Consider the following 144179-nt stretch of genomic DNA (forward strand, 5'->3'; position numbering starts at 1 on the left):
TTCTGCCTGAGGGGCAGGCAATGGGGCATTTTGCTTCTCAAGGTGCAGGCATTCATAGGCTGCACACCTGACCAACTGAGCCTACACTGGCAAACTCCTGCCAGAAGTGGCTCCAAGGCCAATTGCTTCCTGTAAGCACTGTTCTTCACCAGTTCATTCATGTGTCCCCTAATCCTTTAGGAGCACTCTCCCACCAACCTCCCTTCACAGAAGCATCCATTCATTCAGTTACCATTTTCAGTGATATGTTACACAGGCAAACCCAACAGCATTGTTCGGTAATCTTGAACTTGAGTTTTCATTCCTTATGCAACCCTTTTCCAACTTTCATGAATATCAAGGGCTGCCTGCAATGTTTCTGCACCAAAAAAAGGCGTAGTCTACTTCCTAGCCCATGACTTTCAAGTATTGAGATTCTAAGGATGTTACCAACCTCTACTGAAGACACAACAATATTTCAGTTAACAATGCCCATAAAAAAATAGTCCAATTGTGTAGATAAATATATCAACATACAACAGATTCCAGTTTCCTAGTTCCAATGGGATTATCCTCATCATGTATGTATAATCCCTCTACATCTCCATCTCAGGAGGCTCTGGGATCCTTTGGTTCTTCCATGAGCTGTCCAACTAGTTACCCTCCACCAACAAATTCATCTGCCTGGTTGAATATGTTGAACAATTTTTTCTCTAAACCAAAGGTATAGGTAGATGAACATGCATGAGCCCAAGATATTCTGGGGTACATGGAGTAGTCCTTGTTTCACTCTTGCTTGAGCCACTTGACAACTCTTTTTGCATTACATTGATTACTGTATTGTCACTGGTTCCTAGATTCACAAAGAATTTGAAAAATTCACTACTTTTGATGCACTTTGTTCTCAGTTAAGAGCAGACGCAGGCCACCTGGACCCTCAAGTATGTTCCACAATTAAAATGATCATAGCTGTCTATGTTGGCCTCCTCTTTACTGCCAGTTCTTCATACATCCTCAATTCCCTGATCTTTCAAAATGTATCTACCTCTACCTTTAATACTTCTAATGATCTAGTTTCCATAATTCTCCACGCAGATAATTTCAGATTTTTGCATCTCTCTGTGAAAAGATATTTCTGCACACCTCGATTTTACATGGTCCATCTCTGGATCTTCCTTTCTTTGATCTCTCTGGCTCTATGCCAGCAGAAAAATTAACCATATAAATTTAATGCTCAAAACATGGTCCCTAAACAGGAGGAACCAAATGCAGATAGGGTTACTATTTTACAATTCCAATTGCCCATCATTTTAATTCTCTATCATACTTCAATTCTGAACCATTTGTGTCTTCCTGCATTTTTATATTAAGGCTCAAAATAAGCTTGAAGGTTGACACCTCGTATGGGCATGTTATATCCATCTGGACCGTTATATCACATTGAACAATTTTAGGTAACTCACTGGTAAGTTCAGCTGCAAGTCATATATCTGTAATACTAACTCAATTTTCTGACTCCAGTAACAGTGGTGAGCATTTCCTATAACTCTGCTCTTCATGAATTTTAGTTATCCCTCTCACTTTCATATTAACCTACCAACCAGATTGTTTTACAATTTATCACTAAAAATAACCTTAGCCTTCCCTTTATCACAGAAATTCCTTTTGTCCTATCCATCCCCCCCTTCTCTGCAACTTAAAAGTAACTTGATTTCCCTCTTTCGCAGAGTTTTGACCTGAAACAATAACTCTGTTTCTCTTTCCACAGATGATGCCTGAGCTGTTGAGTGTTTACAGTATCTTAAGCTTTTATTCTATATTCAAGTTTCTTTCTCACATATTTGCACTTGTGTAAACAACCAACACATCAGAGCAAGTGTTGCCACATATTCCGGCACCAAAATAGAACGCCCATAGTTCTTGACAGAGCAACACAGAACACAACAAACAACAAAACAAAAACAGTATAAACAAGCCCTCTTCCTTCCTTCCACCTACATACACAGTCCTTTAACCCCAGGTCAGACCATCGGGTCAAAGGTTCAAAAGTTCATTTTATTGTCACAGTATGCATGTATAATACAACACCAATATTTGTCTACTCCAGATAGCCATTAAATGCAGAGAGACTATGGGTGCTAAGGAAAGAAAAGACATCAACTCCCCACCAATTGGCACAAAAAAAAAGAAAACTTGTAGACCTGAAAATCCCTCACTTGCCCGCCGCAAAAAACAGCCACAACAACAATGACACCCTATTCATAATAATCCCTGACCCTCTCACTCACAGAAAAGACGTTAACACCAAGCTCTCACACCTTCTCACACACAAAAAAATTAACAGATCACCCGGCAGCCACTTGTCTACCGAGAGAAAACATGGAAAAACTGAAGGAAACCAATTTAAATTCCAGTCCAATAATCACATAAATCTCACAATATGGGAATCGTCTTTTCGGCCACACATACTCAGTCCTTCTGTAAAGAGTGATCGCTAGCCTGAGCTCAAATGTCACCGATCAAGGTCAAACACGCCGATTTGCCTGCTGACCAGCTCTGTTGGGAGCCATCACCGACCCTCTGCATTCACCTCAATGCTTCAATCTTCCTCGCCACTTCAAGGTGGAATTATTCATGACCCTGTGCTTCATCGCTGGTCTTTTCCATGAGTTAGCTTGTGTTCTCAGACCTTTTTGGCCACCCCACCTCTGATCTCCACGAGGCAGGTCTCCTGACACAGCTCTGCACTGGATCCTTCGATTGAGATTTGGACTGTATGTCACAGGCTTCAACAGTTTCCATAACACAAACAAGACAAAATGAACAAGCAGAAGGCATAGGAAATATAAAATAATTGGAAAGATTTGCTATCTGGAAGCTGTCGCCCAAGGAATTGTTGTTTGCTGGTGCCATCTTGAGAGAGAGACACACACACATCTTGATCCTGAGCATCGACCTGGCTCCATCTTGAAATCCGAGATGGAATTGGAATATTTCAGATATCTAGCAACTGCAGAGTTTTGATTCTCATGATCCTGAATAGTTTCTGATGGACTATATCAGGATTATATTCGGGTAGATGGAGCTTGTCAGCCTGGGAAGGCAGTCCATCTAAGAGAGGGAAAACTCTGATTTCAAACCTCCGCTGCCTTGCAGCCATACCCACTTATGGGAAAGGCTTCGGGAGTAAACCCTGAGGACAAATCCAGAGCTGGAGTCCCTAAGACAGTCCGACGTTGTCTTCAACCTCGCTCTGGCAACTCCTGCGACGACACTGGGGCCAAGTTGTATCGGCCCTTGCCCTTCCCTTGGACAACATCGGTGGCGTGGAGAGGGAAACTTGCTGCATGGGCAACAGCCAGTCCTCCATACAACCTTGCCCAGGGCTGCGCCCTGGAGAAGACTTTCTAGGTGCAGGTCCATGGTCTCGTGAGACTAACGGATGTCATACATATCAGAATCTTAAAGGTATTGATGAGGTTGGAGTACGTGACCATGTTGCACCTCACAAATGTTTCCCCGTCAGATATCACATTTTAAGTAAAAGCATAACCTACTATCTATTATCAATTATAGCTACAAGACTGACAAAAGAGAGGAAAATGAATTTATGCTGACAATCAGTGATGACAGAAGAAAATAAACAAAAGCAACATAACCAGACCCATTTTGTTAATGCTTTCCAGGGCCAGCATTGAGCAACACCTACATGTACTTCCCATCATACTGAAATCTGACTACTATATACATGGTAAATAGTAGGGCATGGAATGCAGTAGAACAGAGTCATCTAAGAATAATGGTGCATAGTTCCCTGAAGGTGGAATCTCACGTGGATAGGGTGGTGAAGAAAGCTTTTGGTATGCTGGCCTTTATAAATCAGAGCATTGAGTATAGGATTTGGGATGTAGTGTTAAATTTGTACAAGGCATTGGTGAGGCCAAATTTGGAGTATTGTGTAAAGTTCTGGTCACTGAATTATAGGAAAGATGTCAACAAAATAGGAAGAGTACAAAGGAGATTTACTAGAATGTTACCTGGGTTTCAGCACCTAAGTTACAGAGAAAGGTTGAACAAGTTAGGTCTTTATTCTTTGGAGCGTAGAAGGTTGAGGGGGGACTTGATAGAGGTAATTAAAATTATGAGGGGGATAGATAGGGTTGATGTGGATAGGCTTTTTCCATTGAGAGTAGGGGAGATTCAAACAAGAGAACATGAGTTGAGAGTTAAGAGGCAAAAGTTTAGGGGTAACACGAGGGGGAACTTCTTTACTCAGAGAGTGGTAGCTGTGTGGAACGAGCTTCCAGTAAAAGTGGTAGAGGCAGGTTTGATATTGTCATTTAAAAAAAAATTGGATAGGTATATGTACAGGAAAGGAATGGAGGGTTATGGGCTGAGTGCAGGTCAGTGGGACTAGTTGAGAGTAAGCGTTCGGCATGGACTAGAAGGGCCGAGATGGTCTGTTTCCGTGCTGTAATTGTTATAGGGTTATTTCTAGGGAAGCAGTCCAGGCTACCTCATTAAATATATTTAAGACACAGTTAGATAGACTTTTGTCTAGCAAGAGAATTAAGAGTTATAATAAAACGGCAGATAGCTGGAACTGAGACCCCAAGCAGATCAGCTATGAACTTACTGAATGGCAGACAGCCATTCTTGTTCCATTTCTTATGCTCTTGGGTGCTTATTGATCTTAAGTTCTTATACATTAAGAAGATAACAAATCCTTAAAAACAACTGGATCATACTTCGGAAGACTGAAATCAAACAGGACAAATAATTCCTCCATCAAGCTTCTGATTGCTATTCCTAAGATAAGCATTTAAAAAATAAGAGATGTGAAATCACACTTAATTGTCCTATATTATCATAAAGTAAACATTAACAGCGTTGAATTTATTCAAGCTACAACTTTATTCATCTAGTCTTTCTAAACAACTCAATCACATTTTAAACTACATTTATTAAACAAATTCAGTTTGCCCTACCTGCCATTTTTGTTATCCAAGTGATTTATGGTCCTGAAAGCAAAAAAATTACCATGAGAGAAACCAGCACCAAAAAGCACAAGGTACGAAGTATGTGTAAATTGAAAATTAACATCTGCAGCAAATTTTATTTATAATACTTCAAAATAATGTTAATTCTGGATCATACTTTTCTCACTGCTGCATGATATCACATTTTGATGTTCAATCTGGTTGTTACTCTTTCTTAGAAGCCAATGTAAACTGTTTCTCAGTCATGAACAAACAGACAAGTTGGCTTTGAACCTGCTGTGTAAACTTTCAGAGGATTATAGGAAATAAGACAACTACTTTGATATTTTCATGTGTGAAAGTTCCTGCAGTAATAAACTGTTATAATTGTAAATCCTTCAAGGGCGCTCAATGAATCTCCAATGGTTAACCATGTTACTCCTAACTCAGGAAATGTTTATGTTCTTCTTGAGTGTGAGAATGCATACAAGGGAGATGATAACTTGTGTGCCAAAACCTTTGGCAACTGAAATTTATTATGCTTATAAATTCATGTTTGCAATAAATGAATGCACAGGCTTTGATTTTAGCATATGTGCACATGTGTGTGCACACATATGCATGACACATGTATGGACGTGATGGCATTTAAGTCTTACAAGTACATTGTTGTAGTCCAATAGATTGTGAATAGAGGGATGTATTACACAATGCTAGGAAGTCCAGTTGCGAGGAAGGGAGTGATAAGGGGTTGCTGCTACAGTGGTTAACAAAACTAAATGTAAGGCTAGGAAGCAAGAGGTATGTGATGTTGCAGAAGGAATAGTAGAGCAAAGAATAATCAGAGTATTAGGTTCCAATAGTAATCAGGGGAACAGACAGTTTCCAGGGAATCCTCTTATGGACAAAAACATCTGCAGACATACTGACAGTGCAGACTGAGAGATGAGCGCAGAGAGATGGACATGGAGGACATGCCCTTACTCCACAACACAAAAAAATCTGTAAAACCATTTATCTTGTAGGTTAATCCCTCTTTACATACTAGAAAATCAATCTCCATGTGGTTAAAATAAACTTGCTCTTAAAAAAAGGGAAGAATCACATTATGAAATTCTAATAGCCCACTATGGCTTGTGATCAGACTCACGTTAAAAAACTGGAGGACTGTTCCAATGTTAACCACTTAAGTAAATTCAACCCACCTACTTACATGAGTTAATATTTAACATGTTATGAATCTTCAGTGCAAAGTCAGATATATAAAGGTAAGTTAAAATAAGCAATCTGCATGTTTTACTCTTTTAGGAAATGTTAGTTTATAACAATAATGAAACATATTTACCAAAACTTAGTTATGCTATAAGTCTTCAGAAATTCCTACAATTGTCTGCTGAATTGTACACAACCATCAGCGTACAATGTATACCATCTACAAATATACTAAGGCAGCAGAACTTACATTCACAGTCTCAATTCAACCTAGATGGATAAGGTCACCAGCCACACAGGAACACTACCTCATGCAAGTTTCTGAACACATCATGTCTCATCCCAAATTTAAAATAGTTTGTTGATCCTTTAGTATCCGAGTTAGACAGACAGACATACTTTATTGATCCCGAGGGAAACTGGGTTTCGTTACAGTCGCACCAAGAATAGTGTAGACATATAGCAATATAAAACCATAAATAATTAAATAATAATAATTAAGTTTTTCCAAGTGGAAATAAGTCCAGGACCAGCCTATTGGCTCAGGGTGTCTGACACTCCGAGGGAGGGGTTGTAAAGTTTGATGGCCACAGGCAGGAATGACTTCCTATGACGTTCAGTGTTGCATCTCGGTGGAATGAGTCTCTGGCTGAATGTACTCCTGTGCCTAACCAGTACATTATGGAGTGGATGGGAGACATTGTCCAAGATGGCATGCAACTTGGACAGCATCCTCTTTTCAGACACCACCGTCAGAGAGTCCAGTTCCACCCCCAAAACATCACTGGCCTTACGAATGAGTTTGTTGATTCTGTTGGTGTCTGCTACCCTCAACCTGCTGCCCCAGCACAAAACAGCAAACATGATAGCACTGGTCACCACAGACTAGTAGAACATCCTCAGCATTGTCCGGCAGATGTTAAAGGACCTCAGTCTCCTCAGGAAGTAGAGATGACTCTGACCCTTCTTGTAGACAGCCTCAGTGTTCTTTGACCAGTCCAGTTTATTGTCAATTTGTATCCCCAGGTATTTGTAATCCTCCACCATGTCCAAACTGACCCCTTGAATGGAAACAGGGGTCACCGGTGCCTTAGCCATCCTCAGGTCCACCACCAGCTCCTTAGTCTTTTTCACATTAAGCTGCAGATGATTCTGCTCACACCATGTGACAAAGTTTCCCACCGTAGCCCTGTACTCCGCCTCATCTCCCTTGCTGATGCATCCAACTATGGCAGACTCATCAGAAAACTTCTGAAGATGGCAAGACTCTGTGCAGTAGTTGAAGTCCGAGGTGTAGATGGTGAAGAGAAAGGGAGACAGGACAGTCCCCTGTGGAGCTCCAGTGCTGCTGACCACTCTGTCTGACACACAGTATTGCAAGTGCACGTACTGTGGTCTGCCAGTCAGGTAATCAATAATCCATGGCACCAGGGAAGCACCCACCTGCATCACTCACAAGGAAATCTGCAGATGCTGGAAATTCAAACAACACACACAAAATGCTGGCGGAACACAGCAGGCCAGGCAGCATCTATAAGGAGAAGCACTGTCGATGTTTCGGGCTGAGACCCTTTGTCAGGACTAACTGAAGGGAAAGATACTAAGAGATTTGAAAGTAGTGGGGGGAGGGGGAAATGCAAAATTATAGGAGAAGACCGGAGGGAGTGGGATGAAGCTATGAGCTGGAAAGGTGATTGGCGAAAGTGATACAGAGCTGGAGAAGGGAAAGGATTATGGGACGGGAGGCCTCGGGAGAAAGAAAGGGTGAGGGGGGAGCATCAGAGGGAGATGGAGAACAGGCAGAGTGATGGGCAGAGAGAGAGAAAAAAAACAAACAACTAAACATTGTCAGAGATGGGGTAAGAAGGGGAAGAGGGGCATTAACAGAAGTTAGAGATGTTCATGCCATCAGGTTGGAGGCTGCCCAGCTGGTATATAAGGTGTTGTTCCTCCAACCTGAGTCTGGCTTCATCTTGACAGTAGAGGAGGCCATGGATAGACATATCAGAATGGGAATGGGATGTGAAATTAAAATGTGTGGCCACTGGGAGATCCTGCTTTCTCTGGCGGACCGAGCGTAGGTGTTCAGCGGAACGGTCTCCCAGTCTGCGTTGGTCTCACCAATATATAAAAGGCCACACCGGGAGCACCAGACGCAGTATACCACACCAGCCGACTCACAGGTGAAGTGTCGCCTCACCTGGAAGGACTGTCTGGTGCCCTGAATGGTGGTGAGGGAGGAAGTGTAAGGGCAGGTGTAGCACTTGTTCCGCTTACAAGCACTTGCATCACTGTCAGCCTCTCACCCAGCAGAGCAGGGCAGATAGTGTTGAACGCACTGGAGAAGTCAAAAAACATGACCCTCACAGTGCTCGCCGGCTTGTCCAGGTGGGTGTAGACACAGTTCAGCAGGTAGACGATGGCATTCTCAACTCCTAGTCGGGGCTGGTAGGCAAACTGGAGGGGGTCTAAATGTGGCCTAACCATAGGCCGGAACTGCTCTAGAACAAGTCTTTCCAGGGTCTTCATGATGTGGGAGGTCAATGCCACCAATCTGTAGTCTTTGGAGCCACTGGGATGCGGCATCTTCAGTACAGGGATGAGGCAGGACGTCTTCCACAGCACAGGAACCCTCTGGAGACTCAGGCTCAGGTTGAAGACATGGTGAAGTACTCCACATAGCTGGGGAGCACAGGCTTTGAGCACCCTGGGGCTGACACCATCCGGGCCTGCAGCCTTGCTTGGGTGGAGACGTTTCAGCTGTCTTCTCACCTGTTCAGCTGTGAAGCCCACCGTGGTAGTTTCCGGTGGGGGAGGGGTGGTCATGAGAGCAGGGCGGGGGCTGTGAGGAGGGGTAGGAGGGGAGAGTGGAGTCTGTGCTGGTTGGGGGCCGACAACAGATGAATCATGTGGGGGATGGGCAGGGGCCACAGTGTCTAATCTGTTGAAGAACAGGTTAAGTTCGTTGGCCCTGTCCACACTGCCTTCAGCTCCTCTGTTGCTAGTTTGCCGGAACCCAGTGATGGTCCTCATCCCACTCCAGACCTCTCTCATGTTGTTCTGCTGGAGTTTCCACTCAAGCTTCCTCCTATACCTATCTTTAGTCTCCCTGATCTTGGCTTTCAGGTCCCTCTGTATTGTCCTCAGCAACTTCCTATTTCCATCTCTAAACGCCCTGTTTTTAGCATTCAGGATGTCATTAATGTCCTTTGTTACTCATGGCTTAAAATCCTAGAAATTCTTACCAAGCAGCAAGAAGTCAGCACATATGCAAGAAGACAGTTCATATTTACTTAAGAGGCAATTAGAGATGAGCAATAAAGCCAAGTTTGAATTGCAAAGCCCACATCCAAATGCAAATCAATTTAAAAGATTGAAATGCTTGTTTTATTTACAACAAACCTTTGGCTATGGACTGAACATCAGTTAAGAAAAAGGATTTGGCCATGTGGTTCCTCTAGTTTGCTCCATCATTCAAGAAGATCATAGGCAATCTTCCAACTTAGGTACATACTCTTATGTGGTCCAAATGTTCTTCAATTCCTGAACTGTCCAAATTGATCTCTGCCTTAGATGCCATTGAAAATCAGAACAGGCTTGCAAAAGTTCTATCTAAAATGTCAAATTAAACAATTACCACAAATTAAAGGTCATGAATAATATTCTCCACTCTGCTTATCCTGAAATTCTATTTTTCTCAGGACTGTATCCCACCTTGTGCCTTGCTCTGTTCAAGCATATTTTATCTAAGAATGCCCTTCTTATTCACTTGATCAAAGTGTCCAAACACAGCTTCACTTCCAGACTAATTGTAATTTGTTCCTTCTACTCAAGTATATTTCTACTATCTATTCGAATCTGCCATACTCATACCTCACCATTAACCTGCAGACAACCTAAATTGATTTACAAATATTTTAAAATTGACTTGCAAACATCTAAAATCTCCTTTCCATTACAAAGTCCTTGAATGTGCTGTAACATCCCAAGTTCATGCCAATTCTTTTTGCAGAATTTTGTTTAGATCCCTCTAATCTGGTTGCCAACCTTTTACACTGTCCTTCTATCAAAGTTAACCACAACACCCAATTCTGCTGCCTTTTCTACCTGACTCTTATGTTCTGAAATTCCTTAAACTACTCCCTCTGTCTAATTCCTTACTCCTTTAAAATCAGAATCAGATTTATTGTCACTGGCATGTGTCATGAAATTTGTTAATTTAGCAGCAGCAGCATATGAATGCAATACATAATATAGAAGAAAAAAATCAATTACAGTATATGTATATTGAATAGATTAAAATCATGCAAAACTAGAAGTAATATATGTTTAAAAAAGTGAGGTAATGTTCACGAGTTCAATAAGGAATTGGATGGCAAAGGGGAAGACGCTGTTCCTGAGTCGCTGAGTGTGTGCCTTCAGGCTTCTTTACCTGCTACATGAAGGTAACAATGAGAAAAGAGCATGCCCTGGTGCTGGGGGTCCTTAATAATGGACGCTGCCTTTCTGAGACACCGCTCCCTAAAGATGTCCTGGGTACATTGTAGGCTAGTGCCCAAGATGGACCAGACTAAATTTATGAGCCTCTGCAACTTCTTTCAGTCCTGTGCAGTAGCACCCCCCGCCCCCCCACCAGACAGCGATGCAGCCTGTCAAAATGCTTTCCATGGTATATCTATAGAAGTTTTTGAGTGTATTTGTTGACATACCAAATCTCTTCAAACTCCTAATGCAGTATAGATACTGTCTTGCCTTCTTTACAACTACTTCAGTATGTTGAGACCAAGTTAGGTCCTCAGAGAGCTTGACACCCAGGAACATGAAGCTGCTCACTCTCTCCACTTCTGATCCCTCTATGAGGATTGGTATGTGTTCCTTTGTCTTACCCTTCCTGAAGTCCACAATCAGCTCTTCTATCTTACTGACGTTGAATGCAAGGTTGTTGCTGCGACACCACTCCACTAGTTGGCATATCTCACTCCTGTACGCCCTCTCGTCTCCATCTGAGATTCTACCAACAATGGTCCTATCATCAGTAAATTTACAGATGGCATTTGAGCTATGCCTAGCCACATTCATGCGTATTGAGAGTAGAGCAGTGGGCTAAGTACATACCCCTGAGGTTCACCAGTGTTGATCGTCAGCAAGGAGATGCTATCACCAATCCACAGATTGTGGTCTTCCAGTTAGGAAGTCGAGGATCCAATTGCAGAAGGAGGTACAGGTTCTGTAACTTATCAATCAGGGTTGTGGGGATGATGGTATTAAATGCTGAGCTGCAGTCAATGAACAGCATCCTGACAAAGGTTTTTGTGAGTCCAGATGGCCTAAAGCCATATGGAGAGCTATTGAGATTGCGAGCGCCATTGATCTATTGTAGTGATAGGCAAATTGTAGTGGGCTCAGGTCCTTGCCGAGCCAGGAGTTCAGCCTAGTCATGACCAACCTCTCAAAGCATTTCATCACTGTAGATGTGAGTGCTACTCGTCATTAAGACAGCTCACATTATTCTTCTTAGGCACTGGCATAATTGTGGCTTTTCTGAAGCAACTGGGAACTACTGCCCATAGCAGTGAGAGGTTGTAAATGTCCTTGAATGCTCCTGCCAGTTAGTTGCCACAAGTTTTCAGAGCCTTACCAGGTACAGGTGGCCCCCGTTTTTCGAACGTTCGCTTTATGACAGCTCGCCGTTACGAAGGACCCACATTAGTACCTGTTTTCGCTAACCAAACAGGATTTTCGCTTTTACGAAAAAAGACGCCTGCTTCATACGTGTGTCTACCCCGAGAAAGACTACAATGACCGTGAAGCCTTGTGCAGGCAGTTGTTTGCGCATGCGTGTACGTGCTGATTTTTTCTTATCCAAATCGATTTTGGCTCGCTGTCTTCCTGAGTTTGATAAGTGAAACTACACTGTACATACAATATTTCTACTTTATATAGGGTGTATATTTATCACAGCATTCCTGCTTTTACTATATGTTCATGTTATTTTAGGTTTTATGTTATTTGGTTTGATTTGGTAGGTTATTTTTTTGGGTCTGGGAACGCTCAAAAATTTTTCCCATATAAATTAATGGTAATTGCTTTACGATGGTAATTGCTTTACGATGGTAATTGCTTTACTTTACGACATTTTGGTTTACAAACGGTTTCATAGGAATACTCTACCTTCAGATTGTGGGGGAAACCTGTAATCTGTCGGGGCCTTCTGCCTTGCGAGGGTTCACGCTCTTTAAAGGCAGCCTAATATCGGCCTCAGAGACAGAGATCACGGGGATTAGAAATAGACATTTGGTTTTCTGTTCTGATATCTTTCTATGGTGGGATCAAATTTTGTTTGATAGTGCTCCTGTTAAATGTTAATATCTTCTTCGGCACAATACTGACACCCCCCTTTATAAATGTTATAGTACCAGAATGTTGTTATATTACCAAAGACAGATTTTCAGACTAATACAAATATGATTTCATATTCAAAATCTTTTGGGAAGCAGATGATTCAAACTGGAAAAGAGACCAAATTGGAATAACTGGAAAGTAAATAAAATCTCTGGCAAATGCAATTAAACCATTTAGTTATTAACACTACTTTCCATAGAACACTACAGCACAGTACAGGCTCTTCAGCCCTCCATGTTGTGCCGACCCATATAATCCTTAGAAAAAAGTACTAAACCCACACTACCCCATAACCGTCCATTTTTCTTTCATCCATGTGCCTGTCCAAGAGGATCTTAAATACCCCTAATGTTTTAGCCTCCACCACCATCCCTTGCAAGTCATTCCAGGCACTCACAATCCTCTGTGTAAAAAACTTACCCCTGATGTCTCCCCTAAACTTCCCTCCCTTAATTTTGTACATATGCTATTGGTGCCCTGGGAAACAGGTACTGACTATCCACCCTATCTATGCCTCTCATAATCTTGTAGACCTCTATCAAATCCCCTCTCATTCTTCTACCCTCCAAAGAGAAAAGTCCCAGTTCTGCTAACCTTGCTTCATATGACTTGTTCAACATCCTGGTAAATCTTCTCTGCACCCTCTCCATAGCTTCCACAACCTTCCTATAGTGAGGTGACCAGAATTGAACACAATACTCTTAAATGTGGTCTCACCAGAGATTTGTAGAGTTGCAACATGACCTCTCTACTCTTGAACTCAATCCCCGTTAATGAAGCCTAGCATCCCATAGGCCTTCTTAACTACCCTATCAACCTGTGCAGCGACCTTGAGGGATGTATGGATTTGAACCCCAAGGTTCCTTTGTTCATCCACACTCTTAAGTAACTGACCATTAATCCTGTACTCAGTCTTCTGGTTTGTCCTTCCAGAATGCATCACCTCACACATTCAATACTGCCTGACAGTAAAAAGCTGGACTCTAATTTGTTAAAGGACATTTGTTAAAGTCAATTATTCTATATTATTTTTAATGATGGCTGAGTCACAAATAATTTGCCATTGTGTGGTACCAAAGCTGGTTTTCTATATATCCCATTTCTAAGCACCAATTTTACTCTCATCATATAACACGTGAGAATTGAAAAATAATGATACTTACTCATTAGGAGATTTGTAATGGTTATGGGAGCCCTTGAGGTAGGTGTCTGTGATGAAGATGGCATTGAAGGATAAGATAGCATGCTTCTGTAGCTGGAAGTATCCCAAGACCCTCCTCTGTGACTCATAGTACCAGATGATTGTGGGCCTGAAAGTCCAATGTGCTGCACTGCTGTTGAGGGAGGTGCAGTCCTATTTCAGAAAAGCATAGAAATGAACAGGGTCAATTGCCAACCGTAAAATGTTGTTGTTTCATTGAAAATTCCTCCTCAAAAGGTTTAACTGACTTCCACTGTATTTTAACTATAGTAATAAAATTGTAAAATAAATGTTTTTGTTTCATTTCCCAGCTGAGTTTACTTGTTGAAGTTCAAGTTCAAGTTCAAGTTAACGGTCATCTCATAGTGCATACATGCAACCAAACGAAACAACACTCCTCTGGACCATGGCACACCCACATAACATATATCACACACAGCACATAAAACAAAATATTATCATAAATAAGTTAATAAAATGTAATTGAAAATGATGCTCAAGAGGTAGTAACGGAGGACAACGAAATGGCGAACGAACTTAATAAGTATTTTGCATCCGTCTTCACTGTGGAAGAACTTGCAGAATGCATGAAAAGCAAGACTGAACTTCAGGGGCTGAAGTGAGTATCATTGCTATTACCAAAGAGAAGAGGCTTGGGAAACTGAAAAGTCTGAAGGTAGGTAAGTTACCTGGACCAGATGGACTAAACCCCAAAAGTTCTGAAAAAGGTAGCTGAAGAGATTGTGGAGGCATTAGTAATGATCTTTCAAGAATCACAAGATTCTGAAATGGTTCCAGAGGGCTGGATAACTCCAAATGTCACTTCACTCTTTAAGAAAGGAGGGAGGCAGAAGAAAGGAAATTACAGGCCAGTTAATCTGACTTCAATGGTTGGAAATATGTTGGAGTCTATCATTAAGGATGAGTTTTGGGGTACTTGGAGGCACATGACAAAATAGGCCAAAGTCAGCATGGTTTCCTTAAGGGGAAATCTTGCCTTACAAATCCATTGGAATTCTTTGAGGAAATAACAGGCAGGATAGACAAAGGAGAATCAGTGGATGTATTTTCTTTGGATTTTTGGAAAACCTTTGACAAAATGCAGCACTTGAGGCTGCTTAATAAGGTAAGAGCCCATGATATTATATGAAAGATGCATGGATAGAAGATTGGCTGACTGACAGGAGGCAAAGAGTGGGGATGAATGGGGCTTTTTCTGGTTGGCTGCTGGTGACTAAATCGTGCCCTGAAGGGACAATGTTAGGATTGCTTGTACCTTACTTGGTATGTTGTGAGCAGTTTTGAGCTCCTATCTGGAAAAAAACAGATCTACAGGCATTTTAGAGGGTCCAGAGAAAGATCACGAGGAAGATCCCACGAATGAAAGGATTAATAGATTAGAAGTGTTTGATGGCTTTGGGCCTGTACTCACTAGAGTTTAGAAGGGAGGGGGGGATCTCATTGAAACCTATTGAATATTTAAAGAATAGATGTGGACAGGATTCCCCTGGTGAGGGAGTACTGACCAGAGGGCACAGCTTCAGAATAGAGGAACATCTATAGAGAAACATAAATGAGGAAAGCTTTCTTTAGCCAGAATGTGGTGAATCTGTAGAATTTATTATCACAGTCAGCTGTGCAGGCCAAGACATTGAGTATATTTAAAGTGGAGATTGATAGCTTCTTAATTAATTAAGGTATCAAATATTATAGAGAAAGGTAGAAGAATGGGGTTGAAAGGGGTAATAAGTCAGCCATGATGGACTGGCTGAGCAGAACAGCTCACTGTCCCAGTGACAAAACCTCAGTGGTGGCAGGGTATTAGTCTTACAGGCCAGGGGAAGAAGCTGTTCCACACCTGAGAAATGGCAGATGAGAGTTTAACGTAGATAAATGTGAGGTGCTGCTCCTCAGCAGGGCAAATGAAAGGAGACAGTACACTGTTAAGGGCAAGGTCCTTAACAGCATTGCGGAGCAGAGAGATCTTGGGATCCAAGTACATAGCTCCTTGAAAGTGGCTACACAGGTCGGTAAGGTGGTTAAGAAGGCTTAAGGAATGTTTGCTTTAATTAGTTGAAGCACTGATTTCAAAAGTCAGGAAGTTATGTTGCCACTTTATAAAACTCTGGTTAGGCCACATCTAGAGTGTTGCATGCAGTTCTGGTTGCCTCACTATAGGAAGGATGTTCAGGCTTTGGAGAGGATGCAGAAGAGGTTCACTAGGATGCTGCCTGGTTTAGAGGGCATGTACTATTATGAGAGATTGGATAAACTTGGGTTGTTTTCTCTGGGCCGTCATAGGCTAAGAGGAGATCTGATAGAGGTTTATAAGATTATGAGAGACAGAGATATAGAGGATAGAGAATATCTGTTTCCCATAGCTGCATTGTCTAATACCAGAGGGCATGAGGTTTTTACTCAGACAGTCGTGGATGCCTGGAATACACTTCCTGGCATGATGATAAAGGCAAATACATTAGAGGCTTTTAAAAGATGTTTGGATAGGCACATGTATACAAGGAAAATGGAGAGATATAAACATGGTGTAGGTATGAGGGATTAGTGTTTGTGTTTTTTGATTTGATTTTTAGCTGATTCAGTACAACATTGTGGGCCAATTAGCTTGTTCCTATGCTGTATTCTTCTATGTCTACTGTCTGACAGTCCTAGTCCTGATGCTTCTGCACCTTCTTCCTGATGGTAGTGTGTCAAAAGATGGTGGGATGGGTGATAGGTATCCTCAACAATGCTTCGTACCCTTTGTCTGCAACACTCCCAGTAACTGTCACAAATGGGGGGGGGGGGGTGACCCTTGACAGTTTTGTGGGTCTAGGTTAGATTGTCTGTTAAGTGCAAGCCAAGAAACTTCGTGCTCTCCATTCTCCCCAGAGCAGAGCCATCAAAAGTGTCAACCTATGGCTTCCTAAAGTCCCGAATCATCTCTTTTGCCTTGTCCACATTGAGACCACTAGTCAAGCCTCTCAACCTCCTCTCAGTATGTCAACTCATCATTCTTACTGAAGAGGCAACAAATTTATTTAATTGATGCAATTGTGGGAAAATGAGGTCCTCTGCATTTTCCTTTTCACTGAGTTCATATCAAGTGGTATGTAAAATGGACTGTCGCTAATATTATTATACAATATAACTATTTACAATTCTGAATTTTGGGTCTGTAAGACCACCCTTATTTCACCAAACATTCCAACTTATAGGGAAGTTGTCATCCTCCACAGGATACTGAGCTCTAACCTCACTTTGTGTGAAACAAAACCACAAGCTGAGGATTGAGGACACTGATATAAAAATGAGAAACAAATCATAGAAATCTTTGGTTCAAAAGAAGGTCATCTTTGACCCAAACTGAGGTCTACTGTGAAAAAGATAAAAATTATACTTATTTTCAACACCAGCTCTGAAACCTTAGCATTGTTCATCCATGGTATTGTTAAACATGAAGAGGGATTTTGCCTTCAATTCCCAGGCAATCAGTTCCACTTGGCCACACTCTGGACAAAATCACTTTCCCTCAATTCTCTTCTAATCATTGCACCAATTAAATCTATTTCTCCTAGTTTATGATCTCACTGATAAGGATGTTGGCCAGTCTTCTTCCATCTATTCAGGCTTCTAATATCTCAATTAAATTTTCTTTCAGCTATACTTTTTTTCCCCCAAAGAAAACAATCCCAGCTTAGCCAATCTTTCCCCTTCATTAAAAACCTGCAGTCCTGGCAAGATAGTCATAAATGTTTTCAGTTTCCATCTAGAATCTCTTTCCTTCAGGTGTCAACTGTACAACTTAATAACTGCTTTGAAAGTCCATCCTCAGTGGGCCTATCCTATTCTTATTTTTAAACTGGAGCAATAATTTTATAATATAACTTTGTTTTGATAAGTTTGAAATTGCAGTAGAAAGAGAAGTGGACTCCTTTTATTTTCTCCCTCTGAGCCAGTCTGGAATCCAACTATAATTTTCCCTTCAATTCCATTGGCTTACTTTGCAGATCAATCATATGAGACCCATCTAATCGGTGGCATCTATTAATCTCGCGAGACCATGGATCTGCGCCTGGAACGGTTTCCAGGGTGCAGGCTTGGGCAAGGTTGTATGGGAGACCAGCAGATGCCCATGCAACAAGTCTCCCCTCTCCATCTACCCATCTAATCACTTTACTAAAATCTATGTTGACCACATCAAATGTATTGACCTCCATGCTACATCTTCAAAATCTTTAATAATTACATTCTTTAATACAAAATTACAGGACAATGGAGACAGCCTGCAATTAAATTTATGAGTGAGAATGCACAAACTGTTACAGATTTTACTGCTTTATCTTTTCCTTGCATTTTAACTCACCTCAAAAGCATTTTGTTAAATTCATTATTTGATGGAGTCTTCTTTTAATTTTATAAATTTATTTAAATTTTCTGGATTACTTCAGTTTTGGAGACCGTACAACGTATTTGAGAAGAGTTAATCAACCCAGATAGTGTTCGTAATTACCACAAACTGTAACCTCTTGATGATCTTAGGCAGATTACATTTTGCATTCCATTACATTGAAAATAGGATAGGCCAATTGAGAACACACACTCAAAGAAACTATTAAATTCTACAGTTGACGCCTTAAGAGATACTAGACAGGATACTGAAAAGATTTACAGCTGGCTTGCCAGGACTGCAAGATTGTTTTTTAAGGAAGGGGAAAGTTTGGATGAATTGGAAGATGAGATCCCTCCATTCCTTTCCACAATCTCTTTGACCTCCTGCCATCAGGAAGAAAGTATCACAGCACAAGAATCAGAACTATCAGGCTGGATAACAACTTCTTCCCCCAAGGTGCCAGATTCCTAAACACCGTGCTGCCACCCAGCACACACGTACACCCTGTCTGAATGCCCCGCCTGTCCCCATCCTTCACTCCCAAGTCACAGATACACTCTTGTCCTGCATTGGTCACTTTCACCTTTTATTGCTGCTATTTCACATACAGGTGTCCACCGCTTTACGAAAGTTCACTTTACGCCACTTTGCTTTTACGAAAGACCTACATTAGTACCTGTTTTCGCTAACCAAAAGAAATCCAAAGAGGATTTTCACTTTTACGAAAAAAGGCGCCTGCTTTAAACTTGTGTTTACCCTGAGAAAGACTACCATGACTGTGAAGCCTTGTGAAGGCAGGTGTGTGCACATGCATGTATGTGTGCATACGTGTACATGTGCATGCATGTAAGTGCCAATTTATTTTTTCTATAAATTGGTTTTTAGCCGAATCTTCCTGATTCTGGTAAGTGAAATTATACTGTACATACATTATTTCTATTTTATATAGGCTGTGTATTTATCATATCATATTATTAGAGTGAACTGAGTGAGCAAGAGTGGGAATGGGCAGAATAGAATTGCAATTTAACTGGGTAAATCATTTTTTTGGGGAAATGTATCACTAACAGATCAAAAACAGCCTTGAACTACATTCACAGTACCTGATCAGGAAACCTTAGAGTGTGGTGAGGAATTATATGCAGAATTAAAGGGCTAAAACCTAACTGACATCTGCAGCTTGGCTAGTAAAATTGCACGATAACTAATCCGCTAACTATGAGACAGATACAGGGAACAAAGAAGTGCTTGTGCATAAGAAAGCTGCTTGTGTAACCGTTAACCAAGGATGCCTAGGAACAATCAGAATATGTATGTGATAACGAATGTTTAACAAGCAGCCCCAGACAACACTCGGGGCTCACTTGATTGCAGATTTTGCCAGGCTCTATGAGCGGGGATTCTGTTGTAGCAACTCAGATACAAGCTTGCTAATAAACAGTATGCAATTTTAAGTAAACTGTGTTTGATAATTATTCCCTGGTTCTGAACCTAAAGTCCTCTGGTAGAGAGGCAGACCAACAGAGGTAAAGGTTGAAATGAGGAAATAGGAAGACTGATTATTCATCTTTGACGGGATGGTCTTGATTTACAATGTTCCAGTCTCATAAAGTGGATATAGAACTGGAGACAGTACTAGGGAGAGCAAAGCCACCAGAAACAAGGACATAGACTACCGTGCTTTTGACCAAGCCTACTCACCTTTAACAGAGTGCATAACCTGCTTTGATTATATTTTAGGCTGAGCTAAACCAGCATCTTGGTGCAAACATTAGCAGCAGAAACTCCAATGTTGTCCACTCTGTGGTGACCTCATCACTACACCAAAATCAAGAATCATGGTGCAAAGAGAGTTTGTACTCCCTCTCTATCACCTTTGCTATGAGAGTTTGAGAAAAAGTATACCTTAAAGACCTACTAAGTTTACAATGTACAATTAGCTTGATATCTCACATCAACAAGCCCAACCATGCTAAAACATGTCTTCCCCATTCAATAGGCCGGATCATCAACTCTCCCATTCTCTTTAATTGCTTTCTGTTATTAAATGTGCAATATACACACAGAAAATATTTTAACCTGGGAAAGAAATCACAGTTGTGTACTGTACATTTTATGGTTTCAATAAGAACTTGTTTTAAAGACAACTTTTTTAAAACTACTTATTAACGTATCCCCAAATGTGGGAAAGGCTTTCAATACATACCTAAAAGACCCTACTTTGCCAATGCCTCTATAAGGCACAGTACCTAAAACAGTGAAATATCATTTTTATGAATGTATATTATACACTTAGAAAATAAAAGATAATATCTTTTCTAGTATCCACAGACAATAGAACTCCACTTAGATAAGATTCAGAACAAGAGTAACTATTAGTTACATTCTGCATACATACTTTGATAAGAAAATGAACCTTTGAACATAAACTTACAGATCCACCACAACAACAGCTGACTTTCAGTGTTTAGCGAATAGCGATTTGGCTTTGGGTGGGAGAATCTGTGCGTGTGCCCACCCAAAAGCATCAGAGAGACACATTAAAAAGACATTTCAATTGCTTTCAAGTATCTCTAGCAATCAAGGCTTTTAAAAGTAGCAAAAGCATACTGAAAGTATTTTTAAAAAGGATAGCTCAAACAATTTAATGATACTAAATTTACTTATAACCCATTTAACTTACAAAAATGAGTTAAAATGTTAAAGTCCATGTTTATTCTGCATTATTATTTTACTTTGAACTATCACAATGAACTTTTGTAATGAATTGATCTGTAAGAACAGTACACAAGACAAGCTTTTCACTGTACTTTGGTCCATGTGACAATAATAAACCAATTCTATTTCCAGAAAGCATATGAAACAGAAGCAGAAGTCAGCTTCATTGCCTTTTGAGTCTGCCTTACCATTTAGCAAGACCATTGGCCAAAGGATGGGAGAGGTTATTGCTTAGCCTTTTTTCTGAGTCTTTAACACCTGGTTCTGCTCTCCTGTAAGAATTCTTCTGAACTCTTGATAATATAGACCTAATCTCTTTAACCTCTTCCCACCATGTCCCAATATGACTGCAGTGAGACATCTTTGCTGTGATACTCAAAACCTCTCACAATGAAGGCCAATCTATCACTTGTCTTCCTAATTATTTGCTGCATCTGCATGTTGGCTTTCAATGACATGCTCTTGGCCACCTTGATTCTTTTTACCTAGAACATTACTCAATTTCTCATCATATAGAGTTTTGCTTTTCGGTTTTATACATTAAAGTGGATAACTTGACATTTTTCTACATTGTATTGCATCTGGCCATTCCCTCTGTGTGTCTATATCGTCTTGAACCTTTTTTTTTCATCCTCTTCGCACTCATATTCCCACCCAGCTTAGCAAAATCAGTAAACTTCAAAAAATGACACCTGATCCTCGCAATTGTTAATATTGATTATGAATAGCACTAATCACAGCCTACCAATCTAAGAAAGATCTATTTAATTCTGTGCTTTGCTTCCTATCAAGTAACCATCTCTCAATTTGTTGAACAAGTGCTTGTTTGGCAATTCATCAGAAAACTTTGGAAAACATCCAGACACACAATATTAAGAGGTTCCCGTTATCTATTCTACAACAGTGGATTCTGGTTAATTGGGCCATTGGTTATTTGGAACAATTCTTAAAAAAACAAAAACTAATCAAGAAAATACCCGGAATTCCATTTGTTTATTGGGACTGGAGATAGTTGCCAAACACTTTCTAACTAGCATCAGTTGTGTGCACTTGTGTGGCTGTTACACACTGCACTGTGCTTAGAACGAACAGTTTAATAGCGTCTGTTGTGTGTGTTTCTGTTATGTTATCCATTACAGCCAGCGTATGCCAATTCAAAATTTAGTGATTTTTGATCATTTTGTTTTTTATTTTGCCTTTAAAAATTCAAAGCCTTGCCAAGATGCCACAAAAAGATTTGACACTAGCCAAAAAAAATTACCCCATGGGACCAAATTAAAAGCCATCCTCCTAACATCACTCATTGTCAGCTGTCTGTTACCTACGCTAGGAGTCTGTGCTGATTTTGTTCATTTACAGTCAATCAAAAGAACACAGTAGTGTACACTGGATAAATTCTTCTATTGATAACTATTAGGAACTAATACACAGTTTTATAGTACTATCGTACTATTGGTAGTGTTCTAATTTATTCTGTATTTCATTTTAATACATAGTTTGTTACTCAGTTAAACCATAGTTTGTCTTTTTTATACCTTTTAACTATTTCCATGAAACTCTGGCTATTTGGGGAAACCAATTAATTGCGGCAAAATTACTGATCCCAATATGCCCCAATTAACTGGAATCCACTGTAGTTATATTCTCAGAGAACTCCAGTACATTAGTTAAATGTAACTTCTTTCATATACCCAAAGACAAGAAAGACTGATTACTGTTACATCCTCTGATTATTCTCCCAAGTTCTGGTATGCAAGCAAAATGTTCTCATTGGAACTTCACAGCCCGATGCTATCAATGTATTAATACAGATTCCCTATGGCTTAAGATAATTAACCTCAGAAAACCTACAGCACAATACAGGCCCTTCGACCCACAATGTTGTGCCGAACATGTACTTACTTTAGAAATTACCTAGGGTTACCCATAGCCCTCTATTTTTCTAAGCTTCACGTACCTATCCAGGAATCTCTTAAAAGACCCTATCGTATCCGCCTCCACCACCGTCGCTGGCGGGCTATTCCACACACTCACCGTTCTGTGCGTAAAACTTACTCCTAACATCTCCTCTGTACCTACTTCCAAGCACCTTAAAACTGTGCCCTCTCATGTTAACCACTTCAGCTCTGGGAAAAAGCCTCTGACTATCCACACAATCAATGCCTCTCATCATTTTATACACCTCTATCAGGTCACCTCTCACCCTCTCTCGCAACAAGGAGAAAAGGCCAAGTTCACTCAACATATTCCCATAAGGCATGCTCCCCAATCCAGGCAACACCCTTGTAAATCTCCTCTGCACCCTTGCTATAGTTTCCACATCCTTCCTGCAGTGAGGCAAACAAAACTGAGCACAGTACTCCAAGTGGGGTCTGACAAGGGTCCTATATAGCTGCAACATTACCTCTCAGCTCTTAAACACAACCCCACAATTGATGAAGACCAATGCACCATATGCCTTCTTAACCACAGAGTCAACCTGCGCAGCAGCTTTGAGTGTCCTATGGACTCGGACCGCAAGATCCCTCTGATCCTCCACACTGCCAAGAATCTTACTATTAATACTATATTCTGCCATCATATTTGACCTACCAAAATGAACCACCTCACACTTATCTGGGTTGAACTCCATCTGAAATTCTCAGGCAAACACAAGGAAATCTTGAGTCCTGATGAAGGGTCTCGGCCCAAAACGTCGACAGCGCTTCTCCCTATAGATGCTGCTGCGTTCCACCAGCATTTTGTGTGTGTTGCCCAAAATTCTCAGTTTAGTTTTGCATCCTATCAATGTCCCACTGTAATCTCTGACAGCCCTCCACACTATCCACAACACCCCCAACCTTTGTGTCATTCAAAATTTACTAACCCATCCCTTCACTTCCTCATCGAGGCCATTTATAAAAATGGCAAAGAGGAGTCCCAGAACAGACTCCTGAAGCACACCACTGGTCACCGACCTCCATGCAGAATATGTGCATCCAACCACTCTTTGCTTTCTGTGGGCAAGCCAATTCTGGATCCACAACGCAAGGCTCCCTTGGATTCTATGCCACCTTACTTTCTCAATAAGCCTTGCATGGGGTACCTTATCAAATGCCTTGCTGAAATCCATACACACTACATCTACTGCTCTGCCTTCATCAATGTGTTTAGTCACATCCTCAAAAAATTCAATCAATCTCATAAGGCACGACCTGCCTTTGACAAAGCCATGCTGGCTATTCCTAATCATACTATGCTGCTCCAAATGTTCATAAATCCCGCCTCTCAGGATCTTCTGCATCATCTTACCAACCACTGAGGTAAGATTCACTGGTCTATAATTTCCTGGGTTATCTCTACTCCCTTTCTTGAATAAGGGAACAACATCCTCAACCCTTCAATCCTCCAGAATCTTTCCCGTCCCCATTGATGATACAAAGATCATTGCCAGATGACCAACTTGTGACTGCAAAATTATTATACCTGGAGAACTTCTATTCACCGCAACGTATTACTTTTAAGGTAAATATTGTCTACTTCTAAAATCAAATGAAGTTAGCATTCAAATGCCCTCAAATTAACCAAGAGAAAAAAAAAAGTGGAACTTACCCATTCGCCCATCCTGAGGTGGACTAATTACTGATAATCTAGGTGGACCCATAGACGAATCAGACTGTAACATGGCAAAAAGATTAAAAATACATGTAATTAAGAAAAGGAATAAACTGTCCATCCTCAAAAGAATATAATTACCCTCGATAAAAAATACAGTTAAAGCAGGCAAAATGGCTAAGTGAAATTTAGAGGGAATCTCACTGAACCTATTATTACAAACATTCCAGCCCTTCTAGTGCAATAAAGAGGAACTCTACACACTAGTTTTATTAGTATTTAACATACATATTTAATGATATGACCACCTGTATCTATATGATTGCCTTTACCCACTTTCAAAGAGCAAATTCCAAAGCTGGAAGGTTATGGTACAGATGGTAATGAATCGTTTGTTACAGAGCTCACCTTGTTATGGGTTCTACATACTTACTTTTCCCGATGAACTTGGTTTTCCATTAAGCTCCATTTTGTGAGCCCTGAGTGGGAAAAGGTATTTAGTTATTTTGACTGAATGGTTTGCAAAAAATAAGTTGCTCTTATTCTGTCAAAAAAAGCTTCCAAATTTAAATGTTAACAGTATTTTGTTGTATTTAACAATAAAACATCTTAATAAGATATTTTAATCAAGGGCATTACTGACAAAATTAATTTTATTCTACAAATCTGAAAACCCTTGAACAAAGTAACTTCTCCCCATTATATGGATTTAAATGCCAGATCATTAATCCAATTTCTGTACCACCAGTCTGGTAACATAACCATTGTACAAACATACCTCTGAATATTTATGCATTTATGTGTTGGCAAAAACAACTTTAAAGTACAAGCTTCACTTTTCATTCCAAAATTACGTAGTTGGTTCAATTTGCAGTATTGTATTTCATTTCTGTTGAAGCACACTGGCTGAGAAATTCAGATGAGTATCGCATAATATTCCTATTAGTGTTGTACATGTGAAAATCAATTTTGCCCAGAGCAGAACATAATTGCTGTGATTTCCAGGTTGAATCGTGCTATGTCACAATTTTAACTAGATATTTCTGATCATGAATCATGTTTCTGTCTACATGCTTTTGCTTCACTTTTGAACCTAGTGGTGTAATTCACAGAGCCACTGGAGAATCAGTTCATCTGATTTAGATTCAGATATATATTACATACAGTATACATCAAAACACACAGTGAAATGCATCATTTGTGTTAACAACTGGCACAACCTAAAGATGTGCTGGGAGCAGCCCTCAAGTGTCGCCACACATACCCACAATGTTCAGCAGAACAACACACAGCCAACAAAACAACAGCAGCAAAACAAGCCCCTCTTCTCCCTCCCACTCACACACACAGACAGGCCGCCTCCAGGCCTCCATCCTCAAATCACTGGCTTGGTCTCGTAGACATCGGGCCTCCAACTTTTATTTATTTATTTACAGATACAGCACAGTAACAGACCCTTCTGGCCCATGGGCCCACATCATTCAATTATCTCGTCGTCGTCATGGCTATCCCTCGAGGTCGAGGATGATGGTCTTCGTTCCGTTGATCTATTTATGGGCTCTCAAGTGGCTTATGAGTACAATCTTGGCCTTGAAAGTTCTTCTGCATTCAGGACAGATAGTTGCAGATGGCAGATTGGGCTTTGGCTGTTGTTGCCTTTCTTTCCATTTTCTTCTCTTTTCTTCTAATTCTGCACACCTATTGGCTTCAGAAGTTGCTGTTCCTTCTCAGATGATGGCTTCCCACAGTTTCCTATCCTTGGCATTGGTTTCCCAATTGTTGATGTCGATGTTACATTTCTTCATGCTGGTTTTGAATCTCTTCTGTTGTCCGCCTCTTTTACCTTTGCCTTCTTTAAGCTGGAAGTAGAAGATTTGTTTCGGCAGACGTTCACCTTTCATCCGAGCAACATGACCGCTTCATCTTAGTTGGTTCTTGATGACGTAGGCTTCAATGCTCATTGTTTTTGCATCATTTAGCACGCTGACGTTGGTTCTTCTATCTTCCCAGCTGATATTTAAGATATTTCAAAGACAGCGTTGATGAAACTTTTCAAGCGCCTTCAGATGTCATTGGTATGTTGTCCGGGTTTTTGATGCTTACAGGTGCGTTGGGATCACCACTGCTTTGTACACTAACATTTTGGTGTCTGTTTGGATGTCAGCGATCATAAAGGAGTCTTGTTCGGAGACGTCCAAAAGCTGTTCCATTGCATTTAAGATGATGTTGTATCTCATCATTAAGGTCGACACTGAAGCAGAGGTGACTTCCAAAGAACAGAAAGTGGTCCACGTTTTACAGGATTGTTTTGCCAAGTTGAATTGTTGGTTCTATCCAATTTGTCTCAGTTGGTGACGGTTGGTAGATGATCTCAGTCTTCTTGGAATTGATGGTAAGTCCAAGTTGCATGTATGCACAGTTGAAGGCAGTCAGAATCTGTTTTAGGTGGTTTTCTGAGAGAGCTGTTGTCATCTGTGTATTGGAACTCGATGAGGGAACTTGTGGATGTTTTTTTTTTGGACTTGAGATGGGCAAGATTGAAAAGTCTGCCATCTGTTCTGTAGACAATTTCGATTCCTGGGGGTAGATCATCCTTGAAGATGTGGATGGTTGTCGCAATGAAGATGGTGAACAAAGTTGGGGCAATCAAGCATCCCTGTTTTACTCCTGATCTGACTTGAAAAGGCTCACAGTCACAATTGCTGACCATAACTGTGGCAAGCAATTATACCCATGTGACCAATTAACCTACTACCCTGTACTTCTTTGGAATGTCGGAGGAAACCAGAGCACCGAGAGGAAACCCACGTGGTCACAGGAAGAATGTACAAAGCAGGAGTGAACCCAGTTTACTGGATATGCCAACGGAGGGGACTCAACATAGGACCTCAACTTTTGGACCTGCCAACCTCAGGGTTCAACCTTCAGGCTTTAAGTTTTGTTATCAACCCCAGAACTTGCAGATCAAGGAACTCTGAACTCCAGACTCACACTGACCTCTGACCCTGGGACTTTCCAACCTTGGGGGAGGGGCAGGTATTATTCCTAGCCCCAGAATTAACAGACTTGCAGACTTCAGGCTTCTAACTACCAGAAACACTGGCACAACGGTATCAAACATTGGGCTTCGACTTCTGGACTTGGCGGAATTAGCCTTCAACCTTCAACATCCAATATCAAACCCAGGACTCGCCGATCACAGGGCTTTCAACTTCAGGCTTTGAACTCCAGACTCACATGGACTTCCAAACGCAGTGTCTGCTGACCTGGGCGCAGTGGTCACTAGTCCTCGTGTCTACTGCCTGTACAAGTTGGCAAGTCCTGGGACTTGTCAATATGAGGGAACTTGCCGAGCTAGGGCCTCACCAACTGTTGTCCACTGGACCTGCCGACCTCAGTTACTGACCACAGAGAGCCCTGGTCAACCTGCACCAGGACCACAGCCCTCCATATCCTTACTAACCATATACCTAACTTCTCTTAAATGTTGAAATCGAGTTTGCATGCACCACTTGTGCTGGTAGCTCATTCAACACATTCACTACCCTCTGAGTGAAGTTTCCCCTCATGTTACCCTAAAAATTCTCACCTTTCAACCCTTAACCTATGATCTCCAATATAGTCCCACCCAACTACTGTGGGGGAGAAAAGGTGTAGGTAGGAAGTGATGTAGATCTACTGTTCTGTCATTGTGAAACCTCAGGCTTTGGGGTAGTAGATCTACTGTTCAACTTGAAGTACATTACCTATATGGAGTCATTTGATCTTGTCACACATTCTAATAATATTCCTTCCTCCATTGCCTATCAATCTCAGCCAACTTCATCTTCTTAATATTCTGCCAAATCTCCATTCAGTGATCTTTCATCCCCAAGATCACAAACCAATGTCTCCTCACCAGGCCATATTTTGACATGATATGCCAATAATATCCCAGATCGGCCATGCCTCTCAAAAAGTGCATACCTAGACTTTACCTCCTTACTGGACTTTATTACTATTTTTCTTTAGAAGAGCTCATTCAGAAACTTTCACACCCTGATACTCAAGCACTAATGAATTTTCAAAAAACAGGCCCATGAACATATAAATCATTGAGTGACAATAATCTCATGCTAAAAACTTAACACCACTCAAGACTCAGGATAGTTTACTGATTGGGCCTTATATGCTTCCCATTGTAGTCTGCACTACAGCATTAGTAAGTGTATTCCAGGCATGCAACTGTCCAGGTATGGTGGAGATGAAAAATAACGCATCAGTGGGCAAGGTGTTAGCGTTAGGACCTGTGAAAGGGTCACCTTGACGTGGGGATTAGTAAAGATCGTGAGAAAAACAGATATGCCCAGCATCATGTTCCAAAGCTACCATCTTAACATAACATACTTTTCACTGGTGGATGGTCTTGACTGTGGAACTGAAAAGTACACTGCTGATTTCATGGAAGGTGCTAATGAATAAACAAAATAGTTGCATGTTAACATTTGAAGTTACATTACATTTTTTGAACAATATTGTGCAAAATGTGCACAAAAATTAATAAACACCATTATTAATAGCATAGTGGCAAGTGAAATGTGTTGCAGAAACACGTTAAAATCAACTTATTAAAGGCCTACTACTTCTTGTTTCTTACCAGAATAAAATAGAAATTATGCCTTTTCTTTACACAGCAATTGGAAAGCCTATTGATATATCTTGGTTTATTAAAACAGTGAGATGAAGAATAATTATTTAGTATTGCAATCCTTGTTACTTCAATTATATTTTCTTTCATGTACATTTAGCTTTAGCTCAATTACAACTGAAACCTATTTAAAAGGTAAAAAATTCACTTTTTCTAATACCTCCTGCTTGAATTTCAACTCATCCTGAACCCTGTTGATTCCTTCCAGTGTTAAAATAAACAGAAACACATATATCACCCTAGCCCTTAGGGAACTACACTGGCTTCCTAGTGCATTTTCTTCAGAATTCAATAGTTATTACAAATTAATATGATTCATTTCATATGTTGTGTCAACTCTGGCTCATGTTGGTAGTATTCTCAACTCCAATCCCAAGGGGTATGTCTTTAATTTCATCTCTTGCTTGTAAAATATTAACAGAATTCCACCATGACATCCAACAACTTTGATTCTAACAACAAACGTCTCTCTCACCTTTAATATTCTGGAATGACCAAAAGTTTAACTGGACCAGCCAATAAAATACTGTAGCTACAAGGACATTTAAAAATAAAATGAATCTTGCAGTGAATGACTCACCACATAATATCCTTCACCTAGTCAGGGAGAGCGAGGAGGTGATAGAGAGGAATTATAGGCAGGTGGTCACATCAGGGCCATGGGAGACAGACAAGTGGGTCACAGTCAGGAGGGGGAAGGGGAAGGGTCAGGTACTAGAGAGTACCCCTGTAGCTGTACCCCTTAATAATAAGTACTCCTGTTGGGGACAGCCTACCTGAGGGAAGTAGCAGTGGCCGTGCCTCTGGCACAGAGTCCGGCCCTGTGGCTCAGATGGGTAGGGAAGGGAAGAGGAAGGCAGTAGTGATAAGGGACTCTATAGTTAGGGGGTCAGACAGGCGATTCTGTGGACGCAGGAAAGAAACTCGGATGGTAGTTTGCCTCCCAGGTGCCACGGTCTGGGATGTTTCGGATTGCGTCCAAGATATCCTTCAACGGTGGTGGAGGCAGATAAGATAGGGTCTTTTAAGAGACTTTTAGATAAGTACATGGAGCTTAGTAAAATAGAGGGCTAAGGTAAGACTAATAATTTCTAAAGTAGGGACATGTTTGGCACAACTTTGTGGGCCGAAGGGCCTGTATTGTGCTGTAGGTTTTCTATGTTTCTATCCTCTTCACCATAGGCAAAACTCTAATCAAGAATGCAATGGAATACTCTCTATCTGCCTGGATCAGCACAGTCCCAACATTCAACAAGCTTGCCACCATCAAGAACAGAGTAGCCTCCTTTGATTGACACTTCATCCACCACCCTATACATTCATTCCCTTCACTATCAATGCATAGTGTCATGTGTGCCATCTAAACAAAGGAATACCAATATATTTCGGCCAGGATATTAAGTGTATGGAAGGTAATTTGCATGCATTCTTATGCATCTGCTATCATGTCTCAATAAGTAGCAGAAGCTGTAGGATTGTGAAAGGTGGTTGAAATGTTCCTTTTTGAAATTGCTTGAATGCATGTGGACCAGATCAATTAAACACACAATTTCATTCTGGATTGAATTAAGATTTGTGAATGTTGTTTGAACTGCATTCTCTAAGGCAAGTGGAAAGTATTCCATCACATTACTGATTTGCCTTGTAGGATGTAAAAACCTGAAGAGAGTAGTGAACACTGCCTAATATCACCAACACATCCTACTCCATTACTGGTAATATCTACAGAAGCTCCCTCAGAAAGGCAACATCTATCATCAAAGATTCCCACCATCTTTTCGCAACTACCATTCGGTAGAGGGCCTGAAGTCCCACACCACCTTTTTAAAATAGCTAATTCACTTCAACCATTCAGTTTTAACCCTAATAACTACAGGTGAGCACACTATGACCACTTCCCACTAAATGGGCTTCCTTTGTTCTAATTGTGTTTTCTTGTACAATTAAGTATAATTTATGTTTAATTTATATTTTGGTTGTGAATGTCTACTTTTGATGCTGCGTGCCTGTGATGCTGCCTCAGATAAGTTCTTCATCACATCTGTGCATACATGTACTTGTGCATGTGACAATAAACTCAAGCTTTGACTTTGAGGTTGTGAAAGGACATCAGGAGTCAGTAGATGGAGTTACTCTATATTGAAAAAGACATGATTCTGGCAATTACAGGGTTGATACATTTGGCATCAAGACTGGAAAATGCTTGAGTGAAAAAACATTAAAGAATACCAGAGGTATTAGGGGAAAATTCAAAACCACTGTGTAAAACGCCTCAATCCAGGCCAACATGCATTAAATTATGAAAATTTGTTGGATAATGGGATTTCGGAAATTGTGCAACCTCATTTTCAGTCAAAATCAGATATTACATTTTTGTAGTAACAGCCCAGGTCTTGGGATCAAAAATATCCATAAACATTCAAAAATATTCCCTGTAAATTCAGACAGGGAATGTTCACCATAAGAAGTGACTAGTATTAAATATGTATCATTAAAACACTGTTCCATATAGCTCTCTCCTATGCAATTCAAAAAGAAAGTACTTTTTAATACACAATAGGAACATCTTTACCTTGAATCTGTTTGCACATATCTAAATTTGACATTCACCAAAGTATAAAGTATTCTGTTATGCAATACAGATATTCATCATTCTGATACACAGAAAAATTATGTGAAATAATATTAGCAGAGTATTAGATGAAGACCTGATTACTAAAATTATCTAAGGATGTAATTAATGATTAGGATTCAAAGAGAGCTTGAACTGAAACTACAAAAAAAAGGTCAAACAAAAATGTATCATGCTTTTAGATTATTTATCTATGGCAACTAGGGAAGTTAAGAGATTTTCAGATGAAAACAAAAATGCTCAACAAGGTTATCAACTATGCAAGTTATAAGACTCCAGTAACTCTCAAAAATATCACTATAAAATATTCATCAAAGCCAATGGTCTTATGTTATGTTGCATGATATAGGAAACACAACTCTTGAGTATTACACTCATACGACTAAACATTTATTTAAAGTATATGCAGATATAATCCAGGTTTTAAGACTGCAAATGTATCAATTGGATAAAAGCAAAAATAGTTTATGGGAACCAGGGATATAATTATGAGCTCAGGAAGTCATAAAAAAAAGTTAATCGAAAATGAGTAAACTTATGAAACGGTCGATTCCAATGCAAAAACATTCTAGTTTAACAAGTAATGGTATATGTGTTTTAGGTCAGGATTGGCAGAGATATGGAATTGAATAACAAAAAGTTTGGAAAGGATGAATGTTTTTCTATTCTCATTTTCACTTATTTTATTTTAAGATCCAACAGAAATGCCATTCAAATTTAAAAAACAGCTGCAGAATTCATTTGTTGTTCAAATGATCAGAAAATAATAATTCATACCATATATTCAAAAAAGGTGCTGAAAACTAACTTCCACCCAATGAACCTCCCTCCAGAATGGATCATTAAAAAACAAATAATTCCATTTTAAATAAGTTACCACTGCTTCTAGGTCAAACAACAATAAGGTTAAAACAAATCACTGAAGTTAGTAAGGAGGTAGTGATTTTAACCTGGATTTTGAAAGCTTGATGATTGTTGGGAGGAAGGAAAGACTAAAAAAAAACTTACATTCAATTCAAGTTCATGTATACCACCAAACCAAACAATGTTCCTCCAAACTAAAGTCGATGTGAGAGCATCCTTCAGGAAGGTGAACCCATGGAAAGCATCCGACCCAGATGGGATACCTGGACAAGTACTAAAAGACCTGTGCTGATCAACTGGCTGGACTATTCACTGCTACCTTTAACCTCTCACTTTGGCACTGAGATACCCACCTGCCTAAGAACGTGGTAAACTGCCTCAATGACTATTGTTCAGCAACACCTACATTCACTGTGATGAGCTGCTTTGAGAGGTTGGTGATGAAAAATATCAACTCCCACCTAATTAGTGACTTGAATCTACTCCAATTTCCCTACCATCACACCAGGTCAACAGCAGATGCCATTTCAATGGTTCTTCACTCAATCCTGAAACAGCTGGACAGTGAAGGAGCATACATCAAAATGCTCTTCATTGACTGCAGCTTGAGATTCAATACTACCATCCCCTCAATAGAAATCAATAAGCTTTCATTTCCAGGCTTCAACACCACCTTGTGCAATTTGATCCTCAACTTCCTCACTTGCAGATCCCAGTCAGTCAGTTTGGATTGGCAACAACATCTCTTACATAATCTCCCTCAGCACAGGTCCACAAGTCTGTGTGCTTAGCTCCTTGCTACACTCATTTCAATTCTTCACCTGCAGCCTATTTAACTCCAACTCTCATTCATAATCCTTGTTCACCCATAGGATCAGCCAACTTCAACCAGTTGCTTGTAGTCTTCAGTTACCTTGCTGCCGGTCAGTTTAGTATCTGTTCTTGCTTGTTTTTTTGTCCTTCATGGCATGTTATTTTGAAATTTATTATTGAATTCACCATTCACCACTACATCTTCTCTGCTGCTCTGTGCTCGGGTCAGACTTACTCTACATTTCCTGACAGGATGAGTGAAAGAGCAAATGACCCAGCAGAATTTGCCTGCTGAAAGGAAGCCATCTGTTGATAGGAGCACATGATCGAGAAGGAGCAAGAAACCATTAACCATCATCTCATTACTCTCAACCAACCAACCCCTAGTGCACCTTACAATTCGAGCTCCAGCCATCTCTGTATGTTATGGACTATGTCAAGATTAGCTTTGTCATTTCTCTCTTGACTGGGCCCCTGCTAACTGGGTCTACCAATACCCCACTTGCAACAAATATGAAGATTTTACTACTGAAGTGTGCTGGGTTATTAACCATCCGGGAAGTGGAAGTAAGTTGGTAAATCAGATACTTCGCCTGCTTCAAGGCTCACCCTCAGAGCTGGATTAAGTGTGCTGGAATGTAGAAGTACTGCTGGCCCATTACCATCACAGCCTCTCGGAGCACTTGGAAAAATGAGTTGAGTCCCCATGAGATGTCCATCAACTAGAAAGCACACCGTGACGGCTCTATACAAAGTGCTTGAGCCTACTCGGAGAAAGGCCATCTTAGATTGAATGTTGTGCAATAACCCAGACCTTAGTAGAGAGCTTGATGCAAAGAAAGCCTTAGGAGGCAGTGATCATAATATGATTGAATTCATACTGCAATTTGAGAGGGAGAAGCATAAGTCACATGTATCAGTAACACAATGAAATAAAGGGAATTACAGAGGTATGAGAGAGGAGCTTGCCCAGGTGGACTGGAGGAGGATACTGGCAGGGATAATGGCAGAGCAGAGATAGTTTAAGCTTCTGGGAATAGTTAACAAAGAACAAGATAGATATATCCCACAGAAGTTCTCAAATGGCAGGAGCAGGCAACCATAGTTGACAAGGAAAAAGGATTGCATAAAAACTAAGAAAAGGGCATATTAAGGTAGGAAAAGTGAGTGGGAAGTTGGATGATTGGGAGGTATTAAAATCCAACAAAAGGCAACTAAAAAGCTATAAATAGAGAAAAGATGAAATATAAGGGCAAACAAGCCAATAATATAAAGCAGGATATTAAAAGATTTTTCAGTTACATAAAGAATAAAAGGGAGGTTGCCTGGAGCATGCCATATGAAAACAGGTTTTCCTTGCAGCAACAGAGGATGAGAGGTGACCTGATAGAGGTATATAAGATGCTGAGAGGCATTGATTGTGTGGATAGTCAGAGGATTTTTCCCAGGGCTGAAATTGTTGCCACAAGAGGACACAGGTTTAAGGTGCTGGGGAGTAGGTACAGAGGAGATGTCAGTGGTAATTTTTTTACTCAGAGTGGTGAGTGCGTGGAATGGGCTGCCAGCAACAGTGGTGGAGGCGGATACAATAGGGTCTTTTAAGAGACTTTTGGATAGGTACATAGAGCTTAGAAAAATAGACAGCTATGGGGAAGTCTACTGATTTCTAAGGTAGAACTTTGGTACAACTTTGCGGGCCAAAAAACCTGTATTGTGCTGTAGGCTTTCTATGTTTCTATGAGGTGAAAGTTGATATTAGGCCACTGAAAAATAATGCTGGTGAGGTAGTAATAGGGTCCAAAAATAGCAGATGAACTTAATGAGTACTTTGCATCAGACTTCACTGTGAAAGACACTAGTAGCGTGCCAGAGGTCTGTGAGTATCAGGGAACAGGAGTGAGTGCTGTTGCTATTACAATGAAAAAGTGCTAGGCAAACCCAAGGGCCTTAAGGTGGATAAGTCACCTGGACTAGATGAACTACATCCCAGAGCCCTGAGAGAGGTTGCTGAAGAGATAACAGATGCATTGGTCATGATCTTTCAAGAATCACTTTATTCTGGCATAATCCCAGAGGACTGGAAGATTACAAATGTCACTCCACTCTTTTAGAAGGGAGGAAAGCAAAAGAAAGATTATAATAGGCCAGTTAGTCTAACCTCAGTGGTTAGGAAAGTGTTGGACTCGATTATTAAAGATGAAGTTTCGGGGTACTTGGAGACTAATGATAAAATAAGTCAAAGTCACCGTGGTTTCTGTAAAGGGAAATCTTGCCTGACAAATCTGTTAAATTTTCTTCAAGGAAGTAACAAGCTAGGAGGACAAAGGAGAGGAAGTGGATGTCGTTTAGTTGGCTTTTCAGAAGGCATTTGATAAGTGCCACACATGAGGCTATTAACAAGATAAAATCCTATGGTGTTACAGGAAAGATACTGGCATGAATAGAGCAATGGCTGACATGGAGGAGGCAGCAAGTGGGAATAAAAGGGGCCTTTTCCGGTTAGCTGCTAGTGACTAGTGGTGTTCCTAAGGGGTCAGTATTGGGACCGCTACTTTTTGCATTGTTTGTCAATGATTTAGGTAGTGGAATTGATGGCTTTGTGGCAAAGTTTGCGGATGATATGAAGATAGGTGGAAGGGTAGGTAGTTCAGAGGAAGCAATGCTTAGATAAATTGGAAGAATGGACAATAAAGTGCTGGATAGAATACAGTGTTGGGAAATGTATGACAATGCATTTTGGTAAAAGGAACAATAGTGCAGATTATATATTTGGGGAGAAAATTTAAACATCAGAAGTGCAGAAAGACTTGGGAGTCCTTGTCGGAAAAAACTCCCAAAAGGTTAATTTACAGGTTGAGTCTGTGGTAAAGAAAGCATATGCAATTTTGACATTTATTTCAAGGGGAATAGAATATAAAATCAAGGAGATAATGCTGAGTCTTTATCAAGACACTACTCAGGCACACTTGGAGTACTGTCAACAGTTTTGGGTTCCATATCTCAGAAAGGATGTGTTGTCATTGGAGAGAGTCCAGAAGAGGTTCACGATGATGATTCCAGGAATGAAGCAGTTAACATATGAGGAGTATTTGGCAACTTTGGGCCTGTACTCACTGGAATTTAGAAGAATGCAGGGAGATCTTATTGGAACCTACCAAATTTTGAAAGGGCTAAATAAGGTAGAAGTGGAGTGGATGTTTCTTGGTGGGGGTATCCAGAACTAGAGGGCACAGCCTCAAAATCGAGCGTCAACCTTTTAGACAGACATACTTTATTGATCCTGAGGGAAATTGGGTTTTGTTACAGTCGCACCAATCAAGAATAGTGTAGAAATACAGCAATATAAAACCATAAATAATTAAATAATAAGTTAATTATGCCAAGTGGAAATTAGTACAGGACCAGCGTATTGGCTCAGGGTATCTGACACTCCGAGGGAGGAGTTGTAAAGTTTGATGGCCAAAGGCAGGAATGACTTCCTATGACGCTCAGTGTTGCATCTCGGTGGAATGACTCTCTGGCTGAATGTACTCCTGTGCCTAACCAGTACATTATGGAGTGGATGGGAGACATTGTCCAAGATGGCATGTAACTTGGACAGCATCCTCTTTTCAGACACCACCGTCAGAGAGTCCAGTTCCACCCCCACAACATCACTGGCCTTACGAATGAGTTTGTAGATTCTGTTGCTGTCTGCTACCCTCAGCCTGCTGCCCCAGCACACAACAGCAAACATGATAGCACTGGCCACCACAGACTCGTAGAACATCCTCAGCATCGTCCGGCAGATGTTAAAGGACCTCAGTCTCCGCAGGAAATAGAGACAGCTCTGACCCTTCTTGTAGACAGCCTCAGTGTTCTTTGACCAGTCCAGTTTATTGTCAATTCATATCCCCAGGTATTTGTAATTCTCCACCATGTCCACACTGACCACTTGGATGGAAACAGGGGTCACCGGTGCCTTAGCCCTCCTTAGTCTTTTGCACATTAAGCTGCAGAAGATTCTGCTCACACCATGTGACAAAGTTTCCCACCGTAGCCCTGTACTCAGCCTCATCTCCCTTGCTGATGCATCCAACTATGGCAGAGTCATCAGAAAACTTCTGAAGATGGCAAGACTCTGTGCAGTAGTTGAAGTCCGAGGTGTAGATGGTGAAGAGAAAGGGAGACAGGACAGTCCCCTGTGGAGCCCCAGTGCTGCTTACCACTCCGTCTGACACACAATGTTGCAAGCGCACGTACTGTGGTCTGCCAGTCAGGTAATCAATAATCCATGACACCAGGGCAGATGGTGTTGAATGCACTGGAGAAGTCAAAAAACATGACCCTCACAGTGCTCTCTGGCTTGTCCAGGTGGTCATAGACACAGTTCAGCAGGTAGACGATGGCATCCTCAACTCCTAGTCGGGGCTGGTAGGCAAACTGGAGGAGGTCTAAGTGTGGCCTAACCATAGGCCCGAGCTGCTCTAGAACAAGTCTCTCCAGGGTCTTCATGATGTGGGAGGTCAATGCCGCCGGTCTGTAGTCATTGGAGCCACTGGGGCAGTCTTTGGTACAGGGACAGAGGTAAAGAGTAATTTTTTTTTAAGCCAGAGAGTAGTGAATCTGTGCAATGTTCTCCACAAACTGCAGCAGAGGCCAAGTCCATGGGTATATTTAAAGCAGTAGTTGATAGTTTCCTGATTGGTCAGGGCATCAAAGGATATGGCAAGAAGGCAGATGTATGGGGTTGAGTGGGATCCAGGATCAGCCATTATAGAATGGCAGAATAGACTCGATGGGCTGAATGGCCTAATTCTGCTCCTATGTCTTATGGTCTATACATACAGGAGGCTCTGGTGGATTCCAGTGCAGCAGGCAGCTTTCTGGCTTGGGCTCTCTACCAAGCCTATCACTCACCCCTTCTACATCACAGCCATTGACAGACGTTCCTGGAGATCTGGGATGCTCAGAGCATGCACACGGCCTATGCATGTGAGCATCAGAGAACACCACGAGTTCATCCAATTCCTCCTTATTGTTTCACCCGACACTCTTCTCGAGTTACTCCTGGCTCTCCACTCACGAGCCTCACTTCACCTAGTAATCCAGTTCACTACTGATTCAGAGACTGACCTGCCAGACAACTTGCCTGGAATCCCTGCTGACTTCACCTCGTAAATTTGTTGAGACAGAGTAAACTCCTGACCACACCAAACTCCCAAAGGAATATCATGACTTAGCCAGCACCTTCAATAAAAAGGGAAGCCAGCATCCTGAAGCCTCACAGACCACACAATTGTGCAATCGACCTCTTTCTGAACACCATCGCTCCCCTAGATAGTTTGTTCTCCTTCTCCCCTCCTGAGACCCAAACCATGAATGACTACATCACTGAAGTTCTACAGCAGTTCTACAATTCTACATTCAACCATTCCAGTCCCCAGCTAGTGCCCAATTCTTCTTTATGTCAATAAGATGAGGGTCTTCATCCGTGCTCTACCGTGGACTCAAAAAAATCACATTAAGAACTGCTACCCTTGACAGACAGCATATTCAAAGTACTCCGCGTGGCCTAGATCTTCAACAAACTGGATCTACAGAGTGAGTACAACCTGATCTGCATCCGCCATGTGGATGAGTGGAAGACAGTGTTCATAACCCCCTCTGGCCACTATGAATACTTGCTGATGTCTTTCCAACCTTCAATGAGATCCTCCAAGACACTAACAGGTATGTGTTAGTCTAACTCAAAGACATCCTCATCTTCTTCAAGGGCACCCAAGTCAACGCATGTCACATCCATTCAGTACTCCAGCATCTCAAGAACCTGATGTGCTGCAAGTTAGGAAAATGCCAATTCCACACCCCAGACATTTCCTTCCTGGGTTACATCCAAAGCATTACCATAGACGCAGAGAAAGTATGACTGTCATTGAATGGCCTTGACTGCGCTCCCACAAGCAGCTACATTGCTTCTAGGACTTCTCCAAATTTAACTGTCATTTCATCAGCAATACAGCCAAATTGCTGCTGCTCTCACCTACCTCACAGATAAAATGGTTTGCTGTTGCGGACTATGCTTTTCAGGAGCTCAAGGGATGCTTCACCACTGCCATCCAAACCCTTCCAGACCTTTTATGGTAGAGGAGGACGCATCTGACATGGGTGCCAGAGTCATTCTCTCCCAGGACTGGACGGGAAGACACACGCTTGTGCAAGTTCAATTCTACACAGCATCTTTTTTATGGCGAAGCAGTTAGAAAGCTACTTGCCATTAAATAGTCCTTGGAGGAATAGAGACATTAGCTGATGGGAAACACCAAGCCCTTCCTGATCTGGACTGACTACCAGAACCTCATACATTCAGCAGAACCACCAACTCAGCCCAAGACAGGCTGGCTGGGCCCTCTTCAAGCAATTCAACTTGTCCATCTCCTACTGACTGGGCTCAAAGTGCACTTACAGCAGACACCTTGTCACGACAGTTCAACCCAGTTAAAAAGGAGATCAACCTTCAGCTCATCATTCCATTCTTCCAGATCCTCGCACCAATTATCTTGGACCTTGAGAACTAGATCCACCAGGCCCTAAGCACAAGCCTGCACTGACCAACACACCTGACAGCCACATGTACATGCCAGCAGTGGAAGGCACTCTAGAGGGCCAACTCCTCACACTTCTCCAGCTATGTCGGTGCACGACAAACTCTGAATTTTCTGTAATGCCAGTTCTGGTGGCCCATCATGTTTGCAGATTTAAGTCAGTTCCTTGCTGCCTGACCTCAATGTGCCAAGTCCAATTCTTCCAACCAACAATCCCCAGGACTCCTGTGGCCCCTGCTGGTCCCTTGATGCCCATGGTCCCACATCACTACGAATTTCATCACTGGTTTGTCAACTTCTGATGGGAATATAGTGATCAATAGTGGTGGACTGGTTCTTCAAAGGGCCCACTTCATTGCCCTCCCCAAACTTCCATCAGCCATCGAAATGGCAGAACTGTTTCTCCAACATGTGGTTTGCCACCATAGCTTCCCTAAGGACATTGTGTCCCTTCGGGGCTCACAATTCATCTCTCTCTTTTGGTGTGCCTTCTGCTCCCTCCTCAGCACTTCAGTGGGTTTGTTCTCTGGCGATCGTCCATAGACCAATGGTCAGTCAGAGAAAGCCAATCAGCAAATGGAGAAGTTTCTGCAATGCTTTGCAGCCTTTAACCATTCCACATGGAAGGAGTGTGGCTGAACGGTAACACAATCTACACACCTGTCAGGATATGTCATCCCTCAAATTGTTTCATGGTTATCAACCCTCTATTGTTCCCTGCAAAAGAGCCAATGCTGGTGGCTTGCCAATGCCATAATGCCTGGAAGGGACATAATGCCTAGCTGTTAACCATGCTTACTGTTGCTAGGCTAACCATTGTTGGCACCTAATCAAACAATTCTGGCCTGGGGACTTTGTATGTCCACACAAGATCCTGGGTGCCGTCCAACTTCTTCTTGAATCCATCATTCATTGGAGTTCCACCGGACCCATCCGGATCGCCCTAGCTGTCAGGTGCCAGCTGTAGGGGATGTAGGTGGTCCTTTCAGGCCTGGGCAGGCAGACACCTCCCCGTATCTACCCAGCTAAAAGTATTCACCTGGCGTTTGTTCAACTCAACACCTGCTCTTATTCACAATCCTTCTTGATAAAAGAGTTAAAGGAGACACAGGAAGCAACTTTCCAAAGATCATTGACAATTAGATGATGCATTCATTTACAGTTGTATTAAAAAGGCTACTCACCATATTACTGGTTAGTACTGCAATGAATAACCTTGACAAAGAGCAATAGCCATGTAGTTGGAGTTTCAGGACTTCACAGGCAGGAACCTCCCAGTCTCCACCTAGCCACTTGTTTCAATTCATCACCTGCAGCCTATTTAAACTCAGCTTTCATCCACAATCCTTGTTCATCCATCGAACCAACTAGTTGCTCTTAGTCTTCAGTTACCTTGTTGCCCGTCTGTGTAGTATTGTAATCACTTGTTTTGTGGCCACTAGTGACTTCTTATTTCGCAGTTTATTATTAAAGTCATCATTCACTGCTGAATCATCTCTGCTGCTCTGCATTTGGGTCAAGACTCTTACAATTTCTGACATGGAGATCATTTCAAATGCAAGTTGCAGCCCTGCTCACCTTTCACTTTCTCTAGAAACTGACTAAATTGCTTTAGCAATACACTGGGAATCCAGACTTCAAAAATTCCATATTCCTTTCACAAGGTCTATAAAGAACTTTTCTTAAAGAGACTGAATGCTGTGTTAGTGCACTTCAGTTGTCACTGATCGCAAGGAGTGCCAGGGACCAATATCATTGCGGGCAGATTTGTTAGAGCTGTTGGAGAGGGTTTAATCTAATTTGGTGGTGGGGGGGGGGGGGGAGAATGGGAAACAAGGTCATAAAGCTGAATATGGGGAAGTTGGTATACAACTAGATGCAGTGTGTGGTGAGACTAAGGAAGGACAGGCAGATTATAAGGCAAAACTGCATTTAATGTAAATCAGTTGAAGTGTAGCATGGGGGGAAATTTGAAAAAGGTGATGAATACAGGATTGCAGGTGTTATTATTTGAATGTATGCAGTATATGGAATAAGGTAGATGATCATATAGCGCAGTTAGAGATTGATAATTATGACGTTTTAAGTAGTGGTTAAAAGAAGATCATAGTTGGCAGCTTAACATCCAAGTATACACATTGATAAAATTATGGAGCAGACTTGATAGGCTAAATGACCTAATTCTACTCCATGTTTTATGTTATAATGGTGTTATGGGTTTCCCAGTGACTACAAGAGAGAGACTCTGATGTAGCTGGACATAATGTTACCAGCAGTTGCAGTAGTAAATGCGAGATTTTTAGAGAATTACCACATGCTACACAATGGGGTGATTGACAGAAATCATCCATTACCACCTGAGCCAAAAAGTAAGAAGGTGAGTAAAGAAGGAAGACAAGGAGATTCAGATGCAGCATTGGAGGTTACCAGATTTATGGGCTGCACTTGAGCAAGGTTTTCAATTCCAGCAAATCAAAGCCCACTTCTGGCAGCTGCTTTCACCATCAGACTTCAAAGCTATGTTGTCCATTACTTTAGTGCATGTTTGAGATGTCTGAGATGCCCTGCTGAAAGTCAACACCCAAAGTCAAATATTTGAGTGGCAGCAATGAAAGCCCCAATCCTGCCATCCAAAAGGTGCAGAAGTTTCCTTTTCCAGGATTCTCTTGCTACTCCATTCAACTATCAGTACAGGCAACAACTAGCCCTGTGACCTGACAGAGGACAAGGCAACTAAGACAAGTTCTAAGCAACTTTCAATTTAATAAACTTAAGAAAATCTGCACATGCTGGAAATCCCAAGCAACTTGCTTTCAACTTAAAACCCTGGACAGCTACATAGACCCTAACTACAGCATTCTGACATTTATCGCAAGACATCTGAATTCCAAAAAAACTGATGGGTAATTTCTGAAAGCTGCTGTAATGCAAGTTAACAAATTTCATGACTCATGCCTGTGATAATAAAGCTGATTCTGAATGATAATGGAAGTTGTAGCAACTAGTATTGTTATCGACCATACCGTTGGGTTCCAAAGAATGCAAATCAAACTGGCTGACCTCTCCATGTTGGAGAAGACACTTTTCTAGTTCTGCATCAAAATAAGGACTGAACTGCAAGGCAATCCCTCCATTTCCTTCGTCAGGATAACTCTGACAGTCTGCCCATTGGGCTACTATTTGACTTTCAAGCCAATCATGCTTCTTCAAACTTTAACCTTGTGAGGTTCTTGTTGTCCTGAGTAGAACAAGGCTGACCTTACGACAATCCCAAGAGCAGTGGGTCAATGGATGGGGCTCCTGGAATCTGAAGAGAAGCCACTTGACAAGCTTCTGCCTTATGCATGCTTATGTGCATTTGAATATGACATTTCAGTGATGATTCTTCTACCTTAGGGGAAGCAGGAAATTGCAAACTTTTTTTTCACTTCCATAGCCCTTTGGCATGATATATAAAATCCATGAGTCCCTGATTAACTTATTCCAACCCTGCCTGTGCTTTCAATCCAGCGCATGGATATTCACTTGCACACAAACAGGCAACACTTCTGAACAACAGAATAACAAGCAACACAATAAGCAATTTTGCCCAAATTGTAGACTTCCCAAACAAATGAGGGGTGAGAAATTGCATACATGGTACTTAAGGATCCACATGAGAACCCATACCAGCTTGTCAACATGAAAGTTTATCACTTTTTATAAATACAGAATGTATAACCAACACAGCTCCGCACGTAGCAAGAGCAAAAGAATATTAGAAAAAGATGCATGAGTTTCCCATTCAGCCTCCTGAACTTGCTCTACAATTCAGCAAGTTATGGCTGATCTTTTAGCTCTAAAGTTATTTTCATTTCCATTTGCCAAATCCATTATGCAGAAATAAATCACTCTATTTTGAATTAATTCAATGACTGAGCTTCCACAATCCTCAAAGGACTTCCTCCCTCATTTGTTCTACTACATACGTACATTCTCAAAATATTTCAATAGACCAATCAAACATGGTTTTCCTTTTGTAAATCCATATTGGCCTTACTCATTATTTTCTAAGTCTCTAGACAGCACATTCTTGATCATAGATTCAAGGATTTTCCCTATAAATCATGCCAGACAAAAGCTTAAAGATTCCATGTTTATTCTTTCCCTCATTTCTTAAAAAGGTCAAGATATAATGTTGCCTTGAAATCTTTCCAGAATCTGCATTTAGTGTTTTGAAAGATGCTAACCAGTACAGGTACTATCACAATAGCTACCTCCTTCAAAACTCAAGGGTGCAGATTATTAAGTCCTTAGGACCTATCAAGTTTTGAGTTCATTAGCCTTGCTGGAAGATCACCCCCCTCCCCCACTCCCCGAATACCTACATATTCCCCAGAGCCTGAATAACTAAGTAGTTATAATGGGTGACTTAAATCTACATATAGATTGGGTGAACCAAATTGGTAAGGGTGCTGAGGAAGAGGATTTCTTGGAATGTATGTGGGATGTTTTTTTTAATGAACCAACATGTCGAGGAACCAACTAGAGAGCAGGCCATTCTAGATTGGGTATTGAGCAATGAGGAAGGGTTAGTTAGCAATCTTGTTGTGCGAGGCCCCTTGGGTAAGAGTGACCATAATATGGTGGAATTCGTCATTAAGATGGAGAGTGACGTAATTAATTCAGAAACAAAGGATCTGAACTTAAAGAAGGGTAACTTTGAAGGTATGAGACGTGAATTAGCTAAGATAGACTGGCAAATGATACTTAAAGGGTTGACGGTGGATATGCAATGGCAAGCATTTAAAGCTCGCATGGATGAACTACAACAATTGTTCATCCCAGTTTGGCAAAAGAATAAACCAGGGAAGGTAGTGTACCCGTGGCTGACAAGAGAAATTAGGGATAGTATCAAGTCCAAAGAAGAAACATATAAATTAGCAAAAAAAAAAGCGGCACACCTGAGGACTGGGAGAAATTCAGAGACCAGCAGAGGAGGACAAAGGGCTTAATTAAGAAAGGGAAAAAAGATTATGAGAGAAAGCTGACAGGGAACATAAAAACTGACTGTAAAAGCTTTTATAGATACGTGAAAAGAAAAAGATTGGTCAAGACAAATGTAGGTCCTTTACAGTCAGAAACAGGTGAATTGATCATAGGGAACAAAGACATGGCAGACCAATTGAATAACTACTTTGGTTCTGTCTTCACTAAGGAGGACATAAATAATCTTCCAGAAATAGTAAGGGACCGAGGGTCTAGTGAGATGGAGGAACCGAGGGAAATACATGTTAGTAGGGAAGTGGTGTTAGGTAAATTGAAGGGATTAAAGGCAGATAAATCCCCAGGGCCAGATGGTCTGCATCCCAGAGTGCTTAAGGAAGTAGCCCAAGAAATAGTGGATGCATTAGTGATAATTTTTCAAAACTCCTTAGATTCTGGATTAGTTCCTGAGGATTGGAGGGTGGCTAATGTAACCCCACTTTTTAAAAAAGGAGAGAGAGAGAAACCGGGGAATTATAGACCGGTTAGTCTGACATCGGTGGTGGGGAAAATGCTAGAGTCGGTTATCAAAGATGTGATAACAGCACATTTAGAAAGAGGTGAAATCATCAGACAAAGTCAGCATGGATTTGTGAAAGGAAAATCATGTCTGATGAATCTTATAGAATTTTTTAAAGATGTAACTAGTAGAGTGGATAGGGGAGAGCCAGTGGATGTGGTAATATTTAGATTTTCAAAAGGCTTTTGACAAGGTCCCACACAGGAGATTAGTGTGCAAACTTAAAGCACACGGTATTGGGGGTATGGTATTGATGTGGATAGAGAATTGGTTGGCAGACAGGAAGCAAAGAGTGGGAGTAAACGGGACCTTTTCAGAATGGCAGGCAGTGACTAGTGGAGTACCGCAAGGCTCAGTGCTGGGACCCCAGTTGTTTACAATATATATTAATGATTTAGATGAGGGAATTAAATGCAGCATCTCCAAGTTTGCGGATGACACACAGCTGGGCAGCGGTGTTAGCTGTGAGGAGGATGCTAAGAGGATGCAGGGTGACTTGGATAGGTTAGGTGAGTGGGCAAATTCATGGCAGATGTAATTTAATGTTGATAAATGTGAGGTTATCCACTTTAGTTGCAAGAACAGGAAAATAGATTATTATCTGAACGGTGGCCAATTAGGAAAAGGGGAGATGCAACGAGACCTAGGTGTCATTGTACACCAGTCATTGAAGTTGGGCATGCAGGTACAGCAGGCGGTGAAAAAGGCAAATGGTATGTTGGCATTCACAGCAAAAGGATTTGAGTACAGGAGCAGGGAGGTTCTACTGCAGTTGTACAAGGCCTTGGTGAGACAGCACCTAGAATATCGTGTGCAGTTTTGGTCCCCTAATCTGAGGAAAGACATTCTTGCCATAGAGGGAGTACAGAGGAGGTTCACCAGATTGATTCCTGGGATGGCAGGACTTTCATATGAAGAAAGACTGGATCAACTAGGCTTATACTGACTGGAATTTAGAAGATTGAGGGAGGATCTTATTGAAACATATAAAATTCTAAAGGGATTGGACAGGCTAGATGCAGGAAGATTGTTTCCGATGTTGGGGAAGTCCAGAACGAGGGGTCACAGTTTAAGGATAAAGGGGAAGCCTTTTAGGACCGAGATGAGGAAAAACTTCTTCACAGAGAGAGTAGTGAATCTGTGGAATTCTCTGCCACAGGAAACAGTTGAGGCCAGTTCATTGGCTATATTTAAGAGGAAGTTAGATATGGCCCTTGTGGCTAAAGGGATCGGGGGTATGAAGAGAAAGCAGGTACAGGGTTCTGAGTTGGATGATCAGCCATGATCATACTGAATGGCGGTGCAGGCTCGAAGGGCCAAATGGCCTACTCCTGCACCTATTTTCTATGTTTCTATGTTTCTAACTCTTTAGGCAGTCTGCTGTAACAGATGTTTGTCAGAGCTGCACCAGAGGAATGTCCAACCCTTGTGGGTCAAAGGCTAGCATCCACAACCAAGGCTTTTAGTTCCAATCAAGGTGAGAGAGTTGAAATTGCACTGTTGCCACAGGTCTACAAGAAATATTGAGGAGCTGGCTTTGTTGTGATTTTGTTCTGTTGCCTTCACTCTTCCAGGAGCATCCTGCAGTTAAATCCAGGGAATCTCCCGTACTATTGTTATCTTCTTTGTAATCTCTTCATCATTACAGCCTTGCTCAGAACAAGAGATGTAACAAGATGGTGTGGGATACCATCTCTGGATGTGCTGACACAGTGTGCCTTATATTGATTAGCATCCCATTCTTCTGGATAGGTGCTCAATAAGAGAAGCAGCCCACAATTGAAACCCGTATGAGCTTGCCACCATCTAGATATGGAAGAATTAGCAAGTTAATAACATGCCATACTCAACTGAGCACCAGTCTCAGCAAATCGTCTTGACCACTGACTGACATAACCAATCTTCATTATTCCATCAGGCACAGCCTAGGGTAACCACTAACCAAATACTGATCTAAAATAGACAATTAATAAGGCTGGGATGTTGCATCAGGTTCTCTCTTTAAATTATTACAGTAACATGAAGAAAGCTTTATTTTCCCCAATAAATACAGCTCCAGAGATGAGGAAAACTCTTTGTGCCATGAGTACAGCCACAAAAAGACAAAGGAGCCTTTTACTTGCCCCTATCAGAATAGAAGAATACTCTCCACCTGCCACAACAAGGCAGATCTGAAGAATACGTGTCTCTTCTCTGCAGCTTATTTGGCACATTGTAATTCTTTGCATTGCCTTATCCAATAACAAGTCTGAACTTCCAATACAGCCCAAATCAACACAATGCCTGCAGTATGTACCATATGGATAGCAGCAGTACAAGGGTTCCTCCTACATTAGGGAAAAGCTTTGGTCTACAGGTATCGTGGCTGCATAGTGGTTAGCGTGATGCTATCAGAGCTCAGGGTGTCGCAGTACAGAGTTCAATACTGACGCCGTCTATAAGAGGTTTATACATCCTTCCTGTGAGTGCATGGGTTTCCTCCAGGTTCTCCAGTTCCCTTTCATAGTCCAAAGACGTACCCATTATTAGGTTAACTAGTCACTGTAAATTGTCCTGTGGTTCGTTCAGGTGGGTTACTGGGCAGTGTGGCTTGTTGTGCCAAAAGGGCCTATTCTGTGCTGTATAAAATATTGCACCTTGAAAAACAAGGTACTCTAAAGCCTGTAAGTGGAAGTCCAATTAGATGTCACTTACACTTTGAAACATATTTTCACTTCCCTTACAATAATAGCACTCCCTCTGCAACAGCACCACAGTTGATTCAGGAAGGCTTCATCTCATCACATTCAACAGTAATTAGTGATGAGTAATAAATACTGACCACCCAGAAACATATATTTTAAAAAATTATAATATGTATTGCAATTTTTATACAGAGCAAATAAGCTAAGTGGTGAAATAAAGTAGAAAAATCCATGCTGAATGAAAAAAATATGAATAATATAAAATCAAATGATTAGAACACCAATGTTGTAATGTAAATATGCAAAGGTTATAAAAGGAAAACCTGAAGAATGTTTTTATCCTGTAGCTGGTCTTCTTTCTTCATTTTCCCATTTTCAAATATTACTTTGTGTCAGTTTATTTTTTCATTCCATTTATTTGTTCTTTTATTACCTCAAAGAGAAAGTTGGCAGTAATTCATCCAGTCCTGATGAAGAACCTGGACCCAAAACTTGACTTTTCATTCCTTTCCGTAGATGCTGCCTGACCTGCTTGTTTGTGTGTTATTCATCAAGTATTTCATTTCTGTTTACTGCTTTGTATTGTAAGGTTTCAGCCTCTAGGTGGTACTATGTAGATATTCCAACAACAGTACTGCATAGTGCCACCTGCAGCTGAAACTGAGAACATTGCTTGGTGCTGATGCAAAGTGCACTACCAAATAACTGAGAAGATCTCATCAATACAGTAAATATATTAAGTACACAAAGTTGATACAGTAATATAACTTTTGTAACAAGGTGTAACTAAAACATACCATAGCTGGTGAAGCATTTTAAGGTTTTGTAACTACAATTTCAAATAAATGTTTAGAACAGAAGCAATTTTATACTTCATTCTCAATTGCAGATAATAGAGATTGACATGGACTATTTATTAAGGCTTTACATTAAAAATTGCCCGAAAATATACAGTGCCTATAAAAAGTATTTCCCCACCTCCCCACCCCAGAAGTTTTCATGTTTTATTGTTTTACAACATTGAATCACAGTGCATTTAATTTGGCTCTTTTTGACACTGATAAAAAGAAAACAACTACCACACACAAAATGCTGGTGGAACGCAGCAGGCCAGGCAGCATCTATAGGAAGAAGTACAGTCAACGTTTCCGGTCAAGACCCTTCATCAGAACTAACTGAAAGAAGAGATAGTAACAGATTTGAGAGGGGGAGGGTGAGATCCAAGATGAATAGAGAAGACAGGAGGCGGAGGGATGAAGCTAAGAGCTGGAAAGTTGATTGGCGAAAGGGATACACAGTTTCTGGGGGCCTTTTATCGGTACTTTCATAACCTTCCTCTTGACTAGGGTTTTTTTTTCTTTTCAGTCCCTTGCTTTCAGCTCCCTTTTTTTTTCTGGTAGTAGGCATTATTATCCTCTGTTGCTAAGTGTATTTACAGTCTGGGAGTTTGACTGTCCGGACTTATACTCTCTATATTGTGTGGTGGTTGGTCTGGAATTGTTTTTTTTTTCTTGTGTTGTGGGGTTTGGGGAGGACACTAAGCTCACTTGTCTTTAATTTAGGTGCTTTTTTGTTAAATTCTCTTCCTGTGTAGCATATTGTTATTGTATGCTTAACCTTGCTCTGTATTAATGCTCCTCATTGGGATTTGGGGTTTTTAATTTTGTAAAATGTTTTGAAAAACTAATAAAAAAATTTAAAAAAAAAAAGAAGGGATACACAGTTGAAGAAGGGAAAGGATCATGGGATGGGAGGCCTAGGGAGAGAGAAAGGGGGAGGGGAGCACCAGAGGGAAATGCAGAGCAGGCAAGGAGTGATTGTGAGAGGGACAGAGACAGCAAGAAAGAAAAAAAGATGGATAGATAAATAAATAAGGGATGGGGTAAGAAGCGGAGGAGGGGCATTAACGGAAGTTAGAGAAATCAATTTCATGCCATCAGGTTGGAGGCTACCTAAACGGAATATAAGGTGTTGTTCCTCCAACCTGAGTGTTGCTTCATCTTGACAGTAGAGGAGGCCATGGATAGACATATCAGAATGGGAATGGGACATGGAATTAAAATGTGTGGCCACTGGGAGATCCTGCTTTCTCTGGTGGACGGGCATAACACCACCTTATATTTCGTCTGGGTAGCCTCCAACCTGATGGCATGAACACTGATTTCTCTAACTTCCGTTAATGTCCCTTTCCCCTTCTTTCCCCATCCTTTATTTATTTTCCTTTTTTTTCTTTTCTCTCTCTCCCTTTTTTCTCTCTCTCTGCCCCTCTCACAATCACTCCTTGCCTGTTCTCCATCTCCCTCTGGTGCTCCCCTCCCCCTTTCTCTCTCCCTCCCTAGGCCTCCTGTCCCATAATCCTTTCCCTGCTCCAGCTCTGTATCCCTTTTGCCAATCAACTTTCCAGCTCTTAGCTGCACCCCTCCCCCTCGTCTTCTCCTATCATTTTGGATCTCACCCTCCCCCTCTCAAATCTCTTACTATCTCTTCTTTCAGTTAGTTCTGACGAAGGGTCTTGGACTGAAACGTCGACTGTACTTCTTCCTATATATGCTGCCTGACCTGCTACGTTCGATCAGCATTTTGTGTGTGTTGCTTGAATTTCCAGCATCTGCAGATTTCCTCATGTTTGCGAACAAAAAACAACTATTTTGTGTCAAAGTGAAAACAGATCTCTACAAATTGGTCTAAATTTATTACAAATATAAAACACAAAATAATTGATTGCATAAGTATTCACCCCTTCAAGTCAGTATTCAGTAATATGCAACTTTGGCAGCAGTTACACCCTTGAGTCTGTGTGGATAGGTCTCTATCAGCATTGCACATCTGGACACTGCAAATTTTTCCCCATTCTTCTTCACAAAACTGCTCAATCTCTGTCAGATTGCTGAGGATCACGAGTGAACAGCTTTTTCAAGTTCTACCACAAATTCTCAGTTGGAGATTGGACTCTGGCCATGGTCACTTGCAGGACATTAACCTTGCTGTTCTTAAGCCACTCCTGTGTAGATTTGGCTTTATGCTTGGGGTCATTGTCTTGCTGGAAAACAAATCTATTCCCAAGTTGCAGCTCTCTTGCAGACTGTATCATGTTTTCCTCCAGGATTTCCCTGTACTTTGCTTTATTTTATCCCTTACCTTCACACGCCTTCCAATGACTGCCACAGTGAAGCATTCCCACAATACAGCTACCACCATGCTTCACCGTAGGGACGGTGTATTTTTGATGATGTGTGGTATTTGGCTTACGCCAAACATAGTATATATTCTGATAGCAAAAATCTCAATTTTGGTTTCATCAGACCATAGAACCATCTTCCAGCTGACTTCAGAGTTTCCCACATGCCTTCTGGCAACCTCTAGACAAGATTTCATGGGAGCTTTTTTCCTAACAATTGCTTTCTCTTTGCCACTCTTCCATTAAGCTACAACTGGTGAAGCACCCAGACAAGTTGTATACGAAGTATCTCCCATCTCAGCCAATGAAGCTTGCAACTCCTCCAGAGTTGTCATGGGTCTCTTGGTGGCCTCCCTCACTAATCCTCTTTTTGCATGGTCACTCAGTTTTTGAGGACGGCCTGCTCTAAGCAGATTTACAGTTGTAACATATTCTTTCCATTTCTTGCTGATTGACTTAACTGTACACCAAGGAATATTCAGTGACTTGGAAACTTCCTTATTGTCCATCTCCTGACATGCTTTTCAATAACCTTTTCTCGAAGTTCTTGGAGTGTTTTGTCTTCATGGTGTAGTTTTTGCCATGATACTGATTTACCATCAGTTGGGACCTTCCAGATCCAGATGTATTTTTACTACAATTAGTTGAAGCTCTTTTGACTGCACACGGTGATCTCCATTTAACTAGCTGTGTGACTTCTAAAACCGATTGGCTGCATTAGTGATGATTTGGTGTGTCATATTAAAGGGAGTGAATATGTATGTAATTATTTTGCATTTTATGTCTGTAATTAAGTTAGATCACTTTAGAGAATCTGTTTTTACTTTGACACAAAAGAGTCCTTCGTCTTGATTAGTGTCAAAAACAGGCAAATTAAATCCGCTGTGATTCAAAGTTGTAAATAAAACATGAAAACTTCCAAAGGGGTGAATACCTTGTATGGGCTCTGTTAAGTCATTGTTATATTTTTAATTGGATAATGCAATGACTGAATTGTTATGCACACTGGCTCTGGATGAACATAACAATCTAACCATATAAATACAAAATATGTCTGTTGAGTTGCACTCTAATGTTAAGGAAGAACTTACTTGAAACAAATTCTCTTGATGTGGCTGGGGTAGACAATCGTGGTGTTTGCTGTCTGATACCAGAGAGAAGAGCATCAGTAATACCTACAGTATATTCATTCACTAATATTGTATTATACAAATCAACATAGACACTTAAATAACCCAGAAGACATCTGTGAAGGTCATAGCAGTAATTTGCATGGTGTTCTCCTGGAATGGCAAACACCCCTGTGTCTGATAAATGGGTTAAGTTATGAATTCCACCCCCTCCCTCAGAGTTCTTCACTTGGGAGCTCAATCTACTTAAAGCAGTGAGCCACTCAGAGTCAGAATCAAGTTTAATATCACCAGCATATGTTGTGAAATTTGTTAAACTTTGCAAAGGTAGTGCATGATAAATATAGAGAAAAAAACTTATAGTAGTATACATATATGTTTATGAAACAGTTAAATTAAATAATTAGTGCAAATGCAGAATATGTTAAAAAGTGAGGTAGTGTTCATGAGTTCAATGTTCATTTAGAAATTTGATGGCGGGGGAATGGAGCTGTTCTTCAATTGTTGAGTGTGCACCTTCAGGATGTTAACAATGCAAAGAGAGCATCTCCTAAGTTGTGGGGATCCTTAATGATGGACTCCACCCTTCTGAGGAACAGTTGAAGATATCGTGGATGCTACAGAGACTAGTACCCATAATGGAGCTGACTAATTTTACAATCATCTGCAGTTTACCTCGATCTTATGCAGTAGCGCCCCACCCCTCTCCATACCAGACAACGATGCAGCTGTTTAATCTAAAACAGCTCTTGATGAACTCCTGTCAAAGTATGACATTAATAACTATCATAGTAAAAATGTTGTGATAGTAATGCTCAAGTTAAGTGGAATCAGAATCTCAATCAGGTTTATTATCACTGAGATACAGTATGTCATGAAAATTGTTGTCTTGCAATTGCAGTACATTGCAATACATAAAAACTACAGTAAGTTACAATAGAAATATAAATAAATGTAAATAAAGCAAAAAGTGAGAAAAGTGAGGTGGTGTTTATAGGTTCATGGACCTTTGAGAAATCTTGACAACGGAGGGTAAGAGGCTATTCCTTAAACATTGGATGTGCCTCTTCAGGCTCCTGTATCTCTCCCTGATTGTGGTAATGAGGAGACAGCATGTTTTGGATGGTGATCCTTCAAGATGGATGCCATCTTCTTGAGGCACTGCCTTTTGAAGATGTCCTTGCTGGTGGGGAGACTAGTGCCCATGATGGGGCTAGCTGAATCTAAAAACCTCTGCAGCTTGTTTTTCTGATCCAGTGCATTGGCACCTTCATAACAGGCACAGATGCAACTTGTCAGAATGTTCTCCACGATACCTCTATAGAAATTTATTAGATTCTTTGGCTAGAAAAAAAAGATGGCATCAGCGAACAACATGACCAAGGGCAACATTCTCCAGACTGTTCACGAAACTACCTCTTTCACTTCTTTTACGTCTTCTTTCAAATGTAGTTCTGCTACTATTGGAGCCTATAATCTATATTTTGGTGATGTGTTTTCAGGTCAACTGAGAAATATGGTGCTTTGCTGTCTCCATGAGGTTTCCAGTGAAACGTGTGGCCTCGAAGCCATGAAGCCTGGAAAAGGGTTGCAAGCCCATGGTCAAATCCATTTCTCACCAATCCTGCTAATTAAAGTATCAAGGAAGATTGAAATCATCGAGGAGTGACCAGAAGGCTAATGGGTGTTCAGCACTGTCTACCAGCCTCTCGCTCTCTGCAGCTGGAGAAAAGTGTCTGCATGTGACAGTCTCTCTCTCTCGCCCTCTTCCTCGATGCTGCTGGAGGACTGTGTTGGAGTCCTGGGTCATGGGTTGGTGTGTGTTCTCTCAACTTCCCCTTGGTGAAGTCCGCAATCAATTCTTTGGTATAACAGACCAAGGATTAAGTTCAGTGGGAAATGCAGTTAAACAGCAATACATAAATTGTAGATGCAGAAACATCTTTCCAAAGGGGGCTTTAGAGAGCAGGACAGCACTTCTACCTGCTCTATTGGTAGGGAAATGTTAAATGAGGCACTCCTAGTAATAATCAACTCAGAACTATTTTTTTTCAAGAATAACGCAACTGTGATGAAGTTTACTCTGTTAAAGTTTACGAAATTTCTTCAAGTTTCCAAATTGGTAATGGAGACTAACAAAGGGTCTCGGCCTGAAATGTCGACTGTACTTCTTCCTATAGATGCTGCCTGGCCTGCTGCGTTCCACCAGCATTTTGTGTGTGTTGCTTGAATTTCCAGCATCTGCAGATTTCCTCGTGTTTGCATTTAAGAAATTGTTTTTCCTTTCCCTTTCTCAGGTGTACTGGATCACCTGAACACTTATCTGTCTTTAGTAGTACCAACAAAATTTCAAATCTCTTCACAATGATTAAGACCCAGTGACCCCTCCCCCATTCAATTTCACTGATACAAAAAATTTCAGTTGGATTTCACCATATAGTTGTTTTGGCACTACAGCACACTTTACATACATGAACATATATACAGTCTGTGCATACATGTATGATTCTGTTGTCACAGACCAACAGTATTTACTGGATAAACAACCTACCATTTTTGCAACAGTGCACTACAACTGAGATGCTGCTAATGTTGTTGGATCTAACTAATGGAGGAGCCAGTTACATAAAAGTTCACTGCATCAGACAACTTCATATCTACAAACATTCCTTGTCCTGCTCTGAACTGCAATGGTTGACAGATTTATTTGAGAACCTTCTTTGTGAATAGACGTTACAATGATTGGTACTGAAGTTTGGGTAAATGTATTGCTCTCTAAATGGCCTCAATCAATATAATTTTCTTGCGAGACCTCCTTTCCCTCCCCACACCCTGTTTCCATCTGAACAGCTTTGTCCTTGCTATTCTCCCAAAAAAGGAAAGCTCTGTAGCCGCATCCGTGTCTGGGGACATCAGTTTCAGCAACGGTCTTTAAATCAGAAAACATCTGCCCAGTTACTACGGGCAGTCAAAACTTGAAAAATTGTGGAGATCAGAAGTGTGTAAAATTATAGCAATAGTTAGAAGAAATCAAACAGCAAGAATTCTGTAATGCAGCAGTTTCCTTCTTGCTGCTTAATGTGTTCAAGTAGCATGTTGAGTGTGACCCCTAAATTTCTACTGACATCACATTTTAGCAGAACTTTATAAATGGATCTACCATTCATTCTTTTGATCTACGAAAGACTTTACCTTTGTTGAAATGTATTCTCTAGTTTTGTTATATAGTTCTTATTTTCTGCAAGTTCACTGAAAGATAAATATACAATCCATTACGAAATCAAGTTTTATGATTACATTGCATTCTGTAACATATGAGGCTGTTATTTTCTCCAGTGCCACAATGCTAAATAACACCTTTCCAACAAGAAAATATTTCATAAATTCAACCAAAATAATTGAAATTCTGCTGTGGTTGTTCCAGATCTCCATAAATAATGATAACTTATCAACTTTTCAGTGTCTCAGTGTTAAGATTTTCAATGTGATGAAAGCTCCAGGAAAGGTTATCAATTAATACCGACACAATTATCTTAACCATATAACCATATAACAATTACAGCACGGAAACAGGCCATCTCGGCCCTTCTAGTCTGTGCCAAATGCTTACTCTCACCTAGTCCCACTGATCCGCACTCAGCCCTTTCCTTTCCTGTCCATATACCTATCCAATTTTACTTTAAATGACAATACCGAACCTGCCTCTACCACTTCTACTGGAAGCTCGTTCCACACAGCTACCACTCTCTGAGTAAAGAAATTCCCCCTCATGTTACTCTTAAACTTTTGCCCCCTAACTCTCAACTCATGTCCTCTTGTTTGAATCTCCCCTACTCTCAATGGAAAAAGCCTATCTACATCAACTCTATCCCCCTCATAATTTTAAATATCAAGTCCTCCTCAACTACTTACTTTCAAAGGATTTATTACATGCACTGACAAAAATGAATGCAGGGTTTTTATTTTAAAAAGGTGTAATTGTGTACCAGACCAAAAACTAAATATAGGTAGATAGCACCAACAGACTCAGTGCACTGGCGACAAAGATTGCATGGTGAGAGTAGAGAAGAAAAGCAAACCTGGAGGAAAATTACCTTCAGCTTTAGGAAATACAATAAACGATAATGTCTTGATATACTAAACATCAGAAAACTGATGAAGGTAATACATATTATAAACTAGAACCCAAAGTTTTAAAGTAGCCTTAACATGGCATTTGAGATGAAGAAATATTTACCGCTGTAATTGTTCTTTCTTCTGTATAATATGCTCTGCATAAGCCTTCAATTTTTCATGCTGATTGTACAAGAAATAGATACATTATTGGTAAACTTCCACGACTAGTAACAACTTAAATCATTATTTCTACCTTCCCAATAATAAGATTGCACAAGTAATCTTATTAAAAATGCGATTCACCAGAAAAATCTTAAGCATTTTAACTTATACCATTTTATATCCTATTACTTCATTATTTACTCAAACTTGCCTTGTCATTGTACTTAATGCAGCAAGTAAATATGGTCCCAAGAATGAGTCAAGTTCAAATTCAAGTTTATTGTCATTCAACCATACACATGTATACTGCCAAACAAGACAACATTCCTCTGGACCAAGGTGCACAATGTAGTACATATAACTCACAAACAACGCATGCTGTTACAACAAACAAATAATAAGTTACATATACAAGTTAAAAAGTGAACTGCATAATGCTGCTGATGCTTCATATGTGATGAAACCTGGCTGGTGCCACAGTGTTTCAGTAGTCTTACAGCCTGGGGATAGAAGCCATTTCTCATCCTAACATTTCTTGTCCTAAAGCTATGCTACCTCCTGCCTGATAATAGGAGGTCAAACTTATGGTTGGATGGATGGAAGTGATTACTGGCAATCAAAGGCCCTGCGTACGTAGTTCTCCTGAAAAAAACATCTCTAATGAGTGGAAGAGAGACCCCAATCCTTTCAGTAGTCCTCGCATTCCTTTGTAGGGACTTGCAGTCAGATGCCTTGCAATTCCTATATCATACAGTAATGCAGCTGGTCAGGACACTCTCCATAATGCTCCTGAAAAAATTGGTTAAAATGGGCAAGGTAATCCTTGCTCGCCTCATTCTCCTCAAGAAGTGGAGATGCTGCTATGCTTTCTTGTCCAAAGAGGTGTCGTTGAGGGACCAGGTAGAATTGTTCATTACATGCACGCCCAGAAACGGTGCTCTTTCCACAGGGGAGTCGTATATGTGCAGTGAGGGAGGAGTCAGCTTGCACCTTCCTAAACTGCACAATCATCTATTTGGTCTGATCCATGTTGAGACTCCAGTTGTTGCACTTGCAACATTCTACCAGCTGGATGCTGTCTCATTATCGTTTTTGATATGGCCAACTACAGTTGAGTCACCAGTGAACTTGATAATATTGTTTGAACTGGATCTAACAATGCAGTCATGCATCAGCAACATGAACAGCAACAGGCTGAGGACTGAGCACTGGGGAGTGCCAGTTCTTAGCGTGATGGAGCTAGAGATGTTTCTGCCAACACAGACCCAATGGTGGCTAGGATTCAGTTACAGAGAGAGGTGTTGAGACCCAATGAAGACAGTTTACCCATCAGCTTCTGAGGGAGGATTATATTGAACATCGAGCTAAAGTCAATAAACAACATCCTGGCATATTGATGCACCATCAATAACTCTAGGAGACTGGAAGTTAACGATAGGCTTTTATTAACAGCAAAAAGGGAGCACGACATGTCGAAGACTGAGGGAGGAGCAGTGCCCCAATCGCCTTTATACAGGGGTCTGTGGGAGGAGCAACAGGAGCAGTCAGCAGAGGGGCGTGCTCAGACAGGTATACATAGTTTACCACACATATGAGGTACCATTTTCCAGGTGGGACAGGACTGAGTTTCTTGCTTGATGCTGGGCAAAATTCCAAGGAATCTTGCCAGTTAAACAATATTGCTTTCTCGTTGTTCTATTTGCTCAAAACCTTGTGTCAACTGACATCCCCTCATGTACAGTGGCATGCAAAAGTCTGAGCACCCCTGGTCAAAATTTCTGTTACTGTGAATAGCTAAGCGAGTAAAAGATGACCTGATTTCCAAAAGGCATGAAGATGACATATTTCTTTAATATTTTAAGAAAACTTTTTTTATTTCCATCTTTTACAATTTCAAAATAACAAAAAAGGAAAAGGGCCCGAAGCAAAAGTTTGACACCCTGCATGGTCAGTACTTAGTAACACCCCCTTTGGCAAGTATCACAGTTTGTAAATGCTTTCTGTAGCCAGCTAAGGCTTTCAATTCTTGTTTGAGGGATTTTCACCCATTCTTCCTTGCAAAAGGCTTCTAGTTCTGTGAGATTATTGGGCTGTCTTGCATGCACTGCTTTTTTGAGGTCTATCCACAGATTCTTTAGGATGTTTAGGTTGGGGGACTGTGAGGGCCATGGCAAAACATTCAGCTTGCGCCTCTTGAGGTAGTCCATCATGGATTTTGAGGTGTGCTAGGATCATTATCCTGTTGTAGAAGCCATCCTCTTTTCATCTTCAGCTTTTTTATAGATGTTGTGATGTTTGCTTCCAGAATTTGCTGGTATTTAATTGAATTCATTCTTCCCTCTACCAGTAAATGTTCCCCATGCCACTGGCTACAACACAAGCCCAAAGCATGATCGATCCACCCCCATGCTTAACAGTTGGAGAGGTGTTCTTTTCATGAAATTCTGCACCCTTTTTTTCTTCAAACATACCTTTGCTCATTGCGGCCAAAAGTCAGCATCAGAAGTTTCCAAAGGAACATCTAAACAAGCCTGATGCATTTTGGAAACAAGTCCTGTGGAATGATGAAGTTAAAACAGAACTTTTTGGCCACAATGAGCAAAGATATGTTTGGAGAAAAAAGATTGCTACGGAAACACCATCGTGACGGTGCCCCCATAACTCCACTGCTGAGTTAAGGGCTATTCTTCTTCTTCTTCTACTGTAGCCTCCTAACCCCACCCTCCCCCAACCATTCCCACAAGGAAAGAACAATTTTTGTGAGCATATGATCAGTTTCTTAGCAGTTGCATAAAAGTTCCGAATTCATGAGACTTGCACATGTGGCTTAACAAATATTAATCCATGACATCTGAAAATTACAGCTAAAATAGAAAAACTAATTTAATCAGTAGCTTTGTAACCAGAGATATGGTTTTGATAATAGGGGTATCTATGTAAATACATTAAACAGTCATATATTCCAACCCTCTTCCAAAACATTGCTTGTGCATGATTATCAATAAATATGCCACACTACATGGGAGAAAAGTTGCTCTGTAGATATGGTCATGAAATAAATTCTGGTAGGTTTTAATTGAATATCATGCAGATGCATTTTAGTAGCAATGGTTTCAGAGTCCTTCAGCTAGCAGAACACATTACCTCCTCTATTTCTTTTGCACACAAATGTCTTCTGTGTTTTTCCTGAAAGTCCATTATCTAGGATAAAGCAATTAGAATCACAATTATTACTGTGCTTTCAGAACTAATAAAAATAGTACATTCCATAATAACATTAGATACTACAGTGTATATAATTTTTAGATATCAGTATTAGAGCTTAGTTAAGATGATTCGCTACACAAACAAACTCAAACTTAGGCAACACTGCAATCCTTAAGAGTATTCAAACTAGTCAGGATAAGCTGTTGAAAGAAGGATGCCATGAAATGCCTGTGTATGCGGCTGATGGTGGGTTTTCAGAAATATATGTAAGAGTACCGGTACATTAAGTCCTGTCACACATTAGTGTTAATACTTGTAACATTGCTTGCATGTAATTGCTTATATTATTTGCAGCTTACTGCTTCAAAATTCAAAATGGGATGACAAGATATACTGTAAAATTCATACTTACCAACTGTTACTGTAAATACTTGTGATCTCTTTTAAAAAAAGGATGATCACTTTTTTTAAAAAAAAAGGATGATCCAGCTTTAGAAAGCACAATGCACTTTAGTCAATGATTGTTAGATGCCACAGAAAATTAATAGATCATGCTGACAACTAGCCAGGATATGGTAATGATCTGAGCTCAGATAAGGTACACCTCAGCTTTAAAACCAGCTTAAAACCAATTGCTCCGGGCAGATGGGGCTCATTAACCATGGATGGTAGTTCATCTAGGAGAGGGAAAACTCTGATTTCAAACCCCCACTGCCTTCAGGCTATACCCGCTCACGGGAAAAGCTTTGGGAGTAAACCCCGAGGAAAAGTCCGGAGTCGGAGTCCTGAAGCTGGCTGACTGCTGTACCCAGCACCGGCACGCAACTCCTGCAATGCTGCTGGCACCAAACTGTATTGACTTTCGTCATTCCTTTGGACCTGTCATCAGCATGGAGAGGGGGGTCCCACTGCATAAGCAACAGACGGATCTCCATATCAACTCTGCCCTGGCTTGCGCCCTGGAGAAGCCATTCCCAGTGACTACCAGAGGTGCAATACCCACGGTTGAGCATGACCGAAGAAGGCCACACAAAGACTTCCGTACTGTTATTGTTTTCCCTTATACTACCTCAATTCACTGTTGCAGTGAAATAACTTGTATGAAAGATTCCTTAAGGTTGTTATAGTCAGGGGTGCTGGAGGGATAAGCTCCCACTACTTATTAAATGCTCCCAGTGTCATGCACCTTGAACAGTCTCAACCATGTCCCTTCTAGCCTTCTCATGCAGCTTAGCTACTAAACCTGGTAGAACCTTTTCTATTGACAGCAGACGGGGCAAAGGCAGGTTACTGATACCTTAAAACCAGTCTCCGCAGGCAGATGGGGCTCATCAACTGTGGTTGGCTGCTCGTCTAGAAAGAAAATTCTGATCTCAAACCTCCGCTGCCTTGTGGCTATACCCACTCACATAGAAGGCTTCAGGAGTAAACCCTAAGAAAAAATCCAGATCTGGAGTTCCTAGGCAGGCCAACATTGAATGCAACACTGACTGGCAACTTCTGTGACGTTGTTGGTGCCAAACTGTATCAGTCCCAGCTGCATAGAGAAAGGGAGCCCACAGCATGGACCACAGTTTGCTCTCCATATCATACTGCCCTGGCTTGTATATAACGTAAGCAGCTAGGACACAATATCCATGGTCAAGTCCAACCAATGGAGGGCCTCTTGGATGAATGGCAAAGGTTTTTCCACTGTAACTCAGTACAGGTGACAATATAACAAACCAATTTATCGATTTATTATTTACCTGTACAAACATCTTTAGGTATCTTTCACAAACTTTATCTGGCTGTGTAAAAAGTGCCTTAAGATCTGGATCCATCTGTAAGAAAATAATCGTAAGTAAGTATATATATATATAAAAAAAATTTCGGGTTACAAACTGAACCTTAATAAGAGCAAACTGTTTCCTCTAAATATGCAGGTTCCAATTTATGGATGTTTACCCTTTAAATTGGTTACCGACTATTTTATATACTTAGGGGTTAAAATTACAAAAAAACATAAGGATTTATTTAAGGCTAACCTTTAACCTTTAATTGATCCAATTAAACATTTATTTACCAATTGGTCATCAATGTCTTTGTCACTGATAGGTCGGATCAATGCTATCAAGATGATTATTTTACCTAAATTTTTATATTTATTTCAAGCGGAACCAATTTTTATTCTGAAATCTATTTTTGATAGTGTTGATTCTAAAATTTCTTCTTATATTTGGCAGAGTAAAAATCCGAGGTTAGGCAAAAGATATTTACAGAAGTCTCAAAAGGAGGGTGGTCTGGCGCTGCCGAATTTTGGATTTTATTATTGGGTAATTAATATCCACTATTTGAAATTTTGGCTATGGGACTTGGATATAACTTCAAGCCCTCATTGGGCAAATCTCGAATGTAAATCGGTACAAGGGTTTTCACTGGGTTCTATTTCAGGGACTTTGCTTCCCTTTGCTCTTTCCAAATTGTATAAACAAGTAGATAATCCAATAGTTAAATACACTTTATGAATATGGTTTCAATTTCGGATTTTTTTTGGGTTGAATCAATGTATTTTAGCAAGTCCTATTACATCTAACTTTTATTTTCTATCCCTCTATTATGGACCAAGCCCATCTGACTTGGAAAACTAAAGGTATATTACGATTTTGTGATTTATTTTTGGATAATTGTTTCATATCATTTGAACAATTATCTAACAAATATAATTTACCTAGATCCCATTTCTTTAGATATTTACGGGTTAGAAACGTTTTAAATACCGTCCTTCCTACTTTACTGAATCTATACTCTATGGATAGTTTGGAAAAATTTTTAGATTTAAATCCTTATCAGAAAGGTGCAACAGCAACTATCTGCAATATAATTATGAAAATTCATTTAGATGCATCTAATAAAATTAAAAATGATTGGGAAAGGGAGTTTAAGCTTACTTTACCTATCGAAAAATGGGAAAAATTTCTTCAGTTAGTTAACTCATCCTCTATATGTGCTAAACATTCGTTGATACAGTTCAAAGTAGTGCACAGGGCCCATATGTCTAAGGATAAATTAGTTCGTTATTATTCTCATATAAGTCCAGTGTGTGATAGATGTCTCTGAGACAGCCTCTTTAAACCATATGTTTTTCTCATGTTCCTCTCTGAAAAAATATTGGGAAGATACCTTTGACATTATTTCAACTGTTTTGAATATTGATTTACAACCTCATCCTATTACTGCAATTTTTGGTTTACCAATGATAGAACCACACCATTTAACCTCTTCAGCACTTCTGATGATTGCATTTCTTACATTAATGGCTAAAAGATCTATTTTGCTGAATTGGAAAGAAATCAATCCTCCCACCACATTTCACTGGTTCTCTCAAACTATGTTATGTTTAAACTTAGAAAAAAATCAGAAGTGTTATATATGATCCATCTATTAAATTTGAAAAGACTTGGAGCCCTTTTATTCAACACTTTCATACGATGTGATTTGACCTATTTCCAAACCTATTCTCTTGTGTTAATATATGCAGGGAGGTTCGGAGTTGATGACACTAATGGTCCTTTTTTTTTGATGTTATAAACAGCCCATGTTCTTTTCTTTTCTTAGTTTTTTGCTTAGTATTGTTTAGATTAGCCTTTTTTGGGGGTATATTTTCTTTTTTTTTTCTTTTTGGATATGTTAATCCTTTTTTTAATGTATTCTACTTTTGTACTTGAACATTTTTGAGAGGTTTATTACCTTTGTATTAACTGAATATATAATTATATATGTTATCCATTAACAATGTAATCCCAATAATTGTGTAGCAATATTATGTTATATCTATCTTGATATTAATAAAAAGATTGGAAAAGAAAGAAAGAAAAACTAAATGATGTCTTTAAATATTGAAGAAAGGTGGCTAAGGCAATGAATAATGTAGGTCATATGTGCCTTCTAATCCAGGCTGATAAAATGAAATAGTTTTATTATTATATCTACCACAGAAACCTTATGCCTCCATACAAACTATTTTTGTGTTCTTCTAGCAAGCATCTTTTTCTCCTCTTGCCATGAACAATAGCTCAACAAATCTTGCCAACCACATCCAAATATGCATCAATCCTAATCACTCTTGTTCCCACCAAACTCCACTGGTGACTGGTCAAAACAAAGTTAAAAATGCGAAGTAAAATTTATTATCAGAGTACGTACATGTCACCACATACAACCCTGAGGTTTTTTCTTGCAAGCATACTATGCAAATCTATAGGACAGTAACTATAAACAGAAACAATGAACAACAAACTATGCAAATACAGATACAAATAATTAATAATAAATACCAAGCATGAAATAACAAGATAAAAAGTCCTTTAAGTGAGACTGTCGGTTATGGAAATACCAGAAAAAGAACGAGTGCAGCTATCCCCTTTTGTTCAAAATCCTGATGGTTGGGGGGGGGGGGGGGGTGGGGGGGGTAGTAACTGTTCCTGAACCTGGTAGTGTGAGTCCTGAGACATTTGTACATTCTACCTGATGGCAGCAGTGAGAAAAGAGCATGGATTTGGTGGCGAGAATCTTTGATAAAGGATGCTTGTTTCCTACATAAACGTTTCATGTAAATGTGGTCATGATATACTGGGCTAAATCCACTACCATTTGTAGGATTTTCTGCTCAGAGGCACTGGTGTTCCCATACCAGGCCTTAATGCAGCCAGACAGCAGCACACTTTCCATCACACGTCTATAAAAGTTTGCCAAGGTTTTTTAAGACATGCCAAATCGCCAGAGACTCCTGAGGAAGTAGAGGCGTTGCCATACTTTCTTCACAATAATATTTATATAATGGGTCCAGAACAGGACTTCTGAGATAGTGACACCCAGGAATTTAAAGATACCAACTCTCTCCACTTCTGATCTTCTGATGATTACTGGTTCATGGATCTCTGGTTTCCCTCTACTAAAGTCTGCAATCAGTTCCTTACACACTCAAAGTACAATCTTCTGGAAAGGAAGGCAGTGTGCCCTAATGAAATTCTGAAGAGAAAAACACAAGCCCTCATGCAACACCCCCAGTCCAAGCATTAGTGCTGGATGGACTATGTCACTGACTTAAGCAAGAGATCAATAATGTCCACATCAACAATACCGTGACAAGTATTAATGACTGTTGGGTTGACCACAATCTAATCTGCTTTGTTATCTCTGAATATGGCAATAAATTGATTTGAAATCCTGAATTGGAAATTGCACACTGGCTTGAGTAACTGTTCTAGCTACTCGAAGGCTTAGGTCAAACAGAAAAGCTACAACATAAAGAACAGTTGCAACTGCACAGGAAATCTATCATCTTGCTGATAACTATAATATGGCTAAAGTTTTTCAGCACTGTCAATACCATGTATGACCTAGGCCCAATCCACTGAAACTAAGGATAGAAAGGAGCTTTTCAAGGAAAAATGGGCAGTGTCTGCTAGAAGTAATTTCAAAGAGCTCTTCAACCAAGATACTGTTTTCCACACAAGTGTCTTCAATTCCATCCTAAAGCAAAAATTCATGTCATCCTCTCTATCAACCTTGGATGACAAGATGTTGTAAAAGAAATATGCAAACTGATTAACAACAAGGGAATATATGGTATTCCATCTAAAGCTAAAATATATCAGAAGAGCTTCAGAAACAAATTCACAGTTTCCTGTCTGAACTGCTTTCTGAATCTTGATCTGGTACCATGAAGCACAAAGGACAAGAAGCTTGAAAGAGAAATTCATGGAGCAGTATCAACTTCTCTAGATAACCATTTCTGACCTCAAAATCCTTTGACTACATCAGTTGTGTGGAACTATAGAATATCCTTCTCAGATCTGGCATCCCTCAGAAATTTAGCTCCATTCTCATTGTGAGCTACATCAGACCAAGTATCAATGTAGACTGATGTCAAGTAAAACTATGGCTTTGCTTCAATAACCTTTTAAAATCGTTCTCACCACACTTCATCTCCAACAAATTTCTTAATGGAGTGGAGCTAATCTGCATAACAGAAAGAAAGATTTTCAAAATCTGTCACTTTCCCTTCATAATGAAATTTACTCCAGTCTGTCATCAAACTGACACTTTCAAAGGTGTGCAGTGAGAGACTAATCTCAATCTCTTCACAATTTGTAGTCACAAAACACAGGTCTTCCAATCAAGATTTTCCTGCTGTATAAAACCACTCAAAGACAATAAAGGTCCAGAACCAGACTCAGAAAAATGGAAAATTTGATTATCACATGAGCTGCCTTTCAATGAAGACAAACATCAATGATGAGTTTTACCACAGCCTCCCATGATTTCCATTTTTGCTTTCAGTGCCTACAACCCTGTCACACAATAGCAGTAGGAGTAGGAATAGGTCATCTCACTCCTCAAACGTGTCCTGGCATTCCAAGTGATCATGGCTGATCTATGCTGGCCTTAACTTTGTGCTATTTCTCTATTTGATCAAACTCTTGATCTTCCAAAAAGTTATCCACGTGCACCTTAAGTATTTCTAATGATCTAGTTTTCACGACCCTCTAGGGTATTCCTCATCCACTAAGAAAAGAAATTTCTACACATTTCCCTTTTAATTGACCGGCCTTTTGTACAGTAACTATGTTTCCTTGTTTGAGGCATAACACCTTTAGCATAAAAGTTCTGGAAAAGTGCTATCAACTTGAGTCTTTTACATCCAGTAGGAGGATAGCCAAACAAATGTCAGAGTTTTCTTCCAGAAATATACACAGATCAAATGTCTAATTATACTCAGTTGTTTCCAATGGTCAGATCGCTTCTTTTGCATGTCTGACACAAATCCCAAAATGGAATGTAGATTAGCAGATGAAATCTTCCAAAGATGTTCTTAATGCGTCTTGAAAAAGTGTAATATAATCCTTGGAAATCTATGGCACATTTCAGATTGGAATAGGGACATTCAGGATGCAACTGAGAAATTCAGTACATGCATCAGGAACACACAAAAGCTGAGCATGAACAGCGGAAGGAGTGCACTGTATCTTAACCCACCTCCCCACCACAGGGACCATCTCTTAACTCATCTTTGCCAGAATGTGCAAGTACTACACTTAACACATCAGTCACCTCGGAACCCAAAGAATCAAAGAAGGAAGTTATCTTTGAACCTAAAGGACTAACTAACGAAAATAACATGGGATGCAATTCTATCATCTCTCTATTCCTAACTGCATTGTTAACACAGAGATACGATGTACAAAATCATGATTACTTCATCTCACTTGTCTCCATTACAGTGAATGGTTTGGTTTTCTTTCCATATCCTTTACCCAATTTCCTTCCTCCTCCCATTTTCTGTATGCTACTCTGCTACTCTTTTGTCATCATTTTCATCCCATTTTCTATGTGGGACTCTTCTTTCTGTTCTATGCAGTTTCCTTTCTCCTCTACTTTTATCAATTCTTTTGGGCTTTCAGGAGTTGGAAATTAGCAAGGTGTTTATCTAGGTACTGATCCACACCTTTGGGAGTGATGTATTGGAGAAGATATCTGTGTCAGGCCACACTTCAAGCTTGGTTAAAGGATGGGATATACTTAAGATATCTTCTATGGGATAAGATAGCTTCTGGGAGTGGCCAAGATTGTAAACAGACAATGGCCAGGGCTAAAACTAAATGTCATGCAGATGGCCACATGACAAGTTGGAGTTGGTAAAACAATAAGATTAGGTGTTAAATGTAATTTAAATTTGCTAGCTTGGTTTAATAGTCATGTGTGTTGGAAGGAGCATGAAATGATATTTCCAAGCAATAAAGGAAAAACATTTGTGTAAAATCTTTTACTTGTTTTACACGTATCATATTTGACAAGCTGTGCTTTCTTTAGAGAATATACCAAATGGATTTCTTACAGCAAGTTTTATATGTGGGGCACTAAATGGTTTAGTGAAGACACACATTCCTTAATTGTCTCATACTTTCCTTAATTTCACCTGAAAAAGGGAACAGTTTCATCAAACTGTTCTTATTCAAATTCATTTGAGGTTTTTCATATTACAGAAAACTATTCAAATATTGGTTTAATGACAAATCAGTTGTTGAGGTCGCTGACAGCCAAAGCGAGGAAATTAACTGAAATAAATCACTTATTTTCAAGGATCATCTGTTATTTATTAAAACTGATAAACAATAAAATATTTAACAAAGTTATCCACACATTTTTCTAAATTATTAGGTAATATTCATTACTGTCTCCTTAAACACCCTACTGACATATTTTACAGTGGTAAAGTGGGGTCTAAAAAGATGAAAATTGGAGGAAAAAAGATTAAACAGGATATTTGCTTTCATAATACCTTATCTGAAAGGAATACAGTGTGACATCGCGCTTTGCAGACACAGCATACATCTATACCTCCTAAAAAAAAGAGAATAAATGATTATAGGTGTTGTTCTTCCTTTTACAAAATATATTTAGAACCAGGAACCAGAAAGGCAACTCAACATAAAATAAATTTGTTCTAAAACAACTAAGTATAAAACACCACTATTCAAAAAGGGCAGCACAGATAATGCAAATAATTATAACCTGTGATTCCAATAACAGTGGTAGGAATGATGGTAGAAGAAAATCTAAAATGCAGGATTAATCTGCACTTGAAGAGGTGGGGATTAATCAAAAACAGTCAGCCCAGTGTTGTGCCAATAAAATGCATTCATGAAGTCAGAATGATTGATGTAGTGACTACATTGTAGACTTCAGGACTTTCAAAGGGCCCAGTATGGAAGGCCGGTCTAAAAGTTAGAAACCAATGAATGAAAGGGAGATTGAAGAGATTCACCAGGATGTTGCATGGTATGGATCATTTCAAATGATTGGCTGCATTTGGTTTGCCTTTGAGCAGAGGAATCTGAGGCATACACAAAAAAATGAGGAGGGCACAGATTGAACAGGTAGGAGGAAATGTTTTCTCCAAAGCAAAGGTATCTAAAATTAGAGTAACATTTAGGGTAAGGGGTGTTAGATTTGGAGATGATACTGTCCATAAGGTCCTTCATAAGTCAAAAGTAAGGCACCAATCTTCTGGTGACTGCAATGTTTTTAATTATACAGTCATCAGAGAGTGTACAGTTAAGTAGCGTCAGCATGTGGCAACAAGCCTAAAGTAGTAACAGCAGGGAACATGCTGGTTTGACTGTTCAATATGTATCTGTTCATACTTGGATAACTTGAAATCTATTTGCCATTTCTTATCCCATCTTCCTAAGTGATCAAGATTTCTTTGCAATTCATTGTAATCTGTTTGCTAACAACAAACCCCCTAACTTAGTTTAATCAGCAAATGATCACAATTTCTCTAAAGCTGATGTTAACATCTTATCTTTATATCCATGCAATAATCAGATTTCAGATCATTTCCTTAGATGGCCCATTTTCCAATATCCACATATTTTCAAAGGTCCTTTATGAAAATAGTCGTTTGGTTTCAGAATTAATAACCCACTGTTCTTATAGTGAATGAAAGCATAATAAAATTCTGAATTCTTTGTGGACATTAAACAATTTGTTTTGCAAATTTTTAATTTCAATATCCTCGTGTGATTCATGGAATTCTATATGAAATAGTAATTTTGCAAAGTAATTAACAGCAGTCAATTTACAATTTGTTAAATGATGATGTTATCAATAATGGTTTCATGGGGCAAATAGCAGATTAATAAATTACTACCATATAAATGACATTAGGATGCCACTGAATATTACTGGGCTAGAAAACTAATGCAAGTTGATATAAGCATGGCAGAGCATAAGGTTTTGTCTATCTTTACATTTCAATTGTCACTGTTTATTCTTTCTCTTAACTTCTATTGGCCTAAAAAATACTCAGCTACAACACACACACAATTCTGGAGGAACTTAGCCCGTCCAATCTGACTTCATCATTGAAGTGTTACATATTGTGCGGTACAAGAACTACATTGAAGTAGTAGGATTAAACATTTTTACTGAGTCATGTAGGTAAAAATTTCACACTGGATGACTTACAGTGCAGGAGCTATGAACCAGGCCACCGAGACGAAAGGCATGCACACTCAAAACCTCATGTCCAAAACTGAGTGCCTCCTGTACACAGGAGATCCAAATGATTCACTGTGCGATCAATCGGCCACATCCACACTCACCACATTCTCGCAATCGATCTGACACAGTATATTCCTCTTCCCCTATAGATGGGAACCAGAGGAATGGGATAAATGAGATAAACTGAGAAAAATGATGAAAGGTCTATCCCACTTGATTCCAGTCAACTGGCTGGCAGACCATTGGGTACCACCACAGGGGGACAGCTTCCCACTTTGTGCCTTCCTGGTTAGCTGATGTCAAGAGCAGTGGACGGAGAATGTCCCCTTCTTTTGATGAAGTATTCATTGACTCATCTGTTCGCTTCCCTGGGACCTCTATCAGTTCACTGATGTATATGATCCAAATGTCACCTAACAATTTGTCCATCTGTCAGCTCAAGGTCTGCTACTTGACCACACAACAGCTGGGAGCCAGTTGTCTTCCTGTGAGATATGCGAGACTCTAGCACCAGCCATTCACAGCCTGGTGTGCACATTGTATTTTTGTTTCATGGCCTCCTGCTTGCCATATATTTGCTCCAGCGGTATCACATCTGTTCTCTGTAGTGGGTCAGGTTCTTCTACCTTTGTGCCCACTACATACAGCACTGGCTGGGCCTTGTAGAACTTTGGCTGGAACTTGAACTTAACCACCAGACCAGTGTAATGACCTGAAGCCATCAGCTTGGAAAACCCACTAGTGCTTTTGTAATAGAGAATTCAATATGGGGCTCCCCCCAATATGATTGATGCAGAACAGCACCAATGACATTATTTTAATCAAATTTCCGCCGACCAAATTAGGCCATTTGTGCCCCCCCCCCCCAACAACATGCATGGGTAAGTGAAACCACTTCTGCAGTAAAGTCATCAGACACATCCACACTATCTACAGAGTAGCTGAGGAACGCCGAGTTTGGCAGTCGTTATTTTTGGTTCTGGTATAATTTGCTTACAATAGTGACAGCTGACCCCATATCCACGTCAAATTTCACAGGCTAACTGTCCACTGTGAGTGTAACCAAGTAAGGAGGTTGGTTCTGGAAAACAGTGCCCACTTCAGTCCAGCATTCCCCTTGTATGAAGTCGATGTTTTTATTCTGCCATTTACTCATGTTGTGCTGCTTGGTGAAGCACAACTTCCAAGGTGCCCTACCTTCTGACAGAAGCAGCAGACTGCCTTTTGATGCTTGCAATTGCACCAGTGGGCATGACTTTTACCACAGCAATAGCATCTCTGTGGGTGAGGAGCTAACGGCATCTCTGTGGAGAGTGTAGGCTGCAGGCTGGTGTTTGCTGGTAAACACTGACATTTTTGCGATGGGACAGAATCTGCGCAAGTCATCTCTTGACTGCTTTGTACCACGACAAATCAAACTTTTCAGATAGGAAATCTATCTGGATAAGCATTGCTTCCTGGAATTTGCTCAGGAATATTTTTGTACTTACATTCCTGTGCTACCAGGGCCAATCTTGCCATGAAATCATCTATGTTCTCATCAGTAGTCTGTTGTAACTGTGAGGCTCTGAAGTGTGTTGTAAAGACATTGTCCTGCGTCCCCAAATGTACAAAGCCTCCAACACATCTATCAATTCAGATTTGTTCTCTAGGTGCATGGCATCAAAATCTTTCTAGCCAAGTTCTCACAAGTACACATGAAGCAACTTGAGTGAAGACTGTTCTTCCTATTATGGAAGACTTATAGGGGCAGAATTCGGCCATTTCATCATAGCTGATCCAATTTTCCTCTGAGACACAATCTCCTACCTTCTCCCCATATCCCTCCAGCCCTGACCAATCAAGAATTTATCAACCTTTGCCTTAAATTTACATAGACTTGGTCTCTACAGCTGCCTGTGCAAAGAATTCCACAGATGCACAACTCTCTGGCTAAAGAAATTTCTCCTCATCTCCATTCTAAAAGGGTGCTCCTCTATTCTGAGGCTGTGTCCTCTGGTCTCAGACTCTCCCACCATAGGAAACATCCTCTCCACATCCACTCTATCAAGACCTTCCATAATTCAATAGGTTTCAATTAGATCACCTCTCATTCTTCTGAATTCTAGTGAATGAAGGCCCAGAGCCATGAAATACTCCTCATATGACAAACCATTCAATCCTGGAATCAGTTTTATGGACCTCCTTTGAACCCTCTCCAGTTTCAGCACATCCTTTCTAAGATAAGGGACCCAAAACTGCTCACAATACTCCAAGTGACATCTCACCAGTGCTTTATAAAGTATCAACATTACATCCTTGCTTTTATATTTTAGTCCTCTTGAAATGAATGCTAACATCGCATTTGCCTTCCTCACCACAGACACAACCTGAAAATTAACCATTAGAGAATCCTGCTCAAGGTCTCCCAAATCCCTTTGCACCAGTTTTATGTATTTTTGCCCCATTTAGAAAATGGTCAACCCCTTCATTTCTTCTACCAAAGTCCATGGCCATACACTTCCCGACACTGTATTCCATCTGCCACTTCTTTGCCCATTTTCCTAATCTATCTAAATCCTTCTGTAACCTCTTCTTCAAAAGTACCTGCCCCTCTATCTTCGTATCATCTGCAAACTTTTCAATGAAGACATCAATTCCATCATAAAAAGACATACAACATAAAAAGAATTGGTCCTAATACAGATCATGTGGAAAACCACCAGTCACCAGTAGCCAACCAGAAAAAGTTCCCTTTATTCCAGCCACTCCAGCCAATCAGTCACTGCTTTATCCATGCTAGAATCTTTCCTGTAATACCATGGACTTGTTGAACAGCCTCATATGTGGCACCTTGTCAAAGGCCTTCTGAAAATGCAAGTACACAATATCAACCGATTCTCCTTTGTCTGTCCTTCTTGGTATTTCTTCAAAGAATTCCAATTGATTTGTCAAGCAAGATTTTTCCTTGAGGAAACTATGCTGACTACAGCCTATTTTATCATGTGCCTCCAAGTACCCCAAAACTTCATCCTTAGTAATCAATTGCAACATCTTTCCAACCAACATAATCAGACTAACTGGCCTATGGGTTCCTTTCTTCTGTCTTGCTCCCTTCTCGAAGAGTGGAGTAATATTTGCAATTTTTCCAGTCTTCCAGAACCATTTCAGAATCTAGTGATTTTTGAAAGATCATTACTAATGCCTCCATCATCTCTTCAGTCACCTGAGGTATACTCCATTTGGTTCAGGTGACTTATCTACCTTCAGACCTTTCAGTTTCCCAAGAACCTTCTCCCTAGTAATGGTAACTTCACAAACTTCATATCCTCTGACACCTAGAATTTCAACCAAACTGCTAGTGTCATCCACAGAGAAGACTGATGCAAAATACTAACTTATTTTGTTTGCCAATTCCTTGTCCCCCATTATTACTTCTCCAGCATTGTTTTCTAGCAGTCCAATATCTACTCTTGCCTCTGTTTGTACTTTACGTATCTGAAGAAACTTTTGGTATCCTTTTTAATATTAATAGGTAGCTTACTTTCATATTCCATCTTTACCTACTTAATGGCTGTTTTAGTTGCCTTCTGTTGTTTTTTAAAAGCTTCCCAATCCTCTAACTTTCCACTATTTTTCTATTAAATGCTCTATCTTTAGCTTTGACTTCTCTTGTTAGCCACCATCGTGTCATCCTGCCTTTAGAATACTTCTTCCTCTTTAGGATGTATTTATCAGTGCCTTCCAAATTGCTGCCAGAAACTTCAGCCATCACTGCTCTGCCATCATCCCTGCCAGTATTATTTTCCAATCTATTTTGGCCAACTCAGCTCTCATGCCTCTAATTTCCTTTAATCCACTGTAACACTGATACATCTGACTTTAGTTTCTTCTCAAATTTCAGAGTGCACTTGATCATATTATGGTCACTGCCCCCCCCCCCCCAAGGGTTCTTTTACCTTAACTTCTCTAATCAATTCTGATTCATTGGACAACACCCAATACAAAATAGCTGATCCCCCAGTAGGTTCAACCATGAGCTGCTCTAAAGAGCCATCTTGTAGGCATTCTAAAAATTGCCCCTCTTTGAATCTATTGCCAACCTGATTTTCCCAATCTACAGGTACCTGCATATTGAAATCCCCCATGACTATTGTAACATTGCCCGTTTGGCATGCATTTTCTATCTCCCATTGTAATTTGTAGACCACATCCTTACATCATAGTTTGAGGGTCTATATGCAACTCCCATCAAGATCCTTTTACCCTTGCAGTTCCTCAGCTCTATCCACAATGATTCAACATCTTCCGACCCTATGTCATCTCTCATAACCTGATTTCATTATTTTACCAACAGAGCAACACGTCTGTCTTTTCAATACAGTGTGTATCCTCGGACATTAAGCTCCGAGCTATAATCTTCTTTCAGCCATGATTCAGTGATGCCTACAAGATTACGTACACCAATCTTAAACTGTGCTACAAGTTCACCTACCTTATTCTGAATACTGCACGCATTCAAATATAAAACCTTCAGTCGTGTGTTTATCGTTTTCAATTTTGTCCACTTTTACATTACAACTCATCCTGTTGACTGCAATTTTGCCCTATCAACAGCTTCTCCTCACTACATTGCTTACTCCAGCTTTGCTGCTGATGTTAAAATTGGTAGGAGCTCAATTCAGTCCAGAAGGTTTTCTTCCATTGTAGCCAGCTTCCATCAGTCAGTTGTCCCACAGCTGTGGCCTAGAATGGATTGGGTGCTTGAAGTAGAGAGGCAAAACTACGAAGGACTAGTTTTATTATTATACTTCTTCACTGAGTTATGTAAGTAACTGTACACTTAAAGTGTATGCAACTTAGTGTGGGAGCTAGTAACCAGGCCTGCCAAGATAAAAGATGTGCACTTGAAGGCCGATGGCCAAAAAACAGTGTCTCCTGCATAGAAGAGGTCCAGTTGATTTACCACACAATTGATTGGATGCAACCGCACCCACCACATTCTTGCAATCGATCTGATATAGTACAAGTGGTGGAGGAGGCCATGGACAGTCAGAATGTGAATCTGAAGTCAAATTGAAATGGGTACCCACTGAGATATCCTGCTTTTTGCAGTGTATAGGGTGAAAATGCACAATAAAGCAGGCCACAGTCTGTATCAGGTCTCATCCCCCGGTGGCTAACCATACTTTTAAAAATTCTCTGAATGTTAGCATTGTTGGTATTGTTTACATTGCCTAGTTCTACAATATCAAACAAGTAGCTTACTCAGTTAACTCAGAGAGTACTTGTATGTCAGCCACTTTAGTGGGTGACTGGCATCACCTGTAGACAAATAGCTGAAAAAACATAGAGGGCTATGTGGGAGGAAAGCATGAGATTGATCTTGGAGTAGGTGAAAAGGACAGCACAACATCATGGGAGGAAGGGTCTGTAATGTGTTCTATAGTTCTATGTTCTTCCCTCAAAGAAGGTGTACTGTAGGACATGACTATGATATGACAATAAAATAGTTATTGAGCTGTACTATTAATCCAGGTCTGGATCATTAGTCTAGTAACCAACACTATTGGAGAATTTATTCCAAACAGGCATGAGAGTTGCTATCAGTGCCTTAACCACTATTTCTTACTCTAACAACATTGTCTTTTACCTCTGTGCCAAATTTTGTACCTATGCTATTCACTTTCTTTGCTACACCGAAGTTTCAAAAGTGCTTTATTACTCTGAAAAGCATCAGATGTCTAAAAACATTGACAGGACTTATAAGATAATTAATCAGATGCTAGGATTTTGAAAGATGCAACTACATAAAATCACACGTACTCCTAATAAAAGAACAAATAAAGTTTTTTTAAAATTGACAAATCAAGGCTAAAGTCAGCATGGTTTCCTTAAGTAGAAATCTTACCTACAGATAGTGCCTATTGCATATGTTTGTATTCAAAAAGCCATGGTTTTTGTCACTGATAGTTGGCGAGAAATAAGCAGTAACACAATCCTGAACTGTTTTACTCACTGCAGTTTCAAGCATTCAAGCTTGGAGATGCCAGAAATGGCCGGAGGTGAAGATAAGCATAAGAACATAAGAAAGAGGAGCAGGAGTCGGCTATCTGGTCCATCGAGCCTGCTCTGCCATTCAGTAAGGTCATGGCTGATCTGGCAATGGACTCATCTCCATCTACCTGCCTTTTCCCCATAATCCTTAATTCCCCTACTATGCAAAATCTTGTCTTCAATGACTTCACTACTTCAACAAATTAGGAACTACAAAGAAATTGAACCATTCAATAAACTTCTTGAATGTTACAATGAAAATAAAGATTTGAAAGATGCAATTGACCACACTGTATGAAGTCAGTCCATTATCTACATTAGGTGTCTATGCTGATTTAGTTCATTTACAGTCAATGAATTTTATAGTGTACACTGGATTAATTCACAAACAAGAGAAAATCTGCAGATGCTGGAAATCTGAGCAACATACACAAAATGCTGGAAGAACTCAGCAGGCCAGGCAGCATCTGTGGCAAAAAAGCACAGTCAATACTTCGGATCGAAAGCCTTCAGCAGGACTGGAGAAAAAAAGCTAAGGAGTAGATCTGAAAGGTGGGGGAAGGGGAGTGAAAAACACAAGGTGATGGGTGAAACTTGGAATTATGAGAGTATTTGTAGGTTAAAGTGTGTATGACGTCAGGACAGGGGTAAGGAAAATGGAAGTCTGTTGAATAAACGTGGTTGTTCAATCTACAGCGGTGTCCGAGTCACATCAATACTACACAGTGTCAGAAGAAATCACGGGAAAAAAAAGGAAGAGAAGACGCGTAAAAGATGTCACAGTTACAGCCACCGTCAAGTTTAAGCCTACAAGGTAATCTTGCTGAGAACTGGAAAATACGGATCCAGAAGTTTGAGCTGTTTCGCACCGCTAGCGGCGTAGCTGAAAAGACGGAGGAAGTGCAATGCGCTACGTTTCTGCATGTGGCAGGGGAAGAGGCAATAAGGTTTGCAATACGTTTGTCTTCCAAGATGATGAGCAAGATAAAACTGTAGTGTTGAAGAAAAAGTTTCAAGATTACTGCGAACCGAGAAAAAACCTACTGTACATCCGACACGTTTTTCAGGAGGGCTCAAGGACCAACAGAGACCATAAATGCCTATGTAACAGATTTGAAGAACAAGGCAAAAGACTGAGTTCGGACAACTGTATGTTTCTTTAATATGTGACAGGATTGTATGCGGCATACAAGATGATCAAGAGAGAGGCAGGCTATTGAGAGAGGCAGATCTTACATTAGAAAAGGCAATTGATGTTTGCCGTGCCAGTGAGATCACGTCAAGTCAGGTTAAAGTGCTCAATGAAGAGATTGAAGTGCACAAAATAAAAACTGAACACAAGCTAGGCCTGGTGAAGCGAATCTATGGTGTTGAAAAAGAAAATGACATTCTCAAAGACTTTGCTGACTTGTTTTCTGGATTAGGATGTTTACCAGGGAAACACCATATCCAGATTGATCCAACTATTGCACCAGTCATGCATGCCCTGATAAAGATTCCAGTAGCTCTCAGGGATCAAGTAGTGGAGGAGCTACACAGAATGGAACAGATGGGAGTCATAACGAGACAAATAGAACCGACTAAATTGGTGAATAGTGTGGTGACAGTGGTCACAGAAAAAAAGATGAGGATTTGCATGGATCCACAAGATCACAAACAAGCTATTAAAAGAGAGCACTATCCACTGCTCACGGTTGAAGAGATTGTCTCCTGCATGCCTAATGTGAAACACTTTTCAGTATTAGATGCAAATCAGGGTTTCTGGCAGATCAAGCTGGATGAGAAAAGTTCCAAATTATGAACTTTCAACACGCCCATAGGGAGATATCGTTTCCTGCGTCTACCCTTTGGGATTTCTTCTGCATCAGAGGTATTCCAGAGGTCAGTGGCACAAATGATTGAAGGCCTGGACGGAGTGGTCAACATCATTGATGATTTACTGATATGGGGTGACGCAACTGAGGAACATGATCAGAGACTGAGGAAGCTCCTGGAGAGAGCACATGAATACAATCTAACACTGAACAAAAGTAAATGTAGGATCAGAACTACAGAGATCAAATACATAGGTCACGTACTCAGCGCTGATGGGCTAAAACCAGATAATGAAAAGGTCAGGGCTGTGGTACAGCTACCACTACCCGAAGACAAGCAAGAACTATTGAGATACATGGGCATGATACAGTTATCTTGCCAAATTCATTCCCAACTTATCAGAGGTCAGCGCTCCACTTTGAAAGTTACAAGAGAGCAACACTGAATGGCATTGGGAAGACGAACAAAAGAAAAGTTTTGACACATTGATGCAGTTGGTTACCAATGCACCAGCACTCAAGTTCTATGATGTCAATAAACCAGTGACAATGTCTGTGGATGCCAATTCGGAAGGAATAGCAGCTGTTATACTGCAGGATAGGAGGCCTGTGGCGTATGGATCATGAGCACTTACGGACTGTGAACACCAATATGCTCAAATCGAGAAGGAATTACTCGCCATAGTTTACGGGTGTGAGAAGTTCCACCAATATGTATATGGCAAAGAAATCCAGGTTGAGAGTGATCACAAACCACTTAAGAGCATCTTCAAAAAGCCACTCCACCAAGCTCCTACGAGTCTGCAAAGGATGCTTCTCAGGTTACAGAGGTACACTCTCACAGTCACCTATAAGCCAGGAAAAGAACTGTACATCATTGATGCTTTGAGCCATGCTTACCTCAAAAAGCAAAAGGAAGAGTTGCTAGGAAGAGAGCTGGAGGACAACTGTGTTACACCTCAGCTACCGATCTCTGAGGAGAAGTTGAACATGTTCAGGAAAGTGACTGCAGATGATCCTGAAATGCAAATGCTAAGAGACATTACAATGAATGGATGGCCAACAGAAAGAAAAAATGTTCCAAAGGAAATGCAGAAATACTGGACATTTAAAGAGGAAATCAGCTATGCATCAGGACTAATGTTCAAAACTGCAAAACTCATCGTACCAAACCAAATGAGACAGGAAATGCTCAACAGAATTCATGAGTCACACCTGGGGGTAGTGAAATGTAAGGAAAGAGCAAGGGACATTCTCTATTGGCCAGGCATGTCAACTCAGATAGAGGACATTGTGTCTCAGTGTGCTGTCTGTAATGAAAACAAAAACAGCAATCCAAGAGAGCCTTTGCTTCCCCATCCACTACCAGGAAGACCATGGGAGAAGATTGGCACAGATCTCTTTCACTACAATGGTGCAAAATATCTGCTTTGTGTGGACTACTATTCAAAATATCCGGAGATCACCAAGTTAAGTGACACGACCAGTCAATGTGTCATTACCACAATGAAGTCGACATTCGCAAGACATGGTATTCCAGATTGTCGTTAGTGACAATGGTCCACAATATGCCAGTGGTGAGTTTAGAGGGTTCTCAGAAAGCTAGGAATTTCACCATGTTACTTCTCATTCCAGGGCATGCTCAGTCTAATGGACAAGCAGAGAGAACTGTACAAACTGTCAAGAACATGCTCAAGAAGGCACAAAGCAGCAACGGTGACCCTTACATTGTTCTGCTTGAATACCGTAACACACCGATTGAGGGTGTGGGGTTCTCTCCTGCGCAGCTATTGACGGGACGTCATCTGAAGTCCAAACTGCCAACATCCACAACACTACTGACTCCTGAAGGTAATGCTCAAGTACACGACGAGCAAAAATACAAGCAAATAAAGCAAAAGAGACAGACATACAAGACAGTTGCCAGATCTGCATACAGGTGAAAATGTCAGAATACAGAGGAGACACTTGGCAACCAGCTGTGGTTGTGAACAGACATCAGCAACCAAGATCCTTCATAGTTCCCACGTCAGATGGAAGAGTCAACAGGAGGAACAGGAAGCATCTACTGAAGACAGGTGAGAGTGAGTTTCCACGTACAGATGCACAGGACATTTCCACATATACAGACATGGAAACAAATGACACCCTGAGTGATGCAGACCGCAAAGACACAGAGGTCACTCGAGAGACTGGCACTGATGAAGGGCAAGCATAGTCACAGCTGTGTTACACACGGTCTGGGTGACAAGTGTTATGACCTCGGCCCCCTCCTTTGTGAGAATCGCAAGAGCCCTAGTCAAGGGGGGGGGGGGTCAACTGACCCAAGAGGGAGAGAGAGAGGGAGACGTGCGGAAGACCACGTTCTCCCGAGAAGCAGAATAAAGGCGACATTGACTATTGTCTCATGGAGACCATGTGAAAAGCCCTCGGGCAAAGTGGGCTGGTTGAGAGAGAGATCGCATCACCTGCAACCTGATTGACACCTGCGATCCCATGAAGAAGTATAAAGGAGGGTCTGAGGGGGGGACAACCCTCAGACGCACCAAGGAGACACCAAGGAAGCACGATACCGATTCCCGTGGGAGCGGGAAGCCATTTTGAAGGAAGCCACGTGCGTTAGATTCCGACTTTTGAATCTGTGGCTGGACCTTGGAAGACCGCTTTTAACTAACAACGGGGAAGCCTGCTCCCCTGATTCCAAGGATTTGCTCTGTAAAGACAACGGGCAAGTGTTTATCCTTTCTCAACCATCTCTCTCTCTCCACAACGTGAAACCCCAGCAGTTCCCAAAAGGGAAAAGCCTGCAGACTTCTGAGTGACTCTTTATATTTCAATTGGACTCAGTATCACCCCCTAGACAACTATAGAGCTTATTTCTGATTGATTATTATTACACCGGTGTTTTAGATTGAGTTTTGACGATGTATATGATCTGAATGTTTTGTATTAACCATACGTTTGTGCCCCTTTTTGAATAAAACGTTTGAAAATAGTAGCATCCGACTCAGCTGATCCCACTATCTTTGCTGGTAAGTTTCCTGGTTACGAGGTTATGTAACACAAGTCAAACTTCCAGCTAGATACAGAGACTAGATTTACTTACAGTCTCACACAGTTTGAGGCAAAGTCACACATGCTACAAGTTCCAAGGTGTGAAATAAAAGGTTATTAGTCTATGTTAGTAAAAGAAAATACACTGCTGTTGGTATTGTAAAATACAATGTAGAATACAGTATAAGAAGTTAACATTTTTTTTAGTTTATGTTATGGCTGTTGCAATGTGAGAAAGGCATACCTAGAGGCATTGTTTTGGTAATTCATAGTGTTGTAAACAAAATATCTTGAGAAGGGGGATGTAATGTATTGTGTGAGTATTCGTAGGTCAGAGTGTCGTCAGGACGGGGGTAAGCAAAATGGAAGTCTGTTGAATAAACGTGGTTGTTCAATCTACAGCGGTGTCCAAGTCACATCAATACTAAAGGGGAGGGATGAAGCAAAGAGCTAGGAAGCTGATTGGAGAAAGAGACAGAAGGTCATGGAAGAAAGAAGAAAGGTGGGAGGGGGAAGAAGAGCACCAGAGGGTGACAATAGGCTGGCAAGGAGATAACATGAGAGAGGGACAAGGGTGAAGGGGGAGGGGGAGTGGAGGCATTACTGGAAGTTTGAGAAATCATTGGTCATGCCATCAAGTTGGAGGCTACCCAAATGGAATATAAGGTGTTGTTCCTACAACCTAAGTGTGCCTTATCCCGACACTGGAAGAGGCCATGGATGGACATATTGGAATGGGAATGGGGAATGGGAAGTGGAATTAAAATGGGTGGCCACTGGGAGATCGCACTTGTTCTGGCAGATGGAGCATAGATGCTCAGCAACGTGGTTCCCCAATCTACTTCAGGTCTCACTGATATACCAGAGGCCACACTGGGAGCACTAACACAGTATATGACCCCAACAGACTCATACATGAAGAGTCGCCTCACCTGGAAGGACTGGTTAGGGCCCTCAATGGTAGTCAGGGAGGAGGTGCAGGGGCAGGTGAAGCACTTGTTCTGCTAGCAAGGCTAAGTGCCAGGAGGGAGATCAGTGGGGAGGGACAAATGGACCAGGGAGTTGCATAGGCCACGACCTCTGCAGATTGCAGAAAGTGGGGAAGGGAGGGAAAGATGTGTTTGGTGGGGTGGGGGGGGGGATACAGTTGGAGGTGGCGGAAGTTTTGGAGAATTATGTGCTGGACACAGAAGCTGGTAGGGTGTTAGGTGAGGACAAGAGGAACCCTATCCATGGTAGGGCGGCGGGAGGATGAGGTAAGAGCAAATATGCGTGAAATGGAAGAGATGCAGTTGAGGGCTGCGTTGATGGTGGAGGAAGGGAATCCCCTTTCTTTGAAAAGGGAGGACATCTCCTTCATTCTAAAATGAAAGCTTCATCCTGAGAGTAGATGTGGTGGAGACTGAGGCATGACAGAAAGAGATGGCATTTTTACAAGTAGCAGGGTGGGATGAGGTACTGTCCTGGATTAATTCCTCTGTCGATAAATATTAGGAACTAATTCAAAATTTTATAGTACTGCAATAGTTTTGATAGGGTTCTAATTTATTCTGTATTTCATTTAAATACATAATTTGTTACTCAGTTAAACAGTAGTTTGTATTTTTCTATACCTCTAATTATTTCCTTTAAACTTTGGCTAATTGGGCAGCTGCTTAATTGGACCAAAATGACTGGTCTCGATGAGTCCCAATTAACTAGAATCCACTCTATATGTCAACTATTTGGATGTCAGAATTGGTGGTTTTGTGGCCAAGTTTGCAGATGATACAAAGAGACTGTAGGTGGAGGGGAAGGTAGTGTTAAGATAATTCATGCTTGGAGATGCCAGAAATGGCCAGGAGTGAATATGAACATAAGAACTTAAGAATTAGGAGCAGAATTTGGTTCAGCATTATGTCCTTCTTTTTACATTCTATTCCTCTTGAAATAAATGCCAACATTGCATTTGCCTTCTTTACCAGAGAATCAACCTGTAAGTTAACCTTTTGGGAGTCTTGCATGAGGACTCTCAAGTCCCACTGCACCTCTGACATTTCAGCCTTCTCCCCATTTAAGATTATAGTCTGCACTATTGTTCTTTTTATCAAAATGTATCATCACACATTTCCATATACTGTTTTCCATCTGCCACTTTTTTGCTCATTCTTCTAATTTGTCCAAGTCCTGCTGAACGCACATTGCTTCCTCAGCACGACCAACCGCTCCACCCATTTCAGAATCAGATTCAGGTTTATTATCACCGGCATGTGACATGAAATTTGTTAACTTAGCAGCAGCAGTTCAATGCAATACATAATCTAGCAGACAGAGAAAAAAACCCCCAAATAAAACATAATAATAAATACACAAGTCAATTATGTATATTGACTAGATTTTTTTTAAATGTGCAAAAACAGAAATACTGTATATTAAAAATGTCCAAAGCTTCAATGTCCATTTAGGAATTGGATGGCAGAGGGGAAGAAGCTGTTCCTGAATCACTGAGTGTATGCCTTCAGGCTTCTGTACCTCCTACCTGATGGTAACAGTAAGAAAAGGGCATGCCCTGGCAGCTGGAGGCCCTTAATAATTGACACTGCCTTTCTGAGACACCGCTCCCTAAAGATGTCCTGGGTACTTTGTAGGCTAGTGTCCAAGATGGAGCTGACTGGATTTACAACCTTCTGCAGCTTCTTTCAGTCCTGTGCAGTAGCCCCAGACAGTGATGCAGCCTCTCAGAATGTTTTCCACATACAACTATAGAAGTTTTTGAGAGTATTTGTTGACATGCCAAATCTCTTCAAACTACTAATAAAGTATAGCCGCTGTCTTGCTTTCTTTATGACTACATCAATATGGTGGGACCAGGTTAGATCCTCAGAGATCTTGACACCAAGGAACTTGAAGCTGCTCACTCTCTCCACTTCTGATCCCTCTATGAGGATTGGTATGTGCTCCTTCGTCTTACCCTTCCTGAAGTGCACAATCAGCTCTTTCGTCTTACTGACGTTGTGTGCCAAGTTGTTACTGCAGCACCATTCCATTAGTTGGCATATCTCACTCTTGTACGCCCTCTCGTCACCACCTGAGATTCTACCAACAATGGTTGTATCGTCAGCAAACTTTGCCACAAAGCCATCAATTTCATTATCTAAACAAACAATATGAAAAGCAGTGGTCCCAATACTGACCCCTGAGGAACACCACTAGTCACAGGCAACAACCAAAAAAGGCTTCTTTCATTCCCACTTGCTGCCTCTTGCCTGTCAGCCATTCCACTATCCATGCCAGTATCTTTCCTATAACACCAGAGGATTTTATCTTAAGCAGCCTCATGTTGTGGAAGCAAAGAGTCTGCAGAAGGACTTAGATGGATTGTGAGAATGGGCAAAGACATTGCAGATAGAATATAGTGGAGGAAAGTGCACGGTAATGCACTTTGGTAGAAAGAAAAAGATGTAGATTATTTTCTAAGCCAGGAGAAAATTCAAGTATTATAACTGTAAAGGGACTTCAGAGTCCTTGTGCAAGATTCCGTAAAGGTTAACTTGCAGGTTGAGTCAGTAGTAAGGAAGGCAAATGAATTTCAGCATTCATTTCAAGAGGACTACACCGTATCCTCGTTATATGCGTCTTCAGACTATGCGGATTCAGTTATGCGAGAAACCTATTTCTAACAACGTCTCCTTATAGGAGTCTGAAACTCACAGTTATGCAAGGAGCACTGCTTTCCCGCCAATACAAGTCACATGCACACGCCTCACAGTCTCACTGTTGGGACGAGAAGCACCGCTTTCCCACCAATACAAGTCAGGTGCGTGCGCCTCACAGTCTCACTCCCGCCAGTCTCGCATTGGTTTTGGCAAGGTGTGGATGTGCGATCTTGCGCTCTTAAACTTTTGTTGGTTTTACCTACAGTGCAGTGATTTTATGCTTGAAATATTTAACTATGCCTCCTAAGCGTTCGATGTCATGTCCTGGGCCATCAGCCGAGCAGCAGAGAACTGCTTTCACATTTGAAAAAAAGTTGGAAATTATAACCAGCGCAGCATCAGGTGAAAGTAACACAGCTCTGGGACGCTACTGCCCGGAACAGAATCTTGCCTTTAAAGTTCTTTTGCTGCTTGACAACACACTAGCCCATCCTAAACATTTGGACATTCATCATAATATAACAATGCGTTTCCCACTGCCTAACACAACATCTCTGATTCAACCACTCAACCAAGGTATGATCCACATTCAAGGCATGTATTTTTTTTTTACGGCAAACTCTCTCTCAGATGCTGCAAGCAACAGACGATTTTGAAATTCCCGGAAGGTTACCAATGGTGAGGGAATGGTGGAAGTTGGAACACTTGGCACAAATGGCGGTGGACATGGACCCAAGTTTAGAACAGAGTCAGCATTTCAGTCGTTCCCTGCCGTCAACCCTTCTTCCCTACAAGCAAATTTATGCTGAAAAACAAAAATGCTGCCAAGCAAACAACTCTCACCACTTTCTTCAAACCGGTGTTATCTCCTGCTGCCAGCAGTCCTAAGAGTTCTGTGAGTCTTCCTTCACCCCTTGCTGTGCTTGATATGATCCTGACAACCACAACCATCCACCTTATCCATGTAAAGCTGCCCGACACCACAACAACCACTCATCTCCTGGAGTGAACACACCTGCCACTGTTGGTGAGCACTGTACACCCTAGTATGTTAACTTTCTATAATTTATTACATTGAATATTACCTTAAATTGATGAAATATAATACAAATGTTGCCTTGTATAATACAAATATAATACAAATACTGCTTTTGTGTCTTATTTTTATGAAAATGTGAATAAATGTGAACAAATATACAAATACTGCTTTTGTGTCTTATTTTTATGAAAATGTGAATAAATGTGAACAAATATAATACAAATACTGCTTTTGTGTCTTATTTTTATGAAAATGTGAATAAATTACAGATAAAACATATTTAGGAAGCTCTCTGGAACGCATCCCTATTTTCTCCATTTAAATAATTATTCACATTATGTGTCGGCTACGAGGAACATATCCCCCCGCATATAACGAGGATAAGGTGTATTAATTTAAGAGCAAGGATGTGATGCTGAGACAGTATAAGGCATTGGTCAGACTGTACTTGGAGAATTGTGAGCAGTTTTGGGCCTGTTACTTAAGAGAAGATGTGCTGGCATTAAAGAGGGTCCAAAGGAGGTTCACAAGAATGATTCCAGGAATGAAAGGGTTAACACACGTGGAGCATTTGATGGCTCTGGGCTTGTACTCGCTGGAGTTCAGAAGAATGAGGGTGAGCTCACTGAAACCTACTGAATATTGAAAGGGCTAGACAGAGTGGATATGGAGAGGATGCTCCCTATATTAGGTGAGCCTAGAACCAGAGGGCCCAGCCTCAGAATACAATGACGTCTCATTAGAACAGAGATAAAGAGGGATTTCTTTAGTCAGAGGGTGGTGAATCTGTGGAATTCATTGCCAGACAGATGTGGAGGTCAAGATATTGAGTATATTTAAAGCGGATGTTGAAAGGTTCTTGATTAGTAAGGCTGTCAAAGATTTTGGAGAGAAAGCAGGTGAATGGAGTAGAGAGGGATAATAAATCAGCCATGGTGGAATGGCTAAACACACTCAATAATTCTGCTCCTATATCTTATGGTCTTAAGCTCTTATGGTTGACTCACTATCTCACGAGTCAGGGTGTCAATGGCTGCGGAGAGAAGATAGGAGAACGGGGTTGAAAGGAATAATAAATCAGCCATGACTGAATGGCAGGGAAGAAGCAATGGGCCGAATGGCTTAATTCTGCTTCTATGTCTTATGGTCTATTGTCTTAAAACACAGATTAAACTTTCAGTATCCAGAACTGCATTGCAATTGTTCACCCATCAAGCCATATATACCTTTTAAAAAAATAATACGGTACTTCATTCCTACCTTTTCTCAGACATAATTCACAGACTACATGTCCACAATTAGACAGAGCAAATCTGCAACCATTTGCTTTGGGCTGTTGAAAACAGTTGTTACAAAAAACACAGAGAGCCATGTCATGAAGATAATCTGAAAAATAAAATTCAAATGATTTTCTTCAGTTCTTAGCTTCAAATATCACAGAATTTCCCTAATAACAACAATGGTATGGTTAAAAAAATTCACAACATTAAAGGAACACAATTAAGTATCAGTTTCTGACAAAAAGAATTTCTTCTGTGATTAAAATCTTAAAACAATAAATACAAATACCTTTCTCATTTATTCAATATCTGAGCATTGTGGCAAAGTCGATACAGCAGCCTTAGGTCCCACACCACTGGATTCACCAACAGCTATTACCCTTCAACTATCAGGCACCTGAATCAGCATGAGTAACTTCATTCACCTTGACACTGAAGTAATTCTACAATCTACAGACTCACTTTCATAGACTCTACAAATCATGTTCTCAATATTATTTAGTTTTTTTTTATATTTGCACGATTTGTCTTTTTTGCACATTGGTTTTTTGTCAGACTGTGTGTGTAGTTTTTCTTTAATTCTATTGTATTTCTTTGTTCAACAGTGAATGCCTACCAGAAAATGAATCTCAGGGTAATATACGATGACGTATATGTACTTTGATAATAAATTTACTTTAAACTTTGCTGAATGTCTGTGAAAAGTTGATAATGAACCATTGCAGTCCTAATAATGGAAATCCCACACCAAGCAACCGTGAAACAACAGGGATACATATCCACATCAGGCTGACAGATGACTTGGTGGTATCTCTATGCACCTGCTGTCCTCGTCTTTTTCAAAGATAGTAGATTGCTGTTGTGAATTTGAGAGCTAGAGTCAGAGGGAAGTACAGTGCAGAGGCCCTTCAGCCCATCTAGTCTATGCTGAAACCATTTAGATTGCCTACTCCCAACACTGATACCATAGCCCTCCATATTCCTACTATCCACATACCCATCCTAAATCCTCTAAAACGTTTTAATCGAGCTTAGATGCACCTCTTGTTGCATACTCATTCCACACTCACAACCTTCTGAGTGAAGAAGTTTTGCATCATGTTTCCCTTACACTTCTCACCTTTCACTTTTAACCTATGATGTTCGGTTGTAGTCTAACCCAACCTCAGTGGAAAAAACCTACTTGCATTAACCTATCTATACCCCTTATAATTTGTAAACCTTCATCAAATCTCCTCTCAATCTTCTATGTTCTAAATAATGCAGTCTTAACCTATTCAATCTTTCCTTATAACTCAGGTCCTCCAGACCCAGCAACATCCTTGCAAATTTTCTCTATACTCTCTCAACCTTGTTTACTTCCTTCTTGTAGGTGGGTGACCAAAACTACACACAATACTCCAAATTAGGCTTTATCAATGCCTTATACAATTTCCCATCTCCTGTACTCAATACACAAACTTATGAAAGCCAATATGCCAAAAGCTCTCTTTATGACCTTATCTACCTATGATGTCACTTTCAAAGAATTATGGACTTGTATTCCCAGAACCCTTTGCTCTGCAGCACTCCTTAGTGCCCTACCATTCTCTGTATAAGACCTACCCTGGTTGGCCCTGTGGAAATTCAAATCCTCACACTTGTCTGCATTAAATTCCATCTGCCATTTTTCAGCCCATTTTTCCAGCTGATGCATGTCTCTCTGCAAGCCATGACAGCCTTCCTCACTGTCCACTACACCCCCAAAAGTGGTGACATCCACAAATTTGCTAATCCAGTTAACCATATTAACATCCAGATCATGGATATAGATGACAAACAACAATGGACCCAGCACCAACCCCTGTGGTACAACACTAGTCACAGGCCTCCAATCAGAGAGGCAACCCTCTACTACCACCTCTGGCTTCTCCCACAAAGTCAATGCCTCATCTAATTTTCTACTTCAAACTGAATGCTGAGCCACTGAACCTTCTTGACCAGCCTCGCATGCAGGATCTTGTCAAAAGCCTTTCCACAGATATTGGTGAAGTAGCCTGGGCAAACTACTGCATTGCACATATCGAGGCAAATTAAGAGCTTTCCATTGCATTCCTGACTTGCATCTTGTAGATGATGACAATGCTTTTACCTGTCAGGAAGTGCACTTTTACCACAAATCACCCACCATCTGACCTGCTCTTGCAGTCACAGTACTGTGGCTAGTCCAGGTGAGTTTCCAGTAAATAGCTTGCTTCAAGCTGTTAACAATGGGCAAATCAGCAAAGGTAATCTAACTGTATGTTAAGGGTAGCTAGTTAGATTTTCTCATGTTGGAGTCTGTCTTTGACCATTATCTGACCACTTATTAGACCATCTTGAATGTTGCCCAGCTCTGCTACGTGCACTTGCTGATGACTGGTAAGAGGATGAGAACAGTGAACTATCAACAACGAACACTCCACTTTCGACTTTGTGAAGAAAGGTCGGTCATTAATGAAGCAGTTATAGACTGATGGCCCTCCACACTGCCCTGGGGATAGAATGTCAACCATGGACATTTTCTTTCTGTGAAGTGAAATCAATGGAGATTATATTCATTGATATAACCATATAACAATATATAAATTACAACACAGAAACAGCCATCTCGGTCCTTCTAGTTTATGCCGAACACTTACTCTCACCTAGTCCCACCTACCTGCACTCAACCCAAAAGCTTCCATTCCTTTCCTGTCCATATACCTATCCAATTTTACTTTAAATGACAATACCGAACCTGCCTCTACCACTTCTACTGGAAGCTCTTTCCACCCAAGTACCACTCTGAGTAAAGAAATTCCCCCTGTTACCCCTAAACTTTTGCCCCCCAACTCTCAACTCATGTCCTGCTTGAATCTCCCCTACTCTCAATGGAAAAAGCCTATCCACGTCAACTCTATCTATCCCTCTCATAATTTTAAATACCTCTATCAAGTCTCCCCTCAACCTTCTATGCTCCAAAGAATAAAGACCTAATTTGTTCAACCTTTCTCTGTAACTTAATGCTGAAACCCAGGTAACACTCTAGTAAATCTTCTCTATACTCTATTTTGTTGACATCTTTCCTATAATTCGGTGACCAGAACTGTACACAACACTCCAAATTTGGCCTCAGCAATGCCTTGTACAATTTTAACAGCACATCCCAACTCCTATACTCAATGCTCTGATTTATAAAGGCCAGCATACCAAAAGCTTTCTTCACCACCCTATCCACATGAGATTCCACCTTCAGGGAAATATGCACCATTATTCCTAGATCATTCTTCAATGCGCTACCATTTACCATGTATGTCCTATTTTGATTAGTCCTACCAAAATGTAGCACCTCACACTTATCAGCATTAAACTCCATCTGCCATCTATCAGCCCACTCTTCTAACTGGCCTAAATCTCTCTGCAAGCTTTGAAAACCTACTTCATTATCCACAACGCCACCTATCTTAGTATCATCTGCATTCTTACTAATCCAATTCACCACCCCATCATCTAGATCATTAATGTATATGACAAACAACATTGGACCCAGTATAGATCCCTGAGGCACACCACTAGTTACCGGCCTCTAATCTGACAAATAGCTATCCACCACTACTCTCTGGCATCTCCCATCCAGTCACTGTTGAATCCATTTTACTACGTCAATATTAACACCTAAAGATTGAACCTTCCTAACTAACCTTCCATGCGGAACCTTGTCAAAGCCCTTACTGAAGTCCATTAAGACAACATCCACTGCTTTACGCTTGCCAACTTTCCTAGTAATTTTTCCCTTCAAAAAATTCAATAAGATTTGTCAAACGTGACCTTCCATGCACAAACCCATATTGACTGTTCCTAATCAGACCCTGTCTATCCAAATAATTATATACACCATCTCTAAGAATACTTTCCATTAGTTTACCCACCACTGATGTCAAACTTACAGGCCTATAATGCCCAAGAAAATTTTCAAAACATCCTTGAATACCTTCCATGTGATTTTCTCCAGTTCCCCTAGAAGTTCTGCTAATTGCCTGTCATTCGTGCACCTGTTTTGATTTGTGGACCAACAAAAGTGCCTTACTTAGTTTTGGCATCAGTTAATCTGACTTGAATTATGAATAGAAATAACAAATATAGGTGATTTTTTTTAAATGGTGTGCGAGAGGGAAATTTCATGGTGGTTTTCATGATCAAACCAAAATCCATCAGATAAACCCAAAGGTATTCAGGAAGTCTAACCTTTCTTGTCCAGTGTACTCAAAGCTCAATCCACTACAGCCTAATGGGACAGCTATTTGTGATGCCGTCTCACAGATCAGGTAGCCCACATTCAATCCTAATGTCCTCTGCTACCAGAATGGAGTCTGAATGTCCTGTTTCCTCCCGCATACTAAACGTGCAGGTTGGTACAGTCGGCCCTCCTTATCCATGAGGGATTGGTTCCAGGACCTCTCGCGGATACCAAAATTCACGGATGCTCAAATTTCTTATTCAACCTGTCTCAATGCAGTGGACCTTAGGGCCCAGCAGAATCCAAGACCTTTTTTAACCTGTTTCAGTGCTGTGGACATTAGGACCCAGTGGCAGAGTTCTGAATCCGCCGTGTTTCTGTTCACGAAAATAATCACAATAATGATTGAAAATAAAGTGGAAATAATAAAGCGATCGGAAAGAGGTGAAACGCCATCGGTCATTGGAAAAGCGTTAGGCTACATTGGTCAATGATCGGAACAATTTTAAAGGATAAAGTGAGAAAAGCTGTGCCCCGATGAAAGCTACAATTATTACTAAGCAACGCAGTGGTTTAATTATTGGGTTTTGGGTTTTTGATCCTCCACGTCAACCCGGCACGGTGGACAGCGCACTCGGGAGCGATCTGTCACTAGATCCAACCCGGGAATTTCCCGAGCCCAGCACTGAAACATACGTTCTAAAGTGTTTTATATGCATAGAAAGGTAAAATATATACTATATACAAATACAAACGTTTGGCTAACTGACACTAAATAATACCCGATGTACCTGTTCTGACTAACTTAGTAAAAGAACTTCTGATTTTTTCCGATCCCGATCCATGCACATCATCCCATATACTTTAAATCATCTCTACATTACTTATAATACCTAATACAATGTAAATGCTATGTAAAATAGTTGTTATACTGCATTGTTTAGGGAATAATGACAAGAATTCTGTACATGCTTGAACAACAAGTGCTGGAAGAGCACTTCCAGGTTTTTGCAATTCGCGGTTGGTTGAATTCGCGGATGCGGAATTCACGGATAAGGAGGGCTGACTGTACGTTAATTGACCAATGTAAGTTGCCCCACTGTTAGATAAGTGGCAGAATCCGGGAGAGTTGGTGAGAATTTGGGAAAATATATAGTATTGCTGTAAATAGGTATATGATTGCCAGCACAGACTCACTAGACCATTGTGCTTCTCTTCATGATCTCTCATAGTGGTATCCTTTAATGGAGTTTCCCAATTTACCATAGCTAGCACATGCCATATATTTTTTACTTTATTCAGATTGAATTATTATGATCACAGCTATAAAAGATCTTTAATTGCCATATCATGATTAATGCACATTAGAGTCAGAGTACTACAGCATAGTAACACCCATCTAGTCCATGCCGAACAGTTATTCTGCTTAGTCTCATCAACCCACACCTGCACTATAGCTATCCATACCCCTCCCATCCATGTACTTAAACAAACTTTGCTTTAATGCTCCAATCAAACACATATCCACCACTCCGCTGGCAACTGATTCCACACCAGTACCACCCTCTGAGTGCAGAAATCCCCTGGGCACTTTGAGAGAACAAACCAGGGCAGGACTTACACAGTGAACAGTAGTGCACTGAAGAGTGCAGTAGAACAAAGTGGACCTGGAAATACAGATCTATAATTCCTTTAAAGTAGCATCACAGGTAGGTAGGATCATAAAGAGTGCTTTTGGCACACTGGCCTTCATGATCCAAAGTACTGAGTACAGGAGTTGGGTTGTTATGTGGAAGCTGCCCAAGAAGTTAGCAAAGCCTAATTTGGAGCACTGAGTAAAGTTCTGGTCACCTACCTAAAGGAAAGATATCAATATAATTCAAAGAGTACCGAGAAAATTTACAAGGATGCTGCTGGAACTCGAGGGCCTGAGTTACAAGGAAAGACTGAATAGGTTAGGATTGTTTCCCTGGAGCATTGGAGAATGAGAGGAGATTTGATAAGAGTATACAAAATCATGAGGGATACAGATGGGGTACATGTAAGCAGGTGTTTTCCACTGAGGTTGGGTAGAGCAGAACTAGAGGTCATAGGTCAAGGGTGAAATGAAACAGTTTGTTTCACTACTGATGCCTCAACACGCAGTCCGAGAATACAAGAACATGAGAACATAAGAGCAGGAGTAGCCTATCAGGTCCCTCAAGCCTTTCCCACCATTCAATACCATTGTTGATGTATGCTGGTTCCCGTTCCTCTTCTCTGCCAGTTCCCCAAATCCCTCAATTCTCTGAACTTTACAATATTTACCTGTCTCCTTCTTACATATATTTAATGATCTTGTCTCCAGCACCCTCAAGGCAGAAAATTCCAAAGATATGCACATCAGTTTTAAAAGATTGGCCCCTTATTTTGTAGCTATGCCATCTTCCTTGTGACTTTCCACTGGTGAAAACATCTCAACATCTGCACTGTTAAGCTCCTCAGATCTTATATGTTTGAGTATAGTCATCCTTCTAAACTCCAAGGAATACAGACCCAAACTGTATGGCCATTCTTGGTACAACTCTCATTCCCCAGGAATTACCCTGGTGAATCTCTTTTAGACTCCTCCATATCCTCTGTTAGGTAAGGGGACATAACGATGCAGAGTGTTGCAAGTGCAGCTTCACAAACATTCTGTACAAATGTAACAAAACGCAAGCTCAAAGTTGATGACCTGGAATCTGAGCTTCGACCACTATGATTAATAGGGAGGAGGAGAGTCACATATGGACACAATTTGAGGAGGCAGTCACACCCATTAGATTAATTACTTCAAATCTGGTTTGTGGCCAGAACAAGGGGTGTGCCAATGGGTGAGGCAGATAGGAGTATCCAAGAGGTAACGTTGAAGCAGCTTCAGCCCTTGAGTTTGTCTGGATCTGAGAATGTTGCTTATCTACGGGTTGTAAGAAAGATTACTACTGTGGTTCAGAGAGCCATTCTAGAAGGGGGAATAAGAAATGTAGCTCTAATTGTCAGGGAAATAAATGGGCATCAAAATTCAGAAATCAGAGGTGCAAAAGAAATTGGGTGTCCATGTGCAGGTTGGAAAATAAATGCAATGTTAGCATTAACTTCGAGAGGAGTAGAATACAAAATGACATACGACCGCACTAGAAGTATTGTGGCCCTTATCTAAGACATGTGGGCATTGGAAAGAATCCAGAGGAGGTTCATGAGAATAATCCCAGAAATGGAAGGATTAACATATGAAGAGTTTGATGGCTCTGGGCCTGTACTTGCCGGAGTTTAGAATAAGAGACGATTACCGCACATCGCTTACATACACAGACCGGCAAAAGCCCAGACTTACCCTTCCTAAACCGAGTTTACTTGCACCCTGTTCCTACAGAATAAATCCGGACTACAATTTGTAGCAGTGACGCTATTTGATCATGAGGCCCGAATCCCGGTGGCCAACGACACCTTCCTCTATCCCTCAGAGACCACACCTTCATACCCTACTCACATGGTCCTCACAACGCATGCCCGTCCCTTTCTCGTCCGCAGTCTCTATCGTATCCTTGCCGTGCGCTGGTGCCACAACGCATGCGCATTCGCTCGGCCGGCAGTTACTGTCGGCCCTCTCCACCGTGAAATCGCATGCGCAGAAGTTGCTTGCTTCGACAGCACGTGGCTGCAAGTAGCTGAGGGCGGGAACATCCGATTATGTATTACCATAACGTGAGGTGAAGCGTACAATTCAAGTGAAAGTAGTTTGGGGAATGAGTATTGTGCCAGGTAACGTTACCAGCTGAATAGAACATGAAAATACTGAAGCAGGATGAGCAGCTAGTGTTGAATGAGGAATAGAACTGGTCAATGCTAGCAAAAATTTCCAAGACCTAGGCTTCGATATCTCCTTGTGAAACTGGATCCTTGATTTCCTCTCTTGCAGACCCCAATCAGTTCGAATTGCCAATAACATCTCCTCCACGGTCATAGGAACACATTTTGGGTGTGGTATTTCATTGATTCTATTGTGCTTCTCGGATTTACTGTGTATGCACACAAGAAAATGAATCTGATGGTTGTATATTTACTTTGATAATAAAATTGCTTTGAACTTTGAACCACAAGGCTGTGTGCTTAGCTACCTGCTCTAATCGCTTTATGCTATGACTGAAGCCAAGTACAGCTCCAATGCCATATTCAAATTTGCTGATGACTTCACTACTGGCTGATTCAAAGGTGGTAACGAGTCGGTAGATAGGAGGGAGTTTGCAAATCTATTTGAATGGTGTTAGAACATAAATCGTGGGTTGCTGGACTGTGCGGCAGGAAGGGCCTATTCCAAGCTATATCTCAATAAGCAACTGCACGCAACGTCAGGAAAACCAAAGAGCTGATTATTGACTGATGAAGAAAAGGGAGATCCATAAGCCAGCCCTCATTAGGGGATGATAAGTGAAGAGGTAAGTAAATTTAAATTCTTTGGTATTATCATTTCCTGGGCGCAGCACGTATTTGCCATTACAAAGGAGACACAATACGACCTCTGTTGGAAGTTTGCACAGATTTGGCATGTTAAAACTTTGACAGACTTCTATAGATGCACAGTAGAGAGCATCATGACTGGCTGCATTGCACCAGATAAGGTAACACCTATGCTCATGAACAAAAAAGCCTACAAATAGTGGTGCTGTCTTCTGGCTGCTGCACTCATCTTCACTCACCCACTGAACTGTTCCTACAACCTACAGACTCACTTTCAAGAACTCTACAACTCATGTTCTCAGTGTTATTTAATTATCTATTATTGTTATTATTTTCTTGCATTGGCACCATTTGTCTTTTGCACGTTGCCAGACAAGACAATGAATCTCAGGGTACTGATATATAAGATAATAAATTTACTTTATCCTTGAAGTATATCTGGAAAATGCTTGACAAATAACCACTCTAATATAAGAAACATGGCAAATAATTTGAATACGTTAAGCTACAAGAACTGCAATGAGATCTTGAGCATGCAGGTTTTGTTGAAGGATACATATTGGCTAGTATACAAAGGAAATTTGATCGTTAAACATGGGTGCCGCTTCCTTTCAGTGTCTCCTCTGAAAGGTGACGTTTCCACTCATGCCTCTGGAATGGGATTTGAACTTCCTCATGCATTTCTCATTTATTGTCTAATGAGCTTGTAAGCTACCATGATGAGAGATGGATTAGGATTCCATACATGTGCTGATAAACAATCATAATAACTATTCTGCAGCTAATGGGAATGAAGTCTTTGTATAAATTTCATCTTTTGATTATTTCTGGCAGTTTGTAGAGATTTTCATGTGTGTACACATCAAGCTACATCTATGATCAGATCCATATTCTTCAAACAGTAGACAGCAATGCAAATAACAGAAATGCTCGAGCTGATTTTATTTGTTTATTTAAAGATGCATCGCAGATCAGGCTCAATGAGCTGCACCACCAAGCAACCCTCCAAATTTAACACCAAACTAATCACAGGACAATTTACAATGACCAATTAACCTACTGACCGATACGTCTTAGGACTGTCAGAGGAAACCGGAACACCCAGAGGGCACCCATGCAGTTCACAGTGAGAACATACAGGCTTCTTACAGACGGGGTCAAAACTGAACTCCGAACTTCAGACTATGCCAAGTTGTATTACCACCTTGCTAAGCCCTATGTAACTGGCACCCATGGTTAATGTGTAATGTTCTACTCCCAGTAGCCCAGCAGTGTGTCCAGTTATGGACTGCTAGATCTGTTATTAATGTGCCCTACCAAGTGCTTCTGCTACAAGTATGATGAAGGAAATTCCCCAGTGATGACTTCATCTTTTGAAGGGATTGCAACCATCACTTATGTACCAGGTTTGTTGGTGAAAATGAGATCGATTAAGTTACTTTATGTTTCTTTGCATTTGACATGGACCACCCTCATTATATCTCTCAGAATTCATTTGGTAAGATTACCACTACCAAGTAACTTTCTGAAATAAAGTAATACTGTACAAAAATTGGCCCTTCAATGCAACTGGGGTCCATGCCGACCACAGCATCCTCCTTGTTAGTCCCAGATGCCCACACTCAGCCCATAACCCCCCCCCCCCCGAGCCCCTTCCCACCAAGTACCACTCAAATGCTGCAGTTAAACCACTTTGATCATTTCCTCTGGCAGCTTCTTACATGTACTCACTACTCTCTGTATAAAGAGGTTACTTCTCTGATCTCTTATATCTTTCTCCTCTTGTACCTGTCCTCTAATTTTGTATCCCTCCCTCCCCCAACCCTGGGGAAAAGACAATGACCACCCACCTTATCCATATCCCTCATGATGTTATAAACTTATATGAGGTCACCCCACATTCTCCTAGGGTTCAGGAAATAAAAATCCATTGAGGCCAACCTTCTGCTATATTTCAGACTCTCTAGTCGAAGCAACATTCTCAAAAACCTCCTTTGCCCTCTCCAGCTTGACAATGTCTTTCTTATAACTGGGTGACCAAAGCTACACAGTACTTCAAGTGTAGTCACAGTAACTTTCATAACTGCAACATAATGTCCCTACTCCTGAATTTGATGATATGACTGATGAAAGGCCTTCTTCACCCCTCTGTCTACTTGTGTGGCTGCTATCAGCAAACTGCACTGTACTCCCAGGTCCCTCTATTCCACATTCATCATTTGCCATTGACTGTATAAGTTCTAGCCTGGTTTGATTGTCCAAAATGCATCACCTCACACGTATCTAATTTGAAATTCTTTTGTCATTCCTTAGCCCACTTCCTTAATTGACCAAGATTTCTTTGCAATTCTTTACCTGTTTCACTGCCAACACGACCCCCTAATTTAATATCAACGAACTTGCTGATTGTACCACATACATTCATTTCCAAATTACTTACATAAATAATGCATAACAGAGGCTCCAACACTGCCCCCGGGGAACCCCATGAGTCACAGGTTTTCAGTCGGAGAATCAACCTTCAACCATCACCCTCTGCTCCCTACCATCAAATCAAATCTGAATCCACCTCTCTCCACCACTCCCCCCCACCATTCACATGTGACTTAACCTTCCAGATCAACCTCCAATGCAAGACCTTGTCAAAGATCTTAGTAAAGTCCATAGAGACAACATACACTATCATACAACATTTCTATATTTATTCTATCTTCTTATTTACTTCCTTGACAAACACCAGAAGATTTCTCAGACCTCCCATGCACAAAATGATGCTGACTATTCCTGATTAGGCATTGACTATTCAAATGATGGTAGATTGTGTCCCAGAAATGTTCCATTTCTGCTGTTTAACTGATGTTAAATGTATAATTATATGTATTCAAGAAATCGTGGCACGACTGCACAAACATGTGGACATCAGCGAGATAGAGCAGCAGGAAGGATTTAAAAGGAAGACAGCTTTACAGAATAGAGGGAGTCTGAGTAGTAGGGCTTTGGCTCAACAGGGCTTCGGGAATAACAGATCAAGGTGAGGTAAGTTACTTGTGAAGAATAGGAAGTATGTCTGTGAGGCTGGTGTTCTGTACTGGGTGTCAGATGTGGGAAGCCCGGGAGACTCCCAGCCTCCCGGACAGCCAGATCTGCACCAGGTGCGTCGACCTGCAGCTCCTTAGGGACTGGGATAGGGAACTGGAGATGCAGCTCGATGACCTTCGTCTGGTCAGGGAAAGTGAGGAGGTGATAGGAGCTATAGGCAAGTAGTCACACTGGGTCTTGGGAGACAGTTAAGTGGGTAACAGGAGAGGGACGGGCAAGAGTCAGATACTAGAGAGTACCCCTGTGGCTGTCCCCCTGAACAATAAGTACTCCTGTTTCTGTACTATTGCCCGGGGGGGGGGGAGGAGGCAGCAGAGGTAGGGGACTCTATAGTTAGGAGGTCAGACAGGCGATTCTGTGGACGCAGGATAGAAACACAGATAGTAGTTTGCCTCCCAGGTGCCAGGGTACGGGATGTTTCTGATCGCGTCCACAATATCCTAAAGTGGGAAGGTGAACAGCCAGAGGTCATGGTACATATTGATACCAATGACACAGGTAGGAAAAGGGGGGAGGTTCTGAAAAGAGACTACAGGGAGTTAGGAAAGAAGTTGAAAAGCAGGACCTCAAAGGTAGTAATCTTGTGATTACTGCCTGTGCCACGCGACTCTGAGTGTAGGAATAGAGTGAGGCAGAAGATAAATGCATAGCTGAGGGATTGGAGCAGGGGGCATGGATTCACATTTCTGGATCACTGGGACCTCTTTTGGGGCAGGCGTGGCCTGTACAAAAAGGACAGGTTGCACTTGAATCTGAGGGGGACCAATATCCTGGCAGGGAGGTTTGCTAAGGCTATTGGGGAGAGTTTAAACTAGAATTGCTGGGGGGTGGGGACCGAAATGAAAAGACAGAGGAGGGGGTGGTTGGCTCACAAATAGAGAAAGCTTGTAGAGAGTGCGAGAGGGAGGATAGGCAGGTGATAGAGAAGGGGTACACTCAGACCGTTGGTTTGAGATGTGTCTATTTTAATGCAAGGAGTATCATGAACAAAGCAGATGAGCTTAGAATGTGAATCAGTACTTGGAGCTATGATACTGTGGCCATTACAGAGACTTGGATGGCTCAGGGTCAGGAATGGTTACTTAGAGTGTCAGGCTTTAGATGTTTCAGAAAGGACAGGGAGGGAGGCAAAAGAGGTGGGGGCATGGCACTGCTGATCAGAGATAGTGTCACAGCTGCAGAAAAGGAGGAAGTCATGGAGGGATTGTCTACTGAGTCTCTGTGGGTAGAAGTTAGGAACAGGAAGGGGTCAATAACTCTAGTGGGTGTTTTTTATAGACCACCCAATAGAAACAGGGACATCAAGGAGCAGATAGGGAGACAGATTCTGCAAAGGTGTAATAATAACAGGGTTGTCGTGGTGGGAGATCTTAATTTCCCAAGTAGCGATTGGCATCTCCCTAGAGCAAGGGGTTTAGATGGGGTGGAGTTTGTTAGGTGTGTTCAGGAAGGTTTCCTGACACAATATGTAGATAAGCCTTTAAGAGGAGAGGCTGTACTTGAACTGGTATTGGGAAATGAATCTGTTCAGGTGTCAGGTCTCTCAGTGGGAGAGCATTTTGGAGATAGTGATCACAATTCTATCTCCTTTACCATAGCATTGGAGAGGGATAGGAACAGACAAGTTAGGAAAGTATTTAATTGGAGTAAGGGGAAATATGAAGCTATCAGGCAGGAACTTGGAAGCATAAATTGGGAACAGATGTTCTCAGGGAAATGTACGGCAGAAATGTGGCAAAAGTTCAGGGAATATTTGCATGGCATTCTGCATAGGTACGTTCCAGTGAGACAAGGAAAGGATGGTAGGGTACAGGAACTGTGATTTATAAAGGCTGTTAAAAATCTAGTCAAGAAGAAAAGAAAAGCTTGCAAAAGGTTTAAAAACTAGGGAGTGATAGAGATCTAGAAGACTATAAGGCTAGCAGGAAGGAGCTTAAGAATGAAACTAGGAGAGCCAGAAGGGGCCATGAGAAGGCCTTGGCAAGCAGGATTAAGGAAAACCCTAAGACATTCTACAAGTATGTTAAGAGCAAGAGGATAACACATGAGAGAATAGGACCAATCAAGTGTAACAATGGAAAAGTGTGTATGGAACCGGAGGAGATAGCAGAGGTACTTAATGTATACTTTGCTTCAGTATTCACTACAGAAAAGGATCTTGGCGATTGTAGGGATAACTCGCAGCGGACTGAAAAGCTTGAGCATGTAGATGTTAAGAAAGAGGATGTGTTGGAGCTTTTGGAAAGCATCAAGTTGGATAAGTCACCAGGACCAAACGAGGTGTACCCCAGGCTACTGTGGGAGGTGAAGGAGGGATTGCTGAGCTTCTGGCAATGATCTTTGCATCATCAATGGGGACAGGAGAGGTCCCGGAGGATTGGAGGGTTGCAGATGTTGTTCCCTTATTCAAGAAAGGGAGTGGAGAGAGCCCAGGAAATTATAGACCAGTGAGTCTTACTACAGTAATTGGTAAGTTGATGAAAAGATCCTGAAAGGCAGGATTTATAAACATTTGCAGAGGCGTAATATGATTAGGAATAGTCAGCATAGCTTTGTCAAAGGCAGGTCGTGCCTTACGAGCCTGATTGAATTTTTTGAGGATGTGACTAAACACATTGATGAAGGTAGAGCAGTAATGTATATGGATTTCAGCAAGGCATTTGATAAGGTACCCCATGCAAGGCTTATTGAGAAAGTAAGGAGGCCTGGGATCCAAGGGGACCTTGCTTTGTGGATCCAGAACTGGCTTGCCCACAGAAGGCAAAGAGTGGTTGTAGACAGGTCATATTCTGCATGGAGGTCGGTGACCAGTGGTGTGCCTCAGGGATCTGTTCTGTGACCATTTATCTTTGTGATTTTTATAAATCACCTGGATGAGGAAGTGGAGGGATGAGTTAGTAAATTTGCTGATGATGTCGTGGTTACTTGAAATGACCAGGAGATGCAGACAATTCTTTGAGAAGTTTAAACCTTTATTTGCAAACAAAGGCTGAGGCAATCAATGAACTTGTCACCGAAAGCCCACCGATCTCCGGTGTACAGCATTCTTTATAGTAATTTCTTATCTCAGTTACATTTCGGTTTTATCAGCATACCCAATCAGTTTTTAGTTGCATATCATCTATACATTAACTAATCAATTGCTTTTGCCTAGCTCTCGGTGCACCACCAGTATTTCTTTCTAGTTCACATCTTGGGCCTCATTCCTGGCCAAGGTTGTTTCTCAGTCAGCCTCCTTAACCTTCCTCACATTACATCTTCTGCTCGTACCACCCTGTCCGCCACCGTTATCTCTTAATAAACAAAGGCTGAGTATAATACACGGAGTACATTTCAGCTAATTAGTGCTGCTAGCTAAACAGGTGTTCTTTAACTGCCACAGTATGTAGCTAAGAGAATACAAGGTATCTAGTAAAACAATACATAGCAAAATGTGTCTAGTAAAATAATACATAGTAATATTCAGTACATAGGAGTGATTACATAGTGTAGTAAATAGCTAGTACATAGTGGTTATATTTTCGGTATATATAGTGATTATGTCAGGTATATTTCTCAATAATGACACAAAGGTTGGGGATAGTGTAGAGGGCTATCAGGTTACAGCAGGACATTGATAGGATGCAAAACTGGGCTGAGAAGTGGCAGATGGAGTTCAACCCAGGTAAGTGTGAGGTGGTTCATTTTAGTAAGTCAAATATGATGGCAGATTTGTAAGACTCTTGGCAGTGTGGAGGATCAGAGGGATCTTGGGGTCCGAGTCCATAGGACTCTCACAGCTGCTGCACAGCTTGACTCTGGTTAAGAAAGCATACCATGTACTGGCCTTCATCAACCGTGGGATCGAGTTTTAAGAACCGAAGGTAATGTTACAGCTATGTTGGACACTGGTCAGACCCCACTTGGAGTACTGTGCTCAGTTCTGGTCACCTCACTACAGGAAGGATGTGGAAACTATGGAAAGGGTGCAAAGGAGACTTACAAGGATGTTGCCTGGATTAGGGAGTATGCCTTTTGAGAACAGGTTGAGTGACAGAGGATGAGCAGTGACATGATAGAGGTGTATAAGATGATGAGAGGCATTGATCATGTGGATAGTCAGAGGCTTTTTCCCAGGGCTGATATGGCTAACATGAGAGGGCACAGTTTTAAGGAAGTAGGTACAGAGGAGATATCAGGAGCAAGTTTATTACACAGAGAGTGGTGAGTGCGTGGAATGGTCCCAGATACGATAGGGTCTTTTAAGAGAGTGGTGAGTGTGTGGTGGTGGAGCCAGATACAATAGGGTCTTTTAAGAGACTCCTGAATAGATATGTAGTGCTTAGAAAAATAGAAGACTGTGGGTAACCTTAGGTAATTTCTAAAGTACATGTTTGGCACAACATTGTGGACCGAAGGACCTGTATTGTGCTGTAGGTTTTCCATGTTTCTATGTAATGATAATGGGAAGGACATAACAGTATACTTGTTATAAGGATTGCTGGCTGTTTTGTTCTTCAGGTCCAATCTTTGAGAATTCCAGGAGCAAATGATCTCTTTCCTGGTAAGTCTGTTGTGCTGTTACTATATAATAAATCACGGGATGGTAATAGGATATGAGATATTAAACAATAGTAATGGCACAGTGAATCAATTTATTATAGCTTAGTTTCTTACAATACAACACCAACTTGACTTGCACAGTAGGTCAACTGTGCTGGAATGTTCCAAAAGCATAGTTATTGTAGCGTAGCTTGAAGTTCTTCCTCCTAGTTTAAGAATACAAGGTCTTTAGAAATAAAATCTGGAAGAGGGGCATGTAGCGCATTGAGTCTGCTGCCCTTTAATGTGGCTGATCCTGTGCATGATTTATTTCCATGCTGATCCTTGTATCCTTTGATTTTTTTGATCTATAATTGTAGTGTTCTCGCTCAGGTGTAAGAGAACGCTGAACTAAACACCGAGGTAAACCGTTGTCAATGAAGACAGGATCACAGTAAGATTAACCGTTTACTGTTCACTCTTCCACATTAACGTATGGTGAAAACTGTTGATAAAACAATACAAGATTTGTACAGTATTTGTTTCCTTCTTGATATCACATTTACATCGTAAATACTTGCAAAAGTAAACTACAACTACATTACATTAAAATGCAGCATACAGTCAGAATCTACCTACGCCATTGACTGCTTTAAATACACTTCAACACAAACTATCCGCAACTCTTTAACTAACGAAAACATAAACCTTATCGACCATCGTTACTTTTAACAGAATCAGCGTTAACATTTTAATTCAACATATCGATTATCTCATGAATTTACGGCGTTGCTTCACTATGTTTCTAATGCGTAGAAGACAACTTTTCTTGCGCTGATCTCGCACATGTGAGCCCCCTCCTTCCCGTTTCTCCAAACTGGTATTTTCCCACAAGACGCGGCAAAACCAGATGTGATGTCATCGCATGCCGCGATATATCACAGACAACGAATTTACTTTAAACAATCCTAACTTTAACTAAAAAATGCTTACAAACGAATTACTAAGCGAAAATATTATAAACTAAATGAATGCCATAAAGGCAACACAATAATAATCTATCAACATCAGGCCTGAGTGTACTTAGAGACTGAGCATCTACAACTGACTGAAATTGAGAATTACAACAATTTGTGACTGTTTTAAATACATTTTAGATTTGGGCAGTGGAGGAGGGATCCTATTTATTGATTCAGTTAGAGATACAGCACAGTACAAGCCATGCCACTGTTACGTACCCGTGACACGTGACAGTGGTACCCTTGTCACGTGACTGGGGTTGAAGCTATACTGGACTTGAGGTAATGGTCTTGTGATGGTGGAGTGACATCATTTTCCCGCCAGTAGAGATCATGTGACAGTTTTTTTTACAGGGTATAAAAGGAAGACCCCACCCTGTGGGGAGGGGCAGTTCGTGGCTGGATTTGCCAAGTTGACTTCATGCCACTGCGTGATTTAATGTTATGACGCAGTTTAGTTGAAAGATGAAGTTTTATCTAATGCCTAAAGTTTAAAAGGTTTAATGCCAGCAGTTTCTTTACAATACTGCTAGTGGAGAGTGAAGATTGGAGTTCAGGAGTTAAAGATCGAGGAGAATCGAATTTCGACGGTGGAATGGGTTCGACCTTGTGTGATCCTCATTCGGAAGGATTCGTTGACTGTTCTCATGTTTATCTCTGCGGGATAGCAGAAGATTGAGGACAGTGTGATAAAGGAAAGGTCAGTGCCTTTAAGCCGTTACGTTTCATAAAATTCTTCGTGGGAAGAGTTCGACTTTGGAAACTGAAGGAAAACGACGTGGAAGAGAATTTAAATCGCCTTAAAAAGTCTCTCCTTTTAAATGGCCTGTGAGCATTTTGAACTTTTGGCAATATCGCTTTAAAGAACTGTTTTTGCAACATCGCTTTAAGAACTGTTAGAGCTGCATCGCTTTAAGAACTGTTAAGCTGCCGCACAGCAGCTGTTTTCCGGTTACGTTAGTGTTTGTTTACTTTTGGGGGGTTTGTTTTCAGTGTTTAATAAACGTGTTATTTGTTATAAAAACCCTTGCCTAACTCACATCTATTTATTGTTGCCTGAATACGTAACACCACCCAGCAACCCACCTATTTAACCCTAGCCTAACCACAGGACAATTTACAATGACCAATTAACCTACTAATCAGTACGTCTTTGTACTTGTTGTAATGTGAGTATTATTGAAAGTGAGTTAATACTAATCGGGAAGTTATAGTATATAGTTCCACCACCCATGTCGCACGAGGTACCTGGAAGCCTCTGTATTGTAAATATCATTTGCCATCCCTGATAAAGATGTTCTTTTGGCCAAAAAATTGTCGAGTGGTCTTTTGTAAAGTGGAAGTTACCACGTATTTTTGGCAACGAGGTGAACTGGTTTTGTGGACTGGTTGGCCTGTTTCGATCAGGAGCTGTGAGTGGACGAGGAGCCTCGCATTCAGATGGCTACGTTTGGGTATATTCGTCAGTTCACAGAGCGAACTGAGGAGTGGCCGGAGTATGAGGAAAGGTTGGGACACTTCTTTCGTGCTAATGGCATTACTGAGGAAGCTAAGAAGCACTCTATTCTCCTGAGTGTGTGTGGGGCAAAGACTTACAAGTTGATAAGGAACTTAGCTGCGCCGCGGAAACCAGCAGAAATTCCGAATGACGAACTGGTCAAGCTCGTGGGGAACCACCACAATCCGAAACCTTCAGTGATAGTCCAACGGTTCAGGTTTCACAGCAAGTCAGTCTGTGGACGATTCTGTGGCTGAGCTACGGCAGCTGTCAGAGCATTGCGATTTTGGAGCCGTGTTGGATGACATGCTCCGTGATAGATTAGAATGCAGCATTAATAATGCCGCCACACTACACCGTTCGTTGGGGGGAACCCCACCGTTGACTTTCAAGAAGGCCCTAGAGATTGCCCAAGGCATGGAGATGGCTGCTAATAATGCCAAGGATATCCAGAAAGGATATGGGGGGTTGCAGTCAGCGGCAGTGCTCCAAGTCAGGAGGGAGACTGGTAAACAGGCAAAGCGGGTGGAATGTTTTCGGTGTGGAGGGACTATGCAAATGCTTGCAATTTCAAAGATACTGTCTGCCAAGCTTGTAGCAAAAAGGGACATTTAGCTAAAAAGTGCAGGAGTTTAACGGGTAAGGTTAAGCCTGGGCATTGGAAAGCTCAACAAGCTCAGGCAGCCACACACCACCTAGGAGAAGCAGACGAAGAGGCAGCGAGTGCCTACAACATGTTTGGGGTGGAAACGGATGAGGAACCACCTGAACCATATTATGCCACAGTCACTGTCAGGGGAAAGGACATTAAGTTCGAGATTGATTCAGGGGCTACTGCATCGGTCATTAGTGAGGAGACCTACAGGAGGACATGGGGGTCCAACCTGCCTCCCATCAGACCATCTAAGTTCAAACTCAGGACCTATACAGGGCAGCCCATTCCTCATTTAGGGGTGTTATAGGCTGAAGCCAGGCTGGTGATAGCTAAGGGCAACGGGTCCAGTCTTTTGGGCCACGATTGGCTTCGCAAAATCCGGCTCAACTGGCATGAAATTAAGTATGAACACACAACAGAGGACATTCTGCAGCAGTATAGTGACGATTTCAGGGACGAGCTGGGCGCACTGAAGGGCATGACCGTGAAACTCCATGTCGACCCTGAAGTCACATCACGTTTTTTTAAGCCCAGGTCAGTGCCTTATGCTATGAAAGGCAAAGTCAAGGAGGAGCTGGAACCTTTACAAGGGCTGGGCATCATTGAGCCCATCCAGCTTTCAAGGTGGGCGGCTCCCATTGTTCCAGTTTTGAAGGCAGATAAAATGGTGAGGATACATGGGGACTACAAGCTCACAGTGAATCGGATCTCTAAGCTGGAGGAGTACCCATTGCCACGGGTGGATGACCTGTTTGCGACCCTGTCAGGGGGTAAGCTGTTCACAAAGCTGGACATGAGCCACGCCTACCAACAGCTCCTGCTCGATGAGGATTCAAAGGAGTATGCACCGCCACAATACGCACAAGGGATTATTCAGATACAATCGCCTGGTGTTTGGAGTGGCGTCTTGCCCCACCATTTTCCAAAGCACAATGGACTCTTTGCTTCAGGGGATTCCACACGTAGCAGTGTATCTTGATGATATTTTGATCATGGGAGCCACGGAGGGGGAGCATCTGGCTAACTTAGAACAGGTGCCGAAGAGGCTCTCAGACACAGGGATGTGATTGAAACGCGGCAAATGTGTGTTCCTGGCACCAAGTGTGACCTACCTAGGACACAAGATTACAGCTGAGGGGCTTTGCCCAGTGGAGGACAAAGTGAGAGCTATCAAGGAGGCCCCAAGCCCCAAGCCAGTCACTGAACTCAGATCATTTTTGGGCATGGTGAATTATTATGGCAAGTTTTTTCCAGACCTTTCAAAGGTTTTGGCCCCACTGTATAAGCTGCTTCACAATGACACTAAGTGGCGGTGGGGTGAACAGCAGGAGGAAGCTTTCAAGGAAGTGAAGGAACTCCTGCACTCAGCGAAGCTGTTCGTTCACTATAACCCAGACAAGGAGATCACCCTTTCATGCGACGCTTCACCCTATGGAGTCGGGGCAGTTCTCTCACACATAATGGTGGACCGTTCAGAGAAGCCTATTGGTTTTGCTTTTCGTACCTTGACGGCTGCTGAGAAGGGATATTCACAGCTAGACAAAGAAGGTCTGGCCATTGTTTTTGCGGTCAAACGCTTTCATCAGTACCTCTATGGACGTGCATTCATAATTTTAATAGACCATAAACCACTGATGAGCCTTTTTAGTGAGACCAGATGCATCCCACTGCTAGCCTCAGCCAGGATACAGCGTTGGGCTCTCACATTGTCAGCCTACCAGTATACTATTGTGTACAGAGCGGGTGGGGATAATGTAAATGCCAATGTGCTGAGTCGACTACCTTTGCCTGAGACGCCTGTTACTACATATGTGCCTCCAGAGACTGTGTTTTCATTGGAGAGGCTGTCAGAGACACCTGTAAAGGCAACCCAGATCAAGCAATGGACAGAGGGGGACCCAGTCCTGTTTCAAGTCAAGACTTTTCTTTTACAAGGTTGGCCCAGAGTCGTGGAAGGAGAGGAACTGAGGCCTTATGCCAAATGCAAGATGGAACTGAGCCTGCAGGATGGCTGCATTTTCTGGGGGGGGCGAGGGTCATCGTGCCTCCCCCGGCCATTCACAGATTGTGGAGGAAATTCATGCGACTCATCCAGAGGTGTCTCGAATGAAAAGCCTTGCAAGATCCTACGTCTGGTGGCCAAGAATGGATCAGGATCTGGAGAACAAGGTAAAATCATGCACATAATGTCAGACCAATCAGAACATGCCACCACCAGCTCCTTTGCACCCATGGGAGTGGCCAGTCTACCCCTGGTCTAGGCCACATTTGGACTTTGTTGGCCCCTTTATAGGGTAGATGTGCATTCCAAGTGGATCGAAGCTCACATCATGAGCAACATCACAGCCCCCTCAACCATAGACAAACTCAGGCAAGTGTTTGCAGTCCACGGGTTGCCTGACACTCTGGTCACTGATAATGGCCCGACGTTTACCAGCGATCTGTTCAGTGAGTTCATGCAGCAGAATGGCATTTGTCACATTCAGACGGCCCCTTTCCACCCAACCTCAAATGGTTTGGCTGAGCGGGCTGTTCAGACAGTGAAGAAAGGCCTGAAGTGGATGACAGGGGACTCTCTTAGTACACGGCTTTCATGTTTCCTGTTTAAATACCGCCTCACGGCACAGACTACAACTTCACGCACTCCAGCAGAGATGCTGATGGGGCATAGGCCTAAGTCAAGATTGGACCTGCTGCGCCCGGGCATGAAGGCAAAAGTGGAAGGGAAGCAGGAAAAGCAGAAGGAAAGACATGATCAACATGCGCGAGAGAGACGGTTAAAACCGGATGAAAATGTCTATGTGAGAAACAATCAGCAATGTCTTCCTGGGGTTATTCTTAAGCAGAGTGGTCCAGTCTTCTGTGTTGTTAAGCTGACTGATGGGCGTGTTTTCCACAGACATCAGGACCATGTGCACCTGTGTCATGTTTCCGGCTCAGAGTAGACAGTTCCATGGAGTTTCCAATGGTGAGACAGACTACTGGGGAAGCATGTCCACCAGTGACTTTGCTAGAGGGAGAGACACTGGCAGAGGGGGCAGAGTCCCCTGAAGAGGATGGACATTCTCACGCGGACACAAAGACCCCTTTCATGTCCCCAGCACCAGATCCACCCAAAACATCCTCACCAGCGGTGCCTGCTGGGTCACCGGGGGTAGTGCGTAGATCACAGCGCCCTCACAAACCTCCTGACAGACTGAATCTTTGATTGGATAGTGTTTTTTGTTGTTGGATTGAATGTTGAATTTGCCACATTTTTTAGTTGTTTTGTATTGTTAACCTGTTGCTAATGATACCACTGTTTTTATTTCCCAGTTCTTCTATATTTGGGGAATGTTGGACTTTAAAGGGAGAGAAGTGTTGTAATGTGAGTATTATTAAAAGTAAGTTAATACTAATCGGGAAGCTGTTGATAACAAGAGGTGGGTTCCAGGGTTGGCGGGGTTTTTACTTCCGCTCTTTTTACTCCCAGTATATAGTTCCACCACCCATGCCGCACGAGGTACCTGAGAGCCTCTGTATTATAAATATCATTTGCCGTCCCTGATAAAGATGTTCTTTTGGCCATAAAATTGTCGAGTGGTCTTTTGTAAAGTGGAAGTTACCACAGTACTGTGAGAGGAAACCCATGCGCTCAAGGAGAGGAATTTACAAATACCTTACAGATGAAGTCAGAATTGAACTCCAAACTCTGAAACCCCAACCTGTAGTAGCATTGCACTAACTGCTGTGCTACTGAAGATTAGCTTTATTTGTCACATTTACATCAAAACATACAATGAAATACATTATTTGTGTCAATGACCAACACAATCTGAGGATGTACTGGGGCAACCTACAAGTGGCACCATTTCTCTGGCATGCCCACAATTTACTAATTCAGCACATACTTCTTTGGTATGTGGGAGGAATCCAGAGTAACCCACATGGTCATGGGAAGAATGTACAAACTCTTTACAGACGGTGGTGGGCATTGAATCCTGATCATTGACTACAGAAGATGTAATAGCATTATGCTAACCACTACGCTACCATGCTGTTTCAGGATTAAGACCGAGTCTTTTCCTAATCTGAGAATCAAAGACAAAAAAATTCAAGTACTGGAAATCTAAAATAAGAACAGAAAATGCTGGAAGTGCTCATAGGCTGAATCTGTGGGAAGAGACATAGAGTTAAGGTTTCAAGCTGAAAATCCTTCATTGGGACTGGGAAGAGCTGAAAAGAAACTAATTAAGGTGCAGAGAACATGGGGAAGGGATGTTGTCTTTGTTCAGATTAAACCATGGTGATAAGATTATCTGACCGGTGACTAAATGGAAACAAATAGAGTGAGAACATACTTGATGAAACCTCATTGACCCAAAACATGAACTGGGTTTTCCTTGCCACAAATGCAGCATGTCCATGTGAGTATTTCCAGCCTTTTCTCTTTGCATCCTCGTCCAGACCTGGTGGATAGGTAGCTTTCAAAATGGCTATACTTTTGCAGCAGTTATTTAAAAAGTAATTGGCTTAACAAGTAACAAGTGCATCAGCAGATGTTATACATCAATACAGTTTGTGAGTGTGAAACTTTTGAGCTGCCAGCCATAAGTTTTATAAGATTTATTGAATTCAGTTTTGAAACTTGCCATTTTGCAAGTAGCGTTCACACCTTAAAAGGCATTTCACCACTGCCTTAACCAAAAATCCATCATATTCTTAATGTCCACTTTTTTTCCCCATTTTCTCTTTGTACTTCACTGCCTAGATGGCCATTTGCTTTTTGAATACTCACTTCCTTTCATTGGATAAAACCAGAGGCAGTTAATCAGGTAGATCTGTCACAGAATTCCTGAATGTAAAGATATTCTCTGTTTTCATGTATTGAACTTAAACTGCTTTACCAGATATTGCAGTTTTTGAAAGAGACTTGCTTCTACAGCATTTAGCAGGAGGCACTTTGACAGTTTCAAAAACATGGTTTTCAGATAAACAGATTCAAGCTTGTCATCCAACAAAATTGCCTTCAAGTATTAGGGTGAATATCAGTCTGTACTTGCTGGGACCTCACTGAAATCTATCAAATACTGGAAGGCTCAGTGGAAGTGGAGAGGATGTTTCCATTAGTGGGGGAGTCTAGGAGGAGAGGGCCCAGCTTCACAATACAAGGATGTTCCTTTGAAAGAGATGACGAGGTATTTCTTTAGCAGAGGTTGGCAAATTTGTGGAATTCATTACCACAAACGGGTGTGGAGGCCAAGTCATTGGGCTTATTTAAAGCAGAGGTTTAGTAATGACATCAAAGGTTACTGGGAGAAGGCAGGAGAATGAGATTGAGAGAGATAATAAATCTGCCATGATGGAATGGTGGATCAAACTCGATGGGCTGAATGGCCTAATTCTGCTCCTGTGTCTTATGGTCTTATAACCTTTTCTTAAAGTTAAGCATTAGATTTATGTATAAACATTACATCAGGGTATAACCTGACAATTTTGTTTATACAGGTTTATGGTTGCTTTGTTACTGATATCCAAAGAAAGTACTGAGTCAATCCAAACCCATGAAGTATATTAGTTTTGTTCAAAATAGTATTTCGTACAGCGTAAAACCCAAACGTCCTCCCTTTAGCAATGGTTATACCTAATCAAATGCCAATAAGTTAAATGACAGTTGTCATGCCAAATAAACAGTGCCATAGATAAAATCCATCTGTAACAAGCAATCAAATGTTATACAGGGTTTATAAAAAAAACAAAAAGAAATATGGGGAAAATGCTATTAAGGAGTCAAAGACCACTAAAAGAAAATAAACAAAGTTCAGAAACATAACCATAAAGCATTATTTCAGAACTCCCTAAATATAATTTTAACTTTTCATTACACATAGGGAATAAATATTTAATTTGTAGTATTGATCTTCCTGAAGATTACATTAAAACAATCACATAGTATATTAATTAAACACTTCATCACATAAGAAACTACCTATGATAGATAAAACTTTATCCAGTAATACCAAGTATTGAATTCAAAGACAAATCTCTGCATTTTGCTCTTTTCCAAGGTGTCTATTTGACTAACCCATTGCCCAAATATTCTGAACTCAGCAAGATCCCCAAAGTAATCTTTACCCCTGCTCAGTCTACGAAGAATAAATGGCATTAGTGCTTTAGGCATGCTAAAGAAATTCAAATGTGTTAGCTTTTAGAGTACTCCAATGCATATCTTAAAGGCTAGGTAACTGACGTATGCACAGACATCCATCTTTTAAAAATAATCACATTTTTAAAACAACTTGAACTTTATAAGGGTTGATTTTCCACAGTGGCTTCTTTGCAATCATTTGCAGATCTGTGGAAACCCTGGTAAAGATTCATAAATGTGTTTTTATGTAAATTTTCTATGCTATTGTATATCTTCTGCAGAATAAAGATAAATTGTGAACCCTTCACCAGAAATTGAACTGTGTAATGTACAGTTCCTTTTATACTAGTTTCTTGGCCACAAAGAAATTTTTCATGTGCTTCATTTGCCAGACTCCCATTGTGAGAAGGATTGTGGTTTGAACTAGAGCCCACCATAAGATGTCGTTGTTAGTTCTTTCACTGACCCGTCGAAATTCTTCTTCACGTAACTGTAGATCAGACAAGAGATTTGGAATATTAGTTAAATCATCTTACAACAATAGGATTTTATTTTAATACTGCATATATTCACTGTAATACATGTATATGAACATTATTTACACTCAAATTGTATTGGAAATAATTACATCTATAGTTATCTTCAAAGGTGTGATTTTAAATAATGCTTTTTTCTGTAAAGTGATCTCCTAAAGAAATGAATTTTTAAAAGTACAAACATTTTATTACTCACATTGTGATGTTATGCCTCAGCTTTAAAGAAACATCAAAGTAATTGAATGACAGAAATAGATGTTTACTTATGTATTGTCAAACTTGCTAAAGACTAGAGTTTTACCTACATCCATGGAAAATGTAAAACATATCTAAATGCAGTTGTATTAGATTAGTACTCCCATAAAAACACACGCTGTAGTTAACTACCATTTGCTTTATTAACATTAATAGGTACATTGTTAGGTCAAAAGATAAAATAATAACTGATTTAAGCAGCATGCTCACAACCCAATTAAATTAAATCAGCATATGCCAACATCATGGCACCAACCCTCTTAGAAGTTCTAGAAATTAAGGCTTTCTGCTGCAACTAACCTTGGGGGGGGGGGGGGGGAAATAAACACTGGAATGTGGAAAAAATAAGATTTCTTTTCTATTTTCTTTGCATTGACCTGCATTTTTTCAATCATTTATAACAACACACTTATATGCTTCTCTGGCTTTATTCCACTTCTATCAAGAGTCATTATCTTCAATGGGACTTTTATCATAAAGAAGCAAAGTGCCCACATTTGAGACAGACTCAGAAATGTCCACTGAAACAGAGAAAAAAAATAATTAAAACCTTGTCAAGGCAGTGGATTTTAATAAGGCTACTAAAGGAATGAAGAGGTGTTCAGCAATAAGGTTTAGGAAGATATTCCAGAGCTAGAGACCCAAATGTTTCATGAGTTACTTGGCTTATACATTTTTTTTGTGATCATAAGACCCTGTTGGACATTGGTAGTGTAGGATACATGAGGTTGTAATATTACTTTGAAGAGAAGGGGTTTGGTGAAGTAGGGGTATAAGGAAAATATGTATTTCCAATCTTGGTTATTTTTGGTTTCTAATGACTCCAGGTTGATAGCTCAGAACCAGCATGTTCATCATACTCAACACAACTGTTCCCCACTGCCACTTCAGGCTCAACCCTTAACAGCAGAGTCCCATCTGGGTAAAATACCATGTCCGAGAAATCCCTTTATTACTTCTTAATAGCTCTAACCAGAATTCTGTGTCATCACATTACTACTTATAGATGTTCCAGAACATTGTTATCAGATTTCACAGTTTAGTTGCACTGATCCATTGCAATGTCAGGTAGCTGTCAGCACTTGGCTTTGCAACTGTGACCCCAGGAGCCAGACCTTTAAAAGATCTGATGCACAGTCAAAGCTGTTATTTTAAGGATGGATGCTGCAGTAACAGAAGGAAGATGAGTATTCCCAGTAGGCCAGAGAGGTCTAGACAAGCTAGTGAAAAACAGTATCTGCGGGACATAAAATTTTCTGTAGTGCAAAGAGGCTATAATTTAGATTCAGATTTATTTATCACATGGACATACAGTGAAATGCGCCATTTGCATCAACAACCAGCACTCCCAATGATGTGCTGGAGGCAGCCCACAAGTGTCACCACACATCCTGGCACCAGCATAGCATGTCCACAATGTTCCATGGAAGAACTCAAGCAGCAGCAACAACAACAAAACAAGCTCTTTTTCCATCCCTCCAACCCACCCATTCACATACCAAGAGAGGCCTCCAACCACAGGACAGGCCACCTCCAGGCCTCCAGTCCTTGTCACCAGATTTTCAGATTCACAGACATCAGGCCTTCAACTTCAGACTTCACCCCAGGATGCTGATAACGGATTTGAACTTCGGGCCTTGACTATGGGTATGGAGACTCTCCATGAAACAGACAAGCACGCTCACTAGGCAGGAAATTGCCAGGGAGACCAACAGTCTGCCATCAGTAAGGATAGCTGATACTGCTGCAATTATCCTCAACACCAGTGCCCCACAAGGCTGCATCCTCAGCCCCCTATTCTGCTCCGTAAACATTTATGCCAAGTGACCAGATTCTGCTCTAACTCTATCTACATGTTTGCAGATGGAGTGGGACACGTCTCAAATAACAATGAGTTGGAGTACAGGAAGGAAATATAGAGCATGGTGTCATGACAACAACCTTTCCCTCAATGTCAGCAAAGCACAAGAACTGGTGATAGAGCCAGGGCAGTGCACATGCTCCTGGTTACATCAATAGTACTGAGGTCCAAAGGGTTGAGAGCTTCAAGATCCAAAGAATGAACATCACCAATAGCCTGTCGTGATCCAATCATGTTGACACCACAGCCAGGGAGGTTCACCAGGACCTTTGCTTCCTCAAGCAGCTAAAGAAGTTTGGCATATCCCTTTTGATGCTCACCACTTTTTTATTGATGCACCATACAAAACCATTCTATCCAGATACATCATGGCTTGGTATGATACTGCAGAGAGTTATGGACGGCATTCACATCATGGAAGACAACCTCCACAGACTCTTTCTACACCTTGTTGCTTCAGTAAAGCAGTCAGCATAATCAAGACCCCACTCACCTTGTACAATCTCTCTTCTCACCCCTTCCATCAGCCAAAGGATGGTAAAAGCCTAAAAGCACGTGCCACCAGGCTCAAGGACAGCTTCTATCCACTGTTATAAGCCTATTGAACAATAATTGACCTCACAATCTGTTCATTACAGCATTTCACCTTACTGTTTACTTGCACTGCACTTTCAAGTTCAAGTTTAATTATCATTCAACCAATCACATGAGTAAATCCAAAAGTAACAGTTTATCTCTGTGGCCAAGGTGAAAACACAGTACCAACAGTACATATGACAGCAGAAAAATATAGTTACAAAAAAAACATATAGCTCAAGTCTCTGAGTGTCATGCCCTGTAGATTGATGGTACATGGGTGTTGTTCTGAAGCCACGTTTCTGCCAAGAATAGCCCACAGCAGTTTCTCATCTCATGCAAGTGCAACTGCAGATGAACATAACCCAACTTGTCTTCCCAGGAGTGAGCACTGGAGGGCAGCACCAACAGGTGGGGCCAGACCACCCAACCCAGTGCGGAATCCAGTGTCACACATCCAGCTCTGGCATTCCTCAGGTGGCCCTAAGACATGAGGGCCTGGTCTGTGCCACATCGAGACCACGTAGCTCCCCGACATCGGTGTCACCAATGAACCAGTAATTTAGACTCTCAGTATCCTACACTACCAATGTCCAACAGGGTCTTATGATCACAATAAAAATGTATAAGCCGATCACTTATTATTATTTAACTTATTATTATTTAATTATTTATGGTTTTATATTGCTATATTTCTACACTATTCTTGGTTGGTGCAGCTGTAACAAAACCCAATTTCCTTTGGGATCAATAAAGTATGTCTGTCTGTCTGTCTTCCGATAGATTGCACATCGCTTCTGTCGCCTTCTTCCCTAGGTGGCTAAATCAGGCTGCAAAACAGTGCACAGCAAATCCAGTTCCACTGCTATGGAGCAGCTTACTAGTGGGTAATCCTGCTTTACTCAGTTCTTAATATCCAGTACTGTCTTGCGATAGTAAAAAAAAACTTAAAAGACTAAAAATGTCATGTTTGTTTGCAGCTAGAGAGGCCACTGTATCTCAGCACACCGCCATCTTAACAGAGGTCTCTATGACTGTAACAGTGTATTCTGCACTCTGTTATTGTTTACCTTGTCCTACCTGCCAAAAATGAATAGTTCTGTATGCAAGGCAATCTTTTCACTGTACCTCAGTACATGTAACAATAAAAACCAATTTACTAATTTATATGAAAGTCTGCCCTTTGGGAAAATTTTACAAATGGGAAAAAATCCCCATACTCATTTCCTACTTCTACGGGCACAAGGAAAAGTGGATGAAAGCTTCGATGACCTTCCTAATGCAGCAATGAAAAATAAAGAAAAAAATGTAGCAGAGACTAGTAGCAATAGCCTGGTCACATTGGAGCTGATTCTGACAGAGTTCTCAACCAGGACCTTGATACATGGCAGGTCAGAAGACTGGACAGCAGCAAAGAATGACCAAAAGACCAATGGGAAAAACTTAAAAGTGTATGAATAATGGACCCATAGAAAGTGCATTTCGGGAATTAATAGAGAACAAGGACATCACAAATTAATTAAATATCCATTTACATAGAACTATTTAGGATCTTTACAATAGACGATATAAGTAAAAAGAGATATAATTTTGAGAATCTGAAGGGAAGGAAGAACTCAGAACAGTACAGTCATCTAAATAATAGTGCTGAACAAATTGTTGGAACTGTGAGCTGCTATCCCTGGATCCTGTTAGATTTCATCGGGCCATCTTTAGGAGTGCCTTATGAGAAAAATGATGCAAATCAATCATACTGAATGCTGGAAATTGGTTACAAAATCAGGAAATACCAACAATCATCAGATCAGGTAATGTGATTGAATAGAGAACCTGAGTTAATATTTCATGTTGAATACATTTCATGACATAGTTGATTTGTTGGTTTTAATTTTCCAAAATTTCCCAAGTTCCTAGGAAGTTCCATGAGATTGAAAAATAGTAAAAATAACTCCTTTATTCAGAAAGAGGGGGAGAGAAAGTAGGAAATTAGCTTCAGTTTTCATGGTACTTTAAAGTTAGTTTTACATTTGTAAAATGGAAATTATTAAAAACTTAGCAAAATTCTAGATAATCAGAAAATTTCAATGTGGATTTGTGAAAAGAAAAGCATATTGGATTTATTTTGAAGAAATAATATGCATTGTGCATTGAGAAAAAAACAATTTGTAAGTACTAAATTTAGTTTTTCAGAAAGCACTTCAAATGATAATGCAGTATGTAAAATAAAAAAAACTAATGGTGTAGGAGGTGGAAAGCTGGCTGATAAAAAAAAAATAGAAAATAGGAAATGGTTCTTCTTTTAGTTGGCAAAATGTAATATACGATGTTTTAGAGATTGGTGATAGATTTGTTTAAATGACTGGATTGAAAACACCCAAGGTATAGAATGTAATGTTGATAGAAAGATGGGTATGAAGAGAACATAAGAAAGCTACAAAAGGATATGGAGAGATTAAGTGAGTGTACAAAGAATTTGCTAACAGAGTGTGACGTGGAAAAATATGAAAACATCCATTTTGGCAGGAGAGAAGCATGTTATCTAAATATAAAGATTGCAGAATTTGAGTTACAGAGAAATCTGGATGATCAGGTACATGGAGTACAAAATCTTGTAACTTCTTCAAGTAATTAGGAAAGCCAGCAAAATTGTATTGTTTATTGTTAGTGGAAACAAATACAAAAATAGAAGGGTTATATTGACTTATATTGGATATTGGTGAAATCAAACCTGGAGTATTGGTCTCCTTAGTGTCAGAAAGTTGATAATGTATTGGAAGATTTACTAGATTAATGTCTGGAGTGGGTGGGTTTTCTTGTGATATGTCCTGTATCGGCATGTATCTGCTGGAGTTCTGAAGTGTAAGAGTTGATTGAATTATACAAGTTACTGAGGGGCATTGGTAGGATGGATGTCAAAAGGATGTTTCCTCATACAGAAGAAACTAAAACTAGGAATCACTGTTTAAAAATAATGGGGTCACGCAGTTTAGACAAAAATTAGGCTTTTTTCCCCACTGAGTAATGGGACTTTGAAACGTCTTTCTTGAAAGATGATGTAAGAGTAACAAGCCCAAAGTACCGTATGCTAAATTTCCTTTGTATTTGAAAACATATTGACATACCCTCTGATAGTCCTGCTGTTTGCTGATATATTCCATTCTCTCTACTAACTGCAGAACTCTTTCCTCCACGTTATTTATCTTGTCCTTGGCTTCATCAGGAGACTTTTCAGTGATATGTTCACCAACCTGAATGTCCAAATTAATGCGCTGTAAAATAGAAATTCACATTGAATTTGAATTGTATACACTGAACAAAATGACATCTCAGGAAAAATTATGTTTTCTAGGTCCAATATTTAAAATGTATTAACCTTATGGATGATGGAAAAGTATGTTAGAAGGCAAATTGTGAGGAGAACATAAACAGTTTATGAAAAGAGGTAGTTTGCAGGTGGAGTATTCAGGGAGAAATTGTGATGTTCATTTTGGAAGGAAGGTAAAAATAGAATGTTGTTTTAATGGAGATGAACTGCAGAAATTTGAAGCACAAAAGAATTTGTGGGTCTTTGTACATGAAACACACAAAGCTAACATATGGTCAGGAGGGAATAGATAGGACAAATGGAATGCTGGCCCTTAGTTCAAGGGTTTTGGAGTTTATAAGTCAGATGTGTTACTGCAGTTGCAGAAGTCATCATTGACACCACATCTATTTTATTGCAAATTATTTTGGTTCTCGTATTTGGGGGAAAATACACATCACATCAGAGAGGGTTGACTAGCGTGATAAGAACATAGGAAATAGGAGCAGGAGTAGGCCATCTGGCCCATTGACCCTGTTCCACCATTCAATAAGATCATAGTTGATCTGACCGTGGACTTGTCTTCACCTACCTACCTTTTCCCCGTAACCCTTAATTCCCCTAGTATGCAAAAGTCTATCCAACCTTGTCTTAAATATATTTACTGAGGTAGCGTCCACTTCTTCATTGGGCAGAGAATTCCACAGATTCACCACTCTCTGGAAAAAGCAGTTCCTCCTCATCTCCATCCCAAATTTACTTCCCCCAAATCTTGAGGCTATGTCCCCTTGTTCTAGTCTCACCTACCAGTGGAAACAACTTTCCTGCCCCGATTTTAACTATCCCTTTTATAAGTTTATATGTTTCTATAAGATTTCCTCTCATCCTTATGAAATCCAGCGAGTACAGTCCTAGATGACTCAATTTCTCCTCATAGTTCAACCCCCTCATCTCTGGAATCAACCAGGTGAACCACCTCTACACCGCCTCCAAAGCCAGTATATCCTTCCTCAAGTAAGGAGACTAGAACTGCATGCGGTACTCCAGATGAGGCCTCACCAGTACAGTTGCAGCATAACTTCTCTGCTCTTAAGTTCAGTCCCCCTAGCAATGAAGGCCAGCATTCCACTTGTTTCTTGAAAACCTGCTGCACCTGCAAACCAACCTTTTCCGATTCATTTACAAGCTCTCCCAAGTCCTTCTGCACAGCAGTGTGATCTTGGATAAGGCAAGATTATTCCATGAGTAGAGGGTACACAGTTAGGACATACTTACTGGAGTTTCAAAGAAATGAGAGGCAATCTTATTAAAACATATAAGGCTCTAAGGGTAATTGTTGAAAAAGTATTTCCTCTCATGGGTCTCCCATTTTATACTGAGATTAAGAATTTCTTCTCTTTGAGCAAGGTTTTCCAACCTGGGGACCATGGACCCCTTGCTTAATGAAATTGTTCTGTGGTGTAACAAAGGTTGGGAACTCATGCCTTAGAAGATTTTGAGACTTTGGAACTTCTTACTAGATTTCTTGAGTATATTTAAAGCTGAGATCTATATATTACTAATCAGCAGGGGAATCAAAGGTTATGGGGAAGAAGGTGGACTTGAGAACTGATGGATCAGGTATGACCATATTGAATGGTGGAACAGTCACGGGGTGGTTAGTGCTCCTCCTATTCCTACATCTAATGGTCTTAAGGTGAATTCTTTTTGTAAAACAAAGAGCAAGAAACTACAAGTGCCAAGCCTAAAAGAGCAAAATGTTGGAAATTCCTAGTAGGTAAGGAGAGGGAAACAGCTAATATTTCAGGACAATGACTAAGTCATAAAAGATCACTGATCTGAGATATTAACTACATAGTTCTCAACAGATGCTGCCCACCTAGTGAATATTTCCAACGTTTTCTCTTGTTATTCATTTTGTAAATGATGTTGGCCCTTAGACATAAAGGAGCTTCTGGCAATTTCCTTCAATAGTCACAACAGGAGATCAGAACAACCCAAGTGGAATTTTAGGACTAGTATAATTTGACCATGAAAATATTCCTATTAATTTAATATATCAACTAGATCTCACTTCCTCTTCTCTTGCACTCATCTATTTTACTACCTATAGACAATATAAACTTGCATCTTTCATTTTTCCCTCTGCATAACTGACAGAAAAAAACTTCTCTCTCCATAACTATAACCCACCCCCCTCCTCCCACCAGGCCAGGTAGCAGATAGGCAGCAGGAGTAAGGCTCAAGGCACATTGTCACGCCATCCGGACACTCGTGGCCTCCAAAAGACACCTAACAGATTGTAGAAGGAAACACAAAAATAAGCACCACAGAACTACCTCATCAGAGAGCTGCATCTCACCAGCACCTTGAAAAAAGGGAAAAGGGGTGGATACGAATCTCATTGTTACCATCAATGACCACATCTCATTAGATAATATTAAGGAACGAGAACACTTTGTGAATTTGATTGCATAGAGCATTGTCGCAGGAAAGCAGTATCAATCCCTAGGCCATACTGTCTTCTCACTGCTGCCACCGGAAAGAAGGTGCAGGAGCCTCGGAACTCGTATTACCATGTTCAGGAACAGTTATTACCGCTCAACCATCAGGCTCTTGAACTAGAATGGATAACTTCATTCAACTTCATTTGGCCTATCACTGAACTGTTCCCACAACCTATGACTCAATTTTCAAGGGCTTTTCATTTCACGTTCTTGATATTTATTGCTTATTTTTTTTTGTTTTTATTTTCTTTTTGTATTTGCAGTTCGTTGCCCATCTTAATGTGTGCAGTTTTTCATTGCAGTACTTACTGCAATGAAAACTGATAACTAATCACACAATCAGGAAAACTCAATACCTCTACTTTCTGAGGAGGCTGAAGAGAGCCTGACTATACACATCTATACTCATGTTGTTCTACAGGTGTGCAGTAGGGAGCATTCTAACAAGCTGCATCACTGCATGATATGGAAACTGCACTGCGACGGACATGAAGACTCTACAATGGGTAGTCAAAACTGCCCAATGCATCATTGGCAGCAGCCTACCTGCCATCAAGATCATATATATATGGAAAGATGCTGGAAAAGGGCCAGTAATATCATGAAGGATCCCACCCACCCTGCTCATGGGCTGTTTCATCCACTCCGGGGGAAAAGCTACGTAGCTTCCATGCAGGGACCACTGGACTCAAGAAGTTACTTACCCCAAGCAGTAAGGCTGATCAACACCTCCACCCATTAACTCACTCCTCCACACCACTATTTTATCATTTCCTGTTGGTCACCTTATATACAGACACTACTGTGCCTAGCATCACTTTATGAAAATATAATCTTTGTACATAAGCTATCTTATGTATTTATATTTATTGCTTTTTGTTATTCTGTTTTTATCTCATTGTTTTTTTTAAATGCTGCTTTAGAACCTGAGTAACAATTATTTGGTTCTCCTTGTGTACTGGAAATGGCATTACATAAACTTGAATGCCCTCAAGAAAATGCAGGGTTGTGTATCATGACATATATGTACTTTGATAATAGCTTTATTTTGAACTTTGAACTTTAGTCTGCCATTGCAAGGTTGAGGCTTTGAACTGCATTACTAAACATAATTGGCATTTGAGTTATTGCATTAATTATCATATGTTTTCATTTTATTAAAAGGATAAAATGTTGCTAATGTGATGAACATACCAATTTACTCCCAGCGAACACTGCTAGTTTTGTGGAGTTGGATGTCAGGCAGATGTAGTGCTCCCCTTGAGAATGGGACTGAAATATAAAGTGACTTTCTGGTCCATATAATTTATGCAGCAAGATCTGTTTATAAGAAAAAACGTGAATTGTTTAGTTAATGAAGAAATCATTTGTACGTGGTATTTGATTTTAAATATCCAGAAAATCATTGATTTTACAACATATATGAAAATGATTGAAAATCAATGCATAACACAATTATGGTAATTATAATCACACATAGAACTACATTTGGCTGGAGGTGTAGTGGAATCAGCATCAGACTTCGAGACAAGTGATCCTGGGTTCAAATCCAGCCAGCTCAACTCCTTGCACGCTTTCCATCTGTGTTAGGTTGATCATTGAGCTAGCAACTCTGCCTCGGAGGAAAAAACAAACAAAATGCTAAAGAAAGGCAAGGTTGCCACCCGATGCACCACAAAGCACATGGAGGAATAACAATATAACTATAACACATATTGCTATTCATCAGAAGTCAGATTTCCTTTCCTGAATATCTGTGTTGAAGCAAACGGATTTTTACAAAACTACAAATGTCATGGTTGCTTTTACTGTTACAACCAAAACAAAATAGCAATGACAGACTTTGCCCAGTTTCATAGAGTATCAAGATCTAATATAACTGACCTAATAATTATTACTTCTGCCCTCCTCTGGAACATTACATTAGCATTACCCATCTGGCATCAACAGTCATTCCACAGTCAATGTCATTTAGATCACATTTCTTCCCCATTCTGATGTTTAGTCTGAACAACAACTGAATCTCTTGACCTTGTCTGAATATTTTTATGAATTGAGTTGCTGCCATGTGACTGGCTGATTAGATATTTGCATTTATGAGCAATTGTACATGTGTACTTAATAAAAAAAAGTTACTGAGTGTAATTAAACATGAATTAATCCAAGTGGTGCCAAATAATAGAAGTCGACAATGCCCCAGTAGACTCCAATTTATAGCGTTCCTTGGGTTTGTTTTAAGTTTATGGACAATGACAAGATTGTTCCTCATGTTTGATAATTGCTTTTCAGAGATTCTTGGTCTTGTTAGTAACAACCACTTTCATTTGTGATCTTTGCCATGCTTTGGAATAGTGTTTAAGGAAGTGATTAAGATATAAATTAGTAGATGTAGTGTATTCAAGGACATTTTCAACCTCTCACTGCTATGGGTGGAAGTTCCCACTTGCTTCAAAAAGGCAACAATTATACCAGTGCCTAAAAAGAATAATGTGAACTGCTTTAATGACTATCCCCCAGCAGCACTCACATCTACAGCTTTAAGAGTTTGGTCATGACTACACTGAACTCCTGCCTCAGCAAGGACCTGAACCCACTGCAATTTGCCTATTGCCACAATAGGTCAACAGCAAACACAATTTTAATGGCTCTCCACATGACCTCAGACCACCTGAACAATACAAACACCTATGCCAGGATGCTGTTCATCATCTATGGCTCAGCATTTAACACCATCATTCCCATAATCCTGATAGATAAGTTACAGAACCCGGGCCTCTGTATTTCCCTCTGCAACTGGATCCAAGACTTCCTAAACGGAAGACCACAATCTTTGCGGATTGGTGATAATATCTTGATGATGATCAACACCTCAAGGGTGTGTGCTTAGCCCACTTCTCTACTCTCTCTATACTCACAACTGTGTGGCTAGACATAGCCACATCTATAAATTTGATGATGATACCACCGTTGTCGGTAGTATCTCAAATGGAGATGAGAGGACGCAAAGGAGCAAGATATACCAACTAGTGGAGTGCTGTCACAGCAACAACCTTGCTCTCAACACTCAACTGGGTGTCAAGATCTCTGAGGACCTAACCTGGTCCCAACATAAAGAAGGCAAGACAGTGACTATACTTCATTAGGAGTTTGAAGAGATTTGGTAAGTCAACAAAAACACTGAAGCCATGAACACTACCTCACTTTTTAAAATATATATTATTTCTGTTTTTGCATGATTTTTAATCTATTCAATGTATATATACTGTAATTGATTTACTTATTTACTTATCTTTATTTTTTTTTGTTCTTTATTATGTATTGCATTGAACTGCTGCTGCTAAGTTAACAAACTTCATGACACATGCCGGTGACAATAAACCTGACTCTGATTCCCTTTGGATTATCAGTAGACATTTATTAGGTTGCAAGTAAAAGGTTGCTTACTGCACCAAAGCACATTGTTAGGGGACTGGCTAACACAAAACACAGAGTAAGTATAAATGGAAATTGGACTGGCAATTAGTAACCAGAATGGTGCCACAGGGATCAATCAGTGCTGGGACCTGAAGTCTTTACAATATATTTCAATATCTTGAATGACTGGACCAAGTACTCTGCAGCCACATTTGCTGCTGATAAGGATTAATCAGTCGTGATGAAGACATATAGCATGAACAGACAAACTGAGTGATTGGGCAAGGAGTTGGCAATTGGTGTATAACATTGCAAAATATGAAGCTGCCTTTGGACAATTAAATTATTATTTAAAGGGAGTAGAATATAAAATGTTTGCAATGGGATCCAGAGTGTTGGTGGAAATGCAAAGGTTTGACATGTAGGTACAGCAAGGAATTAAGACTAATGGAATGTGCGTAATTGCAAGGTGCATGGAATGTAAAAGCAGGCAAGTTTTGTTGCAGCTTTATACAGTGCTAGTGAGATCACACCAAGTATAACTCTGGACTCCGTATTTAAGAAAAGGTATACAATTCTTCTATTGGTGGCACTGCCCAGAAGGTTTGTTCCTGAGATAAAGGGGTTTGACATTTTGAGTGATATTGAGCATTTTCGGCATACGCTGACTAAAATTCAGAGGAGTAAGAGGTAGTCTTAAGATTCTGAGCAAGATTGACAGGGTGAATGCTACTGGGGGTGTCTGCAGTTTCAGATTATGGTTGACCATTTATTTAAGACATAGATAAGTAATTTCTTCCCTCAGCAGGTCAAGATAGTTTGGAATTCTCGACCCCAGAAAGCTGTCAAGTTGGAGTTACTGAACATATTCAAGAAGGAGATGAACAGATATTTGAACTATGAGAGAGTCTCGGGGTGTGTGAGGCATAGCACTCTCTGATCCCTGGACTTCAGCTTCAACATTCAAACTTAGCTGACCTCTAGGAATTGCCCCCAAAGCTCACCGATCATTGAACTTTGACCTTGAAGTCTTGACTTCCAGACTCACACAGCCTCAACCCCAGGACTTGCCAACCAGGTTGGAGGGGTGGTGAGTCATCAAGGGCCCACTGACCTCAGTCACTGCCCCTGATCCTTCATTCTAACTCCCCTTCATTCCTGTCCCTCAGCTCCCTGCGCTCTCCTCAAAACCATCCCTACAATTCTAATAAGACTATTCTGAGCCTCAACCTTAATCAGCATAACAGCTCAGCACCATTTTGATTTTCCCTATTCTGCATTGTGTTTCCTTTACCTCAATGTAGTTATCAAAATACTGATTGATTTTGGACAGTCAGGGTAATATAGAGGCTGGTCAGAGGGTAGTACTTCCCCATGGTGCCAGTTGCTCAGTTTCAGAAGGAAAGCACAAATATCACAAATACTATCATTTTGTACAAACGTATTAAGGACAGAAATGGTGTAGGCTTTGCAACTAACGATTGAGACAGAAAAATAAATTCACTTTTCAGGTTCATCTTTTTAGCAGCTGGGCCCAGTATTAATGAACAGTTATATCAGAAACATCAATCAACCCTTTGCATATTGACAGCATTTAACTGATTCTACGGTATAAGATAAATAAAATGTTATTATACCTGTTTATCTGGACCTTTGACAGTCACAAGCAAACCCAAACCTGGGGCAGAAGGAAGGAATTCATGTGCAGCAAGATCCCAGGATTGCATTTTGTATCGTCCTGAACAGATAAAGAAGGTTTGAGATTAGAATTACCATTAGCAGCTGCAGAAAAATTAATCTGATCATAGCACAAAGGCTGTAATGTAACGACATCATGGAACTTCTTGTTTCTTCAATCTCTCTTTCACCTCCTGCTCTATACTTTTTAGAACCGCAAAAAATTAGCCTTGTTTCCTGCTACATTGAATCTCAATGGAGACATCTTTTACACTTAATTCTACCATAATGTGTCCAGTTTTATAAAAATAAGATCTGAAAATAGTTCTGCAAAATTGTTCCAAATATTTGGGGAACAACACACACAAAGTGCTGGTGGAACACAGCAGGCCAGGCAGCATCTAAAGGGAGAAGCACTGTCGACTTTTCAGGCCAAGACCCTTCATCAGGTCTAACTGAAAGGAAAGATACTAAGAGATTTGAAAGTAGGAGGGGGAGGGGGAAATGCGAAATGATAGAAGAAGACAGGAGGGGGTGGGATGAAGCTGAGGGCTGGAAAGGTGATTGGCAAAAGGGATACAGAGCTGGAGAAGGGGAAGGATCATGGGACAGGAGGCCTAGGGAGAAAGAAAGGAGGAAGGGAGCACCAGAGGGAGATGGAGAACAGGCAGAGTGATGGGCAGAGAAAGAGAGAAAAAAACAAACAACTAAATATGTCAGGGATGGGGTAAGGAGGGGAGGAAGAGCATTAACGGAAGACAGAGAACTTCTCCAGCTCTGTATCACTTTTGCCAATCACCTTTCTGGCTCTCAGCTTCATCCCACCCCCTCCGGTCTTCTTCTGTCATTTCGCATTCCCCCCCCCCCCCCCTACTTTCAAATCTCTTAGTATCTTTCCTTTCAGTTAGTCCTGACAAAGGGTCTTGGCCCGAAACATTGACAGTGTTTCTCCTTATAGATGCTGCCTGGCCTGCTGTGTTCCACCAGCATTTTGGGTGTGTTGTCTGAATTTCCAGCATCTGCAGATTTCCTTGTGTTTGCCAAATATTTGGAGGTCCAGTTACTCTTTAGAAAGAATTCAGTGCCCCTGGGTTTTCTAATCAATGAAGTAGCACTACTCTCAGTAAGCTGCCAAATGGTCTTTGGGCTATGCATTCCCCATCACTGTGAGTTGCAGTCAAGTGACAGCTGTAGAGTAATGACAGGCAACAGAGATATCTTAAACACGAGAGTGGCCATAGATGCTGAAATCCAAAGCAACACACACAAAATGCTAGAGGTCAGACAGCATCTATGGAAATATTTCTCGACATTTCAAGCCAAGACCTTTCTTCAGGACTGAGAAGGAAGGGTGAGTATGCCAGAATAAAAATGGGGTAAGAGAAGGAGGCCAGCTGGAAGTAATAGGTGAATCCAGGTGAGTGGGGAAAGGTCAAGGACTGGAGAAGAAGGAATCTGATAGGAGAGGAGAATGCACTGTAGGAGAAGTGGAAGGAGGAGGGGACAAGGGGAAGTAACAGGCAGGTGAGAAGAAATAAGGGGCAGGGGCGTTGTGAGGTACAGAGGAAGAAGGAGGGATTAGTTTACCGTAAGGAGAAAATGATATTCATGCCAACAGGTTGGCAGCAACCCAGACAAAATGTAAGGTATTGCTCCTCCAACCCAAACGTGGCCTCATCTTGGCACAAGGGAAGGCCATGGACCAAAATGTCAGAACTGGAGTAGGAATCAGAATTAAAATGTTTGACCACTGGGAAATTCCGCTTTTGACAAATGGAACAGAGCTACTCAGTGAAGTGATCCCCCAATTTACGATGAGTCTCACCAATGTAGCAGAGGCCGCATTGGGAGCACTGGACACTATAAACAACCGCAGCAGATTCGCAGGTGAAGTGTTGCCTCACAAGGAGGGATTGTTTGAGGCCCTGAATGGAGGTGAGGAAGGAGGTGTATGGGCAGGTGTAGCATTTAGGCTGCTTGCTGGGATAAGTGCCAAAAGGCAGATTAGTGGGGAGAGAAGAATGGACAAGAGAACGATCTCTGCATAAAGCGGAGAGAGGTGGAGATTAAGTCTTGTGACCAGATACAAAGGAGCTATGTGAATCTGCTCAAGTGACATGGCACACAAAATCTAACAGACCTACCCTCACCATTGAGCACATCTACAAGGAGCGCTGGCACAAGAAAGCAGCATCTATCATCAAGGACCGTCACTATCCAGTCTCTGCTCTTTTCTTGCTGCTGCCATCGGAAAGGAGGTACTGGAGTTTTAGGTTCCACGTCACCAGGTTCAAAACAGTTAATGCCCTTCAACCACCAGGCTGCTGAACCAGTGTGAGTAACTTCATTCACCATAACACTGAACTAATTCTACAACTGATGGACTCACTTTCAGGGAACTCAACAACTCATGTTCTTAGTATTATTTATTTATTTGTTTATTTAAGGGTTTTTTGTATTAGCCCAGATTGCCTTCTTTTGCACATTGGTTCTTTGTCAGTGTCTGTGAATCGTCTTTCATTGATTTTATTGTATTTCTTTGTTTTACTGTGAATGCCTGCAAGAAAATGAATCTCAGGGTAGTATATGGTGACACACTGTATATGTACTTTGATAATAAGTTTGCTTTAAGCTTTGACTATATATGTTGGAAATGAAATGGCCCTTCTGCACCAGTATACAGTGAAGGTCTCGTAATAAAGACTTGCCAGAATTTGTTGGAAAAACAAAGAGGTATGATTGCACAGCTTTGGGTTTTACAGTGTGCCACAATTCACAATCATTGAAGGCCAGAATAAATCACATTATCATCCCTAAGTAAATGTCACTGTGCTAAATTAGACCAGGCATTTTCATTAATTTCCTTTTTTTTGCTTCTGCAGGGTGGTTATTTATTAACCCTCTCTCACTGCGCATTACAAAATCAAAAATAGCATTTTTCTGTGGTTGCTTTCACATCTAGTGATCAAGAAAACCATCTCATACACATTTTATGAATTTGTCCATATTATTACTGCGTATTTGATTTCTGCAAACAATATGTGGGTTGGAGTTCTCCATGATTATTGTATTACTCCAGTTCTTTTTTTTTGCCAATGCCCTGCCGAATATTACAGTTAATATTTGGGGACTATAAATAACTGCCAGTAATGTTTTCTGCCCCTTGCGATCTCCTAGTTTAACCCAAACTGAACCTAATTCTGCATAAGAATATACCAAACCAAAATTATTTCTGACTCTATACTGGTAACATCTCTTACTTGTAACACTATCCCACCTCTTTATGCTATGCTTCCTAAAAGTCAAATTACATTGAACATTAATCTTGCTGGACTCCCTGCATCCACCTTTCTGTAATGAAAATTAAATCATCTAGTTATGTCAATAATTCATCTCCCTGGTTGTTAGTGTCACTTACGGTTAGATACAGTACTTTTCCTCCCTTTTTGCATTTTCCACAGTTTGACTGAAAAGTAGTAGGTTGATAGTTTTTCTATCATTGCAATATTAAGTTCTAGAACGATAACAGTTAATTGATATATAATATGTGATTATAACATGGAATGTATCATATGTGTGAAAGGTTCTTGAATAAGAATATGAAACTTATTATAGAAATATTGTGATCATGAACACATAACTGGCCCTTCAGAAAAATCCTCAAATCGTATCAAGAAGCCTTTTAGTTTAATCTAAAAATAAACTCATGCAATCATGTTCTGTGTTGTTTTCAGTTTAAATCATTAAAAAAAACAACAGTAATTTTTATGCTGCTGAAAACTGTTGTGAGGTATTTTGTGGTCCTCAATTACATTATCAAGCCTAACACAACACTGGAAGCAGGAAGAGTTTTCTACATATTGCAATAAAAATTCTGCATTTTGGAGGGGAAATGCCTTTTAGGTGAGCCAGGAATTAAAGCAAATTAAATGTCTAAATAATTATATTAAGTCATTAGAATACTTTAGTTTTTTGGATGGCTTTGATTTGACAATTGGAGACAATGATGCAATATTCATTAATAGCTTGTGTATTTTTGAGTAGGTATTTGCACAACATGCCAGTAATCAATGAAAACCAAGGACAAACAATATGACCTTCTTTGGTGAGAATGTCACAGATGGCGAACAGCATACTTTCAATATCTTTGTAAAGGCAATATTTGTTTTATATTTATTTTCAGTAATGGCATTTACCTTGAATATCAAAGGGTCATAATTATGCAGTCAGGATGCCAAACGTTCGGTAGCATGGTAGTTAACATGATGCTTTACAGCACCAGCTGTAAGACCAGGGTTCAATTCCACCACTGTCTGTATGGAGTCTGTACATTCTCTCCGTGACCATATAGGTTTCCTCCAGGTGCTCTAGTTTCCTCCCCCCACATTCCAAAAATGTACAAGTTAGGGTTAGGATGTTGGCACTGGAAGCATCGCGACACTTACAGGCTGCCCCCAGCCCATCTCAGACTATGCTGGTCAGTGATGCAAACAACACATTTCTCTTTCTGTTTTGATGCACTTGTGACAAATAAAGCTAATGATTTCTTTCATTTGTATTAAACTATGTTCAATTGACAAAAGGATGTACACTTGAAACATAGGAAACAAATAACAAAGGTAAAATCAGAGATCTTTCGTGTGTGGAAGCAATTTAAGACAGAGGTCTGGCGAGGTGTCTTGTAAATCAAGCTCTATTGCACTGTACTTCATGACTGTAATTCACATTGATCTATAAAGGCTGGATATTGTGTTGCTGATTATTTGATTTTTAAAATCACATTGCGATATATAATCCTTATTAGAAATTAAGCATAATGCATAGTGGAAAATGTTTTTAATTTTGTTTTATTTAAAGAGCAATGTCATAAATCAACTCTCACCTGCAACCAAGGTATCAGCTGGAATGTCCTCTATGATGCACTTTTCTTCTCTCTCCCCCTGTTGAAAGTAGAAGGCAAAGGAGAGGCTGCAGCTTAAAGTGAACAAAAGTCCCTTCAGCAAAACCTTCATTTCAATTTCTTATTGTGTCATAAGCAGAACAGACAGTCTTCAGAGATCCGTCACGCAAAAGCATGTACCCAGCACTAGGCACGAGGTGAAAACACCCTCAAGTTATATAAGAGCACCACCAAGTGGACAGATTATTGTGATGATTCCTTTATATAAGTCTCCCAGAAATTGCTGCAATTTTTTTGGTGTATTGCAGAATACTCATTTTGCCTAATATTCTTTAATTAGCGTGAGACGAGTCAATGGTTATTAGTAATTACTTTAAAGCGTGAGAGCATCTGTCACCATGCATACATTATTCAACAGTTGTCAATGGACAGGATGAATGGGATTGTTTCATCTTTATGTATACTTGGGACTAATTTCTACCCTTATTGCTAAGTCATTTAGCTTTAATTTAGATCATTTTTTGGACTGCTCTTTATGACTGACACAATACCAAACCCGCTCCTTATTACATTGCCAGCAACAAACATAATTTCACCTTTCAAATAAGTGAAATAAAAGACCAGTTTGTTGACTAGATGTCAAAAGTGGGAACTGACAGCCGGACATTTAAACCCACAAAAACAATTTATAAAAGGGATGTAGTTGCTGTTAAACTTATTGACAATATAAGATATATCAGCAGAATTAGGCCATTTGGCCCATTGAGTCTTTCCACCATTTCATCATTGTGATCCATTCCTCACTCAGCCCCAGTCTCCTACCTTCTCCCCATAAGCCTTCATGTCCTGACGAATCAGTGATCTATCAACCTCTTCCGTAAATAAACCCAATGACTTGGCCTCTATAGCAGCCTATGGCAATGAATTCCACAGATTCACCATTTTGACTGAAGAAATTCCTCATCGTCTCGATTCTTTATCGGCATCCCTCTATTCTGAGGCTGTGTCCTCTGGTACTAGACTTGACCACCATAGGAACAGCCTCTCCACATGCATTCTATTATGGACTTCCAACATTCAATAGGTTTCAATGCGATTCCCCCATTCTTCAGACTTTCAGTGAGTACAGGCCCAGAGCCATCAATCAGTCCTCCTATGGCAACCCTTTAATTCCCAGAATTATTCTTGTGAACCTCCTTTGAACCCTCTCCAATGTCAGCACATCCTTTCTTAGATAAGGGGTCAAAAACTGCTCACAATACTCTAAGTGAGGCCTTAGCAAGCCTCAACATTACATCCTGGCTTTTATAATCTAGTACACTTAAAATGAATGCTAACATTGCATTTGCCCTTCCTCACCACCAACTCAACCTGCAAATTAACCTTTGGGGAATCCTGCACGAGGACTCCCAAATCCTTTTACATCTCAGAATTTTCTCTCTACCTAAAAATAGTCTATACTTTTATTCCTTCTACTAAAGTACATGACCATACACTGTATCCATCTCCTACTTCTTTACCCATTCTCCTAATTTGTCTAAGTCCTTCTTAGCCTCCCTGCTTTCTCAGTACTACCTTCCCCTCCACCTACTTTGAAATTGTCCACAAACTTGGCCAAAAAGCCATCAATTCCATCATCCAAATCATTGACATATAATGTAAAAAGAATCGGTTCCAACACAGTCCCCTGTGGAACACCACTAGTCACTGGCAGCCAACTGGAAAAGGCTTACTTTATTTTCATTCTTTGCCTGGGCCAGCTGGTGGCGCAATGGCATCAGCGCCGGACTCCGGAGCGAAGGCTCCCGAGTTCGAATCCAAGTCGGGCCACCCCCAAGCCGGGTTGAGCATCGAGCTAGCCGAGTCAATAGACAATAGGTGCAGGAGTAGGCCACTCAGCCCTTCGAGCCAGCACCGCCATTCAATGTGATCATGGCTGATTATCCACAATCAGTACCCTGTTCCTGCCTTCTCCCCATATCCCTTGACTCCGCTATCTTTAAGAGCTCTATCTAACTCTTTCTTGAAAAAAAAACAAGGTTAATCCAAAACCCGATTAATCCAAAAAGGAGACAAGAATGGCTGACTGTCTGGTGCAACACGCTAAAAAAACACTTTTGCCTCCTAATCAGCCACTGCTTTATCCATGCTAGAATCTTTATACCATGTTATACTGTGGGCTTTAGCTTGTTAAGTAGCCTCATGTGTGGTACCTTGTCAAAGGACTTCTGAAAATGCAAGTACACAACATCAACCAATTCTCCTTTGTCTATCCTCCTTGTTATTTCTTCAAAGAATTCCAGCAGATTTGTCAGGCGAGGTTCTCTGTTAAGGAAACCATGCTGACTTCAGTCTATTTTATCATGTACCTCTAAGTACCCCGAAACCATATCCTTAACAGTCAACTCCAACATCTTCCCAACCGCTGGGTTCAGACCAGCTAACTTCCTTTCTTCTGCTTCTCCCTTCTTGAAGAGTGGAGTAACATTTGCAATTTTTTTACTCCTCCAGAAGCATTCCAGAATCGATTGATTTTTGAAAGATTATTGCTAATGCCTCCACAATCTCTTTAGCCACCTCTTTCAGAACCCTGGGGTGTGCACCATCTGGTCCAGGGGATTTACCTACTTTCAGTGTTTCAGTTTCCCAAGCACCTTCTCCCTAGTAAAGGCAAATTGACTAACCTCTGCCCTCTGACACTCTCAAACGTCCGGCATACTGCTGGTGTCTCCCACAGTGAAGACTGATGCAAAATATTTATCGGTTCATCCACCATTTTCTTATCCCTTAATACTACCTTCCAGCATCATTTTCCAGTGGTCCAATATCTGCCCTTGCCTCTCATTTACACTTTATATATCTGAAGAAATTTTTGGTATCCTCTTTAATATTATTGGTTAGCTTACCTTCATATTCCATCTTTTCCCTCTTTATGATTTATTTGGTTGCCTTCTGTTTGGTTTTAAAAGCTCCCCAATCATCTAACTTTTCACTAATTTTTGCTCCATTATATGCCCTCTCTTTGGTTTTTATGTTGGCTTTCACTTCCTGTGTCAGCCACAGTTACATCACTCTGCCTTTAGAATACTTCTTCTTTGGGATGTATATCCTGCACCTTCTGAATTACACCCAGAAATTCCAGCCATTGCTGCTCTGCTATCATCCCTGCTAGTGTCCCCTTCCAATTAACTTTGGTCAGCTCCCCTCTCATGCCTTTGTAATTCCCTTTACTCCACTGTAATACAGATATATCTGACTTTAGCTTCTCCCTCTCAACATGCAGGGTGAATTCCATCATATAATGATCACTAGCCCCAAAGGGCCCTTTACCTCTCTAGTCAATTGTGGTTCATTGTACAACATCCAATCCAGAATAGCTGATCCCCTAGTGGGCTCAAACACGAGCTGCTCTAAACAGCCATCTCGTAGGCATTCTACAAATTCCCCCCTTGAGATCCAGCACCAACCTGATTTTTCCAATCTTCCTGCATATTGAAATCCTCCATGACCATAATCAGCCAGATAAAAAAAGACAAAAGTAGGGCATGTAAATAGATGGATATTCTAAAAGAAATATTTCAATAAAGTGCCGTATGAGTTTATTACACAAAATTATGACTTGTATGATCTCAAATAATGTAAATAATGCCACTGCTTTATCCAAGCTAGAATATTTCCTGTTATACCCTGGGTTTGCAGCTTGTTAAGTAGCCTCGTGTGGTATCTTGTCAAAGGCCTTCTGAAAATGCACTTGTTTAATGGTTATTCTGAATTGTTAAGACATCGTGTGGAGGCTTGTATGCTTCAAAGACTCCATCAAGCAATGCCAATTTAGAGTCACCCGTGTTGGAATGGCTGAGGACAAGATGCCAGACAAAGATTGATCCAAACTTGGCTCTTGAACGGATGGACTCGTGTCTAGTCCACCTGGGTGACACTTCATCATCAATCAAGCCAAGTTTGGAAAAAAAATTAGAAGTGTGAAGGCAAAAACACCTGCCATACAAAACAATATTTTTAAAATAGAAAATAAAGTTAAGTGAGTGATCAAAAAGTGGCATATTGAATCAGTTTCTTCAATGATAAACTCGTATCTGTGTTAACAAACGAGAACTAATAAAGGGAATACATGGAGTCAAATATATGATCTCAAGCTGTATTGAGGAGCAAAGGGACCTTGGTATACAATTCCAAGAATCCAAAAGTATACAGCACAAATACAAAAGACCCATAGGATACTAGCCTTCATTAGTTGGGACACAGAATATAAGAACATAAAGGCAATGGTATAACCTGTTTGACCACAGCTGGTATATTGTGTGCATTTCTGGTCACCACACCATAGAAAAGATGTGGTTGCACTTGAGTGCTCAAAGGAGATTGGCCAGGATTTTGCTTGGAATGGAGCGCTTAACTTAAGAGGAGAGACTGGATTGGCCAGGCTTGTTTTCCTTGAAGCAGAATGAGACTGATTGGGTAGCAGATGGAGGTGTACTAATTTATGAGGGACACAGACAGTGCAGATAGTAAACTGTTACTATATCCAGAGGGTGTAGCTTTCAGGTAATAGGGGAGAAATTCAGAGGGAATTTGAGGAAGAAATCTTTCAGCCAGAGGATGATTGAAGTCTGAAAAGTACTGCCTGAGCAGGTGGTGGAAGCAGGTACACACACAACACTCAAAAATGTCCAGATAAGCTCTTGAATTGTCAAGACAAAGAAGACTACAGACCAGATGTAAGTAAAGGGAATTAGTATACATGATAATTGATAGTCAACATGGACATAGTGGGTCAAACGGCTTGCTTCTGTTCTAGAAGCTTCTGTGATATGAAGAAACATGACCTAAAAGAATGTAGAAAAGTAGAATAAGTATTGGGAGTCTGGGTATTCAGAGGAACTTGTACATAAATCACAGGGTTAACATAGTGTAAGGGGTTTCTTCTTTATGTTACTGCATATGTTAATCAAAATGGCCGTTAAAGTAAGAATGCTTCTTTGTTATGGTAACTGGTGAGAGAGTGCTTTCTCTCGCAGCTTGTTTGGGTTATAATTACTGATAACTAGAATTGTATTCATTTGTTAAACAATTGGGATAGATGTTATTCTTTCTTGGGAGTCTGTAAGCTAGTGTGGCACGGTCTTTTGGGGAGTTGGAGGGGAGATCGCGAGGAAGGAGGCCGTGCTGAATGCGCTCTGGTCAACCACCGAGGTTGATCCCAAGCAGCGGGTTGAGGAGGTCAGAGAAGATCAAATGGTGGACCGAAGACTTAGATAGTTGAGCTCCAACGGTTGTTGCCAAATTGACTGAACTCTGATAAGTTTTGGCGCCTTTTCTTTCATATATATTGTATCGCTATTAATTACCTAGTTCTAGTAAGATTTATAAAGTGTATTCTGTAACCGTACATGGTGTGCGGTCTGATCTTGTGTGTGCGAGTTTGTACCAATGTGCATTTCACAGCATCCATGTATACGGGAGGCGCGGTTTGGCGGGTGGACTGATTTTCCCCTAGATGTACACCAGCCAATCGCATAAGTGTTACAGTAGAATACTGCAAGCAATTAAAGGCAAACAGTGTTAGCCTTTTGTACAGTTTTAGTCTCCAGATCCACTTGAAGGATGTACTTCCCTTAAGAAACAGGTTGATTTCTTGTACAGGGAGGATGGAGTTAGCTGTAGGGGTGTTGGGTACAGGAAGCCCCTTGCAGTGATGGTGAGACCTTCTATGCAAAGTTTGAACAAGCTTGCCCTGTATTAGATAGAAGTTAGAACAGGGGTTCACAACCTTTTTTAATGCCATGAACCAATACTATTAAACAAGGGGTATGTGAACCCCAGGTTGGGAACCTCTATGTTAGAAGAATAAGAGGTAATCTTATTTAGAGATATAAAATTCTAAGAAAGGTAGATGGTGTGATAATATGCTTCCTTAGTGGTTTGTCAGATGGTAACTCTCATTCACAGGTAGGAAGAATAGGTGATAATAAGTGCTGCTCAATTAAACAATACAAATTAAGGCAAAAAAAGTGCCATGGAGGTAAAAGAACAGCCATGATTCTATTAAAGGGCAGAAAAGAAGCAACAGGCCAAATGTCCTACTTCTGTTTCTGCTTCTTATGTTTTAATAACATTTAGAAGACAACCAGCTACATTTTCATGAAAGGTTATCAGGAGATGTGGCTGCAGGCCAAGCAACCGCTTTGCTGAGCATCTGCATTCCATCTGCTGTGGCTTTCTGGAGCTCCCGGCTGCTGGCCATTTTAATTCAACCTCCCCCTCCATACCGACATGTCCGTCATCGGCCTCCTCCACTGCTAGTGTGAGAAGACAAACTAGAGGAATAGCTCCATATATTCTGCCTTTATAGCATGAACACTGAATTCTCCAATTTATTTATTTATTGAAATACAGCACAGAATAGGCCTTACCTGCCCTTCGAGCCATGCCACCCAGTAAATCCCATGATTTAATTTTAGCCTAATCATGGGTGAATTTACAATGACCAATTACCCTACCAACCGGTATGTCTTTGAACTATAGGAGGAAACTGGAGCACCCGGAGGAAACCCAGGTGACCACGGGGAGAGTATACAAACTCCTTATAGACAGCAGCGGGAATTGCACCTAACCATTATGCTACCACATCGCCATTTATTTCAGGTAAACTATTCCCACTCTGTCCCCTTTCTCCTCCTGATTTACCCATTTCCTCTTAAGAAGCTCTTGCTCCACCCCTTATCTCTACCTTCTGTCTCTCAGTCTGTGAAGGAAATTGAACCAAAATGTCAATTGCTAGATGCTGCCTGACCCACTGAGTTCCTTCAGCACCTTATGTGTTACTCTAGAGATTTGCTGTCACCTACTTGCATCAAGTGCATGGGTACATGAAGTACTCCACCTTTAGAATTTGGTTAAAATTGTGGATATGGAATACAAAGTACATCTGCTGCTTTGATATCCATTTTGTGTTATTAAATACAGATCAGTTTTACCATTTGAGGCCAAATGTGCCTCAGCAGAAACTTATGGATCAAGGATCTGGTAATCTATATAAAAATAACCAAAGAATGAGTTAAGTTTAGTTCTGACTTAATTTTTCTATTTAGAGCATGATTTTCCCCATTTAGAACAAGCAGACAAAACATTTATTCTTTAATTGGATTCAAACAAGTACAAAAGATATTCACTTATGCAACTATAGAATTAAATACAACAATGTACAAGCAGTCAAGTATATACAAATACATGTTCAGTGGAAATAAAGAACTTGGAAAACAGCAAACACAGGGCCTTTTGGAAGTACAGACTGTGGCACACAAGCAGAAGATATCAGCTAATGGTGGCAATATCTGTCCTAGTAGTCCTTTTTGAATTGAAATTATGCACAATGCAAAAATTCAAAATTAAGAATCCTAAGTGCAAGTGCAAATTGATTTTGTGCATCCATTTTACGAAATACAAATCCCAGCACAGTACCACTCGTGCATTTTAAGAGTACATCTGAACAGAGGAACATGAGCAGGCCATCGAGCACCTTACATTCTGTCAGATCACATTGGCCTGTGCTTCACCAGTGTACCTGGCTTTGTCAGTATCCTTCAACACCACACTTAACAAAGCACTCAATCTCAGTTTTGAACATTTCAATTGACTCAATTGTTAGATGGAATTTTCCAAATTTCAGTTGTTCTTTGTGTGAAAATATCCTTCCTGATTTAAATTCTCAATGGTCTAATGGTCAAGGATATTTTTTCTCTGATAGCAGAGCTTCCATCTTGTTATTAAACACTTAGATTGCTTTAAGTACTGCTATTAAACTTCCTTGATCAACTTAAGTACCATCAAATTAAAACAATCCTATATCCTTTCTAAATTGAAACTGTTAATACAACCTGCTCTCACAGTTGTGCTCTGGTGAATGAAGTCAGAAGTATAGTTTACATAAAATGAACTAATATTCACTGCATATTATCCATACCAGAGATAAAGGCAGATTACTGCTCATGTACCATATATCCAAGCTCTGCCAATGCATTCCACGCTTCAATCCCAACATTTCATTGATCCACAATTTAGAAAAGGAGATAAGATGTTCATATATATTTTACATAAAGTAAATTTATGTAAATAAATTTTGTGGCAGGAAAGAATACACAATTGAAATATTGACCAGCAGTCATCATAAGCATGGCTTGTGTTTGGCATAATACTCATGCAGCATGGATATTTAGAACAAAAATTAGAAAAATAGTGAAACAGTATTGTATAGTCTTGTTTTGAGGAGAAACAGTCGATTCTTGTGCAATACACACAACGTTCTGGAGGAGCTCAGCAGATCAGACAGCATCTATTGATGGGAATAAACAGTCGACATTTTGGGCCAAGACCTTTCATCAGGACTCCTGATGAAGGTGAAGAAAAGTCTCAGCACCATAGTTGACTGTTTATTCCCATCCATAGATGCTGCCTGACCTGCTGAGTTCCTCCAGCACATTGTGTGTATTGCTCTAGATTTCCAGCATCTGCAGTACCTCTTGAGTCAAAGACTTGTGTTGCAACCTTTCGTCAGAAGTATGACTGGTTCTAATGAAGGGTCATGGACCCAAAATATTAGCAGTTTCTCCTTCCACAAATGCTGTCTGGCCTGCTGAGTGCTTCTAGCATTTCTACTTTTCTTTCAGATTTGCAACATCTGCAGTTCTTTGATTTTTAAACCGTATATTTTTCACATGTATCCTACAAGTTTGAAAGCCCCCACAAGTTCTTAACTCAGCAGTACCAGCAATTTAAAAAAACTTTGCTCAACTAAAATAAATTTCATTATACTCTGTTGTTGTGTGCTGCATAATTAATTTGAGATACTATTTCAAAGTGGGACTTTAATACCAAAGACACCAACTTTCCCTCAAGTTCTGAGTAGCTAGAATCACCAGGGATGTGAATAGTACAGTAGTTATGTTAATGCAAATTATTACTTGTAATTGGAATACCTGTATGAGAAATTGTGTTCAATTTGAAGAATCTGGAATAGAGAATATAACATTTTCATCAAATCTAGTTGTTTTACTAGTCTCATTTAGAAAAAAAGAAATGTGCTGACCACATTGACCAACATGTCATACCACCATGTTGAACTTCTCTTAAGTACCTTAACAAATCAATAAAGATGGGTGCTCATTAGGAGCCTCTCAATTTATCGACATGAAAACATTCTGGGAAATCCCAGAGATGATATCCTAACCATTTCTGTTCTATGGCTGGTTAATGAAGCTATATACTGTATATTCAAATGACTCTTCCACAGATTTGATTTCTCTCTTAATGAAGAATCATGCATACTACTCTATCCCACAAACAATGATTAAAATTATTGGTTTACTGTACAAATTTCCCAAGAAGTTGTCTGAAATCCAATCATTTTCATGACATCACAAAATGTCTTGCATCAATATATCAATCACATAAATCTATATGTTTTAGTCAATATTGGATCCCCAGCAGAACATTAGATAATTGGTAAATTCCAGTGAACATTAATTGGTTTGAGAGACCTATAGATATACATAAAAACTGTTCTAATATCAAGGATATATTTATATATATTTCTATACACATATTGTATTTTTTGGCTTTTGATTTTAATTAACACTAGTGCTAACATTTCAGGAGACAACTTCTTCACTAGCAAAATAATTAAAAACAGTATGTTAAACTTTACATTGAAACACATTAATCTCCTTGATGAGCAATGTAGATATTTATAAAGAGAAAAGCTGGGCTGAAAGAGTTCCATTAATTAATGCACCATTTATTTGTAATATTTTGATTAGACTTCCACTCAAAAGATAGAACTGGGTAAAAGGGGAACTGAAATTTGTGTAGCAAAATGCTTGTAGCTAATGTCAAAATGCTTTCTCAAGGGCACTGCTATTTGTTAATGTTCAAGGTCTTCAAATAGTACACGATGTTGTTTGCCTAAGAAAAGTGACTGCAATCTCTTAAGACCCAAACACTCATCTAGTTAATTTATAGAACAAGGCAACTCTTAAATAAGAACACATGGGCAAAAGCACATCAACATCACTATTTTTAAATAATTCTTTTGGTTATTATCTTAGAACTATTAATTAGCTACTGCACATTGCCAGGTAATTAAATTCAGATTATAAAATTAAAACTAAAATAGTCATCGATCTTCTTGTATAAATATTATCACAAAGGAAGATTCTAGACGGCATCACATTTGCCATCCACATCGTAAAGCAGCATAGAACATAAAGGTTTGTGTAAATTGAAATGGAGCACAATATAAATAATGCAAGATGCTGGGAGTGATTTCAAAGCTGCATTCTAATCTACGAGCTTGCTTAAGAGATGAGTTACTACTGTGTATCGATGACTATAGTTTTGATTCAAGGCTTACACTAATTTCTGGATTATTGATGCTAAACAAGGTAGAGAGAAACTGAAATTTTCAACAAGCAAGCTTCAAACTTGACAGAATAAAAATAGTGTTAACATGGAATAACTGTCAATGCAGCTGGCATTTAAAAACCTAGATTATTAACAACTGAGTTCATTGGTACTGCATGAGTATCCCATCTTTGGTAATTCAGTCCTTAAAATCCAACAAAGGTTGTCACCACTGGGTGGCGTTGTTACACGCAATTGTGCAGATCACATTGCTCCTCCTCCTCGAGCACTGGGCATGGGGTACCATTATTGGCTGGTTTCAACCTGATGTAGCGAGTGCGGCGCTTAATCCCCACCTCTGTGCATTTCCCCGTGCACAGGCCCCAGGAAGACCACGTGGAAACTTCACAATCCAGTGGGGTTTCTGTAATGGAATATACAATCAGTTGTGATTGTTTAATGCAAAAAAAAAAGAGTTGCAAGAGAAATTGCATTCTCAGAAAACATCGTTAAGTGAAATGAAACCAGTATTGTTATTTTAAAATTAATTATTGGTTAGTCAATTGATGAAATAGTAAAAATCAATTTCAATTACTCCTTGTCAACAGTTGTTTTATATTCCTATAAAGGCCTTTCAAAATGATCTACCTCCCATAGCAGAATCTCATGAACAAAATAAGTGATGCTTACGTGACTTATATTGGATGTGTACCAGTTAAGAATTGTAGAACATGATTAACATTTAGTGCTAAGATTCCAGCAAGTATCTTTTCCCCAAGATTGTAATGTCTAATACTGGAGGGCATGCACGTAAAATGAGTAGGGATAAGTTGAAAGGAGATATGCAGGGCAAGCTTTTTGTTAATGCATACAGTAATCGATTTTACTAGTCATACTTCCTGCCAGGTTTTAGTATATGGAACAATATATATCACAAGCAGCAAATGTCCCAGCACTGATGCCTGCAGTACACCACCAGACTTATGTGATTTTTTTTTTCCAAATTCTATTCTGTAACATAAGAGAATTATCTAGTCCCTAATTGGGCTTGAGAAGGTCGTAGTGGCGAGTTACATTCTGGTACTGTTGGATCTTGTTGTGGGATTGAGAGTTTCCAGAATTGTTATTTTTCCATGAGTAAGCCTCTATTTTACCAATTTGATTTCAAGGCCTAGGAGTAAGAAGATGAGCTCTGAAATATGAACTAGTGGAACCTTTTGAATTATGATTTCACAAGCTTCATGAACACAGAATGGTACAGAGCAGGAACATGTCCTTCAACCCACAATGTTGTACCAAACTAAGTAAGCTAGCAACTAATGAAAACTAATCCATTCTGCCTACACCCTGTCTATATCCCTCCATTCTCTATACATTTATGTGCCTATCTAAGACCCTCTTAACCACCTCTATCAGATTTGCCTCTACTACCACCCTTGGCAGCGTTTTCCAAGCACCCATCACAGTCTGTTTAAAAAAAGAGCTTCCCCTGCACGTCTCCGTTGAACACCCCCACTCGCCTTAAATGCATGCCCTCTAGTAATGGACGTTACAACCCTGGTGAAAAGGCTTGATGGGTGAAGCAGTCTTTTCTCCTTTCAAGTTTTCTTAAATTAACAAAATATCTAGCTAAACTGGTACTTTAATGTATTGAATTAATGGAAATAAACAGGAAAAACCATGATTTAATTGCACGGGAAACTAAAGCCACAATAGGAAGAGCAAAGATTAAGTAAATTCCAGCATAATAAGAAGACATTTGACTCTCTGGCTGTGTCAAACCTTTGAAAGAAGCATCCTGATTTTTCCCATTTTAGGCACATAATTTTGCTGGAGATTGAATAATGTGGACAAGGACAAAAATGTTATATAGCAAAAGATTTGAGGTGGATGCTGAGGCCAATCCCATGTTATGCAGATAGCAAATCAGCAGATAATAATTTCCCACTTAAATTTGCATTAAGAGCTTTATATAACACACCTGACACAGAGTCATCTATTTCATTTCCCATGGGAAAACGATTGGATTGAACTGCAGAAATCCCAATTAACTGGCTATCCTTCAGCCTAGTCAGTGTTACTCTTGCAATTGCAGGCAGTTGCTTCAGTCTGG

The 144179-nt window shown here is 40.6% G+C and overlaps 3 protein-coding genes across 3 annotated transcripts in view; all 3 read right to left on the bottom strand.

The window, feature by feature from the left end:
* Window positions 1–17109: 17109 nt before the first annotated feature.
* rnf212 (ring finger protein 212) lies at window positions 17110–94699 on the bottom strand. The gene is made up of 13 exons (XM_073041895.1): window positions 94578–94699; window positions 86966–87091; window positions 68401–68462; window positions 61826–61900; window positions 60015–60071; window positions 56830–56888; window positions 55785–55841; window positions 52554–52606; window positions 28862–28925; window positions 24909–24954; window positions 24473–24536; window positions 20370–20412; window positions 17110–17146 (listed from the first exon to the last, which is right to left on the bottom strand). Exons 2-13 carry the CDS (start codon window positions 87075–87077, stop codon window positions 17110–17112), a joined length of 729 nt encoding a protein of 242 aa, XP_072897996.1. The 5' UTR covers window positions 87078–87091; window positions 94578–94699.
* Window positions 94700–110226: 15527 nt separating this feature from the next.
* Window positions 110227–131872, bottom strand: LOC140726196 (transmembrane emp24 domain-containing protein 11-like). The gene is made up of 5 exons (XM_073042234.1): window positions 131633–131872; window positions 126711–126811; window positions 122854–122979; window positions 118971–119117; window positions 110227–113110 (listed from the first exon to the last, which is right to left on the bottom strand). The coding sequence occupies exons 1-5, from the start codon at window positions 131760–131762 to the stop codon at window positions 112961–112963; spliced, it is 654 nt and encodes a 217-aa protein (XP_072898335.1). The 5' UTR covers window positions 131763–131872; the 3' UTR covers window positions 110227–112960.
* Window positions 131873–139572: 7700 nt separating this feature from the next.
* Window positions 139573–144179, bottom strand: part of spon2b (spondin 2b, extracellular matrix protein) — a 17565-nt gene continuing 12958 nt past the window's right edge. The window contains exons 5-6 of the mRNA XM_073042232.1: window positions 144048–144179; window positions 139573–142490 (exon numbers count right to left, since the gene is read on the bottom strand). The exon at window positions 144048–144179 is cut by the window's right edge and continues 46 nt beyond it. Coding sequence (XP_072898333.1) covers window positions 142312–142490; window positions 144048–144179 — 311 coding nt within the window. The 3' untranslated portion in view covers window positions 139573–142311. The remainder of the gene's footprint in view (window positions 142491–144047) is intronic.

The sequence above is a fragment of the Hemitrygon akajei genome, chromosome 4 (assembly GCF_048418815.1).
Source record: "Hemitrygon akajei chromosome 4, sHemAka1.3, whole genome shotgun sequence".
Taxonomy (NCBI): domain Eukaryota; kingdom Metazoa; phylum Chordata; class Chondrichthyes; order Myliobatiformes; family Dasyatidae; genus Hemitrygon; species Hemitrygon akajei.

Coding starts and splice junctions, on each gene's coding strand:
- LOC140726196 (XM_073042234.1), bottom strand. CDS start 131,762: ATGAAGGTTTTGCTGAAGGGACTTTTGTTCACTTTAAGCTGCAGCCTC. Junction 122,980..126,710: donor TCAAAGGTCCAGATAAACAG/GTATAATAACAT, acceptor TCTTATAAACAG/ATCTTGCTGCATAAATTATA. Junction 119,118..122,853: donor TGTTCGCTGGGAGTAAATTG/GTATGTTCATCA, acceptor TCTATTTTACAG/CGCATTAATTTGGACATTCA.
- rnf212 (XM_073041895.1), bottom strand. CDS start 87,077: ATGGCTCTCTGTGTTTTTTGTAACAACTGTTTTCAACAGCCCAAAGCA. Junction 20,413..24,472: donor ACCTCAGGATGGGCGAATGG/GTAAGTTCCACT, acceptor TCACTGTTTTAG/GTACTGTGCCTTATAGAGGC. Junction 17,147..20,369: donor GGCAAAGTAGGGTCTTTTAG/GTATGTATTGAA, acceptor TCTTTTTCACAG/TAGACCTCAGTTTGGGTCAA.